At 37.1% G+C, this 127,806-nt stretch overlaps 2 protein-coding genes and 1 non-coding gene across 11 annotated transcripts; 2 read left to right on the top strand and 1 right to left on the bottom strand.

The window, feature by feature from the left end:
* Positions 1–15,205: 15,205 nt before the first annotated feature.
* Positions 15,206–50,957, bottom strand: STRADB (STE20 related adaptor beta). Of its 4 annotated transcripts, none has more exons than XM_055345605.1 (12): positions 50,718–50,957; positions 47,455–47,549; positions 42,314–42,394; positions 24,833–24,932; positions 21,246–21,367; positions 20,240–20,348; positions 19,327–19,450; positions 17,948–18,119; positions 17,578–17,682; positions 17,186–17,430; positions 16,478–16,520; positions 15,206–16,015 (listed from the first exon to the last, which is right to left on the bottom strand). In XM_055345605.1, the coding sequence occupies exons 2-12, from the start codon at positions 47,464–47,466 to the stop codon at positions 15,881–15,883; spliced, it is 1,248 nt and encodes a 415-aa protein (XP_055201580.1). In that variant the 5' UTR covers positions 47,467–47,549; positions 50,718–50,957; the 3' UTR covers positions 15,206–15,880. The 4 variants fall into 4 exon arrangements, with proteins under 4 accessions (XP_055201580.1, XP_055201582.1, XP_055201581.1 ...); XM_055345607.1 differs by lacking the exon at positions 50,718–50,957 and adding an exon at positions 50,225–50,360; XM_055345606.1 differs by lacking the exon at positions 50,718–50,957 and adding an exon at positions 50,216–50,314.
* On the top strand, positions 50,313–116,992 carry TRAK2 (trafficking kinesin protein 2). 6 transcript variants are annotated; one of them, XM_055345601.1, is made up of 17 exons: positions 50,314–50,390; positions 71,661–71,709; positions 75,935–76,221; positions 85,416–85,610; positions 92,192–92,268; positions 95,342–95,458; positions 96,451–96,660; positions 97,313–97,391; positions 98,684–98,814; positions 99,277–99,351; positions 100,833–100,970; positions 103,849–103,928; positions 104,509–104,712; positions 106,817–107,115; positions 108,250–108,498; positions 110,320–110,425; positions 112,948–116,992. In XM_055345601.1, the coding sequence occupies exons 3-17, from the start codon at positions 76,131–76,133 to the stop codon at positions 113,624–113,626; spliced, it is 2,730 nt and encodes a 909-aa protein (XP_055201576.1). In that variant the 5' UTR covers positions 50,314–50,390; positions 71,661–71,709; positions 75,935–76,130; the 3' UTR covers positions 113,627–116,992. The 6 variants fall into 6 exon arrangements, with proteins under 6 accessions (XP_055201572.1, XP_055201577.1, XP_055201578.1 ...); XM_055345600.1 differs by lacking the exon at positions 50,314–50,390 and adding an exon at positions 51,060–51,321; XM_055345597.1 differs by lacking the exon at positions 71,661–71,709 and having other exon boundaries at positions 50,313–50,390.
* On the top strand, positions 93,550–93,657 carry LOC129523083 (U6 spliceosomal RNA). The gene has a single exon (XR_008667045.1). It is a non-coding gene; the product is annotated as a U6 spliceosomal RNA (small nuclear RNA).
* Positions 116,993–127,806: the final 10,814 nt, after the last annotated feature.

The raw sequence follows: 127,806 nt of genomic DNA, 5'->3' as shown, positions 1-127,806 counted from the left end.
AGTGACTCATCAGTTAATATAACACCCAGTGCTCATTACATCAAGTGCCCTCTTTAATGCCTGACACTCAATTACCCCACCTCTCACCCCTACGTTTAAGTCTTTTCTGGTTTGCCTCCCTCTCTGTCTTTATCTTGTTTTTACTCCCCTTCCTCTATGTTCATCTGTTTTGATGGAATTCCACATATGAGTGAAACCATATGGTATTTGTCTTTCTTGGACTCATTTCACTTAGCATAATACATTCTGGTTGCATCCATGTCATTGCAAATGGCAAGATTCCATTCTTTTTGATAGCTGAACAATATTCTAGTGTGTGTGTGTGTGTGTGTGTGTGTGTGTGTGTGTGTGTGTAACATTTGGGCTATTTCCATGTTTTGGCTCTCACTGGTATATATGTCTGTTTTGTGGCCATACTGTTTTGGTTATTACAGTTTTGTAGTATACCTTGAAATCTGGGTTTGTGATACCTCCTGTTTTGTTTTTATTTTTTCAAGATTGCCTTGGCTATACAAGGTCTTCTCTGGTTCCATATAAATTTTAGGATTATTTGTTGTAGTTTTGTGATAGGTATTTTGATAGGATTTGCATTAAATCTGTAGATTGCATTGGATAGTATGAGCATTTAAACAATATTGGTTCTCCCAGTCAATGAACAAGGAATATCTTTCAATTTGTTTATGTCATCTTCAGTTTCTTTCATTGATGTTTTATAGTTTTCAGAGTAGAGATCTTTCATCTCCTTGGTTAAATATATTTCTAGGTATTTGGTTCTTTTTGGTGCACTTGTAAGTGAAATTGTTTCCTTAATTTTTATTTTTGCTATTTCATTATTAGTGTATAGAGATGTAACTGATTTCTGATATTAATTTTGTATCTTGCAATCTTACTGAATTCATTAGTCTGTTTTAGCAGTTTTTTTGTGGAGTCTTTAGGGTTTTCTATATATAGAAAAGAGTGAAAGTATTACTTCTATCCCAATTTGGATGCCTTTATTTCTTATTGTTGTGTGGTTGCTGTGGCCAGGATATCCAGTACTGTGTTGAATAAAAGTGATGAGAATGGACATCCTTATCTAGTTCCTGACCTTAAAGGGAAAGTTCTCAGCGTTAAGTATGATATTAGCTGTGGGTTTTTCATATATGGCCCTTATTATGTTGAAATATGTTTCTCTAAGCTTGATTCATTGACAATTTTTATGATTGGATGTTGTAGTTTTTCAAATGCTTTTTCTGCATGTATTGAAGTGATCATATGTTTTTTTTCTTTTTTAGATTTTTTTTATTTATTCATGATAGAGAGAGAGAGAGAGAGAGAGAGAGAGAGAGAGAGAGAGAGAGAGAGAGGTGGGGGGCAGACACACAGGCAGAGGGAGAAGCAGGCTCCATGCAGGGAACCCGACCCGGGACTCGATCCCGGGACTCCAAGACCGTGCCCCGGGCCAAAGGCAGGTGCTAAACCGCTGAGCCACCAGGGATCCCCAGATCATGTGGTTTTTATCCTTTTTCTTGTTAATGTGATGTGTCATGTTGATTAATTTTCAAATTTTGAACCACCTTTGTGTCCCAGAAATAAATCCCATTTGATTGTGGTGAATGATTTTTTAAAATGTATTATTGTATTCCATTTGCTAATATTTTGCTGAGGATTTTTATATCTATGGTTATCAGAGAAATAGGGTTTTGGGTTTTTTTCCATACAGTCTTTTTTAATTTTATAAATTAATTTTATTGGTGTTCAATTTACCAACATACAGAATAACACCCAGTGCTCATCCCGTCAAGTGTACCCCTCAGTGCCCGTCACCCATTCACCCCCACCCCCCGCCCTCCTCCCCCTCCACCACCCCTAGTTCATTTCCCAGAGTTAGAAGTCTTTATGTTCTGTCTCCCTTTCTGATATTTCTCACACATTTCTTCTCCCTTCCCTTATATTCCCTTTCACTATTATTCATATTCCCCAAATGAATGAGAACATACACTGTTTGTCCTTCTCCGGTTACTGTGGCCAAGTTCAAAAAGGGTGTTGCCTGAGTTCTCCTCTGGGATTTTGATGGAATCTTGTCTCACATTTAGATCTTTCATCTATTTTGAGTTTATCTTTGTGTATGGTGCAAGAGAGTGGTCCAGTTTCATTCTTCTGCATGTGGATGTCCAATTTTCCCAGCACCATTTATTGAAGAGACTGTCTTTCTTCCAGTGAATCGTCTTTCCTCCTTTATCGTATATTAGTTGACCATAAAGTTCAGGGTCCACTTCTGGGTTCTCTGTTCTGTTCCATTGATCTATGTGTCTGTTTTTGTGCCAGTACCACACTGTCTTGATGAACAGAACTTTGTAGTACAACCTGAAATCTGGCATTGTGATGCCCCCAGATATGATTTTCTTTTTTAAAATTCCCCTGGCTGTTTGGGGTCTTTTCTGATTCCACACAAATCTTAAAATAATTTGTTCTAAGTCTCTGAAGAAAGTCCATGGTATTTTGATAGGGATTGCATTAAACGTGTAAATTGCCCTGGGTAACATTGACATTTTCACAATATTAATTCTGCCAATCCATGAGCATGGAATATTTTTCCATCTCTTTGTGTCTTCCTCAATTTCTTTCAGAAGTGTTCTATAGTTTTTAGGGTATATTTTGAGAACCATTTGAATGGTAAATGGTTCTCCAACCTTTTATTTTCAGGTTGTAGGTGTCCTTCTGTCTAAAATGAGTCTCTTGTAGACAGCAAATAGATAGGTCCTGCTTTTTTATCCAGTCTGAAACCCTGCGCCTTTTGATGGGGTCATTAAGCCCATTCACGTTCAGAGTTACTATTGACAGATATGAGTTTAGTGTCATCATGATATCTATTTAGTCCTTGTTTTTGTGGATTGTTCCACTGAACTTCTTCTTAAAGGGGAGTTTTAAGAGTCCCCCTTAAAATTTCTTGCAGAGCTGGTTTGGAGGTCACATATTCTTTCAGTTCCTGCCTGTCTTGGAAGCTCTTTATCTCTCCTTCCATTTTGAATGAGAGCCTTGCTGGATAAAGTATTCTTGGTTGCATGTTCTTCTCATTTAGGACCCTGAATACATCCTGCCAGCCCTTTCTGGCCTGCCACGTCTCTGTGGAGAGGTCTGCTGTTACCCTAATATTCCTCCCCATGAAAGTCAGGGACTTCTTGTCTCTTGCTGCTTTAAGGATCTTCTCTTTATCTTTGGAATTTGCAAGCTTCACTATTAAATGTCGAGGTGTTGAACGGTTTTTATTGATTTTAGGGGGGGATCTCTCTATTTCCTGGATCTGAATGCCTGTTTCCCTTCCCAGATTGGGAAAGTTTTCAGCTAGGATTTGTTCAAATACATATTCTGGCCCTCTGTCCCTTTCGGCGCCCTCGGGAACCCCAATTAAGCGTAGGTTTTTCTTCCTTAGGTTGTCATTTATTTCCCTTAATCTGTCTTCATGGTCCCTTAATTGATTGTCTCTTTTTTCCTCAGTTTCCCTCTTTGCCATTAACTTGTCTTCTATGTCACTCACTCGTTCTTCCACCTTGTTAACCCTCGTCGTTAGGACTTCTAGTTTGGATTGCATCTCATTCAATTGATTTTTAATTTCTGCCTGATCGGATCTAAATTCTGCAGTCATGAAGTCTCGTGAGTCCTTAATGCTTTTTTCTAGAGCCACCAGTAGCTGTAGAATAGTGCTTCTGAATTGGCTTTCTGACATTGAAGTGTAATCCAGATTTTGTAACTCTGTGGGAGAGAGGGCTGTTTCTGATTCTTTCTTTTGAGGTGAGGTTTTCCTTCTAGTCATTTTGCTCAGTGCAGAGTGGCCAAAAACAAGTTGTATTGGAACACGGGGGAGTATCACTGGTCCGTCTAGCTGGTCTTCTGGGGGAGGGGCCTGCTGTGCTGATTTTCAGGTGTTAGCACTTGGGGGAGCTGCTCTGCCCCTGCCTGCTGCCGGGCTCAGCGGGGGTTGTTTACCCCGTGGGGCCCCAGGAGGAACAGCCGCAGTTGCTATGGCAACTCTGGAAGCCTGGATTTAGCCTCCGCAGGAACTACGGGGCTCGGGGCTCTCGGTTCTCCGTCTGCAGGGCCTGGAGGCTCCGGGGCGGGGCCGCTGATCTGCTCAGCTCGGGGCAGGAGCGTCCTTGCTGTCCTGGGCCCTCCCGGCCTCTGCCTGTCCCAGGGGGAGGCCAGATCCTGGGCTGTGTCCCGGCGCCCTGTGCTCCGGGGCCTGCGCTGTTGGATTTGCGCTCCCGCCCTGCAGCTCCCTCCCTGGAGCCGCTCCCGAGCCCCTCCGAGCTGCTCTGGTCCCGCCGTGCGCGCTGTAGCCCTTAGGGAGCTCGGCGCACTCTCCTGCGCTCGCAGGTGTCGGTTAGTGTCCCCGGGAGCCCGAGGGCATCCCCGCTCTCCTGGGTCCTGCTCTAACTCCCTGCGAGCCCCTTTCCGCCCGGGAAGGTTGGTGCAGCTCCTGCTTCTCCGGGACGGGGCTCTCCTGTCCTGGGGACACTCGCCCCGGCCCTAGCCCGGCTCCTCGCGGGGCCCCTCCCCCTCGGAGGCCTTTTGTTCCTTTATTTCTTTTTCCCCCGTCTTCCTACCTTGATAGAAGCGCGAACTCTTCTCACTGTAGCATTCCAGCTGGTCTCTCTTTACATCTCAGGCCGAATTCGTAGATTTTCAGGATGGTTTGAAGGTTATCTAGGTAATTTGGTGGGGACAGGTGATTTGGGGACCCTGCTCTTCCGCCATCTTGCCCCTCCCCCCCTCCATACAGTCTTTATCTGGTTTTGGTATCAGGGTGATGTTGGCCTCATAGAATGAATTTGGAAGTTTTCCTTGCTCTTTTTTTTTTTTTTTGAATAGTTTAAGAATAGATTTTAACTTTTCTTTAAATGTTTGGTAGAATTCCCTGTGAAGCCATCTGGTCCTTGTCTTTTGTTTGTTAAGAGGTTTTTGATTAGTGATTCAATTTCATTGCTAGTAATTACAGTGTTCAGATTTTCTATAGCTTCCCAATACAGTTTTGTAAATTTATATGGTTCTACGACTTTGTTTCTTCTAGGTTGTCCAATTTGTTGGCATATAATTTTTCATAATATTGTCTTATAATCCTTTGTATTTCTGTACTGTTGGTTTTTTTTAAGATTTTATTTATTCATTTATGAGAGAGAGAGAGAGAGAGAGAGAGAGAGAGAGATGCAGAGATACAGGCAGAGGGAGAAGCAGACTCCATGCAGGGAGCCTGATGCAGGACTCGATCCTGGGACTTCAGGATCATGTCCTGGGCCGAAGGCAGGCGCCAAACCACTGAACCACCCAGGGATCCCCTGTACTGTTGGTTGTTATTTCTCCTCCTTCATTTCTGATTCTGAGTTCTTTCTCTGTCTCTTTTTCTTTTGACAAGTCTGGCTAAAGGTTATCATTTTTTTTGACTTTATGAAGAACCAGCACCTGGTTTCATCAACCTATTGTATTGGTTTCTTTTTTATTTTTATTTCATTTATTTTTATTCTAATCTTGATTATTTTTTTCCTTCCAGTAGCTTCTGCTTTTGTTTGTTCTTCCTTTTCTAAGTCCTTTAGGTATAAGGCTAGGTTGTTTGGGATTTTTCTTACATCTTCAGGTAGGCCTATATTGCAATAGCCTTCTCTTTTAGAATGCCTTTTGCTGTATCCCAAAGATTTTGAACCATTGTTTTCATTTGTCTCCATGTATATATTCATTTCCTCTTTGATTTCTTTGTTGACTCATTCATTGCTTAGTAGCATGTTAATTAACCTCCAAGTATTTGTGTTCTTTCCAGATTTTTTTCTTGTGGTTGATTTCTACTTTCATAGCATTGTTGTCAGACGTATGATATGTGATTTCAGTCTTTTAGTCTTTTAAAATATGTTCAGACTGTGGCCTAATGTGATCTATTCTGGAGACTGTTCCATATGCACTTGCAAAAGAATGTCTTAGGATGAAATGTTCTGAATGTATCTGTTAGATCCATCTCATCCAATGTGTCATTCAACTCAGTTGATTTCTTGTTTTCTGTTTGGATGATCTCTCCATTGCTTAAATGGGATGTTTTAGTCCCCTACTATTATTGTATTACTGTCTATTTCTTCCTTTATGTCTGTTAATAGTTGCTTTATGTATTTGGGTGCTCCTATGTTGGGTACACAAACATTTATAATCCTATCTTCTTGTTGGATTGTTCTCTTTATGATTATGTAATGTTCTTCTTTCTTGTTACAGTCTTTTTAAAGTCTGTTCTGTCTGATATAATATTGTGACCCCAGCTTTCTTTTCACTTCCATTTGCGTGATAAATGTTTTCCACCTCTTCATTTTCAATCTGCATATGTCTTTAGCTCTGAAATGATCTCTTGTAGATAGGAGCACAAGATGGATCTTTTTTTAATCCAGTCACTCTGTGTTTTGATTGCAGCATTTGGCCCATTTACTTTCAAAGTAATTATTGTCATTTTGTTACTTGTTTTATGATTGTTTTTTGTAGTTCTGTCTTCTTTTGCTCTCTTTTTCAGTTTGATGGCTTTCTTTGTGATAAGCTTGGGTTTCTTTTTATTTTTTTGCTTATCTATTATAGGTTTTTGATTTGTGGTTACCAGTAGGTTTATATTTAATATCCTATTCATATAGCAGTCTATATTAAGTTGATAGTCACTTAAGTTTGAACCCCTACTAAAAGCACTAAATGTTTACTCCCCTTATGCATTTTTTTTAATTTTTATTTATTTATTTATGATAGTCACAGAGAGAGAGAGAGAGAGAGGCAGAGACATAGGCAGAGGGAGAAGCAGGCTCCATGCACCGGGAGCCCGACGTGGGATTGGATCCTGGGTCTCCAGGATCGCGCCCTGGGCCAAAGGCAGGCGCCAAACCGCTGCGCCACCCAGGGATCCTCATGCATGTTTTATATATATGGTGGAATATATTACATCCTTTTATTTTGTGAATCCCTTGACCAGTTTTTATGGATGTAATATTACTGCTTTTGTGCTTTAATCTCTGTATTTTTAAAATTTTTATTCCAGTATAGTTAATGTGCAGTGGTATTTTCATTTCAGGTATACAATATAGTGATTCAACAATTCCATATATTATTTAGTGTTCATCAAGATCAGTGTACTCCTATTCCCCTTCACCTTTTTCACTCCTCTTCCCACCCACCTCCTCCCACTACTTCCCCTTTGGTATTTGTCTTTCTTTTCTATAGTTGAAAGATTGTTTTTCGTTTGTCTTGTTCTATTTTTCCCCTTTGTTGTTTCTTAAAGGACACATATGAGTGAAATTATATGGTATTGTCTTTCTCTGACTGGCTTATTTTGCTTAGCATTATATTCTCTAGCTTCATCCATGTTATTGCAAATGACATGATTTCATTCTTTTTTATGGCTGAATACTATTGTTTTTATTTACTATACCTTCTTTATCCATTCATCTATTAGTGGACACTTGAGCTGTTTCCATAATTTAGCTACTGTAAACACTACTATAATAAACATAGGAGTGTATGTATCCCTTTGAATTAGTGTTTTTGTATTCTTTGATTAAACTACCTAGAATTATGATTGATATTGCATTCTACTTTAATTTTTTGAGGAACTTCTGTACTGCCTTCCACAGTGGCTACACTGGTTTGCATTCCCACCAATGGTGTACTAGAGTTCCTATTTGTTCATGTCCTCGCCAACACTTATTATTTCTTGTTTTTTATTTTAGTCATTCTGATAGGTGTGAGGTGACATCTCATTGTGGTTTTGATTTGCATTTCCTTGATGATGAGTGATGTTGAGCATCTTTTCATGTATCTGTTGGCCCTTTGGATGTTTTCCTTAAAGAAATGTCTGTTCATATCTTCTGTCCATTTTTAGTTAGATTATTGGTTTTGAGATATGTTGTATCAGTTCTCTATATATTTTATTTTTTTAAAGATAGATTATTTATTTATTTATTTATTTATTTATTTATTTATGATAGAGAGAGAGAGAGAGAGAGAGAGAGAGAGAGAGACAGGCAGAGACACAGGAGGAGGGAGACGCAGGCTCCATGCAGGGAGCCCGACATGGGACTCAATCCCAGGACTCCAGGATCGCACCCTGGGCCAAAGGCAGGTGCCAAACTGCTGAGCCACCCAGGGATCCCCAGTTCTCTATATATTTTAGACACTAACCCTTTATTGCCTGTGTCATTTTTAAATACCTTCTCCCATTCATTGTTATTTTTTAATTTTGTTGATTGTTCCCTTTGCTGTGCAGAGCTTTTTAGTTTGGTGTAGTCCAAATAGTTTATTTTTTGCTTTTATCTTCCTTGCCTCAGGAGACATATCTAGAAAGATTTTGTTATTGCAACGTCAGGGAAATTACTGCCTGTGCTCCCTTCTAAAATTTTTATGTTTTCAGGTCTCAGATTTAGGTGTTTAATCCATTTTGAGTTTACTTTTGTGTATGGTGTAAGAAAGTGGTCCAGTTTCATTGTTTACATGTAGCTGTCCAGTTTCCCCAACACTATTTCTTGTAGAGACTATCATTCTCCCATTGCATATCCTTCCTCCATTGTCAAAGATTAACTGACCATATAATCATGAGTTTATTTCTGGACTATTTTGTTCCATTGATCTGTGTGTCTATTTTTGTGCTAGTACCATGTGTTCTGATATCCCCAGTTTTGTTGTTCTTTTTCAAGATTGTGTTGGTTATTTAGGGTCTTTTGTGGTTCCATACAAATTTGAGGATTGTTTGTTCTAGTTCTATGAAAATTGTTGTTGGTATTTTGAAAGGCATTACATCTGTAAATTGCTATGGATAGTATAAATATTTTAATGTTTGTTCTTTCAATCCATGAACACAGAATATCTTTCCATTTCTTTGTGTTATTTTCAATTTCTTTCCTCAGCGTATATAGTTTTAAGAGTACAGTCTTTTACCTCCTTGGTTAAGTTTATTTCTAGATATTTTATTTTTGGTGTAATTGTAAATGGCATTGTTTTCTTAATGTCTCTTTCTGGTGTTTCATTATTCGTGTATAGAAATAAACAGATTTATGTACATTGATTTTGTATCCTGCAACCTTACTAAATTCATCTGTTCTAGTAGTTTTTAATGGAATTTTAAGGTTTTCTATATTTATATAGTATGTCATCTCAAAATAGTTTGACTTCTTTACCAATTTGGATGCCTTTTATTTCTTTTTATTGTCTGATTGCTGTGGCTAGGATTTCCAGTACTGTGTTGAATAAAAGTGGTGAGAGTGCTCAAGACCTTAAAAGAAAAGCTGTCAGTTTTTGGCCATTGAGTATATTAGCTGAGAGTTTTTCATATAAGGCCTTTATTATGTTGAGATATGCTCCCTCTAAACTTAAATGTTGAGGGTTGTTATCATGAATGGATTTTGTACTTTGTCAAATCCTTTTTATAAATCAATTGAAATAATCATATGGGTTTTATCCTTGTTCTTATGGATGTGATATATCATATTGATTTGCAAATATTGAACCAACCTTGCATCCCAGGAATAAATTCCACTTGATTGTGGTGAATGATTTTTTAAATATATTGTTGGATTTGGTTTGCTAATACTTGTTGAGAATTTTTGCATACATTAGGGAAATTGGGTTTGGGCTTTTTTTTTTTGAGTCTTTATCTGATTTTGGTATCAGGGTAATGCTGGTCTCATAGAATGAATTTGTAAGTTTTCCTTGCTCTTATTTTTTTAGAATAGTTTAAGAAGAATAGATATTAACTATTTTCTTTAAATGTTTGGTAGAATTCCCCTGTAAAGCCATCTAGTTATTTTGTTTTTTGGGAATTTTTTGATTACTGATTTAATGTCATTGCTGGTAATCTCACTGTTCAAATTTTCTATTTCTTCCTGGTTCTGTTTTGGTGTAGGTTATGTTTCTAGAAATTTATCCATTTCTTCTAGGTTATCCAGTTTGTTTGCATACATTTTTTTCAGAATATTCTCTTACAATCCTTTGTAATTCTCTGGTGGTGGTATTTCTTCTCTTTTGTTTGATTTTGTTTGCATTATCTCTCTTTTTATGTCTGACTAGAGGCTTAACAATTTTGTTGACTTTTCAAAAAAAACAGCTGTTTTGTTGATCTATTGTTGATCATTTATTTCTGCTTCAATCTTTAGCATTTTCTTCCTCTGCTGGATTTGGGTTTTGTTTTTCCTTCTTTTTCTACTTCCTTTAGGTATAAGGTTAGGTTGAGATTTTTCTTGCTTTATGAGGTAGCCTTGTATTGCTATAAACTTCCCTCTTAGACTGCTATTGTTGCATCACAAAGAATTTGGAACATTGAGTTTTCATTTTCATTTGTCTCCATGTATTTTTTATTAACTCTTAAATTTCTTTGTTGATCTATGCATTGTTTAATAGCATGTTATTTAAACTCCATATATTTGTGCTCTTTCCAGATGTTTTCTTGTGGTTGATTTCTAATTTCATTGCATTGTGGTTCAAGAAGATGCATGATATAACTGATCTTTTTGAAATTGTTGAGACTTGTTTTGTGACTTTATATGTGATCTCTTCTAGAGAATATCGCATGTGCACTTAGAAAGAATGTGTATTATGTTGTTTTAGGATAAAATGTTCTGAATGTATCTATTAAGTTATCTGGCTTAGTGTGTCATTCAAAGCCAAGGTTTCCTTATTGATTTCCTGTTGAGGTGATCTGTCCATTGATGTAAAAATGTGTTAAAGTCCCTACTACTATTGTATTGCTGTCAGTTCCTTTATATTTGTTATTAACTGTTTCATGTGTTTTGGTGCTCCCATGCTATTTGCAAAAATATTTACAATTGTATATCTTCTTGTTGAATTGTCCCCTTAATGATTATTTAGTGGCCTTTACCTCTTGTTAGTCTTTGGGGTCAATTTTGTCTAAGTATTGGTACCTTAGCTTTCTTTTCCTATCCATTTGCATGATAAATGTTTCTCCATCCTCTTTCAATCTGCATGTGTCTTTAGGTATGAAGTGATTCTCTTGTAGGCAGCATATAGATGGGTCTTGCCTTTTTATCTGTTCTGTCACCCTATGTCTTTTGATTGGAGTGCTTAGTCCATTTACATTAAAGTAATTATTGATATGCATTTATTGCCATTTTGTTTTGGTGGATCTTCTCCCATCCTTTGAGTCATTTTTCTGGGTTATACTGATGTGTTAGCTAGTTGTATCCATAGGATGAGGGGAGTTTAGGGCCCTTCTGCTCCACCATCTTTGCCAGAAGTCCTCTGTACTGGTCTTATAAGTGATTTATCTATTACCTTTATTATGTTTGTATGTACCTGTGGAGTTTTTTCCTTTTCTAATTTTCTTACTCCTGTTTATGGTTTTTTTCTTTCCACTGAAAGAAAGAATTCCTTTTAACACTTCTTATAAGCTGGTTTAGTGGTGAGAATTCCTTTAACTTTTGTTTGGGGAATTATTTCTCTCCTATTCTCAATGATAATATTGCAAGATAGAGTATTTTTGGGTTTTTTCTTTCAGCACTTTGAATATATCATTCCACTCCCCTGTGACCTGTGAAGTTTCAGCTGAAAAATCAGAAAGCTTTATGGAGTTTCCCTTGTATGTATTTTTTCTCTTGCTGCTTTTAAAATTCTCTATCACGACTTTTACTATTTTATTGTGTCTTGGTGTGGATCTCCTTGGGTTGATTTTATAGGGGGTTCACTGTACCTCCTAGGTTTGGATGTGTTTCCTTCCCTAGATTAGGTAATTTTTCAGCTATTCAAATAAATTTTCTTACCTTCTTTTGTCTTTCTTGTCCTTCTGGGATCCCTATAATGCAAATGTTATTATTATACTGGATGGTATTGCTGAATTCTGTTAATCTGTTTGCATTTTTTATGATTCTATTTTCTTTCTCCTATTCAGCTTTCCATTACTTTGCCTTCCAGCTGATTCATTTTTCTGCATCCTCTAGTCCACTATTTATTTCCTCTATTGTAATTTAATTTCAGTTTTTGAGTTAGTCTCTGATTGGTTTATATATATATACACACACACATACATACATGTATGTATAATGTATACATACATTATATATACATATATAAAATTTTCTGCTTGTTGAGGGTCTCATTGAGATCCTGATCTCTTTTCTCATGTCAATTGTCTTTTTGAGTATTACTTTGAATTCTGTATCTGGCATATTGCTTATCTCCATTTCATTTTGTTTTTTTGGTTGTGGTTTTGTCCTGTTCCTTCATTTGGGGCAGTCCTCTGTTTTTTCATTTTGTCTATCTGTTCTGTTTGGGGAACATCAGCTACATCTCCTGATCTTCAAGTAGTGGCCTTTTGAAGAAGGGGTCCTGTAGTGCAGTGTATGTCCTCCCATTCATTAGAACCAGGAACTTCCAGAATGTTTCTTCTGTGTTGCATGCACCTTACTGTCGTGATTCAGTCACTTTTGCCTTCAGTCCAGTCATTTGCAATGGCTCTCTGCCTGTTGTGGGCAGGGTTTGGGCCCCGTGCTATTAAGGGGCCAGTCTGGGGCTGTGTTGGGCATATAGTTGGGTTTGGACCAGATGCTTGCCCTCAGCCCATTTGCTGGGGTTAAGGGTCACACCAAATTGCAGGGTGTTTGGAGTTGTTCCCTATTAGTGGGTGGTGATGGCATTCAGATTAGATGTCTGGCCCCAGTTCACAGTTGGGGCTACAAACTGTTGTGTATGGTTATCTTCCCCTCTCCCCAGGGTAGGAGTAACTTTGGAGTGGCACTGGTTAGTGGGAGCTGCTTGTAGGATGTGACACTGCAGTAGTCATATTGGAGGGACTCTTCCCAACTGGGATAGATTGGATAGGGTGGATCCACAGAAGTGGGGCAGAGTGTGGTGTGTTAGCCAGCTAGGTGGAGTGTTCATGCTGTTTCCTGAAGGTGCCCAGCTATTTAGGCAGTGGAGAAGTGTTCCTTGCCAGCTCTTTCGTCTGGAACAAGTCTCCTAAAGATTCCTACCTCGCCAGTGCATGTTTTGAGATTAGTAGATAAATCTCTTTCCTATGTATCCAGGCACTTTCCAAACTGCTGCTTCTATGCTATATCTCAGCAGGATTGTTTGTTATGGTATACCTTAAAGGGTGGGGACTCAATTTCCTATCAGTCTCTTAGAGCTGAGCCCATTAATCTTTAAAGTCCCGGGAATTAAGCCCTACTGAGGGTTAAAACTCATTAAGCCCCACTGCTTTTCAAAGCCAGATGTTGTGGTAGCTCATATTCCCAGTGCAGGCCCCCTGTATCTGGGGTACCTGATGTGTGGGCTCTTTCTCTCCTCTTTGCCGGTGGCATCCTTTTGTGGTTAGTCTTGCCGAAGAGTTTGGGTACTGACTGCATTTCTGCCCCCTAACCTTTGCTTTGTGGCCTCCTCTACAATGAACTGTGGAAAGCCTGTTCTGCTAGTCTGGGTTGTTTTGGGAGTTAGTTGCACTGATGTGGCTGTTACCTAGATGTATCTATGGGACAAGCTGAGCATAGGATACTCCTATGCCACTGTCTTCCCAGGCTCCAATATGTTCTATTCCTTTTTTTTTTTTTTTTTTAAGATTTTATTTATTTGACAGAGGACAGGCACAGGGAGAGGCAAGAGCAGGCTCCCTACTGAGCAAGGAGCCCAAAGTGGGTCTCCATCCTAGGAGTCTGGGATCATGACCTGAGTCAAAGGCAGATGCTTAACCGACTGAGCCACCCAGGTGCCTCTATTCTATTATCAAGTACAATATTTATATCTTGTCAGACTTTGGTTTGCTCTTGAGAAAAGCTTCAATTTACAGAATACTGGTCAGTTTCAATTTTTCTACCACAAATCATGAACACTATGGGACTTCAACAGAATTGGAAAATGTATTCTTGATCATTCATTTAATGGTACAATCAAGGTAGTAGTTTTACTTATTTATTTTTTTTGAGACCAAGAATTTCTAGTAATCTTCAAGGTTGTCAGTATGTGTATCAATCAGAGTGTAATTAGGAAGGTAACTCTGGATCTTTCAGGTAGACTGGTTTCATCAGTGATGGAACTAAGATTAAGAAACCAAAAGGGAGTGTGAGGCAATCCAAAGATTAGCAAGAGCAGGAAGTGATACCAGCCCTCAGATGGAAGGGGTAGCAAGAGGTGGTGTTACTGGAGTCCCAAAAACAGAAGACAAAGATGATGCAGCTGCTGCCAGAGACCCCACCAGAAACAAGGAAGTGGGACAAAAGGTGAGAAATACCACATTTCTTCGTATACTCTGATCTTCCACTCATGCTTCCTGGAAACCAGAGTGAGGGTGCAAGGGAAATGTAGTTCCCAATGAAGCAGAGCAGGGGAAGACTGAATAAATAGATTTGAGGACTAACAGGCAATTGACCAATAATACTTAGGAAAGCTTGTAGTAGAGAAAATACTTACTAAATGAAAACTGAAATCCCTTTACCTCACTAAACTTCTAATGGCAATATTGTAACATATCAAGAGACAACCTAGGTCTCCAGGTTCCACACTCACCTTGCAGATCTTGGGACTTGTTAGCCTCCATAATAGTATGAGCCACATTTATGGCCAAATTTATTCCTTATAATAAATATCCTATTGGTTTTGTTTCTATAGAGAACTCTAATACAGAAAATCTGAGGGGCACTCTTTCATGGCTTCCAGAGTCCTCCTTTTGCAGTAACATCAACTCCCTACCCATACCTCCCAACCATAGAGCCTACTCTATGGTTTCTGTGTACCTCTGTTACCTAGAGAAACTAGGAGGAAGTCCGTGGAATGAATGACAGCCCCCACCAGTACAGATGATCTCAGGGCCTCAACTGGTATTCATCTCTTCTTCCTCCTCCACCTTTGCAGGTCTTCATGGCTTGATGGAGTAACCTAAACATTCTTGAGGGGAACTCACCAATAAATATGAAAAGGTTTGTGTTTCAAATGATCTATTCATTTTGACATTATTTGTCTTATTAGTTTTAATTCTTTACTCTTAAGATAATCATCTAGACAATCTATTAACTGAGATATGCCCCAATTTACTAGTTTATATATCCTTTGAGTTATATCTCTTTTTTGCTAATAGGTAAAATCGTTAAGATCTCTATGTCATTTAGAACCTCTTCTGCCTCATTGAACAAATACCAGGGTGTCCCTTGTAAATAAATCTGAGAAGGGGCTTTCCTTGGCAAAAGAAATTAGAATCATCACAAAGAAAAATAAAAGCATAAACTCAATTCAATAAATCTTTATTGAGCTCCCATAGGATGCATGAATTTAGGATCTATAATTTTTAGTAGAAAAATGTCAGTTTAGCCTCTTGAAAAAAAAAAGCAAATTATAACTATATTTCAAGTGAATCATTTAATGTGAGGCTCAGTTTCATACTACCAGAAGTATTAACAGAATAAAATGGGAAAGTATAAACATTTTCCCTTCTAACAGAAAAGAGTTTTGATGCCAGGATAAACTAGCCTGTTGGTCTAACAACAGCTGATCAAAAAGGCTAGAGAATCTGGAAGTAAAAAAAAAGTCCTTGGAAGCACTATCCTCTGAGGGCTTATTCCCCCGAGGGTAACAAAATGCTGAAAAAATTAACTGGCTCAAAAATTATATTGAAAGATCAAGAAGAGGAGTTAGTCACAGCTTGGGGAAAAAAATGAGAACAGGTGACACTAAATAGAGCTAGATTCATAATTCTAAAGTTTCCTGGAGTGATACTAGAACTCTGAGTTAACAAAATAGGCTATAAATTCATGCTCCTTTGAACAGAGTGATTTTAAACAATAGAATCTCCAGTGCACCAACTGTTTTTCAAGTATAATTCTAGTATTTGTACCTAGCAACATAGAAGAAAAGCAGCAGGGAGAAAGTGTCAAGTATCTAGGACATAAAGGATTTGACAGCCCTAGAATTCCCAGTTTGAGTCTTTTTCATCAGGAAAATCACATTCCGGCTCAGTCCAAGGTGACACTGGAGACAGTGCTATTGATGGCTTAGGAGGCAACAGTGAAAGTATTGAATCCTGGCTTTCTTCTTTCATCTGTTAAAGAAACTCAAAGTAAGGCTGTTGGTACATAATACATTAGCTATGTATAAATGACTTTTTTAAATGTTAAAAGCGTTTAAGATTGTTTTTTGGTATTTTCACTAAAAATGCCTTTGATCATCTGAAAACAGGAAGAAAAAATAAGCAAATAGAAGTTTTATCAGAATTATTTTGCCCCTTGATCTTCTCTAGCCAGTAAACTAAAATGTCTCTAATCAAAATATAAATTAAAGGTACAGTAACATTTAATGATATTCATCTTGTTTTGCAGAATGGAAATATTTTAAAAACAAAATTTTTTTTTTGTAGTTAAATTATAGACTTTCTAACTTTACTTTATAAGGAAGTCATTATTAAGAATTTTGGTTACCAAACTGTCTCATTAAGCCAACAAAAAGAAATGAATTTTTAATGGTATTTAAAAACATCTAGACAACACAAGGTAGATCACCTTACCTGTTTGAAGAAAACATGGGACAATAAACTGCTGGCAGATGGTCTAAATTTTTTAAGAAGTTATAAAAAAAATAGAACTTTGTATTAGAATGTGTATTTTTATGTGTAAAAATATATTAGAAATTAGCTTTAAAGTTATAAAACTCAATACTAAAAAATTAAAAGGAAAAAGAAATGTCATGAAGCCAAATTCTTACCTACAACCCTGACTAATGGGAAGAATTAATTTGAAAAATAACATTTATTGGGCACTTACTAATTATAAGAAAGTATCCTAGGCATTAAGAGGCTAAAGAAAAGGGAAGACACACCTTATTTCTGAAACACTAACACTAATATGTAGTTATGGGAATTTATATTATTATAGCAGCAACTAACATTTTTTGTACTGCTTGAAAGTTTCTGAATGTATAAATATAAATGCAGTAATTAATGTTCAGAAAAATGAAGTGATTTTTACAAGATGACTTGCTTGGGAAATGATATAGCTGAGACTGGAGACCAAGTCTTCTGACTTTGGATCCATTTCTTCCCATTCGCTCATTGCCTCTCCTTGTTCTTAGCATTGATATTTTCTGGATTAATTATAATTTTTTCATCAAAAGACTGATAAAAGAGACTTGAATTTGGTGGGAAAGGTGTATTACAAAGCTTCTACAAGATATAAAACACTTAAGTTTGATGCTATTTACAAGTGGCCAATATTACCTTTTCTCAGGATCTTGTTGCAAACAGAGCTGTACCAAGCTAAAGAAGGCAGGAGAGAAAGTTTTTGAGGACGGAGTTTGCAACCTGTCACTATTTCCTGTGCGAGTTCCACTGGAGACAAGTACACTTTCTCCAATCCCAGAGTCTACACCTGATCGGGAATTCTTCATTCTGGATTCTGACTGAGGGAAGATACTAATATCCAATGGGCTATAAGGAGGACCTTTCAGTTTCTGCAACAACATCTAAAAGAAAGAAAAATTTCCTTCAACCCATTTCACAGAAAGCATTAAAAACAAAGATTCTAAGAACAAAGATGTCTAAAGGAAATTATCTAGAATATAAGGGATCTTATGAAAGAAAAGTAGTTTGGGGATTTTACTAGGATTTACCTGAGTCCTGTGCATGTCCTGGAAAGGTACCTGCCCACTGGCCAATTCACACGCTGTAATCCCAACACTGTAAATATCTGACTTTACATTATATCCATGTAAATCCTGTAGAACAATTCATTTGAATTTCTTTAGTGAAAATAACAATAAAAAGTTATATACATGTGCTTTTTCGAGAAAGGATGTTGAACAGTGGAAAAAACTCGTAAGTGAGAAATCAAGATATACCTAATAATTTTTACAAGAAAGAGAAAAAAAGTCTTGTAGTAGGCCATTCACCAATCCAAATCTAAGGGTGCAATTGTGCTTTAGTGAAGCTCAGAAGACACTCAAGATGCACAGACAACCCAATACGAAGGCCACACCTGACCTGTCTCAGTAGTTCTGGGCTCAGCCACGGCTGCACTGATGTGCTGAACTGTGGGAAATCATACACAGCCCTATGTCTCTGTCCGTGCTTAACCAAACTATGCAGGTGGGACAGGCCAGAGAGGGTCACTAGGCCATCACCAGAAATGAGGATATGGCTGGCTTTAATACTCCTAGAACAAAAAGAAACAATGCTAAATACTAGGAAATTGGCCAATGAAGATAAAAATCTGGTCAGAACAAATCCATGTATTCTCTTGGAAATCAAATAATCTATAAAATAGCATACTTATATGTAAGTATGCTTATACAAACACATATACATATATATGTATACATACACATATGAAATGTTCAGGGAATTAGGGAATCCTTCAACTATTTAGCATAGCATCAGAACAAGGGAAACAGCTACATATTTGGAAGGGATATTTTTTTTCACACTAGGTATGGAATCAAATTAATTTCACTGTTTTAGGATACTGTTGCAAAATACCCAAAGAAAAGTCTAAAAAAAATATTTGAAACATAAAGTTGGAATTTAAAGTTAAATGCAGTATTATCCAATAGGCAGCCTCTCATGGTATTAACATCATTTAAAGAGATGTCATATAAATATTTCCTTTGTTAGATAAATTATAGAAGAGCCTTGTTCTTCATCCAAAATACTGAATTTAGAAACTAATAGAGTAGGATGGCCAACAATCTGATTAACTCTCTCTGTATAAGCTTTGATTAATTAGAATACAGTCTGCTAGAACTCCTCAGTTAACCAGAATGTTTCTAAAAATGTACAGTGAGAAAAAAAGATGTAAAAATATTGAAATAAACAGTAAAAGAAATAAGTTTATTTAAAAATAATTAAAAGAGAAAAAGTCCCAGTGTATCACAGAACATTGTTTTTAACATTCCACCAATTATTTCTGCATCTACAGTTTAAAAATAAGAGAACTGATATTTAATATGAAAGTCTCAAGGTGCTACAAAATATTTAGAAATCAAAGAAAGGTTTAGTTCCAATTGGTATATGATGTAAATATGACATAGAGCTGAAAAGCAGAAGCTCTTTATTTGCTTAAGAAAAACAAAAGAGACAAACAACCATGATCACTATCTATAGCTTATACCCCAGATTTCCTGAGGGCAGGTGCTCCACCACAACATCAGGCACAGCATTTGGCAAAGAGTATGTGGTCTGAACATTTTTGGTGAATGAACATAAAATTGTAAGCAATTACTGTACCTACTGGCCCATTTCTCCTTCAATTTTCATTTACAAACTTCCTAACACTCACACTCAACCATTCTTTCCTAACAGCTCCTTAAATGGTTTCTTCCACTAAAATCCTCTCATTCCATAAAATACAAATAAATAAATACCTGTGAATACAGCCATTTTGATGCAGATAGCTCAACCCTCTCACTGCTCCAAAGAGAATGTTTCTTATTAAAGTTTCACTCATCCCTTCAGGAAAGTAAGTCTTCAAAAGTTGACTTGCCGAACCTGAAAGAAACACCTGAAATCTTTCATTGAACACTGAAAGTGATTTTGCTTCTAGCTTATGTTTTAAATGTCCGTTCATGTTCGTTCAACCATAAATTCACACATACACACACCTCTGTTACATTTTAGAGTCTTAACCACTTTCCTATGCAAAGGTGATTTTCCTTCAAGAATCTCCAAAAAGACCTTTCTAATGATACTCTAGAGATTAGAAAGGAAAATAAACAATTTTCAGTATTACTGAGAAAATACTGTATGGATATATTTATTTTTCGATCCAGAGGCAATTCTCAAAAGTCCTAAAAATCAAAGCTATAGAATTCATTTATTTACTCAATACAATATGAGCACCAAAATGAAAAATAGAAGATCCTGGCTTCAAGAAGCTCAAGTCCGGTGAAATGAGACAGGTACACATACAGATATTACAATACAGTAAAATAAGTTTACAATGAGAAAAATCAGGACAGAGATGATATGATTAGGTGAGAAAACATACTGCTTGAAGACTTATACTGGTTCTGCAATGATAGGCAGGAAACTGAAGGAAAGAGACCGTTTGTTCAAAGGCATGGACTTCTTAGGGAGGCAATAGTGGTTTCACTATTATTGATCACACCCATTCTTTCCAAAGGCTAAAAGTCAACATGAACCAGATACATAAATTTATCATGAAATCTAGACTTGGCCACCAGATTTATAAATTAAAAGTAGAGAATCATATTTCTAAGATCCTTATAACTTCCAGGCTAAACTACAAGTTACTTTATCTAAGATGAGTTTTCTTACCATAAGCCATAAATGGAGAAATAACCCAAAGCCAGCTGCCAACAGTAAAAACAGTCCAGTAAGTTGTAATATTGGGATGCCGGAAAAAGTGAGATAGAATCACTGCTTTCTAGAATACACACACAAGAGACAAGACATTTAAAAACAACTTTTTCCCCCCTTATGATGAAAATCACAACAGAGGTGGCAGCTAACACTCAGCAGAGCTTATTAGTACTAAGTTACTGGTGCTGCCATCTCTTTAAATGTCACTACCATGACATGAAGTATGTCATATGGTCATCCCTATTTTACAGGAGAGAAACAGAAAATAAGAAACTTAAGTCAGAAAGCTTGGTTGAAAGCACATAATCAATACAAGGAGTGGAAGTGAGATGTGAACTTAGTCTGACTCCTGAGGTCATACTCTGATAACTATACTATGTTCTTAATACAGAAACATTTAAAAATACATAAAAATATGAAGATAATCACTTCTAACACTATATCAGAGACAACCACTGTTAACATTTCACTATAATTTCTTTCAATCTTTTTTTCTGTGTAATATACGTGTACGCGTAAATACTTCAAAAATTGGGACATCAAAACAAAATGTTTTCTTTATATCAAAAATGATTAGTGACAATGAAAATGATATTATAATATTCCTGAAATGCAATTCTATCAAAATGTATCAATTTAGAAGTTGACTTTACTTAGTTGGATAGAAAGGAACTGTTGACTTTTGTTTTTTCGATTTCCCTATATGACTATTTGTGATTGGACTAGGAGTATTGTAAATCTCCAGGCCAGCATTTTGAATACGATATTCATTTGAGGGAATTAATAGTATCCCGAAGTTTGAATATATTTGTTTTTTCATGGATCTGGCTTCCAAGTATTATTAGAAGAAAGAAATCTAATTTTCTCCAATAGAAAGAACTGTAATCTGGGAAAAAAATTCTTAGAAACGTAATCTTGTCAAATAGACATTAAATACCTTACTTTTTTTTCATATTGCTACCTGTAAAGCTTTCAGGCGTTCATCAGTGCAGTTTTCTAGATTTGTAATTTTTATAGTCACCAGTGTTCCTGTGGGAGTATGACGGGCAAGATGGACAGTTGTCAAGTTGTCAAATCCTCTTCCTATAATGAGATGTAAAACTCACGTTAGCAACCAAAGAAGAAGAAAACTGATAATTTGGATATCATCAAATTTAAACCTTCTGCTCTTTAAGAAAACATTGTTAAGAAAATGAAAAGATCAACCACTGAAAGCATTAATGATACTTATATCTTGTCATTTACATCCAGCATATGTAAAAAAATTCTTACAACTCTATAGAATTCTTACAATTCTATCCAACCCTATACTAAATCTAAAACTACGCAAGACAATCCACAAAAGATACAGGAATATCCAATAAGCACATGAAAAAATCCTCAAGTTAATGAAATGCAAATTAAAACCACATTGATATATCATTATGTATCTATTATAATGGCTCAAATTGTGACCTGAATAAATTATGAAATTCATACAATGGAATACTATTCAGCAATCCCTAAACCACTGATGTGATTTCTGTTTGGCATCATAAAGAATGTAGTCTTTTGTGTTTGGCTTCTTTCACTTAGCATAGTGCTTTTAAGACTGTTCCATGGTTGTTGTGTTTCAGTAGTTTCTTTTTATTGCTGAGTAACAATCCATTGTATGAATATACCACAGTTTATCCATTTGCAAGTTGATAGATATATCGATTGTTTTCAATTTTTGGTGAGTATAAATAAAACTGCCAAAACATTCTTTAAGTAGACATATGTTTTCATTCCTCTTTGGCAAATACTTACAAGTGAGAGGGCTAGGTCATGTATATTTAACTTTCTAAGAAATTGCCAAACTGGTTTTGAAAGTGGCTGAACCATTTTTATTCCCACATGCAATGTGTAAGAGCTACAACATACTCACCAGCATTTGGTGTCATCAGTTTTTTAAATTAATGAACTAATTGTTTGTTTTTTAGATTTTATTTGACAGAGAAGGTATGAGCAGAGGAGGGGGCAAACGGAGGGAAGCAGACTCCCTGCTGAGCAGGGAGCCCACTATGGGGCTCAGCTCCATCCCAAGACCCTGAGATCATGACTTGAGCCAAAGGCAGATGCCAGGCGTCCCCAGTTTTTAAAATTTAAAACACCTAGAGTGGCACCTAATAAATGTTAGTCCCTCCCTCTCCCCACATTCACCAAATTGTGCCACTTATCTTTGAAATGAAGTTAATCAAAAATTCATCCCTTCCACTCCAGTGTCAGCACGACTGCCTTGAACAGTTCAAGTCCTGTCCCCCATTGCTGGTCATATGCAGTGACTTCCTCATCATGCCCTGTATCCTCAACTAAGGCATGCTCCAAAATTACTAGGGAAATAATACTTCAAACGCCTATACCTAGGTCCCATTCCCCAGAAATTTTGATTCAGTAGGTGTGTGATGGGATACAGGCACTGCAAGTTTTAAATTGGATGATACTTCGTTGTAAATCACTGATCTACATCTTCCAGTCTGCTGCCTGGAACTGCTGTCAGTTTTCCTCCTAAATTCAGCATTTAATAGAAAGTACATTTCAGTCCAGCACCTGAAAGCTTAGACTGTCCAGTCTGAAAGGTCTGCTTTCAAATCACTAGCTGTAAGACTGTTAAATTCTCAGAGCCTCATCAGACAAATGAGAGTGATAAAAAGCTAACACTGAAAAAGAACATATGAAATGTTCAGCACAGTGCCTGTTAGATGGTATTATTGCAGTTATCACCATTCCATAATGTATCTCAAACACCTAGAGGATAAATTCCAAACTTGTGCTTTAAATGCTTTGAGAGGGCAGCCCCGGTGGCTCAGCGGTTTAGCGCCGCCTTCAGCCCAGGGCATGATCCTGGAGATCCGGGATCGAGTCCCACATTGGGCTCCCTGCATGGAGCCTGCTTCTCCCTCTGCCTGTGTCTCTGACTCTCTCTCTGTCTCTGTGTCCCTCATGAATAAATAAATAAAATCTTTAAAAAAAAATGCTTTGAGAAATGAAGTGGGTAAGTTGTGAGGGATGCCAGTGTCTGAACTTCTATATAACACCACAGGAAATCTTTCACAATGTGTTCCAAACCTCCCTTTCCAGATTTATCTTCTACCACTGCGTACCCCTCTCTGTTCCCACTTATAGGCAAAGAGCATCTATGGATAGTTCCCCTCTAACCATCTTTTCTCAGTCATCTAACTGAAGTAATTTTTTTTTTCTTAACCTCTTTTTAAATTGACACCATCTGAACGTCCTTTCTAAGATGGGCATTTTCCAGTGCTATTTAAAAATGTCAGATCCTTATTTTCTCTTGGCCTCCTTGACACTGGCATGGCAAGGCCAATGACCTACGCTTTGCCAAAATGAAGGACAGAGTTAGTGACAAGAGAAGCAGAAGCAGTCAGAACTCACTGCAGTGGGTTCCAATATCTGGGATGTAAGTATTCTAACAGGTAGTACACTAAACTAGGCTATTCCTATGCCATGACCCTGACTCTGGTTCTAGGATGTAGCTTTTCTTAGTTTCTTTCAAGTCTTTCTCTCTAGCCAATAATTCTGTAGGTTAACAATACTATTAAAAAAAATTCTTCTCTTAAATTAGTCAGGATTATTTTCTGTTGTTAACAAAAACCCTGAGTAGAGTATTTAGCAAACTTTTCCTCATTCTTCAGGATCCTGCTTGTTTTTGTGATCTTTCTTGATATCTCAGAGTAGTCAAGATGGATGGTTAGATGTTCGATCCTTTTTTTTTTAAATATGTTATTTATTCATGAGAGACACACAGAGGCAAAGACATAGGCAGAGGGAAAAGTGGGCTCCCTGTGGGGAGCCTGATGTGGGACTCAATACCCCCCCCCCCACCGGGATCATGACCTGAGCCAAAGACAGATGCTCAACCACGAGCCACCCAGGTGCCCCTGTTCCACCTCTTCTGTTTTCCATAATAACACACTTCTACTATAGTACATAAATAAAACTACCTTTCATCTTCCCAGAGAGAGTATGGATTCTTCAAGTGTTTTACATAGTTTTGTATCCCTAGCATCTAACACAGTATCTGTTTGCAATGTTTCATAGATATTTCTGAATATTCAGAACAAATGTTTCACATGTATGTGACTAAAAACAATTATTCATCCTGTCCCAAACTTAACTGAGAAAGGTTTCTATTACATATGGGATTTTAGGTAAGTTTTTAAGTTAAAAGAAAGTAAGCTGGTTAAAAGACTGAGTTACATGATTTGATTTTCATACCTAGTGTAAATTACAGACATAAAATTGGAAAACTGCCACGATAAAGATAAATAAATATCTATATTGCTTAGGGTCTTACTCTTCTAAAACTACTTCCTTAAAAAGGTAAAAATTCTAGAGAATAATCGTGAAAAAAATTTGGGCCACTATTTAGGACATAAAATTAATAGATCTGTCTGACACAATTAGCATCTAGTTTTATGCTATATGTGACAACAAAAAAAGACCTGCCTACAAAATAATCTTTTTGGCAATTTCATTTCTAATAGTGAAGGGTCAATCCAGGATAATTACCTATTTCCACTTGGAGTTCATAGTGAGAAACATTGGTGGAACAGATCACATCCTTGGCTCTAGTGGTTGGAGGCAATCGGGAAAAGGCTGGCTCATCAACCTGTGTTATTTTAAAAAGATGAAAACAAAATACATAAAAGTTTTAGGCCCCCCATTTTAGTCCACTACCCTAATATTAAAATATTGATATTTTATTTTCAAATCCACCAGTGCTCATTAGGAAGGCACTGGAAGGTGACTTAAGACACTGTTTCAAAATTTAAAAAGAGTTTACAGTTGCTAATAAATGGTTAAAAAGCTATCAGCATGTAAAGGAGGAGAAGGCAGGAAAACCAGATTTATAGGTAGCCAAAAATACTTTCCTGCATAATTTCCAACAAATATTTTTAGAAGTTGCTAGAAATAGCTATTAATTCTCCAGGGTATCTGATAAAAACATGAAGGGAAGAAATGCAGGGACCTGTAAGGAATATTCTATACTTTGGTTCTTGCTTCAAGTGGTTGCAAGTTATACCTATTACACATATAGGCACCTGCTCAGCTAGTGAAAGTGTTAACATATCAAGGAAAAATGTCCACATTGCAGCCTATTAAAATTGCCGAAGTTCTTTACAAGATGAAATGATCAGAAGGGAGATCACAAAGAAAAACCTCAAGAGATGGGAGAATAGGGCACAGACCTCCTGAGTTAATGACCATGTACCAATATGAGGTCTCAGGGTGATCCTTTAGGGTCAAAATCTTAGCTCTGTAGCAGATCCCAGTATCAGTGAAATAAAATGCACACAGAAGAAAGAAGAGGCCAACACCAGTAGTGTCATATGATAGGATAACCTCCCAAAAGACACTCATACTCCAAAAGACACTCAGGACATTTTACAGGCACCAGCAGATGGCAAGAATCTTGTTACTACTTCAAAGGTAGAGAAAAGGAAGAAAGGGATTAGAAATTACATTACTGTGTAGTAGGAGCTGTGCCACTTCTTACATCCTTGATTCCGTATGTTCCCTAAACTTTTAAAAGAACAGGAAAAATATAAGCTCACAGTTAAAGATGAATAAAGGTAACTATTGTTCAAAAGGATTAAAGATTGTAAAATGAAATCCCACTATTAAATTGGAAATAATCCCAATGAAGAAAAGAGATCTAAATAATTCATTTCTTCAGAACAGATAATCTTCAAATAAATTCAGATTTAAAGAATACAAATAAGAGAAGAACATAAAACAATTTTAAAAAATTTTTAAAGTGGCAACCTTAAGCCTGTAAGGAAGGCTAGAGCACCAAAGGAACTGAGGCTTACAGTTTACTGCTTGAGAAAAATGGAATACCTTATCAGATGACAGACTGAAAGCAGGCTAATCAACTTCTATTTTGCTTTTGTCTACTCCATTAGGGAAAATTTTTTTTTTTTTTAAATAGCCCCACTGTGGGGCTTAAACTCACAACCCTGAGATTAAGAGTCAAATATTCACGAGAGACACAGAGAGAAAGACAGGCAGAGAGAGAAGCAGGCTCCACGCAGGGAGCCTGATGTGGGACTCGATCCCGGGTCTCCAGGATCAGGCCCTGGGCTGAAGGCGATGCTAAACCGCTGAGCCACCTGGGCTGCCCTAAAGTTTTCTTTAATATAGGAGGGGCAGGAAGCCTGGGTGGCTCAGTCCACCGGGCACCTAAACTCTTGCTTTTGGCTCAGGTCATGATCTTACGGTCATGGGATCAAGCCCCATGTTGGGTTCTGTGCTCAGCACAGAGTCTGCTTGGGATTCTTTCCCTCTTCCTCTTCCTTCCCCTTTGCCCCTTCCCCCGCTTGTGTGCATTCTCTCAAAGAAATAAAATCTTTAAAAATAAAAACAAAATAAAGGACGCATATATGTTGTAGATAAGTGGCTAAAGTCCAATCAAAGTGTTTTTAGATGGGTTCAAAGTTACAGGCCAAACACAATTATATCTAGGATATTAAGTGTGCAGATGTAGTAGAACTGAGAATATAAACCAGAATGAAACACCTGGAGTATACACGAAGGAGACTTATTTTTTAATCTCAGAACGCGTGCTAGAGGGGCAGGAATCTTTACGGAACTTCTCCAAGGATGAAAGAGCTGGAGGGAAGCTATTTCTCTCCCTAACCCCCAACCTAGAGAGATGGACACCTGCAGGAACACTCCACCTAGCTCACTAGCAGCATGCTTGGCCTTCATGTTCTCCTGAAGACCTGCCCTGAGCAGTAGTCCATCCAAAGCAGAGTCACAGCATGGCGTTGTGCAAGCAATCCAGACCGTAACCAGTACCACTCCAAAGTGACTCTTGCTATAGAGAGAGGGGAAGATAACCATACATACCAGTCTGACTCTGACTCCAGCAGTATGCTGGGGGTAAACATCTGATCTGGCTACAGGCTGTTCCACCAAAAGATTCTCAGGGGACAACACAGGGAGAGCAAGCACCCTACAGTTGGGTGAGACTGTAGCTTTTGCAAACACCTAGCCTGACCCACCTTAAGCCCAAGGCAGCTGCAAACTGGCCAGGGACCAAAATCTGCCAACAACTGGCAAAAAGAACTACTGCAGATCACTGGACTGAGGGCAAATATTGCTCAGCAACAACAGGGCACATACAACACACACAGGAGACACCCTTGAAGCACTTGGTTCCAATGCACTGGAGGGTACTACAGAATCTCTTTTTTAGAAGGTCATTACTTGCAAGAGCAGGAGAAGTAGCTGGCTTTCCTAACACATAGAAATAGTAAGATAAAATGAAGAGACAGAGGAATATGCCCCAGATGAAAGAGCAGGACAAAATCACAGCAAAAGAGCTAACAAAACAGATATAATATGCCTGATAGAGAATTTAAAGTAATGGTCATAAAGATACTCACTGGACTTGAGAAAAGAATGGAGTATCTCAGTGAGATCCTCAACAAAGAGACAAAAAATATAAACAAGAACTAAGCAGAGATGAAGAACACAATAGCTCAAAAATATACTAGAGGGAATAAATAGTAGACTACAGGAGGCAGAAGACTGGATCAGTGACCTGTAAGAGAAATAAAAAGCCATCAAGCTGAACAGCAAAAAGATGAGAATAGATTAAAGGAACTCAGCAACACCATCAAGCCCAATAACACTGCATTATTGGGATCCTGGAAGGAGAAGAAAAAGGGGACAGAAAACTTATTTGAAGAAATAATAATTGAAAATGTCCTGAATCTGGGGAAGGAAATTGAAATCCAGATCCAGTAGGCACAGAGAATCCCCAGTGAAAGCAACCCAAGGAGGTCCACATCAAAGACATATAATAATTAAAATGGCAAAAGGTAGTGATAGAAAAGAGAATTTTAAAAGCTGCAAGAAAACAGTTACATACAAGAGAAATTCCATGAGACCATCAACTGATTTTTCAGCAGAAACTTTGCAAGCCAGAACAAAGTGACATGATATATTCTAAGTGCTGAAGGAAAAAATCTGCAACCAAGAATATTTTCTCCATCAAGGCTATCATTCAGAATAGAACAAAAAGCTTCTCAAACAAAAGTTAAAGGAATTCATCAACACTAAACCAGTCTTACTAGAAATAGAAATGTTAAAAGGGATTCTCTGGAAAGGAAAGGCCATAAACTAGAGTAAAAAAAAGTAGGAAGCACAAAAGCAGTAAAATTAAGTACATCTATAAATATCAAAGAATTCACAAAATGAAAATACATAAATTATGAGACCATATACGTAGAAGGTGTGGGAAGGAATAAAACTTTAGTGCTTTTAGAAGGGTTCAAACTTAAGCAACCATCAATTTAATATAGACTGCTATATGCATTAAGATGTTATATATAAACCTAACAGTAATGAGAATTCAAAAACCTGTAATAAACATGCAGAAAGTGAGCAAAGGAATCCAAGCATATAAAAAGAGCCATTAAACCATGAAAGAAGAGAGCAAGAGAAGAAAGGAATGGAGGACTACAAAATCAACCGTGAAATAACTAACAAAATGGCAGTAAGTGCATACCTTTCAGTAATTATTCTGACTGTAAATGGACTAAATGGTGCAATAAAAAAAACACAAGGTGGACCAGAGAGTTTTGCCAGGCCTCAGGGAGGTGGTGACAGGTCTTATTTCATAAGCAGATGAGGGCATACTTAGTTGGAACTCACCACATCCAGGCCAAAGACCAAACATTGCCCAGAGCAGGCAAGAAGAGCCTCTGCAGATGACTGGCCCAAAGGACAAAGGAGCCAAAACACAACAGCAGAGTGCAGGCAACACACACCAGAGATACTCCCAGAAGGACCAAGCCCTGGGCACTACATGATCTCCTTCATATGGCCATTACTTTTAGGAACAGGAGACATAATTGTCTTTTCTAACACACATACGCAGTCACAGACTTAGACAAAATGAGAAAACAGGAATTTATCCCAAATGAAAGTACAACATAAGGCCATGGCCAGAGATCTAAACAAAAGTAATGTAAGTAACATGCCTGAGGAAGAATTTAAAGCGATGCTCATTCATAAGGATACTCACTAGGCTTGAGAAAAGAGTGGAAGACATGAGTGTGACCCTTACTACTGAGATAAAAGAATCAATCAGAGATGAAGACTGTAATAGACAAGATTGGAAACATGCTTGCTGCAATGAACACCAGGTGGAAGAAGCAGAGGAACAAATTAATGACATAAAAGACAAAGTAATGGAAAACAATTATGTAGACGAGAGAGAGAAAGAATGATGTAACAGAGAATAGAAAGGGAACTCAGTGACTCTGTCAAACGTAGTAACATTCATCTGATAAGAGCCCCAGAAGAAGGGAGAGAAATGGGGGCAGAAAATTTATTTGAAGAAATAAAAGTTGAAAAAGCCCCTAATCTGGGAAAAGAAATAGACTTCCAGATCCAGGAAGCACAGAGAATTCCCATCAAAATCAACAGAAAAGGGCTATACCAAGACATACTGTGATTAAATTTATAAAATGTAGTGATTTGGACGCCTGGGTGGCTTGGCAGTTGAGCATCTGCCTTTGGCTCAGGGTGTGATCCCAGAGTCCTGGGATCGAGTCCCACATCAGGCTCCATGCATGGAGCCTGCTTCTCCCATCTCTGCCTGTCTCTCGGCCTCTCTCTGTGTCTCTCATGAATAAGTAAATAAAATCTTTAAAAAAACAGAAACAAAATACAATAATTAAGAAAAAAAATCTTAAACACAACAAGACCAGAAAAGTTACAAAAGAAAACCCATAAAGCTAACAGGAGATTTTTCAACAGAAACTTTGCAAGCCAGAATGGAGTGGCAGGATACAGTCAAAGTGCTTAATGGGAAAAATTTGCAGCCAAGATATTCTATCCAACAAGGCTATCATTCAGAATAGAAGGAAAGATAAAGAGTTTCCCAGACAAAAACTAGAGGAGTTTCAGATCACTAAACCAGCCCTGTAAGAAATATTAAAGGGGACTCTGAGGGAAAGAGGAGACCAACAATGATAGTATAAAGATAGGAAATATAAAAGCAGTAAAAATGAACATTTCTGTAAAAATTAAGTCAAGGAACCCATAAAAAAAGATAAAAAATAAGATACGAAAAATGTGGGGAGGAGAAAAGAATGGATTCAAACTTAAATGACCATCAACTTAATATAGACTGCTATATGCCAAAGAGATTATAAATAAACCTAATGGTAATAATATATCAATCAAAACCACTAATAAGTATGCAAAGAATAAAGAGAAAGAAATCCAAATATACATAAACTCAACAAATACAAAAGAGGAGAAGACAAGAAAGGGTCAAAGAAAAGCTCCAGAAATATACAGAAAACAAGTAATAAAATGCCAATAAATTAATATCAATAATTATTTTGAATATAAATGGACTAAACACTCCAATCAAAAGAAACAGAGTGTCAGAATTAATAAAAAATATAGGATCCATCTCTATGCTGCCTACAAAAGACTTATCTTAGACCTAATGTCACCTACAGAATGAAAGTGATGGGATGGAGAAACAATCATACAAATGAATGTCAAAAAAAAACCTGCAAGTAGCAATACTTAGGCACACTAGACTTTAAAATTAAAGACTGTACAAAGAGACAAAGAAGAACACTACATAAGAATAAAGGGGGACACCCCAACGAGAAGATATAACAATTATAAATATTTATGCAAACAAGGGAGCACCCAAATACATAAAATAGTTAATAATGCATAAAAATGACAATAATACAATTACAGTAGAGAATTTTAACATCCCATTTAAATCAATGGACAGATCATCTAGATAGAAAAGTAACATGGAAACAGTGGCTTTAAGTGATACACTGGATCAGATGGACTGAACAGATATATTCAGAACAGTCTATCGTAGATAGCAGAATATGCATTCTTTTCAAGTGCACATGAAACATTCTCCAAAAGAGATTATATATTAGGCCACAAAATAGGCTTCTAAAATATAAGATCAAAGTCACACCATGTACCTTTTCAAACCACAACACTGTGAACCAAAAGTCAAACACAAAAAAGCATCTGGAAAGAACACAAGTACATGGAGATTAATTAACATGCTACTAAATAATGACTGGATAAACAAAGAAATCAAAGAGGAAATAGAAAAATACATGGAGACTAACGAAAATGAAAACATAGAGGTCCAAAATCTTGCTGATGCAGCTACAGCAGTCTAAGGGAAGTTTATAGCTATACAGGCCTACCTTAAGAAGCAAGAAAAGTCTCAAAGAATCTAACCTTACACTTAAAGGAGCTAGGAAAAGAAGAACAAACAAAACCCCAATCCAAAAGGAAGAAGGAAAAATAAAGATTAGAGCAGAAATAATGATTAGAAACTAAAAAAGTAACAGATCAGATCAACAAAACCAGGAGGTGATTCTTTTAAAAGTCAACAAAATTGAAACCTCTAGCCAGATGTATAAGAACGAGAAAGAACTCAAAAAAATCACAAATGAGACAGGAGAATGACAACCAACACCACAGAATACAATTAAAGGAAGATATGAAAACTACACGCCAAAAAACTAAACAACTTATAAGAAATGGATAAATTTCTAGAAACATATAACCTACCCAAAACAGAACCAGGAAGAAATAGAAAATTTGATCAAACCAATTACTAGCAAAGAAATTGAATCAGTTATCAAAAAACTCTCAACAAACAAAAGTCTAGGGCCAGATGGCTTCACAGATGATTTTCTGAAAAGATTTTATTTATTTGAGAGAGAAAGAAAGAGAGAGAGAGAGTGCATTAGCAGTGGGAGAGGAAGAGGGAAAAGCAGACTCCTTACTGAGCAGGGAGCCCAATGTGGGACTAGATCCCAGGACCCAGGATCATGATCTGAGCCAAAGGCAGATGCTTAACGAAGCCACCCAGGTGTCCACACAGACGAATTTACTAAACATTTAAAGAAGAGTTAATAACTATTCTTCTCAAACTTCCCCCCCCCAAAAAAAAAATAAAGAGCAAGGAAAGCTTCCAAGTTTATTCTCTGAGGCCAGCATTATTCTGATATCAAAACCAGCTAAAGACACCACAAAAAAATTACAGGCCAATATATCTAGTGAACATAGATGTAAAAATCCTCAACAAATATTAACAACAGAATCCAACAATACATTAAAAAAGTCATTTACCACGATCAAAGTGGAATTTATTCCTGGGATGCAAGAGTGATTCAATATTCACAAAGAAATCAATGTGATGCAGCCCATTAAAAAAAGAAAGGATAAGAACTATATGATCATTTCAACAGACGCAGAAAATCATTTAACAAAGTACAATATCCATTCATGATAAAAAAAATCTCAAGAAATGGGTTTTGAGTAAACATAATTCAACATAATAAAGGCTATAATAAAGGCCCATAGCTAATATATCATCCTCAATGGGGAAAAAACAGAGATTTTTTCCTTTGTGGTCAGGAACAAAACAGAGATGTCAACTCTCAGCACTTTTATTCATCACAGTATTGAAAGTCCTAGCCACAACAGACAAGTGGAAAAAAAAAAAAGGCATCATCCAAATCGGTAAGAAAGAAGTAAAACTTTCACTATTTGCAAATAACATGATACTATATATAGGAAGCCCAAAAGGCTCCACCAAAAAACTGGCAGAACTGATAAATGAAACCATTAAAATTGCAGGATACAAAATCAACAAACAGAAATCTGTTCCATTTCTATATACTAATAATGAAGCAGTGGAAAGAGAAGTCAAGGAGTCAATCCCATTCACAATTGCACCAAAAATATTAATATAGCTAACAAAAGAAGTGAAAGACCTATACTCTGAAAACTATAAAACATTAATGAAAGAAGCTGAAAATAACAGAAAGAAATAGAAAGACATTCCATGTTCATGGATTGGAAGAAAAAATATTTTTAAAATGTCCATACTGTACAAAGTAATCTACACATTTAATGCAATCCCTATCAAAATATCAACAGCATTTCTCACAAAACTAGAACAATTCTCAAATTTATATGGAACCATAAAAGAACCCAAATAACCAAAGTAATCTTGAAAAAGAAAAGCAAAGAGGCATCATAATTCCAGACATCAAGCTGTATTACAAAGCTATAATAACCAAGACAGTATGATAATGGCAAACAAATAGGCACATAGATCAATAGAACAGAAAACCCAGAAATGAACCCACAAATATATATCAATTAATTTTTGACAAAACAGGAAAGAATATCCAATGAGAAAAATAATATCTCTTCAACAAATGGTGCTGGAAGAACTAGACAGCAACATACAAATGAATGAAACAGGATGACTTTCTTATCCATATACAAAAATAAATTCAAAATGGATGAAAGGCCTGAAACCATAAAAAGCCTAGAAAAGAATGAAGTAAATTCTTTAATATTGGCTGTAGCAACTTCTTTCTAGATATGTCTTTTGAGCAAGGGAAACAAAAGCAAAAATACTCAATTGGGACTACATCAAAATAAAAAGGTTCTGTACAGTGAAGGAAACAAAATTAAAAGGCAATCTAAAGGAATGGAAGAAGATATTTGCAAATCATATATCTGATAAAGGGTTAGTATCCAAAATATATAAAATAACTTACACAACCCAACAACCAAAAACAATCTAATTTAAAAAGACATTTTTCCAAGACATGCACCTACCAGAACACCATGGGTGGTTAATTGCCTTGAGGTGGAAAACGGTTTGCATTTATAACTAAATTTATTCATCCTTTTAATTTAGGTAAGGTTTTTGTACACAATTCTCAGTTCTTTAAGAGATGACAACAAATTTTGGTTTTCTACTGTCACGTGAGATTAGGCCCCAGCAATGCATCATTGTGTGAGGAAAATAAAGTGCTGCAGTAAAAACAAACAAACAAACAAACAAACAAAAAAAACAAAAAACAAGGAACACTCTTGCACTGGTGGGAATGCAAACTGGTGCAGCCTCTCTGGAAAACATTATGGAGGTTCCTCAAAAAGTTAAAAACAGAACTACCCTATGACCCAGCAATTGTAATACTAGGTATTTACCAAAAGGATACAAAAATACTAATTCAAAGGGATACATGCACCCTAATGTTTATAGCAGCATTACCTATAATAGCCATGCTTGTTTTCTTATGGAAACAGTCCAAGTGTCCAATGACTGATGAATAAAGAAGATGCGATATATATACACACACACACACAATGGAATGTTAGCCATAAAAAAAGAATGAAATCTTGACATTTGCAATGATATGGATGAAGCTAGAGAGCATTATGCTAAGTGAAATAAGTCAGAGAAAGACAAATATATTTCATTCATGTGTGGAATTTAAGAAACAAAACAATCAAGCAAAGGGAAAAAAAAAAAGAAAGAGAGGCAAATCAAGAAACTTAACTACAGAGAACTGATGGTTACCAGAAGGGAGGTGGATTGGAGGATGGCTTTAATAGGTGATGAGGATTAAGGAGTGTACTGGTTGTGATGAGCATTGGGTGATGTTTGGAGTTGCTGAATCACTATATCGTCACCTGAAACTAATATTACACTGTATATTAACTAACTTGAACTTAAAAACAAAACAAAAAAAAACCAGAATGACTGAATGGATAAAAAAACGACTCATCTATGCTTCCTACAAGAGACTCGTATTAGAACTAGAGACACATGCATATTGAAAGTGAAGGGATGGGAAAATATTATGCAAATAGAAGTGAAAAGAAACCTGGCATAGCCATACTTATGTTAAGCAAAATAGACTTTAAAACAAAAAGTGTAACAAGAGACAAAGAAGGACACTATATAATAATAAAGGGAACAATCCAAAATGAAGATATACAATTGTAAACGTTTATGTACCCAAAAACGGACCACCCAAATACATACATAAGGCAACTATTAACAGACACAAAAGAAAACTCAATAGTAATACAATAATAGCAGAGATCTTTAACACCCCACTTTGTTCAATACATAGATCATCCAAACAGAAAATCAACATGGAAAGAGTGACTTTGTTTTTATTTCTCTTCCTTTTTTTTTAATTTTCTTATTTTTTTAAGAGAAGGAGAAAGAGTGGGGGAGAGGCAGACACAGAATTTTAAGCAGGCTCTGCATCCAGCATGGAGCCCGACATGGGGCTTGATCTCTGGGCTCTGAGATCATGACCTGAGCCAAAATCAAGAGTCCGATGCTTAATTGAGCTACCCAGGTACCCCAAGAGTAACTGTGAATGACACACTGACCAGATGTTTCTAACAGATATATTCAGAACATTCCATCCTAACACAGCGGAATACACATTCTTTTCAAGTGCACATGGTACATTCTCCAGAACAGATCACATGTTAGGCCATAAAACATGCCTCAACAAGTTCAAAAAGACTGAAATCATATCATGCATCTTTCTGACCAAAATGCTGTGAAACCAGAATTCAACAAGTAAAAACCTGGAAAAAACTAAATACATGGAAGTTAATTAACATGCTACTAAGCAATGAATAAGTCAACAAAGAAATCAATGAGGATATGAAAATATATGTGGAAACAAATGAAAATACAATAGTCCAAAATCTTTGGGATACAGCAAAAGCTACTCTAAGAGGGAAGACTATAGCAGTACAGGTCCACATCAAGCAGCAAGAAAAATCTCCAATAAACAATCTAACCTTATTCCTAAAGGTGCTAGAAAAGGAAGAACAAACAAAACCCAAAGCCAGTAGAAGGAAGAAAATAATAAATATTAGAGAAGAAATAAATTAAGTAGAAACTAAAGAAAAAAGAACAGATCAATGAAACCAGGAACTGGTTCTCTGAAAAGATAAAAAAAAATTGATAAACCTTTAGCCAGACTCAAAAGAAAAAGAAGAGAAATACCAACCCAAACCACAGAAACACAAATTATAAGAGGATATTATAAAAATTATATGCCAACAAACTGAAAGCCTATAAGAAATGGATAAATTCCTAGAATCAAATAAACTACTAAAACTGAATCAGGGAGAAATGGAAAATTTGAACAAACAAATTACCAAAAATGATATTGAATCACCAATCAAACTGAATCAGTAATTAACAAATAAAAAGCCAGGACCAGAGGGCTTCACAGGTGAATTCTACCAAATATTTAAAGAAGAGTTAATACTTATTCTCTCAAACTATTTCAAAAAAAGAAGGGCAAGGAAAGCTTCCAAATTCATTATATGAGGCCAGAATTACCCTGATACCAAAACCAGCTAACGGCACCACAGAAGTAAAAGAACTATAGGCCAAGACCTCTGATGAACCTAAGTGCAAAAAAAAAAAAAAAAAAAAAAAAAAAAAAATCAGCAAGTGGAATCCAACAATACTTAAAAAAATCACTCACTACGATCAAATGGAATTTATTCCTGGGATACAAGGTGGTTCAATATTCACAAATCAATTAATGTGATACACTGCATCAATAAGAGCAAGGATAAAAAACTATATGATCACTTCAACAGATGCAGAAAAGCATTTGACAAGTAAAACATCCATTCATGATAAAACCCTTAACAAAGGAAGTTTAGAGAAACATACCTCCACATAATAAAAGCCATATATTAAAAATCCACACCTAACATCATACTTACTGGTGACAAACTGGAAGCTTTCCGCATAAGATCAGGAGCAAGAAAAAGGAGGTATAAAAGGTATCCAAATTGGTAAGAAAAAAGATAAATTTTTACTATTTGCAAATGACATGATACCACATACAGAAAATCCTAAAGACTGACAAAAAACTACTAAAACTGAAAAAGGAATTCAATAAACTCACAAAATCGACATATAGAAATCTGTTGCATTTCGATACACTAATAACATAGCAGAAACAGATTTAAAAAAACACCATTTACAATTTCACCAAAAAGAACAAATACCTAGTAATAAACTTAAAGAGGTAAAAGACCTGTATTCTGAAAACTGTAAGACACTGATAAGAAAAACTGAAGATGACACAAACGAGTGGAAACATAGTCCATGCTCATGCACTGGAATAATCAATATTGTTAAAATGTTCATACTACCAAAAGCAATCTACAGACTTAAAGTAATTCCTATCAAATTTCTTTTTTTTACACACACACACACACACACACACACACACACACACACACAAATCAAAGGTCCTATCAAATTTCTAACAGCATTTTTCATAGAACTAGAATGAATATCCTAAAACCTGTATGGAAACACAAAAGACCTCAAATAGTCAAAGCAATCTTGAAAAAGAAAAACAAAACTGGAAGTATCACAATCTCAGATATCAAGATACACCACAAACCTGTTGTATTCAAAACAGTACGGTATTAGTATAAAAATAGATACATATGTCAATGGAACAGAAAAGAGAGCCCAGAAATAAACTCATGATTATGTGGTCAATTAATCTATGAGAAAGGAGGCAAGAATATGCAATGGGAAAAAATCTCTTCAACAGTGTTGGGAAATTGGACAGTTACATACAAAAGAATGAAACTGGACCACTTTCTTATACCATACACAAAACAAACTCAAAATGGAGTAAGGACCTAAATGAGAAACTTGAAGCCAAAAAAATTCTAGAAGAGAGCACAGGTAGTAATTTCTCTGACATTAGTCATAGCATCATTTTTCTAGATAGATCTCCTCAGGCAAGGGAAACAAAAGCAAAAATAAACTATTGAGACTACATCAAAATAAAGAGCTTCTGCACGGCAAAGGTAATAATAAAACAAAAAAGCAACCTACTGAATGGGAAAATATATTTGCAAAAGATATATCTACTAATACCCAAAAATATAAAGAATTTATACAACTCAACACCCAAAAAATATAATAAAAAAATGGACAGAAGACATGAACAGACATTTCTCCGAAGAAACATAAGATAGCCAACGGAGACATGAAAAGATGCTCAATATCACTAATCCTCAGGAACTGCAAATCAAAAGCAAAATGAAATATCATCTGTCAAAATAGCTAAAATCAAGAACACAAGAAATGACAAGTGTTGGCAAGGTTGTGGGAAAAAAGGAACCCTCTTGCACTCTTGGTAGGAATGCAAACTGGTATAGCCACTGGGGAGAACAGTACGGAGGTTCCTCAAAAAGTTAACAAAGAACTACGATATAATCTAGTAATTCCATCCTGGGTATTTACCCAAAGAATATGAAAACACTAATTTAAAAAGACATACACACCTCTACAATAGTCAAAATATGGAAGCAACCCAAGTGTCCATTGATAGATAAATGGATAAAGAATATGTGGTATATATACACAATAGAATGTTACTCAGCCATAAGAAATAATGTAATCTTGCTATTTGCAACACTGATGGGTGTAGAGGGAATATAAGTGAAATAAGTCAGGGAAGGACAAATACAGTATCTCACTCATGTGAAATATAAGAAAACAAACGAACAAAGAAAAAAAGATATTTGACAAGGGTGTCAAAACCATTCAATAAAACAAGAACAGTATATTCAGCAAATGGTGCTAGGAAAAGTGTATATCCACATACAAAAGAATGAAGTTGGATGCCTATCTAACACCATATACAAAAATTACCTCAAAATGGATCAAGGACCTAAATTTAATACCGTAAACAATAAAATTCATAGAAGAAAACATAGGGCAAAAGCTTTATGACATCAGATTTATTTATTTATTTTTAAAGATTTTATTTATTTATTCATGAGAGACACACAGAGAGAGAGAGAGGCAGAGACACAGGCAGAGGGAGAACCAGGCTCCATGCAGGGAGCCTGATGTGGGACTCGATCCCGGCTCTCCGGGATCACACCCTGGGCTGAAGGTGGCGCTAAGCCGCTGAGCCACCGGGGCTGCCCCTTTATGACATCCGATTTAGAGATGATTTCTTGTAAATGATAGCAAACGTATAAGGAACAAAAGAAAAATAGACAAAATGACTTCATGTAAATTTTTAAATTTTGGGCATCAAAGAAATACTAACAACAAAGTTAAAAGGCAACCCATAGAATGTGAGATATTTACATTTGTAAATATCTGGTAAGGTGTTAATATCCAGAATATAAATAGGACTTCTAAAACTCAACAACAAAATAAGAAAACTCCACTGAAAAAAGGGCAAGGGACTTGCACCGACCTTTCTCCACACACAGAAGACATACAAGTGGCCAATAAGCACATGACAAGATATTCAACATCACTAGTTATTAGAGAAATGTAAAGCAAAACTACAATGAGAGAAGAAAAAACCCAAAAAACAAAAAACCTACAATGAGATACCACCTCGTACCTGTTAGGTTGGCTACTATCAAAAAACAGAAAATAAAGAAGTGTTGGCTAGGATGTAGAGAAACTGGAATTCTTGTGCACTATTGGTAGGAATACAAAATGTAGAAAACAGTATGGTGGTTCCCCCCAAATTAAAATAGCATTACCATATGATGCAGTAATTCTGCTTCTGTGTAAACCCAAAGAACTGAAATCAGATATTTGCACACCCATGTTCATAGATAGCATAATTATTCACAATAACCACAAAGTCAAATCAACCCAAGTGTCCATCAACAGATGAATGGGTAAGCAAAATGTGGTATGTACACATAATGGAAAGCTTTCAGCCTTAAAAAATAAGGAAATTCTGCAATATGCGGAAACACAAATGAACCTTGAGGACACTAAATGAAATTTAATTCAATCACAAAAAGACAAATGCAGTATGATTCCACTAATACCAGGTACTTAGTAAAAAATCACAGAAAGTAGAATGGTGGTTGACAGAGACTTGGGAGGGAGAGAGAGAATGGGGAGTTATTGTTTAATGGATACACAGTTTCAGTTTTACATGATGAAAAGAGTTATAGAGGTTGGTGGTGACAGCTGCACAACACTATGAATGTATTTGATTGTACACTTTAAAAATGGCTAAGATGGTAAATTTTGTAATGTATTTTTATACCAGCCCACCCCCCAAAAGACCCAGAAACACACACACACACACACAAACACACACAGGCAGCCACAACTATGGAAGTTTCCTGAAGTTTAAGACCTCTCTCTTGGCAACAGTAAGGGGACAATAGCAGACTGCCTCAATCTGAAGAGTAATTCTTGAATGAAAACTTGGATTGGATAATATATTTTATTACACAAAAGGACAGAAGACTGAAAAACTTAAGAACATTAGTGAGTAAAAAGTGAAATGAGAAAAATGAAGACAACTGAAAATAGGATCAAGATAAACTTACAAATAGGAATAACTGGCATGACTTTATTTTATAGGAAAACAAGGCATTTGCAAGGCAGATTCCATTTTGTACTAAGAATTGCAGAATAAAGTAAGAATTTAGGAAGGGAGGACCCCAGAGAAATATTTATTCCCAAGCATGTTTTTAAAATTATTATTTAGGGATCCCTGGGTGGCACAGCGGTTTGGCGCCTGCCTTTGGCCCAGGGCGTGATCCTGGAGACCCGGGATCGAATCCCACATCGGGCTCCCTACATGGAGCCTGCTTCTCCCTCTGCCTGTGTCGCTGCCTCTCTCTCTCTCTGTGACTGTCATGAATATATAAATAAAATCTTTTAAAAAAATTATTATTTAATATATACCAGGAATCGCCCAGGGGAAATACAGATGAAAAAAGCAGGATGCCTATTTTATGAGAATCATGTTCTAGTGAGACACGTATATCAATTATTGTGAGACAATATAATAAATATCATTTTCTGGGAATGTCTAAGATTTGTAGGAGCATAATGGAATAAAATGTACAAGAGGAAACAATTCAGAGATGTGATATTTGAGCTAACTCTTCATGAATGAGGAGGAATTCTGGAGACAGAAAAAGAAGAGTATTTCATTTTATATATATTTTTTTAGATTTTTAAAAAAATTTATTCATAGAGAGACACAGAGAGAGAGAGAGAGAGAGAGAGAGAGAAAGGCAGGCAGAGACACAGGCAGAGGGAGAAGCAGGCTCCATGCAGGGAGCCCGACGTGGGATTTGATCCCGGGTCCCCAAGATCACACCCCGGGCTGCAGGCGGTGCTAAACCGCTGTGCCACTGGGGCTGTCCAAGAAGAGTATTTTAATCAGAAAAAAAAGAGTATGTGCTAAGGCTTAGTAGCAAGAAATGAAACTAAAAAATTAGACATATTCCAAACCATTAAGAGTCCTTATATTATACTAAGAAGTTTAGGCTTTATCCTACAGGCTGCAGGAAACCAATGAACGTTTTAAAGCAGGAAAGTGACACAAACAGGCCCATACTGGTAACAGTGTTGAATACTGATCTGAGTGTGAGAGGAGGTTTATCTAGGAAAGTAGAGGTAATGTGTCTACTTGTAATTATTCAGGTAAGAGATGATGAGATTTGGGAAGTAGCAGTGATAAGGTGAAGCAGGTTAGGGACTCAAGGGCATTTCAGAGACAGACACAAAACACTTGGTGTATAACTAGATGTTGGGGTGGGGGGTAGAGACAAGTAACAGGATAACTTCTAAGTTTCTAGTTAGGGTGACTTAGTAGATGGGTTTTCATTAGCCAAAGAAATACAATGATCAGAGAAGTTTGATAGATTAAAGTTTTACTCAAACTGCATAGAGATGCCTTTGAAAAGTTTAATTGCAGGCATTTTATAGATACATCTAGTGCCCAGGAAGGAGTGTGGGGCTATAGGTAAAAATTAGAGAATCAACAGTCCTGCTTGATGCCTCTCATGACCTGAAGCTACAGGACAGTCTGAAATCTGACCAACTGGAGCCTAGGAATAGGTGCTGCTGAGGGGGAGCCTGTTTAGGCAGAAGAGGTCAACCGTAAACTTCTGAAGAGTAACAGAACTAGAGGAAGAAGAAACAGTAAAAGATACTGTAAAAAAAAGAAAGAGATATGAAGAACTAGGAATTACATTCTGTACTATGATACATGGAAGAACTAGGAATTACATTCTGTACTATGATACTACGGAAAGCAAAGGAAGAATATTAATTGTACTTAACCATTGTCTTACCAAGTATTGATGGATATTGGTTTCAGACTGTTTTTCAGGTCTGAGTGATTCAACTTGTGTTCGTGAAGTGCAGAAACAATCCTGGAAATTCAGAAACGCATGAAATAAGTGAAAAATAAGACTGGAAATCATAATAGCAATTCATTTTCACTGCTGGTATTAAGTTTTAATCCTTTCATCATCTTTCAGTTTTGTTTTGAATATTTAGCTAAAGATTATTCTGCTGTACTCATTGTAATCAATTTAATTTTAGTCCTCAAATCCTTTGTTTCTTAAATGTAGGAACTGTGTTTATCCACATTAAACTACACAATGAGTATATCTGGAACCAATTTTGTTTCTTAAGGTGGTAAACATCTTACTTCAACTGAATGCAAATTACAAATAGATTTAGTTCCATTATCACAATTCACATTTTCCTGCATTTTAACCTATGGTCCTATTATCACATATTGTCAATAAAGAAATTTAACGCTTCCTTGTGACTTATCACATGGGGTAAAGCTGACCTTATTCTACTTAGGAAGAAAAGGTATGTCAAAAGCATAAACAAATTGTGTAAAAGAGACTTTTGTAATAAATTATTTTGAAGCATCTCATGAACACTTAAAGTATTAATATCAAATGAATCTTCAAGATAAGCTCATTCACGTCTACCTAACACTCTATAGTTACTTAGAAGTAATCACACTTCCTTTCATTTAAAATAATGCCAGAATTTCTCACTAACTTGTCATTTTTTCAGCCTAAATTACTATTTTAAGATGAATTCCTGTAGTTTGTATGCCTTATCAATCTTACTACAATACTTTGATTTAAATCTCCACTGTCTTATGAAAAACTCGTCCCTGAAGAACAGAAGCTGACAATGGTCAGGATAGCTATAGAATCATTTCCTGTGCAAAGTTTCTACTGGTTTGTCTAGAGTGAATAAAATGGGCAATTAAAGTTTTTGAAGATACTTATTACTCTTCCTCATATTGAAAACAACCACCAGTCACTTACATCTTGTATTTGGTATTTACATATATTTTGTAACATTTACTCAGAATCTTTCACAATAATCATTAATATCACTGTACAGAAGAGAATTAACACATCAGGCCTAAAATTGCTATCCTTAGAAAAGGCTTGCTTAGGGCAGCCGGGGTGGCTCAGCAGTTTAGTGCCTGCCTTCAGCCCAGGGTGTGATCCTGGAGACCCTGGACCCAGTCCCATGTCAGGCTCCCTGCAGGGAGCCTGCTTCTCCCTCTGCCTGTGTCTCTGCCTCTCTCTCTCTTTCATGAATAAATAAATAAAATTAAAAAAAAAGAAAGAAAGAAAAGGCTTGCTTGAAAAGTTGGCCCTTGGCTAGTATCTGGGAACTTGGATTTTGGGAAGGGTCCCATCATTCACTAATAAGAACAGATCATGGGCTTAAACCATATAAACAATATGGCTTATGCTGAATACTTGCTTTTTTTCTGGAAGTCTGAAATTTTGTTACCTGCTAGCAGAAGGTACCTACATGTCAGTCCCCCGCCAAAAAGTCTGAGAAATGAGTCTCTAATGAGTTTCCTTGGTAGCTAACATTTTACACATGTTGTCACTATTCTGCGAGAATTAAGTACATTCTATGGGACTCCACGGGAGAAGGACTCTTGAAAGTTTGAGCCTGGTTTCCTTGAACTTTACTCCATGTACCACCTTCCTCCACTGATTTTGCTTTGTGTTCTTTGTCTGTGACAAAACTTAATTATGACTATAAGACTAAGTTTTACAAGTCCTCCTAGCAAATCACCAAACCTGGAGGTGGTCTTAGGCAGACCTCTAATATAGTTACCAAAATATAAAGCCTATAAAAATGTTTCTAAAAAATGTCCATCACTTAAATTAAAAAGTTAATTTGAGACATATTAGGCATATTTTTAGAGGCACCAGGGTGGTGCAGTCATTGAGTGTTGGACTCAGGTTTTGGCTCAGGTTATGGTCTCATTGTGGGACTGAGCCCTGTGACAGGTTCCATGCTCAGTGAGGAATCTGCTTAGGACTCTCTCCCTTTCTGTCTGCCTCTGCCTCTGCCCCTACCCCCTGTGTACTCAATCTCTCTCTCTAAAATAAATCAATAGGGGGTCCCTGGGTGGCTCAGTGGTTTAGTACCTGCCTTTGGCCCAGGACGCAATCCTGGAGTCCTAGGAATGAGTCCTGCATCGGGCTCCCAGCATGGAGCCTGCTTCTCCCTCTGCCTGTGTCTCTGCCTCTCTCTCCCTCTATGTCTATCATGAATAAATAAATCAATAAATCTTTAAAAAATAAATAAATAAAATAAATCAATAAATCTTTAAAATTAAAAGACACATTTGGGCATACTTTAAAAAACTTACATTGACCCTAATTCATTCTCAAGAATAGTGATCCATGTTTTTGGTTTATAGAAATAAGAAAACATTTTATAAAATAATATGGTGGACCTTCATATTTCATTACCTTTATATAGAATTTTCACAGTGCAAGAAAGTGATCACTAATGTGAAGACAGCTAAAACCAGCCAATACTATAAGGCAAAATGTTTTTGCTGACTTCTAAAGAATGTTAGCATGTTCATTAGCTGTTCAAGTTATAAAAGTCATAAAACACTCATAGCTTATTCTTCCAAACATTTTTTATATCCACAATGAATTAATGAGATGCTGATGAATATAATAGCCCATGAAATATATATACATTAAGGTCTTTTAGACAGCACAAATAGATTTAAAACCATCCAGAAGTTGCCCTAAAATATTTTTAATGTAATTTTTAAATCTACTACCATAATAGCCAAATGTAAAGCAGTTATATCTACTAGGGCATCTAAAGGAAAATATTTGACTTATGTTGCTCCTTTGAAAACACTATTTCTTAGCTCTCCAACAGTGGAAAAAACTTGAATGAGGAAGAATCCTTCATAAGTATAAACATCAATTTTATCTCAGTTGTACAAAAATCTCATGTAGGAAAATATTCAAAGAATTCTAAATATTTCATCATTACAGGAAGTATTAAATGTAAAATTATTAACAAACTGAACAAATTTAAATCACACATTAATTTCTATTATTTTTCACAAAACCCATAATTATAGAATAATTGAATAAATAAGATACTCTTTTTCCAAAATTCAGAAGCCCTGAGAATCCACAGTCCTCTAAATCTCTGGATCTTCTTCTATCAAATGCCCTTTTACAACTCACGCAATTTATAAACTGATATAAAATGGTGAATCTTAAGTAATCCTTTAGAGCAGTGGTCCACAAACCAGTCTGACCCACCACCTGTTTCAGTAAAGAAAGTTTTACTTGAACGCATTCATTTTTTTCATTTAAATATTGTCTATGACTGTTTTCACAGCACAACAACAGAAGAGTAATTTGTTACAAAGACCATATACCACACAAATACTATCTGGTCCTTTACAGAAAATATTTGTTTACCCCAGCACCAGAAAATCAGGTAGGTAATTCACATCAATGTGCTTTATTGATAGATAAAGCTGTCCACCATTTTTTTTTTTAGATTTTATTTTTATGTAATGTCTACCCCCAACACAGGGCTTGAACTTACACCCCAAGATCAAGAGTCATATGCTCTGACTGAGCCAGCCAGGAGCTCCTAAAGCTCCCCTTTTAAGTAGAGAATCTTTACTTTAAAAATAAAGTGCATTCTGTATATTTCATATAACAAATTATACAATAAATCCAACAAATCCATTCTGTATTTCCTCACTTCATAGTTCTGTCTCTCAGACTTGGTAAACGATGGAGTGGATTGGCAGATATGAATTTGAGCCTTGGCAATCTTGGGCCAAACTCAAAACAAGGATTAAACCACCTGCCCTACCAATCACTCATAATTTTGAAGACTGAAAGAGATATATAAACGTATTTATAAACTGCAAATCATCATACAAATGTACCCATCACTTTTTAAAAGATCACTACTTTAATCAAGTCAGATATTGTATTATGTTCTATAGAAGAAGACATGATGAAAGACCTGAAACTACTTAATTTAAGTAATATTTTCGGTAGGTTGAATATTTTTTACCATATGATTCTTGGTTCTCAATCTAGATGCCATGGATCTAATATAAACAAAAAACAAGTTGTAATCTATATATCATACTATACATTTATCCAACTGTTTTCTATCTTGTTGTTAAGAGGCTGATTTTTAGTATTATTTTGCTTGCCTTTGGTCTAATGGAAATTTGTAAAAGGGATTTTTGAAAGATTTAAGGATAAGATAGCTAACTAGATGGGAGAGGCATATCTAAGTACAGTAAAGGTATGGAAAAAAGTGGGATGGGACAAAGGAAATGAACGATGAATATATCAGAAAAGTATAGGAGAAGCTCTTTTTTAAAGCAACAAAAACTCAATGAGAATTTAACTCATTTCTTAAGACCAGAAGCCATTCAGGTCAAAATAACATCTCAGCAGAACAGTATCTCATCAGAATTTGCCTTCAATTATGGCTCTGCACTAACATTTAACTACTCTGATAGTACCAAATTAGATCTACGCTTTTTTTTTTTTTTTAAGATTTCTTTATGGGACACCTGGATGGCTCAGCGGCCGAGCACCTGCCTTCAGCCAAGGGAGTGATCCTGGAATCCCAGGATCCAGTCCCACACTGGGCTCCCCACATGGAGTCTACTTCACTCTCTGCCTATGTCTCTTATGAATAAATAAATAGAATCTTTAAAAAAAAGAGATTTATGTTATTCCATCTTATTTTTTAAAGATTTATTTATTTGAAAGAGAGGGAGAAGAGAAAGAATGTATGAGTAGTGCAGAAGAGCAAAGGGAGAAGTAGACTCCCTGCTGAGCAAGAAGCCCTACTTGGGGCTCAATTCCAAGACCCTGAAATCAAGACCTAATGGCAAACACTTAACTGACTGAGCCATCCAAGCATCTCTTATTTATTGTCTTGGCCTGGGTGCAGGGGTGGAGCTTGCAGGGAGAGAGAATCCCAAGCCTACGTCTTACAGAACATGGAGCCTGACCTAAGGATCTCACAACCCTGAGATCATGACCTGAGCAGAAACCAAAAGTCAGAGGCATAACCGACTGCGGGACCCACATGTCCTGAAATTAAATCTGTGTTAACACAAACTTACCAAGAGAGACATTGAATCTTTTTAGTTCACAGAAAATGTCAAAAACCCATCTACTCCAAAAGATTTTTGCTTTATCTTCAAGATGAAGAAATATTCTGTTATAAAAAACAAAAGCAAAATTTAGATTTACATAAAAGCTCCTGGAAGAACTAGTTGCTATAAACCCCTATGATATTTAGGCAGCTATTCTTTGATGCAACAACTGGAGACATTTCTGAAAAGTGTCTTTAAAGAGTGTTTCTTTTTATGTAACACTATTTGATCTGCCATCACAACAGAAAGGCAGAGTGAAGTTGAAGGGAGATTCTGCGTATTTCCAAAGACCAATATACCTGCATCTCTCCTTCCCTATTTTTTCTGTACTACTTTTTTTAAAGAAACTTAAGAGCAGCTCCAGTGGCGCAGCGGTTTAGCGCTGCCTGCAGCCCGGGGTGTGATCCTGGAGACCCAGGATCGAGTCCCACATCGGGCTTCCTGCATGGAGCCTGCTTCTCCCTCTGCCTCTCTCTTTGCTCTCTCTGAATGAATAAATAAATAAATCTTAAAAAAAAAAAAAGAAACTTAAGCAAATGTGAAAGCAATATAGAAAATCAATGTTGGACCCATTAGAATTTCCAATGATTCTAGTTATAAGTAAACGTTGAAGGTTCCAAAGCTTCCTGATTGGATTAATTGCCAATTAAGTCATTTGGGGTCCATGATTAGCAAATTTGGGAAAGAATCTGCATTAGCAACACACTAGGAATTAATAACATTTACTCGTTGTCACATGTTTTTAAAAGAGAAATTTCAGTCTTAACATAAAAATAATATTTCTGAAGGCTGAATATTTTTAACACAATTCTTAGTTCTCTGTTCTTCCTAGAATTTGACATATATGAAAGATATGAAATTATACAAATAATTCCTGTCCACTATCACTAGTAGAGTATTAACCTCAATAGTTTATGAAGACTGCAAGATTCAGAAGTTTAAAATAGCAACTTCTTTAGAGTTAAAGAACTACAAGGGCACCACCAAAACTTTCCAGATTTTTCCTAACAGAAAGGGTGGCAATGTTCTGAACTTCCTAGTGCTGGGTGTTTCCTTATAACTAAGGAATATCTCTTTCTTGTTAATTGTGGTTTATTATTTCATTTTAATGAAATCCCCAAGTTTAATCAAGGTCCCTGCAAATATCTAAGCGAAAAGAAAAGGAAGATTTTGTAAACAATACATATTATACAGCAGTATCCAATTTTACTGTTAAGGAAAGATATGAATTTATTCAGAATATTCACTACAAACCAAAAGTAGAGAAGAGGGGGAGGAAAAACCTCAAAGGGTATGATTATTTAGTCACTTGCTATTCATTATCATCAACTTAAGGCAATGGTAGTTGCTGTAATACAAAAGGGGGAAAGCAATACCTGCCCTGCCCACCTTCTGGGGTGATTGAATCAGAGATACTTCATCTGAAAGGGCTCATAACTACCAAATACTGCACCAATCAATATAAGAGTTCGAGTGGATACTCTGAGAGGTACACTCGCATATTACTGGTGGCAGCCGAAAAATGTAAGGCTCACTTGGAAAGCAAGCTGGCAATGTTTCAATAACCATGAAAATACTCATACCTTTTGACCCAGTAAAATTCTCACTTCTAGCAATCAACTCTAAGGAAATGTCCAAATAAATGAAGAAACCATACACACGTAGAAAGTCACCACACCATTAATCTGAAACAGCCAAGTATTCATTCTCTAAGTGCTTAATGAATGGTGACCATGGTCAGGCACTGGGGACACTCACTGGTGATCAGGGCAGACAAGGCCCTGACCACTTGCAGTTCACATTCTCACAGGAAGATTAGGGATGTCGTGATTAATTCAATTTTCTGGTTAACAGGATTTTGTTTCTTGCTTCTTCCACTTCGTATCAGTAAGTTCTTAAACAAGAACAAAAAAACTTTAATTCTGTTACATTATCTATTATTTCAGAAATACTCCGAAGAAACTGACACGATTTTATGAATTGTGAGTACAAAGGAGTTGCTCCACTGAGGTGGTTTAATCCCACAGATTTCTGCTTTAGACATGCCAGATGCTTAAGAGATCATTTTACCAGACAGTTTGAGGTCAAGGCAGCAGCTGCACCTGGTAAAGGGTACAGTTTGGGGGCGGGGTAGATTTTCTCCTGCACGTTTTTTCACTAGATGTGAATATAAATCCTTTTTAAAGAAATCATACTTGAGACCTGTATTTCTAAATATATTACATCAGTGTGGTCCTTTGCATTTGTATCTAACAAGCTAATTAGGGTATAAAGCTTTATAAATAATTTAAATTTGCTCCATTATAGAATAGTTCATCCAAAGACTTTAATATCAAAGGTTAACAATTTCTGTGAAAATCACAGGGCGCATTTATTTACAGAACTCGGGTTTTGAGTTAATTTAGGCATCCAGCAGAGGCTATTGCTATAGGGAACGCAAAAACAACAACAACCCCGATCTCTGCTAAGCCTTAAAATTACTGTAATTTTCAAAGGGACCTTGAGAACCCATAAAATCTCAAAAATTGCAGCGACGCACAACTCGCTATAAGGTTTCCCAAACTTAGCAACATGACTCACGCTTTCAAACAAAAATCTTTCCTGAGCGCCTACTGTGCGCCACCCGGACCTGCGCTCGGCAGCCGCCGTGTCAGAAAATCCTGACCAAGTTTTCAGGAAAAGGGTGTTTGGCACCACAAAGCCACGAGGGGAAAAACACGACGCTCACTTTAAATACCGGGAACAAAATGAAGCTTGAGCATTTAATTTTGTGAAGAGGCTCCTTCCTCGTCCTGCTTCGAGGGGGGGATCGCGAAGGCGAACTCGCAGGAGGCGGCACAGAGCCGCGGCCACAGGGTGTCTCCCGCCGGGACGCTCCGCCAGGCTGGAGCGCGCGGCCCGAGGTGAGGGGTGAGGAGCGGGCGGGGAGGGGGGGGCGGCACCGGGGCAGCTGGCGCCCCGCGCACCTGGCAAGTGCCGCCCACCGCGAGCGCAGGTGCCGCCACCGCCCGACGGCCCGGGGCTCAGGGGCCGCTCGCCCAGCCAGCCGGACTCCGGACTCCAGACGTCGCTCCGCCCGCCCGCCCGCCCGCGGCCAGGGCGTGGGCTCGAGGCGGGGCGGCAAGTTCCAGCCTCCGGCTTCGCGAGGTGAGCGCGGACCGAGCCGCGCTCCCTCAGGCTCCCGACCCGGCCCGACGCCACCCCCCTCCTCCGCCCGGCCTCCCCTTTACCCTGGCGGCGACCACGACCGGCGACTCTCCTCAGGAGGCCAACGGAGCGGGGCCCCACGGCCCCGAGAGCCCGGCCCACCGAGGGGGCCCCGCGAGCGCGCGGGCCGCGGGGCGCAGCAAGGCAGCGCGACCCGGCCTCGGGCTACGGGCCTGGAGCTCTGCCCCCGCCGCGGGCAGCCCTCCCGGACTGGACTCGCCCCAGGGTCGCGGCCCCGCCTCCCGCCGCAGGGCCCGGCGGCTTCGGGGGCGGGGCCTCCTCGCTGAGGGGGCGGGACAGGCGCGCGGCGACTCTGGAGGCGGAGGGGGCGGGCGCTCGGGAAGACCACACTTCCCGGCAGGTAGTGCGCCGACGCCGCGGAGGCTGCCGGGAGAGCGGGTCTCCTCCGCTCTTCTCCAATGTCTGGGGCTGCGGAGGAGCCGGTCCCGCTGCCAAAGCGAAGTCGCCGAGTGATGATGATGCTGTGAAGTCGCCCTCTGTCCCTGCCACGCCCGGGCGGTTGTGGCAGCGGCGGCCGCTTCGGCTGCAGCTCTCGGGCTGCCGCCGCTTTAGACCCTATTCCCTGAGGGAGCGCGGGCGGAGGACGGAGGACGTCGGGCCATTCCCGTGAGTAACCTTCCCGCGCGTGACTCCAACTTGCCCTTGCCAACTTCCCCGGAAAGCAGGGGAGCCTCCCCGCCCGGAGCTCCTCCCGGTGCCCGGAGGTCACGCGCGGACATCGGAGCCGGGGGCTGGGGATCGCAGGCCTGGGTCTTCGCCCGCGAAGGCTTGGTTGGGAAGTGGTTGGTTCCCCAAGTGTGGGTGCGAAGTGATGGGCGCTGGGCTCTGGTCCCCGGGTTCATCCCAGCTGCGCCTGTGAGGATCCCATCCTCTGCCAGAGAGCATCCCCTGGAACCTCCTCCCTGAGTGATGCGCAGCTTTAGTGCCTAAGCCCCGGTCACCATCTGTGATGTGAGCGAACAGAGAGGATATTGCAGAGAGCTCTTTCTATGCTCAGTTGGGTTTTTCTTGCGATTGATTTTGAGCCAGACACCACATATCTTTCAAAAGAAATGGTTCACTTTAGTGTCAAGCGTAAATAATAGATGTTGGCAGATGGCCTCTTTAGTACCAGCGTAAAGATTATCTCCCAAACATTTAAAAGAGTTCTGGGTCATAGTAATAATGGTGAACTCAGTTCATTGCCCACCAACCTTATATTAAAACCTGCATTTTCTGAGCCAGAAAAAAAAAAAAAGAGCAGTAACTTTTCACTGGAAATTCATCAAGCTAGAATAGACCATAGGAATAAAATGACATGGACTCTTCTAGTTTTTTAAAAAAATTATCTTTCAGTAAAAATTTGTCGTGACCTTCACCTCTTTGCTGTAGAATTGAAAGTCTGAGTTACAGTGATCTCCAAATAGCATGTTAATAGCGTTGACGTGACACTTAAGGAATTGTGAAGGGCGTTTGGTGGTGGGAAAGGGCAGGGATGAAGACACTTTATCATCTCAGCAGTTTTTACAGCTTTCTGTTTTTAAAGTTAATGTTCAACAATGTCTCATTCAGCAATCACATGTACGAAAGAGAGTGGTTTGTTATTTTTCAGATTTTTATTCATACATTGAAGAAATCATAAGAAAGTACAGTATTTGAGTACAAATATTAAAAGTACAAGTATTTGAGTACAGTTGACCCGTGGACAACACCGAGCTGACGAGCACCAACCCCCTGTAGAGTCAAAAATCCATATATAATTTTTGACTCCCTAGAAACTTAACCACTAATAGCCTTTTTGATCAGAAACCTTATTCATAGCATAAACAGTTTAACATATTTTGTGTTATATGTATTACAATTCTGTATTCTTAGAGTAAACTAGAAAAAAGAAAATACATTTACTGTACTGTATCAGAAAACTCAGTGTCTAAGTGCACCCTTGCAGTTCAAACCCAAGTTCAAGTCAGCTGTACTTTCAGTCAGCTGAGCACACGTCATGAGCTCTGTGTACATTTGCTCACTTAATCGCTGCAATAACCCTGTTGTGCTAATCTGAGGCTCAAAGATTTTGCTTAACCTAACAAGTGGAAATTCAAATGTAGATCTGCCATGTGTCAAAGTTACAGGTCAGATAAGTTGTATCTATGTCAGAAATTACCTTAAAGTTTGGATGATTCAAACTATCTCCCAGAATTATTTCCTAATACTGGTTTCCCATACACCTTGAATATCTAGAAGTTCTGAACCCCTGCTTTAGTACTTTTTTTTTTTTAACATTTTATTTATTTATTCATGAGAGACACACAGAGAGAGAGAGAAGCAGAGACACAAGCAGAGGAAGAAGCAGGCAGAGGGAGAAGCAGGCTCCATGCAGGGAGCCTGACATGGGACTCGATCCCGGGTCTCCAGGATCACATCCTGGGCAGAAGGCAGCGCTAAACCGCTAAGCCACCTGGGCTGCCAACTTTAGTACTTTTGAACAAACTGTTCCGTCTGCTTGCCATTCCTATCGTCCACAGAGCTGCTCATTATGACCCGCAAAGCCCATCTCAAATCCACCTCAGTTTACTTGTGTAAGGCATGCTAGGATTGGATTTTCATCTCAGGGGTCCTTTCTAGTTCAAAGGTTTAGTAATTCTACAATTGAAAATATGAGCCAAAGATTATTATTCTCCACTGGATCCTGGAAATCATGGTTAACATCGGTAGTTGCAAAGGGTAGAAAAACTAGTCTCTTAAAAATTTTACATCAATATAAAAAATATGTTAAACACCAATATAAGGAATGACACAGATAGTAATATATTATCTCATGATTATTTTGAGCTCTTTATATTATCTGTACCAGTTTTTGAACCTCTTTAGTTACCATCTTGTTTAGTCAAGAAATCTGAGGCATCAAGGCAATACATTTAAAATGAGTAAGTGAAGGGACTAAATATAAATAATTCATGGTTTTCAGTCATATTTGCTCAGATCTGAGGTGTTCATGTAATAATAGGAAACATTTATGTAATACTGTGTGTTAGATACCTGTCTTAATATATATTTTACCTATATTATCCTCACAATAGCACCATGAAGTGTTTTTGTAGATGGCAACTGAAGCAGAGGATGAGTTAACATACCCAAGGTCACTCATCTACTAAGTGGTAGAACTGGGTGTCAGACCCAGGCAAGCTCAGAATCTTTAACATTTACTGAGTACCTACTTTTGAACCAACCCCACAACTGGGTGTTTTCATTCTATCATTTGTCTGTAGAGCTACCTTAAATAGAATGTAAGTTCAGCATTTAGTGACTGCCCAAAACTATAAGATGAGTAAATGGTTGAGCCAGGATTTGAACCCACTGTTGCCTTTCTTCAAAGCCCTTCTTTTTTCTACTTCCCCTTAATAATCAAATCGTTATTAAATACTTGTGGTGGGCCAGACACTATGCTAAGTGCCAGTAGGGATTTAGCCCCTGCTCTTAAGTGACACAATCAGAAGAGGGAAAGACATAATTGTTATAGTGTATTAATAGGATAGCAGTATACAGAATACAGCATACAGAGGTACTATAGAAACAGAGAGAAAGGGCAGTGAACTCTGCCGGGGGTAAGAAGGCTTGGTCCACTCTTAGAAAAACAAATTGTATTTCCTGGGCAAAGAAAAGAAGGGAGTTGTTGTAGGCTGAATTGTGCCTCACCAAAATTTGTATGTTAAAGTACTAACCCCTGTAACTTCAGAGTGTAACTGTATTTGGAGATCAGGCCTTTGAGGAGGTGATTGACTTAAATGGGGCATTTAGAGTGGGTCATAATTCATTCTGACAGGTGTCCTTATAAAAAGAACTTTAGAAACAGAAAGAGACACCAAGGATGTGTGCACAGAGGAAAAAAATTATGTGAGAACACACTGAGAGGTTGGATATCTGCAAGCCTCAGAGAGAAACCAAGCTTGCCAATACTTTGATATTCAACTTCTAGCCTTCAGAACTGTGAGGAAATAAACTTGTCTCATTTAACCTACTCTGGTATTTTCTATGGCAGTCCTAACAAACTAATTCAGGGATGTTCTAGCAAAAGGAATGACATACAAAAAGCTGTTAAGGTGTGCCAGGTGATTAAGTTTCATGGTAAGAAGTGTTGAGAGTTGAAGTTGGAGATTAGGCTGGGGCCATATTAGGACAATTTTGTATGAAATGCCAAGGAGCTGAACTTTATCATAAAAGGGATAGAATGGAGATGGTTTGTAGCAGAGGAAAAACATTGGATATGCATTTTAGAAAGACTACTCTGACCTTTGTGGAGTATGGATTAAAGGAGATAAGACTGGAAGCATGATCAGTTAGGTGGAAGCTGAACTAAATATTATCTCAGTATTGAAATGACAAACTAAAACATCTATTGTTAACATAAGGAAGATTTTAAAGGGCACAGCTAACCCTTAGGGCAAACATGGGCCCATTAGGAAGAATTTGTATGCACCTCTTTGTACCTAGAAACTGGCTTTACTTTTGACATTTTGCTTTCCATAGATAAAGCTTTACTCAACTATCACAGAATATTCAGTATTTTCCCACTAATAGGCACTTTTGTGGTGCTTACACTGTTCTAAATCAAGTCTTCTGGCAACCTCATGGACTATCTACTATTACTATCTCCATTTTATACTTAAAGATATCAAAGCACAGGGCTGCCCGGGTGGCTCAGTGGCTTAACCCTGTCTTCAGCCCAAGGCCTGATCCTGGAGACCCAGGATCGAGTCCCATGTCGGGCTCCCTGTGTGGAGCCTGCTTCTCCCTCTGCCTGTGTCTCTGCCTCTCTCTCTCTCTCTCATGAATAAATAAATAAAAATTTTAAAAAAAGGTATCAAAGCACAGAGGTTAAGTAACTTGCCCATGGTCAATAGCAAATGGCAGTGTTAGATTCAAATTCCAGTAGTCTGTCTTCAGACTATGCTCCTAGCCATTATACTGTATGTTACCATATATTATTTATCAAGATCTTCAACTACCTAAGAAAGGAAGAGGGAATAATACAAAAATAAATTATGTATGCTGTAGGGAATATATAGTTTTATTAGAGGAGATAAGGAATAATTATATGATTAAAAATGTTTACAGGAAAGTGGAAAGTATTGGGAAGTAATCTTACTTCAAGTTGAGGCTTTTGGGAAATCTGGCATTGGGAAGAAATGGCATTTGAACTAAGATACGAAGAATGGCTAGACTTTGAATATGTTAGAAGGAGGGAGAGATATTAAAGCTAGAAGAAATCACAAGAACAAAGTTATATGATTGGGAATTTCCTAGTATGTCTAGGTAGCTAGTAAATGCAATCCTTTGTTTTGGCTGGGATTTATTATGTGGTTGGAGAATCCAGTTTGGGCTTCATGGCGTCACCAAATGTCTGGGACTTATTAGGGAGTGAGGAGCAATGAAAATTGTGAGGTCTGAAGTCAAATGATTGAAGTATACGCCAGATGTAATTATCTTTTAGGAGAGGTTAAAGCTTATCTAGTCCCAACTCATAAGTTAACGAGTTAACACTGTCTTACAGATCCCTCTTACTGTTTCAACTCATTTATGCCTTTATTACAATAATCCAGGCATAATGCAGTAAAAATTTTAAATTATTATTGTCTCTAATCTTTCCATTCTTGAAATTTATCTTGTATTCTGACTCTAGATTTATTTCTGAAATAACATTTTTTAAAAAGATTTATTTTTAAGTAATCTCTACGCCTAATATGGAGCTCACACTACAACCCTGAGATCACAAGTTGCATGCTCTACCAAGGGTTAGCCAAGCCCCTCAGATGTCACTTTCCATTTAGAAACTTGTTGCGTTGTGCAATAACGTTCAGACTTCTGAATCTGAACTTGTGAAATTCAAAGCTCCAAGTACTTTCCCCTAATCATTCCCACTTAAATTGTTTGTACACTGCTGCCAAACTGGGTCAGCCTGCTGTTTGCTCTGGGGCTTTTTTTTTTTCTTTGTCCTTTACCTACTGGATACTCCCCTTCTCACTATCTGAATCTATCCATCCTTGAGGAACCCACTTACATCATACTCCTATGTGAAACCAGATCACTAAAAAAAAAAAAATAAAGAAACCAGATCACTTTAGCTAGAAAGCAGTTTTCCCTCCACCTGACTGTATTTAGAACAATTCTGTTCTAATACTCATTAAATACTTATTATCTAGTGGTGTTATCTTCTTCTCTTAGATATCTTAGACCATTAGATCTTAGATTTAATCTAGAGCATGGAACTCAGAAGTTTCCCTAGTAGATCTTAGATTTCTTAAATTTTTAACCTCCCTTAGGGCAGAGGCTACTTTAAAAAAAAATCTCTTTTCAGTCTTTTAGTTTAATTCAGGAGGCATTTATTGAAAACTATCCAATAGGTGACTAATTGACCAGTTGTTAGCATAGGCCATTTTATTGAGATTTCTTATGTAACTGGCTTCTTATTATGTAATGTTCCTAGCTTTACTAGTGGCTCACATAACCCTGGGGATATCCTGTTTAACCACCCTGTATTATGATTTATTTGTGCTAGAAAATGAGCATACAAAGTCTACTCGATGTATAGAGGTGTAACTAATTCATGTTGTAAAGATCATTGGGGTCTTTGAAGTTTATCCATATATCTCTGTCAGTATTTGCCAAATTTCAAGTTCTTTCTCTTTAGAAAGCTTTCTGACAATAAAGAAGGAATAGCTCAAATAAAATAGAGTGTAATTTAAAAGTATTATGCTATTTTGTGTAACAATAAAGTTGACAGATGTGTCATGGTGAAAGAATTCACCTACCAGTTCAGTTAATAGTTCATTTAACAACAAATATGTATTAAGTTGCTTAAGTTCCTGTCATATTCTCATTCTGATTGGAAAGGAAAAAGAAAAGGAGAAGGTAGCACTTCCCTCTTCCTTCCTGGAAGTAAGTTGTAATATGTGTTGTGAAGAAAACAACTTAGATGCTGAGTTAGAAAATGAAGATGGCAGGAGAGGCTACTTTAGATCAATTGGACTGGTAACTTCTCTCTGAGGATAATTTTTCAGCTGAGACTGGAAGGGTGAGAAGTAGTTACCATATGAAGAACAAGAGGGAAGAATATTCCAAGTACAATAAACAGTGACAAAGATCCAGTGATAGGAGAGAATGTGATAAGGAAGTAAAGAAAAAGCCATAACACAAAGACTCTCTGTGGCTGAGTCTGAGTAAGGAGAGTGGTACAAGATGAAGGAAGAGAAGTAGTCAGGGGCAAGACTAGACCAGACGTGTGGATTTTATTCTAGGTATTTTTTTTTAAGGAGTTTAGTTTTTAAAACATTTTTCTTGTCTTAGAAGAGAGAGAGCAACAAATTGAGCATTGAGGCCTGTTAAGAGGTTAGTTCATAGACTAAGAGGTAATGATGGGTAGAAAATTAGGATGATAGAAGAGAGGATGAAGAGAAATGGGTAAATTTGAAATATTAGACCATACAGGATTTGGTAATGGATTGGATGTGGAAAGTGAGAGAAAGGAGGCATCTAATGTTCAGTGGATCAGTTAAAGGGATTACAATCAGCCTATAAGGAATTTGAGTGGATATAAGGAAGAAGCCTGGTCTGAAGAGTCAGATTGGGAGTTATTAACAGTTAAGAGGTAGTTTAATCTATGGTGGTGGTTGGTTTGTACAAAGATAAATGAAAAACAGCAGCAATAAAGAACACAGTCACAGTTGGAATTTTAGGAAACACCAACATTTAAGGATTAAGAGAAAGGAGCTGGGTGATCCAATGAAGGGATTTGAGAAAGTACATTCATTGTAAGATGTAAGCTCCGGGAGACCCATAGGAAAGTTGAAGTAGGGAGTAGTTAAGAGTATTGAACCAGAGGTACTTAAGATAACAACTAAGAAAGTACAATTGGATTGATTAGCAGGGCCTATTGGTGACTAAAGGGAAGGCGGTTTCAGGAAAAATCAGATTGTAGTAGGGTTGAGGAAGGAATAAAAGATGAGGAAAAGGGAGGGTAAATACTCTGAAGAAGCTTCATTGAGGATACAGTGGTACCCAGAGGGGAACCCAGAGTCTTGAAGAAGGGAGATTTTTACATTTTAATTTTATTTGCTTTTAATAAAATGGAAGATTTTGAACATGAGAATAGGCCAAGGAAGAGGGTGTGACTAGTGGATAGGGATAACTGGTGGAGCAAAGTTTAAAGAAGGAAGGAGTAGAGACTTTTAAGTAACATATATTTCATTTTCTCACTGGGTGAGAAAATTATTTTCTCATTACTTGTCATATGGGAGACAATTTGAAAGGTATATGATGAAAAATAAGTTTCTCTCCCCCTTCTAACTTCCAGTCACACAGTTCTTCTAAGAGGATTACTAATTTACACTCCCATTAATGAGTGTGCAAGGACATGATTGAGATTATGCTTGTACTTAATTTTCAGAGTTTGGAGAGAAAGCTAGGTATAGATTGTGTGGATTTATCGGTGGGAGGAATGAAAGTAAGAGAGCACAGATAGGGGTTCACAGATGAGTGTAAAGGATATGGTATGGAATGTCTCCAGAGAGTATATGTAAGCAGGTAATGGAGGGCATGCCTATGGTGTGAGGCCCATGGATGATGACTGAATTTACAGCAGCCCCACTCCCCATGGTTTTGTGACCATACAGAAGAACTTAACTAGTTCTTTATATTTAAAATTCATGTCGGCTTAGAAGATGAACTTCTCAGAAATTCATCACTTAGGTAAATACTTGTTCCAGATCCAAGTGACAAAGCCCTGCTTTCTACTCTTAACTGCTTTCTGTCTTGGGCATGTTGTGTGGTGGTACTTTGGGGCCATTCAGGCCAGTGCTATAAATCAAAACAAGGGGAAACTTGTTAGTTAAGAAAGAGCATTCTCTGAAGGAAGAAAGAAAGAGGAGGAGACTAGAAACCAACTGAAATGTCTCTGAGATGGTACTACTGTTCCTAAAGCACATAACTTAAAAAATTTTTTTCAATCATTTTTATCTCTTTAGCTAGTACTAGGCTAAAAACCACTGCCTTTTCCTTTGTCTTATTCTTAGTCACATGTTCAGAAGACTACAAAGGAGATGTAGCAGTTGTGAGTTTTTTAAGAAACTATTTGATCATTTGATTAGTTTATTTTCTTTAATATTTTTTCTGATTTTTTTTAAAGATTTTATTTACTTATTCATTAGAGACAAAGAGAGATGGGGGCAGAGACAAAGGCTGAGGGAGAAGCAGGCTCCATGCAGGGAGTCTGCTGCGGGTCTGGATCCTGGGACTTCAGGATCATGACCTGAGCCGAAGGTAGATGCTTAACTGCTGAGCCACCCAGGCGTCCTTTTTTCCAAGGTTTTATTTAAATTCCAGTTAGGTAACATATAGTGTAGTATTTTCCAAGGTTTTATTTAAATCCCAGTTAGGTAACATATAGTGTAGTATTGGTTTCAGGAGTAGAATTTAGTGATTCATCACTGACATATATAACACCCAGTCCTCATCCAAATAAGTCCCTCCTTAATGCTCATCACTCATTTAGCCCATCCCCCTACCCACCTCCCTCCAACAACCTTCAGTTCTCTATAGTTCAGAGTCGTTTATGGTTTGCCTCTCTCTCTCTGTTTTTATTTTTCCTTCCCCTTCCCCTGTGTTAATCTGTTTTGTTTCTTAAATTGATGTGGAGCTTATTTTAAATGCATCCATAAACAGCTGCAGATGCTGCTAGTAAAAAACATAATAAAACTAAGCAACAAGCCAAAGATTGTGTCATAGCTCTCCTATGACACTGACAGTTCTTTTTACTTTTTACCAAAAAAGTGGGTACTGTTATTGCTATAAAAATGATAAAGCGCCCTAGGACACCTGAGTGGTTCAGTCAGTGTCTGCCTTTGGCTCAGATCATGATCCCAGGGTCCTGGGATTGAGTTCCACTTCAGGCTCCCTGCTCATCAGGGAGTCTGCTTCTCCCTCTACCCCTCTCCCCTGCTCATGCTCTCTCTCTCTTTCTCTCAAATAAATAAATAAAATGTTTAAAAAATGATAAAGTACCATTTGACAGCAAACTCATAGTTTTTCATAAATCAAATACAGTGTTTTCTTTCAAATGTTCAACCTTTGCTTAATTTTTCAAGGCAATTCATTTAATTGATATTGGACCGAAATGTATTAGTAATCAGTTTTTTGCTCATTAAATTACTTCTGTAATTCAGTGTATTGACATTTTTAATCTTTAAGCTCATCATCTTTAATCTTTAAGCTCATAGTTAGGCATGTATTTCGAGCCTGCTATGTAACTGTTGCTTTTAGGTTTGGGGCATCCAAAAATAAAATAACTTCATTCAAAGAGCTCATAGTATTGTAGCAAGGAAGAAAGTGAGCTTGGGTAACATCCAAGATGAAGAGTCAGTAAATACTGATTAAGGAGTAAGAACATAATGAAAATTTTTAAGATTTCCTAAAGTGAGCACCTGGGTGGCTCAGTTGGTTAAGTGACTTCATTCTGCTCAAATCATGATCCCAGGGTCATGGGACTGAGCCCCACCACATTGGGCTTCCTGTTGGCAGAGAGCCTGCTTCTCCCTCTTCCTCTGCTGCTCCCCCTGCTTGTGCACTCTCTGTCAAATAAATAAATAAAATCTTAAAAAAAAATTTTTTTTCCCAAACCATTTTTTCCATGTTTGTAGTCTACTATGCATTTCTCTTTAGTGATTAACATTAAAATTCTCACAAAAGAGAGAAGAACCTATACTTTTTTTTTTGGAAGACAGTAAAGAAGGGACAGAGTGTATTCACAGCCAGCCTACAGAAAAGAAAAAAGAATACCAGGTGAGAAAAGGACTTGACAAGATTGCTAAAGGGAGAGAAGCAAGCCAACTAAATCCCTAGTGCTGGAGGGATGAAAGAAAGAAAGTTACTTGAGGAAACAGCCAAGGGCAGAAAAACAGGTCCTAGGGTTCCATCTCGTGCAGACACCTTCTGGGTTCTCTGATAACCTGGTTTATCTGGTTTCTCAGCCAACAGCAGGGTAGAAAGCAGAGAGGCACACTGCAACAGCAAAGTGTCATGCTTGATAGTGCAACGGTGAGGAGGAGAACAAAATAAGAAGTAGACTTAAAATCTCCAAAAAGTTAGCATTTCATACCATTTATTGTAGGAAAAAAGAGCTCTTTAAAAATATAATCCAGAGGTTATAGCTATAGTCACTATATTATGATGCAGTGATTGCTAGTCATAGTAATGACCCTGAGTCATCCACTTCTTTTCCATCTGTTCTAAGGACTTTTCTCCACCCACCCACCCCCCTTATACAAGTTGAACTTTTCTCATTCCATGTTTTAACTTTAGGGGGAAAATATCTTAATACCTTAATGTCTTAGGAAACTTGGGGGAAGTTGCTATTTAAATATTTTATTGTTGCCAGTGTTGTCAAACCCATCTCTAGGGAATGTTTGCAACTTCTTGTGACTGGTAGGGTTAATTGATATAGCTCTGCCTGTAACTGACATCTTAAGAAGCCTGTATAGATTTTTATAGATTGGGTTAAGAAAGCTCACAATTTTCAAATGCTCTGACAGTCTTAGGTTTCTAATGTAGTTTCATTTTTCTCCCTAGTACAGATTCCAAGGATGTAACTTAACTAGAGGTTGATTCATTCAATAAATATTGAATTCCTGGCATTTGCAAAATACTAAGATACAGGTAGACTTATTTATTGGAATGAGGATTTATTTTGGTCGATATTCCACTAATTTTAGCAGCTCAGAACACATAACAGAATTATTCCCAGCTTATAGCAATACATCTGCATTCTTTTCTTGATACTGTAGAATAACTCTTTTAAAGACAAAATCAAACTGAGATTTGGAATTCTTATGACATGATGTACATAAGAACACAGATCATTCTGCTTCGTTGTAAATACAGCCAGTTTTAGGATCAGATGACTTATTTCTAAAAACAAATATACCACTTTAAAAAACGGGGACTAAAAAAATTTGGAGGCTTATTTTGTTTTTCTTTATTTATTAATCAATGTGTTTTTTGCAAACTGGAGTGGAGAGAGAGAATTTCTCAAACTACACACTCATTATCCCTTACACTCCTGATCCCTTGCTAGTAGAGCTCAAGGGTTGGAAGTCCCAGCTTTGAAAAAACAGTCTTGGGTTTGATTCAGGGTCTTCTAGCTTGTGTAAGTTAATTAACCTCTCAGCTTCAGTTTTCTTATCTATAAAATGATGACAATAATAATATTCACATCTCTGAGTTGTTGTGAGGATTAAAAGGGATCATGTGCATAAAGGATTTATTCCAATGCCTAGCACATAGTGCTCTGTCAGTGTTAGCTATTATTATTAGAAAAGACTGAATTTTGAACAGAACTGAGAATTTATTTCTTTATCATGCATTTTTCATTTGAAACACAGAAGGCTTATGTCTTTATTATCAATTGTTTAACATTATAAACTGATCTTATAGAATATTTCTGTAGTGCTAATTTCACTTGTTATATTCTACAGTAAATTCATGAATTTAACAAAGAAGTTTTGGGTTGTTTTCATTGTCAAAAGAAGATAGTTCCTGCTCAGGAAAAGTCTCATAGGGCAGTGAGGTCTCCTATTCAATTGTTTATGTCTAGAAATGGAAGGTTTTCCCAGTGTACTCTGAGTTGATAGGTCTGGAGGAAAAGACACACTAAGCAAACTCACTAAAGAATCGATATGCTAGGATATCTGTTCTTAATATACAACAGAACAATCAAGTGAACTGTATGTTTTGATTTACATAATTACTATAATTTTCGTTTATAGAAAAGTCTGCGAGAGAAACCAAGTTAACATAGTGTGTGTGTGTGTGTGTGTGTGTGTGTGTGTATGTACACATTTAGACATGGAGGACATCTGAACCACAAGATACAGTATATGCTAGGGGCATAGGGAGGGTGGCCTGAGTAGCAGTAGGCATTCTAAGAGCCTCACTAGCTCAGAGTAGAAGAGGGCTGAGTCTAGATGACTAGTTGGCAGCTCTTGCAGTAGCTAGAGAGAAAGAAGGGCTTGAACTAAGACCATAGTAACAGGCTTAGATAATACATTGACAGGAACAGGTGACTACATGGAAAGCAGGAATTGAGAAAAAAGATGACTCTTAGATTTCTGGCTCTGCTGATCAGGTGACTTGATAATATTAACTAATTAGTAGAGCAGGAAAAAACATTTCATGGGAGAAGGATATAATTTCAATTTGGAAAGTGATGAATTTATGGTATTGGTTTTATATAAATATATATATTGATATATTTATGGTATTGATATAACTGATATTGGGAGTTCCAGTTTAAATTTATTTTTTTATTTTTATTTTTTTATTTTTATTTTTTTATTTTACGATAGTCATAGAGAGAGGCAGAGACACAGGCAGAGGGAGAAGCAGGCTCCATGCACCGGGAGCCTGACCTGGGATTCGATCCCGGGTCTCCAGGATCGCGCCCTGGGCCAAAGGCAAGCGCCAAACCGCTGCACCACCCAGGGATCCCGGGAGTTCCAGTTTAAAGTCATATGCCAATATGGACTTAAAGTAGAGATTTGGGAAGTAATTATAATATAATTGGAAATTCAGGCTTTTAAAGTAGATGAGATTCCTTAGGAGAGAAAGGAGAAGGCCCATTATAAAATCTGAAGAACGGGTTACTAGCTCTTTTTTTTTTTTTTTTTTTTTTTTTTCCGGGCTACTAGCTCTTAATGAGGCAGGTGGAGAAGGAGGGTTCCTAAATGCTCTCCACTGCCTACCTATGTGCCCTTCAAGCTCAGAATCTGTCTCCCGAGTGAAAGATAATAGCTGTAGCTCAAAAAATTGATATTTTCTTACGTGGTTCCTGAGTTTCATTGGCATACCAGAACCACCCATTACATGTCAATTCTCCCTCAAAGGACAACCTTATCTTGAAGTCCTGGAGTTAATTGTGACAACTGGTTTGGAAAACAATGACTAGTTTGTATGTATGTATTTATTTATCAATGACTAGTATTTAAACCTCAATGTAATTTGAACATATTTTTACTTGGCAGAATTACATTACTAAAATGGTTACATGTCTTAGATATGCAGAATTTTAGAAATCATTCTAGAAATATATATGTTTATAAATATGTTTATAATATTCTGTCCTGACCACTCACCCCCATTTTAAGTTACATCCTGTTCCTGGTCATAGAAGATTGCATGTTCTGGTGCCACTGATTACTTTGTTGATCTGAAGAGCTGTAGTGCTTACAGTTTTTCTTTTGGCATCTTTTGGAAACTTCTTCTTTGGAAAGCTTTTATATATTTTGAGTTTAAAATAATTGAAGGATTTAGGATCATTGTAAAAGCCACCAAAAGTAAGTTTTCATTTGGTTATTAGAGGGGACAAAGAGAAATAAAGACACATGTTTTCTACTTTTATTTAATTATTTCTGTTGTTAAAATTTGTATTTACCCTACTGCTATGTTAAAGTGGAGTTTCAAGGGGTCTTCTAAGCTATTGTACTTGAAGAGCAGATTATACAATAATAACTCTTAGGTCTGCCAGCATGATTATATCTGTTCAGTTTATTTTTTAATTTTCTGTGAACTATTTGCAGGTTTTTAGATGATTATGTCTCTTGATTTAATCTACTACCTAAGTTTTGCCAGTCAGTATTGAAAGAAAATACTTTCTGATTTGTTGGGGAAGGGTGTATTTGGTTCTAGCAATATAGTACATATTCTTTTGTGGAATCTCTTATATAAAATGTCTCTGCTCGAGATATTTCCCCCCATATTTGGTTACAAGAACAAGAAATCCCAAATCTGTGATGCCATTTACTCTGCATTACCCATTTTTGAAGACCTGTAATTGTTTTTGCCTTTTTTTAATCAAAAGGACATAAAGGTTTGTTTTTAAAAAAGATTCTAAAATATAATAGCAATTATAATTTTATTAATATTCCAGAATATAAGTTCTTGACACCATGTGCTCTTGTGAACAAGTATTTCAATGTGTCTATAACCCAAATGTCAACTAGTTGTCCAGACAGATCCTTTAAAAGCTAAAAATGGTTGGTTTGAACCTTCAGTTTCATGTTAGGGGGAAACCAAAACCCTCTGTAAGATTTCTGTAAATTCCTGGTGTTCTTGTGGCCTCTGAGCTACTGCCATCTGGATAGGATTCCTTTCCCTTGCCTTCTCTCTCCCCATCCAGAGAAAGAGAAAACAGTTATTTCCCTAGTCTAGTGCAGAGCATCTTAACCTTCCCTTCGATGCTGCAAGGCCTCACCTTCCACAAGTGGCATTTCTGTGTATTTTCTCAAACAAAAAGCATTTCTTTCCTAAGAGCAGCTCTGCTATCATATGTTGAGATGATGAAATGTGTACCTTATTTTCCTCATTTATCACTTTCAAATATTTAAATAATTCATAGTAAACTCAGTTTCACTCCTTAGAAATTCTAAGAAAACCCTATCTTGTAAAAAGCTTTTGCAATATTAGAATTGAATATACTATATAGTATTGTGTAGCTTTTTTTGCCAGATCATACAAAGAAAAGAGTGCTCTCTTAAAAGGATACAAGATTTCAAGTAGAGTTTAAGTGTAGAGTTTAAGTGTCAAGTTGCTCTTTCTCTTAGAGAAATAAATCAACATTATTTTGTGAATGTGAGACTCAAGTCTACCCATTTTGAGGTTTGTGTTTATTTAGTATCTTTGTACTATTTTCTGTCCTCTTTTTTTTAACATTTATTTATTTATGAGAGAGAGGGACGCAGACTCCATGCTGGGAGCCCGACGTGGGACTCGATCCCAGGACTCCAGGATCGCGCCCTGGGCCAAAGGCAGGCGCCAAACCGCTGAGCCTCCCAGGGATCCCCTCTATCCTCTTTTCTTTGCCTAAACTACCATTTGATATCACTAAATTATTTTTGACTGCCAGAAAATAATTTACTTTGTTTTTCATATTTCTAAGCCAATCCCAATTTTTTATAGAAAGGAGTTTGAAAAAAATGAGTGATGGAAAGAGGCATAAAATTTGAGAGGTGTGATTAGTAGGCAATTCTATTTTGTTAGATGCCATAGTTGGTACTCCAGCACTTTGGATGTATGAATTTTCCAGATGGGTAAAATTTAATTATTTAAGCATCAAAAATATTGTCTTTTAATATTTTCTTTTAAATCTTGTTTCCATAACTTCTCAAAGAGTAGTTATGGAAGCATGATTTAACATTTTCCTTGTAATTGGGTTCATATTTTGATAACTGTCATTGTACTTTGATGAGGATTTAAATGTAAAATATGAAACAAAATGCCTTCTGATAATGACTGGATCTTGCATTGTTGAAAAAGCCCCTAATATTTTTTTGCTTTTGGATTATTTCCCTAACTTTATAAAAGGTAAAATATGGAATGTACAACCACAGTTGTGTAATGTGGCTGCTCTTCCATAAAATGGATCATTGATTCACAAATGGTCCCTTAACTAGGAAGCCTTCTTCGGTGTTGCTGTGGTAGCTTTAGTTCTTAATGATTTTAAAACTCTGATGAATGACAAATACTTATTAGCTGTCACACATTCCCTTGCTATTCATTATTTGTTGAGGAAAGTACAGAGAAACTGTATCCCTTCCCACTTAAGTAGTCTGGGCTGGATTACTTTCAAAGAATATAAATTCATTATCTTTTGCAAACAAGACGTCAGGCTAAACTTTTCTTTAGACCTTTAATATTTGTCTTGAAATGAAATACCAAGATTAAGCAACATCCAAAATTATATCAAATGTATAAGAAAACCCTGTTCTTGTATGGTAGGTTTACTTCCTTATAAATCTCTTTAAATGGAAACTCAACTGCTTAAAATGTATAATTTAGGAGCCTTTTGGCTAGGGGCAGAGTATGCTCCAGAGCAGATTTAGCTCCAGTGATCACCATCAGATGGTTATTTCCAATTCAGCCATTATTGTTATTTGTAGCATGTATGTTTTATATATATAGTTTTGAGGTGTTTTATAAATATTACAAACCCCATCTTGTCCCCAAAAGCAGTACTAGTGATAGATTGATGGACACAAAAGTAGAAATAGTGTAAAAAATTAAAAATGAGAAAATTACACATGGTAGATATATGATTAGACCATAAGAATGATTATGAAGCATAATTCCATGAAAAAAGATATACCTGTGCAGTTTATAGCCAAAGGTGAAGAAATGTGAGTGAAACGGTTTTGGCAGAGGACCATTGTTGAAGTGGGATGCCTATTTAGGCAAAGATTCAGTTAGGAGTTAGTTAGGAGTTAGGAGTTCAAGAGTTGAAAGGCTAAGCATGGTGAATGCAAGTGCTGTTGTGGAAAATTATCAAAAACCGCAGATGGCACCATGGGTTCACCATTTTTCTTAATCTTCAGGTGAAGCTCTGGTGTGGATGCCTTAGCTGCCAGAGGTTCACTCCCTTCTCCTGTTAGTAGAGATTGTGGCAGGGAGGGGTTGTCTACCTCAGTGAATGTTCATTATAAACATAACAGGGCAGTTTTTAAAAATACTTAAAATATATCAGTTAGGAGGCAATGTGGAACCCATACGCCTAAATCTCACTCATGGTTTTGGGCTTTTAAACGAATGGATTCAATAGCCTTTTGGAATCCAACTTGTTTGTAAGTAGAGCTGCCCTTATGTATTTCATATTCTGAAAACCCTACCAATCTTTTTTTTTTTTTTTAAGATGTATTTATTTGAGAGAGAGCAAGAGAGAGCAGGGAGGAGGACAGGGAGAGAGAATTTCAAGAGGCTGCTGTGTTGATCACAGAGGCCAACATGGAGCTGAACTCATGACCCTGACCTGAGTGGAAGCCAAAAGTTGGACGCTTAACCGACTGTACTACCCAGGTGCCCCAACCCTACTCATCTTTAATCTAAAAAAGATCACTAAAGAAGAGGGACAAAGTATTTGCTGGGTACAATGCACAATTTCTCTTTCCTAAGGGTGAATCCTACAACTGCTGATAGGACACTGGTGCTGAATATAGCCAGTGTAATATACTAGGGCACATCAGTGCACCTGTACCTGGTGTTGATATGTACTCTCTGCCTTTTTTTTTTTTTTTTAAGATTTTATTTATTCATGAGAGGGAGAGAGAGAGGCAGAGACACAGGCAGAGGGAGAAGCAGGCTCCATGCAGGAGCCTGACGTGAGACTGGATCCCGGGTCTCCCAGATCACACCCTGGGCTGAAGGCAGCACTAAATCACCCGGGCTGCCCCTGGTCTCTGCCTTTGTAAGCTCTGCTGCTCACTCCTCAGGTTGCAATTTGGTGGTGACACCCTCCCCTTTCTTTCAACTCTTAACTCTAAAACCATCATATTTTCTTTTTGTGGTTTAATACCTGGTTTTAAAATTATTGGGTTTTTAGTAAATCTTATCTTTGATGTACCTAGACAATATTAAAATTAGTCTCTATCTTTGTCAAAAATCTATTATTTAATCTAGAAACATAGTAGTTTTTAAATTATACATGTTATCTTTTGACTGGATTAGGGTTGTCACTGCCTAAAAGAGCTCCTGCTGATGGTGATTGGCACTGTTCCCACTTCATGCAGATGAGCAGACAATATCTACTTTAAATTAATCTCCAAAGTTTTATTTGTACAATAACGTTTTAAGATATATTTCTAATTTAAATGTTTGTTAAATCTTTATGTTTACTTTAATTCTAGGCTCTGTGCTTATATTAAGATGAAGTTTCTCTGAATTGTTTTAGCCTTTTCTATAAGGCTGTTTTGGCCAGAGTATCAGTTTTAAGAAATTAGTAAGATTTTTTTTTAAGGCACAGGGCCTATATTTTGGCACACACTGTTGACCATTTTGTTTCCATGGCTAGGCTAAACTAAGCCCTTAGCCATGTTGTTTTTGTTTTTTTTTTTCCAGCAATATTTCTTATTTCTATCAATGAAAGGTTTTGGTTGGTTTTTTTTTTCTTAAGTCTTATTCTTGTTTAAGTGAGTCACTTGGCTGTTTTACTTTATTTTCTCCTAAGTGTGCATGAATTACAGAGGCTGGCTTCTTGTTAAATAATGCATGCTTGGTTGATTGGAGAAAAGCAGTGAAGTTCCTGAAAAGAGTGAATAAAGATCCAGCATAGAAAATAGTTGCTGCTGAAGGAAGTACTAGAATATGTTGTACAAACTGGGAAGGGCACTGAAAATGTGATGTTTGTGCTTGCCAGAGTTTGCCAGCAGTTTCTACCACATTTAGGACTCTGACTTTGCAAGCTTTCTATTTTATTCATACATCAGAGAAATAGAAAAATGATTAATGGCATTAAACTAACATTACTTACTTATTACAGGGCAGGAAGTAAATGGGATTTTTTTTGGGGGGGAGTGATTTCTTATGTTAAGAGAAGATGCCATTAAGTGGTCAAGAGTAGGGTTTACACTGTTCCCAACTTTGTATAAGGCACAGTAACAGTAATGATAATTAATACTATTTGATGATGATAAAAATAATAACTAATATTTGCATAGCATTTACTGTAATCTAAGAGCATTGTTCTAAGAGCTTTACATGTATTAACTCGTGTAATTCCCTCAATGACCCTCTGAGATAGGTGTTCCAATTATCTTCTCATAATCCGCTTAATCCTCATAGCAACCAAATAAGTAGACCTTGTTATTAGGCCTGTTTTACACATAAAAAACTGAGATTAAGTAATTTGTCCAAAGTCAGACAGCTAGTAAGTGATGGAATTGGAATTCAAACAGAGACAGTCTAGCTCCTAGATCCATGTTCTTAACCACTCTATAGGCTGAATAATAGCTGTCGAAGAAACTCAGATCCTAATCCCCTGGAACCTATGAATATTTCCTTATATGTCATAAGGGATTTTGCAAAAGGGACTGAATTAAGGATTTTGAGATGGGGTTAATCCTGGATTATCTCGTTGGGCCTTAAATGTAATCATAGATGTCCTTACATGAGGGAGGTAGAGGGAGATTTGGCAGAAGGTTGTGTAACAATGGAAACAGAAAGATTTGAAGATGCTGAGTTATTGCTTTGAAGATGGAAGAAGGGGCCCTGAGCCAAGGAATGCAGTTTTAGAAGCTAGAAGAGACAAGAAAATGGATTCTTCCCCAGAGCCTTCAGAGGAAGCACAGTCCTGCCACCTTGGTTTGGGGCCATTGAAACCACTTCATCCTTTGATGTCTAGAACTGTAAGATAATGGATTGGTTTAGTGGTTTGAACCGCTAAATGTGGTAATTTGTTGTTGCTGTAGCAATAGGCAACTAATAACAGCTATTATGCTAAGAATAAAAGTAGTAGTTATAATTAAGGCTTTTATTATAACAACCCTTCCCCAGAATCCATGAGGAAATGAGCTTCAGGAATAATCTTCAGTAGTCTTGCTTTATAAGGCACTTGTTACTTTATTGCTTAGTTCCTTTCTCTTTCCATATGAAGACTATTCAATCTGCAGACTACATCTATTACATACTCAAACAGGGTAGCTATTCTGAGCTCAGAGTTGGCTGTTGAGCCAGAAATTTAAGAAATATTGGGCAGGAGACATCATCTTTTCTTCAGGCCCAAACAAAAGGGGAACGCTGAAGGGAATAAGCATGTATGTCAGGTACCAAACTAGGAATTTGTATTTCTTATTTAGTTCTCATACCTGACCATCCCTATGAAGAATAGTTAATTATCGCCTTCACAATGAGGAACTATTAAATAATAATACTCAGAGTCAGAAACCCAGTAGATAAGATGAAAATTCAGGCTCGTCTAATGCCAAGGTGCATACATTTTTTTATACTCAGCACTGGCTACTCTATATTAATCGTATTGAGGGGCTCAGATCTAGACCAGGGTATATCCAAAGGGTTTACGTAGTTCTAAAGAGTCACTGGGAAGAACATATCATTTACAGATCATCCCTGACCTGGTGCACACCCTTTATGTTCGGCAGGTTCTTGGATTACCCTGGAGGTCTGGATTCTTCCTGCCTGACTCTGAAGGTAGACTTAGTTTTATATTCAAGTTGGTTTTCTTTATTCTTATATTTAAGAGTTAAGACTAAACAATGAACAGTACCTCTAAAACTAATTAAAAAGCAATCCTCTAGAGTAAAGATCTGGAATCCATAGTTGAAACTTATATAGTTTATTTTTCTGTTTCTGTGTGATACATGTAAATTAAAAAAAAAAACAGAAAAAATACAAGTGCTAATGTAAATATTAAAGATTAAACCAGCTAGTGGGTAATGTCCCAAGGTTATCATTAGAGTATCACAGTGGTCTTTGATTAAAATATGGTAAAGTGCCATAGTTCTGTTTAAAAAACTAATTTGGACCAGTATGAGAGGCACTTTGCTTCTATTCTCTCCCTTTTCATTCCCCTCCTCCTCCCTCTCTTCTTCCTTCTTTATCTTCCTCTCCTCTACTTTCTTTACAAGCAAATTTGTAACTTCTGACAGATGGTTATTTGATGCTTGAATTATTTTACTATTAGATCAGGAGTTGGCAAACTTTTTCTGTAAAGGGTCAGATAGTAAATATGTTAGGCTTTGCCTGACTGTAATCTCTCAGCCATTGTAGCATGGAAACAACCAAATTGATCATATATGAACCAATGAGTCTGGCTGTGTTCCAGTAAAACTTCATTTGTGACTACTGAAATTTGAATTTCATATAATTGTCACATATTATGTAACATTTTAACTTAGATTTTTTTGCAACTATTTAAAAATACAAAAACTCTTCTAGGCTCACAGGTCATACAGAAACAGGTGGCAGGCCAAATTCAGCTTTCAGGCAGCAGTTTGCTGACTGTGCTCTAGGCCTATTTTACACTAATATGTTTATTCTTTTTTTTTTAAACATTATTTATTCATAGAGACACACACACACAGAGAGAGAGAGAGGCAGAGACACAGGCAGAGGGAGAAGCAGGCTCCATGCAGAGAGCCTGATATGGGACTCGATCCTGGGTCTCCAGGATCACGCCCTGGGCTGCAGGCGGAGCTAAACCACTGTGCCAAGGGGGCTGCCCTAGTATGTTTATTCTTATATTCGTATTGTCATTCTATTTTTTATTTTTTATTTTTTTAAATTTTTATTTATTTATGATAGTCGCACAGAGAGAGAGAGAGAGGCAGAGACATAGGCAGAGGGAGAAGCAGGCTCCATGCACCGGGAGCCCGACGTGGGATTCGATCCCGGGTCTCCAGGATCGCGCCCTGGGCCACAGGCAGGTGCCAAACCGCTGCGCCACCCAGGGATCCCGCCATTCTGTTTTTTAAAATAAACTGCTGGGCTTATAATCTGTAAATCTGGGTCTCTGGAGTAGTATAATTTAAAAGACCTTGGTAAAGATCATATGTGACATAAAAACTTATGCAGGGGATGCTTTTGGTTGCTTACTCAAGGATCATCGGCTTCCTCACTTTTTTGACGGCAGAACCCTTAGTTGACATTTTGTTCCAATAGCTGGTGGTCATAAACTTCAGGTTGCTTTCCTCTTCCTCCCAATTTCCAGGGGTGGGCAGATAAATCTTTACTGGTTTGATCCAATTTTAATTCTGTTCCCCTTGAGGGATTGATTTAGGAATGGCAATTTGGACAATAAGGTACATAAGGAAGAATTCAGTTATGAAGTGAAGAATCTACTTCATAAGGAAGTAGATTGATCTTAGATATGAAGATGAATTTTTGACAACTGGAGTTAAAGTACCTCAACAAATACTGCTGCATGAGCTAGTGCAGATTGCTGTTTTGACAGACATATTTCAAGAAAACAGTTATATGTAAAACAATTTTTAAAGTTTTTATATTTTAATTAACATGCAGTATGATACTAGTTTCATGTGTACAATATAGTGATTCAACACTTCCATACACCTGGTGTTCATTATTAGTGCACTCCTTAATCCCCATCACCTAATTAACCCATCCTCCCACCCACCTCCATTCTGTTGGGTTTGTTCTCTATAGTTAAGAATCTGTGGGGATCCCTGGGTGGCTCAGCGGTTTAGCACCACCTTCGGCCCATGGCATGATCCTGGAGACCTAGCATCCAGTCCCATGTCAGGCTCCCTGCATGGAACCTGCTTTTCCCTCTGCCTATGTCTCTGCCTCTCTCTCTGTGTGTCTCTCATTAACAAATAAATAAAATCTTTAAACAATAAATAAAATAAAATTTTCTGAATTCAAATATAGAAAAATTAATTTTTGTTATGTCAGCATAATATTATAAACTCCATTTTTGAGAAGAACTATTGTATATTCCATTATGTCTTTTTTCCTTACAAAATGTATTTTTCCAAGAAAAGGCAATCCAATCCAATGCCAATAACCACAGAAGTTTTTGAAATTCTATTGTCGTGTAAACCTGAAAGGTGGTATTGGAAATCCTGGTCTGTATTTAGTAAACTCCATTCTCATCATTTCACTTTCTGACTCCTCGCAGCCTAGCTTTGGGCCTAACTTCTTGGTTGAATTGGTTTCTAGAAGGTTAATATTGATTTTTATGGTCCTAGTACCCCTTTTTTAAACCAAATCTGTCCTTTGCCTTTTCTGTAATGTTTAATTCTGTTGTCCATTTCACCTCTTAAACTCTCTTCACTAGTGTTTACTAACACTGCTTTGTTCTACCTCAGTGACCATTTTTCATCTGCTTTTAAATGCCTTTGTTTTGTTCCTTTCCATTTCTTAGGGGTAACTCTTGTAAAACACTGAATGTTTACAATGCCTATAAATAGTATGCATGAGAATGAATTAGCCATAAATAGAAGCTGCAATTTGCTAAGTAGAGACTATTTGGTAGAGACTGTCTTTTGATATAAAGCCAGGCTTATACTTAGTATTGAACAGTTTTCTTAACTGATAACAATTTTTTTCAAGTATACACATACTTGTGCCTATATTTTGTCATATACTTTGTGAGTATATCCCTATTATAAATCCCTAGTGGTAGAATTGTTGAATTATGGTGTATGTGCACTTAAAAATTTAGTAGACATTGCCAACTAGCCTTTCAAAAAGCTTGTACCAGTTTGTACTTTTTATCAACAGTATGAGTGCTGCTTCTCTATCCTGTCTTACTGAATATTATCAAATTATACTGGGCTTTACAGTGAGTGTGTCCAGGCATCACAAATGTGCCAAGACCTGAGGGTTCAAAGGTCTGTGCTGTTGGAGAAAGCTGAAGCTGCCCCAAAACAATTATTGAACCCTCTCCAACAAGGGATATAATAAAACAGTGTTTGCTAATCTAATACGTGAAAAATAATTTCTTTACATTTTTATCTGTTAGTTATAAATGAGGTTGAGCACCTTTTTATATCAGTGGTTTTCACCTGGCAGTGATTTTGCCTACCAGGGGACATTTGGCAATGTCTGGAGACATTTTTGGTTTTAAAACTGGGAGAGGGTCTGGTGAGAAAATTCTGCTGACATACTGCTAAAAATCCTGCAAGGCACATGACAAAGCATTATCCCCAAATATCAGTAGTGCCAGAGTTGAGAAACTATATTATTCCATATCATCTCCTTTGTCAGTTTATTGTCTGTAATTCTTGAGTTATTTTATTGGCTACTTTATGGTTTATAGTATACATCTTTAACTTATTGCTGTTTACCTTCAACAGATATTTTACTATTTCATGTATAATATAAAAGCCTTATAATAGTATATTTCCATTTTTCTCCTCCTCACCTTTGTGCAAGTATTGTAATATATTTTACTTCTTCGTATGTTATAGACCTCATGTCTATATTATTTTACTTTAAACAGTTGATTATCTTTAAATTTTTTTAACATTATTAGAATGTATTAGTAGATTGCATCTATTTCAAGTGAACAATTTGACATGTGTATATAATTGTGAAACCACCACCACACATCACAATAATGAACATATTCATCATGCTCCAAACTTTTCTCCTGTTCTTCGCTAATCCTTTCCCCAGTCCCAGGCAGCCACTGATCTACTTTTTGTTACTTTAGATAGGTGTACATTTTTTAAAATTTTATGTAAAAAAAATTATGTAAATGCAATAATAAACTGTATATTTTCTTCTTGACTCATTTCTTTTATCCAGCATAATTATTTTGAGATTCATCCATGTTGTATGTTACATCACTAGGAAAGCATTCTCAGTGACAGAGATTCCAGGTAATTGGACTGCCATTATAAAAGAGCATACTGAATTCTAAAGTCACTTAATGTGTTCTTTGTTTTAGGTCATGACTCTCCAGGTATGATAATCACATGAGAGCACTCATTGCTGCAGATGTCATTTGACTCATCAGAAAAAAGCTGTTTAAAAGAAAATATCTATGACCAGATCCATTTCGTTATTAAATGGCTTGATGGATTTCCTTTACTCTGAATCATACCAAAGCCGTCCTTGTCAACCAAAGCAAGAAAGGATCCTGCATGAGTCAATCACAGAATGCCATTTTTACATCACCAACAGGTGAAGAAAACCTCATGAATATCAATCACAGAGACTCAGAAAGTATCACTGGTGAGTCCAGTTTGATAAATATTGAAGTGCTATTCCTAGTGTATAAGATCTGCCACATTGAAACCCTGGCCTCACTTTCCAGCCTGATCTCCTGAGAGACCAACTGAATCAGTCTTTCCTTCTCCTGGTCTCTTACTGAATTATCAAAATCTGCCTTTTGTGTTGTATGTTGTCCATGTCGGATTCTCCTGTACCGCATGAGCCCTGGTCAGCAGGAACCACATCATACTTCCCTTCCCCTTTTGTCTTTCTACTCATATCTTCCACAAAGACAGAGTTGCTTACCCTGCAAACACATGACAACAGTTCATGACATTTAAGAAGCTCTCAGGACCTATAGATTGGTTATTCAAACACAGGTACAGGCCTACAAGCCCTTATCTGTAAGACCAAATCAAAAAACTCTGAACAACCCAGAGTTTTAACTTTGGCTATAAAATTCATTGGTCCACAAAACCTGACCTATATAGCTATTTCTAGACTTAGCCTCACTTAGTGTGAATGTTTGTTTGCTGAAAATGTACTAATGTATTTAAATATGGGATGTTGCTACAAAACCAAATGTAGTTGTTATATATCATACAGTATACACATAGCAGTATTGTTCTAAACTCCAAAAAATTCTGAAATCTATCCAAACCGAAAGTTTTTTCCACTTTTTAATTCAGCTTTATTGTAATCTCTTTATTAAGATAAAGTATGACCATTTTAAGTGCACAGTTTGGCTTTGACAATATATACACTCATGTAACTACTGGTACAATCAAGTTGTAGAACATTTTATTGCCCTCCCAGAAATTCCTTTGTACCCAGAGCCCCCTTCTCTCAACCACTGGCCCCTGACAACCATTGATCAGCTCTCTGTCACAATAGATAAAATTTGCTTGTTCTAGAATTTAATATAAATTAGTCTGTGTCTTTTATGTCTGGCTTTTTTTTTGTGCAGCAAAATGTTTTTGAGATTTATCCACATTGCAGCATGTATCAGTAATTCAATCATTTTCATTGCTGAATTGCTACAATTCAGTTCTGATGTTATAGCAGAAAAACACTCATAGACAATACATAAAAAAACAAATGTGATTGTGTCCAATAAAACTTGATTTACAAAATCGGGCAGAGGCAGCAGGCTAGAGCCTGCTTTGCTGACCTCTGTTCTGCAGCATCAACACTTGGTAATGTTAGTGTTTTTGATCACAGCCATTCTAGTAGGTATATACTGGTATCTCTTTGTGGGTTTAATTTATTTTTCCCCATGACTAATGATGTTGAGCATCTATCTATTCATGTGCTTATTGGCCATTTCTGGATCTTATTTTTAGTTGTCTGTTCAAATCATTTGCCCATTGTAAAATTTTTCTTACCATTGAATTGTAAATGTATTTAGAAATAAGTCCTTTGTTAGACTTATGGGTTGCAAATGTTTCTCCTATACGGGCTTGCCTTTTCATCTTTGCTGTTGTTTTTAAGTAATCTCCACAACCAATGTAGGGCTCAAACTCACAACCCCAAGGATCAAGAGTCCTGTGCTCTGCTGGCTGAGCCAGCCAGATACTGATGCCTTTTGAAGGGCAAAAGTTTTAAATTTTGGTGGAGTCTAGTTATTGATTTTTGTTTTTATAATAGTTTAGTTTTTTTGTGTTGCTTCTAAAAAATCTTCACATACTTCAGGATCACAAAGATATTCTCCTTTGTTGTCCTTTAAAAATTTTATAGCTTTTTTCAAGGAGGGGGGTGGAGGGGAGGGGCAGAGGGATAGACTGAGAGAATCTTAAGAAGGCTCCATGTTTAACACAGAACCCAATGTGGGGATTGATCTCACGACCCTGAGATCATGATCTGATCGAAATCAAGAGTCAGACACTTAAAAAAAAAAAAAAAAAAAGGATCCCTGGGTGTCGCAGCGGTTTGGCACCTGCCTTTGGCCCAGGGCGCGATCCTGGAGACCCGGGATCGAATCCCACGTCAGGCTCCCGGTGCATGGAGCCTGCTTCTCCCTCTGCCTGTGTCTCCGCCTCTCTCTCTCTCTCTGTATGACTATCGTAAATAAATAAATAAATAATTAAAAAAAAAAAAAGAGTCAGACACTTAATTGACTGAGCCACCCAGGCAGCCCAGCTTAGTTTCATTAGCTTTCTTATAGATTCCTTAGAATTTCCTTTGTAAATCATAATGTCTACAAATGGAGACAGTTTTACATGTCTGTTCCTTTTCATTTTAGATGTGTTTTCTTTCTTTTCCTTGCCTTTTTGAATAGTACAAGATCTCAGTATATTTTTTTAATAAAAATGAGAACAAACATCCTTGCCATATTTCCAATATTAGAGAAAAGTTACAGTCTCACCATTAATTTTCTTTAGAATGGCCTTTTTCAAATTAGGGGGTTGTTTTTCTTCTCCCAGTTGGATAAGAGATTTTTGTCATGAATGGATGTTGAATTTTGTCAAATGCCTGTTCTCCACTACTGAGATGGTTTCTCTTTCTTAGTCTGTTAATGGTGAATTCTATTGACTTTTTGATTTTTACTACTTTTGAATTTTTAAACCAACTTTGTGGGGAAACCCCCCTTGGCCATGATGTATTATCCTTCTGATAGATTATGGATTTGTTGTATTAATGTTTTGTGTGTATGCGTTGTGCCCCATTTATGAAAACTATTGGCTTGTACTTTTTTTTGCATGTCTTTGTTTTGGTATTGGAATAATGCTGGCCTCATAAAATGATTTGTAAAATATTCCTGCCTCTATTTTTGAAAAGAGTTTGTATAGAATTAGTATGATAGCATTTTTCATCCTTTTACCTTTAACTTACCTAAATATTTAAAGGACATCTATAGAGAGCTTATAGTTAGATCTTGTTTTTTTAAAATTCACTCTGAAAATCTCTACTTTATAATTGGTGTGTCTAGATGATTTGCACTTTTTTAAAGATTTCATTTATTTATTTGAGAGAGAGCAAGTGAGAGTATGAGGGCTGGTGGAGAAGGAGAGGGAGAAGCAGACTCCCTGCTGAGCAGGGAGCCCAATGAGGGGCTGGATCCCAGGATCTTGGGGTCATGACTTAAACTGAAGATGGCCGATTAACCAGCTGAGCCACCCAGGCACCCCTAGACAATTTATATTTGATATAATTATAAATTTGGTTGAGTCAGTAAATTCTGTACTACTATTTATTTTCTCTTTGTTCCACTTAATGTTTTTTTTTTTCTTTTTTCCTGAGTTTTGGGTATTCATTTTCTTTTTTGTTTAGGATTCCATTTTAATCCCACTATTGACTTGAGTAGGTACATTTCTCATTTTTCTAAGTGGTTGCTCTGTGTTTGCAATATGCGTTATTAACTTACTGCAGTACATCCTCAAATAACATTATACTATTTCATAAAATGATATCCTTACAATAATAATCTTCTCTTTCCCTCATCGTTCTATATATTGTTGTTATGTCTTTTACATTTACAAGTTATATACATAATTACGGTTTTTACTCTAAACATTTATAAATTGAATAAATTGTGAGAATAAAAGTCATATATTTACATACAGATTTACCAGTTCTGTCAGTTTTTATCTCTTTTTGTAGAGTGAACTCTGCATTTTGTGTCCTTTTTGCCTGAGGAAGTTTAATATTTCTTGTACTATAGGTCAGCTGGCAATATGCTTGTCTGAAAAAAGTCTTTTTTCACCTTTAATGAAAGCTGTTTTCAATGGTATAGAGTTCTGTGATGACTTTTTATATATTTTAATAGCATTCTATTGTCATCTATTTTGCATTGCTTCTGATGAGTTTATTCTTGTCTTTGTTCACTCAAATGTAATGTTTCCTTTGTCTTTCTCTCTGCTTTTTACATATTCTCTTGGGTTTTCTTTGTGTTATCCTGCTTAGAGTAGAGCTTCTTTGAACTATGGATTTATAGTTTTAATTAAATTTGCAAGATTTCAGCCATTATTCCTTCAAATAATCTTTTAGCTCTGTCTCTCTCCTCTTTTGTGGCTCCAATTGCATATACATTAGACTGTTTGATACAGAAATCACTGATGACCTGTTCATTTTTTTCCCCAGTTTTTTTTCTTTATGCTTCATTTTAGATAGTTTCCATTACTATGTCTTCATGTCTACTGCTGTTTTTTTCTTCTGGAGAATGTCTAATCTGTTAATGTTATCCAGTGAGTTTTTCAATTTAGATATTGTACTCTACTTCTACTTGGGTTTTATAAAGATTGATATAGCTTCTGTTCTCTTTTCATCAAGTTTATGTTTTCCTTTTCAATCCTTGAACATATTAATAATAGCTGTTTTTAAGTTGTTTACTTTGTCATTATTGGGCCTATTCCTATTGACTCATTTTACTACTGGTAATGGATTACAATTCGCTTATTCTTTGCATATTTAGTAAATGCTGAATATTTTGAATGTCACATTGTTAGATATTTAGATTTTTTTGTCTTCCTTGGAAGACTTAAAATCTGTTCTGACAGATCTTTAAGTTACTTGCTAATAAGGTCCATCCTTTTGAGCCTTATTTTTAATCTTTGTAATGGAGTTCTCTAGGTCACACTTTAGATCATACTGTACTATGCTTTCTTCTAGCATTAATTTAATCCTGCTAAGAGAAGCCATGACCTTTCTAAGATGTTTACTAATTATCCCAAATATTCATAAAGTTTTTATCCAATGGCTAGATGAAATTCAGACCTCTGTTAGTCTTGTATAGGAGAGTGACATAATGTAGATGTGAAGAAGTAGAGGAAAATTTGAGTGTAATGAGGCCAGACAAATTTTGAGGCTCTTCAAGAGAAGCAAGAGGAATCCTTGAATCTAAATAGACACAATGTAGCTAAAAAGAAGTAGACATATGGAGGAAACATTTGGAAGTTAAAAAGTCATCAAGGAAGTTGTTAAGACTGGATAATCAGGAGAGTAGTAAATAGTACATTATCAAAAATACAAAAGCAAATAGAAGGAGCTAGTCAAGGATATTTAATCTATTAAACCTTAAGTGTATATGTGTTTTTAAAAGTAACTTTGTGAGTAGGGAATTGGTAACCTTGAATTTTCTCAGAATTTCATTAATGCATCTTAAAAGACAATTTCTAATTTACGTGGTTAGCAATTTTGTTAAACAAACATATTGTGGGGTGAAGAGGAGTTGATAGGGAGAGAAACCACAATAAAGATTTTTCCCCTAACGTCAAGAACATGGCAAGGATGTCCACTATCACACCACTGCTGTTCAACAAAGTACTAGAAGTCTTAGCCTCAACAATCAGACAACAAAAAGAAAAAAAGGCATCCATATCAGCAAAGAAGTCAAACTCACTCTTTGCAGATGACATGACACTGTATATGGGAAACCCAAAAGACTCCACCCCAAAACTGCTAGAACTCACATAGCAATTCAATAAAATGGCAGGATATAAAATCAATGCTCAGAAATCAGTTGCATTTCTGTACACTAACAATGAGACTGAAGAAAGAAAAATTTAGGAGTCAGTCCCACTTACAATTGCACCAAAAACCATAAGATACCTAGAAATAAACCTAACTAAAGACGCAAAGGATCTGTATGCAGAAAACTGTAGAACATTCATAAAAGAAATTGAGGAAGACACAAAGAAATGGAAAAACATTCCATGCTCATGGGCTGGAAGAACAAATAATGTTAAAACATCTGTGCTACCTAGAGCAATCTATACATTCAATACAATCCCTATCAAAATACCATCAACTTATTTCACAGAGTTGTAATAAATAATCCTAAAATTTGTATGGAACCAGAAAAGACCCCAAATAGCCAAAGGAATGTTGAAAAAGAAAACCAAAACTGAGAGCATCACAATTCCGGACTTCAAGCTCTATTGAAGTGCATGGTACTGGCACAAAGACAGACACATAGATCAGTGGGACAGAATAGGGAACCCAGAAATGGATCCTCAACTCTATGGTCAACTAATCTTCAACAAAGCAGGAAAGAATATCCAATGGAAGAAAGACAGTTTCTTCGAACAAATGATGCTGGGAAAATTGGAGAGCTGCATGCAGAAGAAGGAAACTGGACCAGTTCCCTACCCCATATACAAAAATAGACTCAAAATGGATAAAAGACCTAAATTTGAGACAGAAGTTTGTCAGAATCCTAGAGGAGAACACAGGCAACAACTGCTTTGACCTCAGCCACAACAAATTCTTGTTAGACATGTTTCCAAAGGCAAGGGAAGCAAAGACAAAAATGAACTATTAGGACTTAATCAAGATGAAAACTTTTTTTTTTAAGATGAAAACTTTTGCACAGCAAAGGAAACAGTCAACAAAACCAAAAGACAACTGACACAAGAGAAGATATTTGCAGTGACATATCAGATAAAGGACTAGTATTGAAAATCTATAAAGAATTTACCAAACTCAACACCCAAAGAACAAATAATCCAATCAAGAAATGAGCAGAAGACAGGAGCAGATGTTCTTCCAAAGAAGGCATACAAATGGCCAACAGATAAATGAAAAAATGCTCGACCTCACTTGGCATCAAGGAAATACAAATCAAAACCACAGAGATAGTACCTCACACCAACCAGAATGGCCAGAATGAACAAGTCAGGGAACAACAGATGTTGTCAAGGATGTGGAGAAAGGGGGAACCTTCTTACACTGTTGGTGGGAATGTAAGCTGGTGTGGCCATTCTGGAAAACAGTATGGAGGTTCCTCAAAAAGTTGAAAATAGAGCTACCCTAAGATCCATTGTACTACTAGGTGTTTACCCCAAAAATATAAATACAGTGATCTGAAGGGGCACCTGAACCCCCATGTATATAGCAACAATGTCCACAAGAGCTCAGATGTCCATCAACAGATGAATGGATAAAGAAGATTTGGTGTGTATATATATATATGAAAGGGACTACTTCTCAGCCATTAAAAAAAAAAAAAGAAATCTTGTCATTTGCAATGACATGTATGGAACTAGAGGATATTATGCTGAGTGAAATAAGTCAATCAGAGAAAGACAGTTATCATATGATCTCACTCATATGTGGAATTTAAGAAATAAAACAGACGGGCACCTGAGTGGCTCAGTGGTTGAGCGTCTGCCTTTGGCTCAGGTGGTGATCCTGGGGTGCTGGGATCGAGTCCCACATCAGGCTCCCTGCATGGAGCCTGCCTCTCTCTCTGTGTGTCTCATGAATAAATAAATAAAATCTTTAAAAAAAAAAGAAATAAAACAGAGGATCATAGGGGAAGAGAGGAGAAAGTAAAACAAGACAAAATCAGAGGGGGAGACAAACCATAAGAGATTCTTCGTCATAGGAAACAAACAGGGTCATTGGAGGGGAGGGAATAGGGGGATGGGGTAAATGGGTGATGGACATTAGGGAGGGCATGTGATGTAATGAGCACTGGGTATTATATAAAACTGATAAATCACTGATCTCTATCTCTGAAATCAATAATGTATTATATGTTAATTAATTGAATTTAAATAAAATTTAAAAAATAAAATGTCATTTACACTAAAGATTTGTTAAGCAATTAAAATGAAAGAGGTATCCTCTAAAAAATAAAAGACAATTTCTAGGAAATAAAAATTCTTTTAATGGATGTTAAATTTTGTTGTTTCCTGAATTGCTCACAACCTATTTTTAGCTCTGCATGTATTTATAGTCAACTTCTTTTCTTCCAAGTATTACACTGACAATCTTGTATATGATATATTTATAGCAGGAAAAATTTGGATGATCACATGGAATTTGTAATAATAAATTTGGTTGTGTTTTTAGGGCTTTTAAAAAGACCTGCTAAAGTTTGAGAGCTTCTTTAGAACCATATTTAAGATTTTAAATGTACCTCATCTTTGTAATTATGAAGTCATTGCTTGTCCTGGGTAAATATGGGGGATGTGACATTGTCAGCTTAGTTGTATATGATTTAATAAAGTGTCATTGTTAAGGTCAAGTAGTAGAAATTTACTCTTTTAAGATATGGTTTTTAAAAATGAACTTTGTTGGGATGCCTGGGTGGCTCAGCGGTTTAGCTCCTGCCTTCAGCCCAGGGCATGATCCTGGAGTCTCGGGATCAGGTCCCACGTCGGGTTCCCTGCATGGAGCCTGCTTCTTCCTCTGCCTGTGTCTCTGCCTCTCCCTCTCTCTCTCTCTCTCTCTCTCTCTCTCTCTCTCTATATATATATATATATATATATATATATATATATATATATCTCGGTGTCTCTCATGAATAAATAAATCTTTTTTTTTTTTTAAAAGAACTTTGTTGTTCTTTGCCAGAGTTAGAATATGTTTCTTTGTACTACCCACAAAGGAAATACCAGATCTCTTTATAAAGTGTGAGGGTTGATATGACATCCTGTATTTTCTCTATTCTAAGCATGTCAAAAGGGTAAATTTACTTTTTTTGCAAACTGCTGAATTTGGGAAGTGTTAAATGATATGCAGTATTTGGAACAGGAAGCCAAGAGCAAACACGTAAAGCAGAAAAGCCAAGTGTGTTCAGAGATGTGTATGCAGGAGGTAGCCAGAGGTGTGTGGCTGAGAGGGTAGTGATGTGAAAGGTATTCAGGACTTCAAAGGTACCACATCTTCAAAATAAAAATGATAAAGTACTTATTCTAGTACTGGTGCTGGAACACTGTGCTGAAATGTTAACATTACTGGTTAACATTTAACCAATAAATGTTAATTTTTTATATCTAGCTACTGTGAGAATATACCAAAGTGCAATTTTTCCAAATTTTGAAGAATCCTCCCACAGAGTTCAAAATCTGTTATTAAAGAGTATGTTACTTTATTCCTTTTGAATTAACTATTTTCTGTTGGTTGCTTGGTGTTGCCTTTTTCCCCCAAGCATATACGTTATTTAAGGTCAGCTCTCTTTTAAGCAACACTAAATAGACTGATAAGGAGGAAATTTGTTCAAATTCATTTTAATTTTTAAAAACATAGTTATATTTATCAAGCAGTATATTTTTAGATTCATGGTATTATTTTCACTATAAAAGTTTTCATATTAAAGAAACAGGCCAACTATAGTATCAGTATATATTAATAAAAATGACTGGAGAAATTCTCCTGACTACCATTTCTATGGTTACCCTACTTTTGCAAACTAATTTCACTTGATGTTTCCTCTGTAGCCTAATAAATTGGAATATACTGGATTCATTTACATGGAATCTCCTTTTTAGATGTCTGCTCCAATGAGGATCTCCCTGAAGTTGAGTTGGTGAATCTGCTAGAAGAACAGCTGCCCCAGTATAAGCTAAGAGTAGACTCTCTCTTTTTATATGAAAATCAAGACTGGACTCGGTCCCCACACCAGCAGCATCATGCATCTGATGCCCTCTCTCCAGTCCTTGCTGAAGAGACTTTCCATTATATGAGTGAGTATTTTTTATCCTTTTAGAGTTTGTCCATTGAAATAAAGATCCTAAGTATCTTGGTGTCGACTTTTAAAGCATTTGGTATCCCTAGCTGTTTAGTGTATACGTACTTTAACTCAAACTGGTTTCATGACGCAAAGAGATGATCTGTGTTATGTCTAGATGCAGCCGGTTTGTCATTCTTATGACTCTGAGTGTTTGTGGTTGCAAGCAATACTCGGATGTTTCCATTTCTCCTTTCTTTTATTTAATACTTTTCTCAGACTAAGTAGAAAAAGGAACTTTAAAAAAAAAAGTAGTTGAAATTTTAAGTTAAAATTTTAATATCCCTTTATATCTTAAAACATGTATTATCCTAGTAGTTTGATATCTGGAACCATCGACTATCTTACTTTATTACATTTCCTATTAAACACAGTCACAGGAACTAGGTCAGTCATTTAGAAGCATGGTTTTTAGATACATAAATAGTTTTAATAATTAAAGTCTAGAGATCTTTTTGCTTTTGACCTCATTCCAAACATCTGTTTTCAGGCTGAGCTAACTTTTTTTTTTTATTCATTCACTATAAAAATGTGTGCATAGTAACTATTTGGATAGATAATACAAATCTGTAGGTTCAACATTGATGTTTGTAAAATTCTTTTCATTTGAATTATATATGACATTGCATCAGTTCCTAGACATTTTCCCAGTGAGTGCTTCAGTGTCTTTAATGATTGTTGTGAAATACTAATTTTAATAGTAATCCTTAACTTGCTTTTAATAGTAGGTTTCCTAGAAAGAGGTTACTTACTGTTCAGGGGGGGAAATTGTAAACATTGAATTGCAATATCAAGAAACCCAAATAAAACTGTTTCTGCCTCAATAATTCTTGTAAGTAGCTGAATATTAAATTAAAGCTCTTAAATTTGAAAGTTTTCTTAACTTTCAAATTTGAGAAGTTGCTTGCTTGAGATTTTCTGGGTTTTTTTTCCCATATCTCTTTGTTCTATGATTTTTAGATTTGTGAGAAGAAAATTCAAACTGAAATCTCATCAGGTTAAATTTATTAGTTCCTGTCATTATTTTGATACAGTGGCACAGGAAGTGCCCCTTTAGTTTACTTTTTCTTGTCATATATGCCACTAGAGGATAGAACTATAGCTAGAAAGCTATCTTAGATCATAATTTCATGGAGTTACTTTTGGAAGAATTTTAAGTAAAAATAAACTTCTTTTGAAAATAAATGATAATCAAATTCTAAAATATTTGGGTTTCAGGACTTTATACAAAAGTTCAAGGAAGCAATTTAAAACTTAAGATTAATAAGATGTTACAGATTCATACTTCCAGGGTCCAGAAAACTGTCCTATTCCTTTGGTCTAAAGGTACTATTTTCAACTTCAACAATTTGAAAATTGAACTCTATAAGATATACTTAAGATCATGAAGCAAGTAAGCTAGGATTGATTATAATTGGTACACTAATGCTTAATCTCTGTATTGTACTTAAAATTTCAATGTCATTTTAAAGGTATCAATTCTTTGGTTAACAGTTCACTCAAATACAAATAAACTTTATTATGAATTTGCATCTTATGAATGTAAAAGATAAGTGATTTACTTTATTTAGCAAATTGATGAGTGTTTTAAAAGGCAAGATACAAAACATTCTCGGACCCTTTCCAACAGTTTTCTATCCTTTTGAGATGTCAGGACCTGTGGTTCTGAATGATTATTATGTACCCTGACAAGCCATCCTAGGGTTTAGCTCCCTGGTACTATTTCAGCCTCTTCTTATCCCTACTTCCCTCACATACCAGGAGATAGTCGTTCTCCTTAAAATGAATTTTTACAACTATTAAAAAGAGGTGGCACAGGCAGAGGCACTTTCTCTCTTACATAACACAAAGAAGTTGAAAGAGCTGTGAAAAGAAAAATAAATTTAGAAGGAAACATGGGCAGGGTTTTGGGTTGGGAGCCTACCTCCCATGGATGAAAGGATACCGGATATTCTCTGAAGCCCCCACCAAACCAGAAAGAGATGTTTACTTTTAAAATAGAACATTTGAGAGCAGTGGGTGGGTCAAAAAAAAATTCCATCCTACTCCCTGCCATATATAAAATTTAAGATATTCAAAGAAGAGATCATTTCAGGATTTTCTTAATTTTATTAAGATAGAAACCCAAGAATGAGCTGTGGGGTGAGCAATGCGGTCAGAGCACATCATAACAGAAGGTACCATTTGTTCGTGTAAAGGCTAAAAATAGAAGTCTGATCTGCCTTTCAGGGTATTTTTTTATTTGGGAATAAGGGATCGCCTGTACCCTTTATAAATGCATAAGAAAAAAGGGTCGGGGGTTGGAGGCAATGTTTATTTAGTCTCTTAAGTTTTAGTCTCTAAGTTTAGTTTCATCACTTGGGAACTTGTTAGAAATACAAATTCTTGGGCCTCCACCCCAGATCTACAGAATCAGAAATTCTGGGAGTGGAGCAGAGCAGTCCATGTTTTAACAAGTCCTACTGATACTGATGCACACTACGATCTGAGAATCATCAGTATAAAGCATTGTCAACCAAAGCTATATGGCCGTTCTTAGTGATGTTAATTGGAGAATTTAAGGAATTACAGAGGGTTTAAAATTTGGGAGAGAAATACAGTTATAGAAATAATTACTTCTGGTTATACTTTTCCTCAAAGTCTGCCCTCAAAAATTACTACTTTATACTGGCAGGAAAAGAAATATAACTGATGATGTTCAGAAAGCATCAACCATAAATCAGATCATGAGGTTAGCATTTTTATATTTCCTCTCAACCAATTACCCAAAATAATTAAGTTAGATACCCCAAGACATCTATTGAGTATTATCCATGGCAGAATTGAGAAAATTGTCTCACTCAAATCATTATGTGTAGGGCTTAATTCTCCCCAGGAGCAGCCCTGTTGAGGAAGGCCTGTCCTAGACAGTTTATATCATCAGACACCTTCTTTTTCTTCTCAGTTCTTTTGAAGGCAGTTTTTTATATTGCAGAAATATTCTCTATATTATAGCAGCAAGAGCAGCCATCACTTCTTTGGGGTTAAAGCTGTAAGACCTGTCTAGTTACCAGGAGCTCTTGTGGCTTTTACTATGCCACGTGGGTGGTGTGTGTTTTGGTTTGGGTTTTTGTTGCTTTGTTTTTGATTTTTTGCTGACAGAGTTGGAGAGATTAGAAGCCTTTTTCAATTTCAGTAATTGTAGTAAAAACTTGAGATCTTGAAAAGGGACACATAAGAGAACTATCAAGTACCATCCTATATAAATTACGGATATCAAAATGGATTAACATTGGCCCTTCCCATCCTGAAAAAATGTGAGATTGAGTTGCCGATATGAAACTATGCAGAATTAGAACTTAAAGTAAGAATTAGAAAGGATTTATGTATATTCTACCCCCCCACCCTGTATTTTTTCAGGAACATCAGATTCCCCAAATCTTACACCAAAAATGTTGAACATTAATTAACAACCTTTGAAAATCAACTTGCAAGGATTGTTCTGTAAAGATGTTTATCATCTCTCCTAATATATAAAAGATTTTTAAGAGTTAGGAGTTTTGAGTCTGTAAACAAGGGACAGGACACTGCTAATTTCTGTACTACATAACATTTTTATTTTAACAGCTGAGAACTGAAGGGAAAATAAGATTTGATAGAATTGATTATAATAGAATCAGTCTGCTTGGCTCTCCATTTGTGGTTACAGAATTACAGTGAAGAATTAGTCTCTCACTTTGGAAGCATTTAGTCACAATGCCTAAATGCCAAGAGAACATTTAAGAGCTTTGCCCTGAGTACTTTTGGAATCTTCCCAAGCAGCCTATCTGCCAGAATCACTGTTGAGGAAGAGAAGACAGAACTGATTAGACTGCAGAGAGAAATTCATTGCATTTTTATATGCTTTGTGACTGACACACATTGCTTGAGCTGCTCTGTGCAATTGAGGTGTCTCAGCCTTTGGGGCTCGGTAGCATATAGACTCTTTAACATAAAGCAAAACTGGAGAACTCTGGTTGCATTATCTAACTTCTTTGCCATAATATATCTTTAAGCATTTGAAAATTCATTTTTGCTTTTTGAAATCTCTGAAAAGAGCGGCTATTTTTCTAATGCAAAGATAACATTTATTCTTCTTGGAAAATAAGCAAAAGACTAAAAAGAAAACAAAAGATCAACTATAATCCCTGCCCAGAGATAACCACTATTAACATTTAAATGTGTATCCTTCCAGCCTCTCTCCTATATTTATATGTATAAGATATGCTCACGATTTTAAAACAAAACTGGGATCTGTGTTGTCCTATAACCTGCATTCACAGATGGATACTGGTTATTTCATCAGATAAAGGCCTTCTGATCTTGGTGGAACAGTGAAAGAAAGAGCAGAATGGTGCAAAGACCCTATTACTGAGAATGAGCAGCCCAAAGTTTTTATATGACCTTGTGAGATAGGAGTTCTTATCACCTCATTATTATCCTCACTATTGTTAGTTTCTCCTCACTAAAACATGTTTTATTCTAAACAGTTCTTTTCTGTATGATGGTGTCCTTTATTTTCTTTTCACTTCTTCATGCACAACTTGTAGCTCACAGCTCTTTATTACATTCTTAATTTACTGGTTACTTCAAAATAAATTTACCACTTCACCTTCAACTCTGGTTGATCCTGTAATATAAACTATGTTAATAATACATTGTTTCAATTAGTTTTATAAAAACAAACCGAGTCTCTAGGATTCCTGGTTCTTGCTTTGAGTGTTACCTCTGAATTGGTAGTTTCAATTGCTAGCTCCACACCAGAACACTTGGGCATCTTTTACTGTGTGTGCCCTGGGGTTCCTCCAAATCAATTAGTGTGTAGAGATGATATCCATCTCTTTTCTGCCTTTTGGCTAAAATCAGGTGTAGAGATGAGATCCACTACCTTAGGTAACACTTGGGTTTGTAACCATTGGGTGGTTTTCTGTAATTAATTTAGAACATAGATAGGATTTAATTTTTTTCTTTTGGTCTCATCTTATTGAGACTGGAAGTAGTGGAGACCTCACACTCTAAATAAATTGTGAAGATTCCTTTGGCCCAAAACCCTGTTTCCATTATCCCTCTGGTTAAATTACGGAGCCAGTTTTTCTACTTGTAAATATAAATCCTTTGGGGGTAAAAATGGTTTATCCAGATCTCTTTAGTTTTCCATCTCCTATTACTATCAGCTCAGCACTTTGTTTTACTTTTAGCTAGGAATAAGACTGTCGTTAATAATTAAGTTCTAGGTGATTCCCAGATTCATTTCAAGCATTTTTGCTAGGAAGAAAATAAAAAGCTCAAATAAAAGTAAAAAATGTCTCAGGGTGTCTTTTGGGTGACCTCAATGTTAAGATGGGACTAAGGAACTACAGGTGACTTAAATAATAATGTCTGCTGCCAGTACAGTGCATTATTTACAGAGAATTTTAAATCAGGGCTATTTCATACCTACCAGCTGTGTTTAAAGAATAGTGACTAAACAAACAATCAAAAAGAGTAGTGACTATAAACAGTTATATGACACTTAGCAATAAATACTGCTGATTAGAATTATCGTATTTCATCCTCCTAATGATCCTGTGAGATGAATGGTATCACCTCCGTATGATGGAATAGGAGTTTAAGAAGGGCTAAGTTCTCTCAAATTTGTAATTCAGCTTTTTTGCTTTAAAGCCTCTTAGTTTTTCACACTTCAGGGCAAACTAATAATAAAATCAATCTAAGTCAAACACAGATCCATTTTATGTTGTGTACTCTAACATTAAAAGATCCCTCTTTTAGTATGCATCATTAGCTTAAAAAGGTATTGCTTATTGTGACTGTGGAGTCATTAGGGTCATACGAGGCATTCTCTTTGGAGCTATATTATGCAGTGCATTGACAGTTCCTGAACTTAATGCAGAAATACTGGACTTAAATTATGCAAGTAATAGTATACAGTTTATCTTATAGAGAGGTCTAGATATGATGGAAATTTTCATAAAGGGTTTTTAATTAAGCAAAAGAAGATTATGCTTCATAACAGAACTGCAAAAGTCCTACAAGTCCGTTACTTATTTATTCATATTAGTTCATGTGATAGATGATCACAGATATTTAAGATAATTACAACAGAATTCTAATTAAATATATTTGTAATAGCATAATCCCTCATTAATTTGTCCCTCAGGAGTTTTAATTTAGGGCATAAAACAATTGGTGATTTAATCCATTCTTTAGGCCTGCAGTCTCTAGTGAGAGTACACCAAATTTCTAATCTTACAGAGGGAGGAGGAGATACTCAGGAAGTGGTTATCTTATGATCATTTGATAACTTTCTTAATTCACTGTATGATGTACATTTTGTTTGTAAGAATTGATCTATTTCATGAGTGTCTAATACATAAACATTTCTTCTTTCACATATATTTTTATTCTCCTGAATGGGATTTTGTAAAAGCCTGAGTTTGTTGCTAACTTGTAAATTTTATGAATATTTAAAAGTTTCTGTTATCTCTAAATACTATAAACAGTTGTTTTGAACTGTCTCAGTTCTAGGCACAGACAGGGTGGAGCAGATGACCAAAACTTACAATGATATCGACATGGTTACACACCTCCTGGCAGAGGTAAGAATATATCTTTTTTTCTCTAGTACAGAAAGCTAAACCTTGACAATCATTTAAAATCTATCAAGTAAACTCAAAATGGATGAAAGATTTAAATGTGAGACAAGACTCCATCAAAATCCTAGAGGAGAACACAGGCAACACCCTTTTTGAACTTGGCCACAGTAACTTCTTGCAAGATACATCCACGAAAGCAAAAGAAACAAAAGCAAAAATGAACTATTGGGACTTCATCAAGATAAGAAGCTTTTGCACAGCAAAGGATACAGTCAACAAAACTCAAAGACAACCTACAGAATGGGAGAAGATATTTGCAAATAACATATCAGATAAAGGGCTAGTTTCCAAAATCTATAAAGAACTTATTAAACTCAACACCAAAGAAACAAACAATCCAATCATGAAATGGGCAAAAGACATGAAGAGAAATCTCACAGAGGAAGACATAGACATGGCCAACATGCACATGAGAAAATGCTCTGCATCACTTGCCATCAGGGAAATACAAATCAAAACCACAATGAGATACCACCTCACACCAGTGAGAATGGGGAAAATTAACAAGGCAGGAAACAACAAATGTTGGAGAGGATGCGGAGAAAAGGGAACCCTCTTACACTGTTGGTGGGAATGTGAACTGGTGCAGCCACTCTGGAAAACTGTGTGGAGGTTCCTCAAAGAATTAAAAATAGACCTGCCCTACGACCCAGCAATTGCACTGTTAGGGATTTACCCCGAAGATTCAGATGCAATGAAACGCCGGGCACCTGCACCCCGATGTTTCTAGCAGCCATGTCCACAATAGCCAAACTGTGGAAGGAGCCTCGGTGCCCATCGAAAGATGAATGGATAAAGAAGATGTGGTTTATGTATACAATGGAATATTACTCAGCCATTAGAAACGACAAATACCCAACATTTGCTTCAACGTGGATGGAACTGGAGGGTATTATGCTGAGTGAAGTAAGTCAATCGGAGAAGGACAAACAGTGTATGTTCTCATTCATTTGGGGAATATGAATAATAGTGAAGGGGAATATAAGGGAAGGGAGAAGAAATGTGTGGGAGATATCAGAAAGGGAGATAGAACATAAAGACTTCTAACTCTGGGAAATGAACTAGGGGTGGTGGAAGGGGAGGAGGGCGGGGGGTGGGGGTGAATGGGTGACGGGCACAGAGGGGGACACTTGACGGGATGAGCACTGGGTGTTATTCTGTATGTTGGTAAATTGAACACCAATAAAAATTAATTTATTAAAAAAAATAAAATCTATCAAGTTTGTGCTCACTTCGACAGCACATATACTAAAATTGCAGTGATACAGAGAAGATTAGCATGGCCCATGCGCAAGGATGACACATAAAATCTATCAAGTTTGCAGATCAAATGAAAAACAGTGATGTCTGTGTTCTGGGTTATTTTGTATTATAAGATTGTTATAAGTGGACTGGCATTCCAAAGTAGGATGGTTCCTGAAGTTTATTGTCAGGAAGTTTCAGAGGGTTTAATTTTTGTTGTTGCTGTTATGATGGTGCTGGCTTCCCCATCCTAGAAAGCTATCTTTAAAAAAAATTGGGGGGCTCCTGGATGGCTCAGTCAGTTAAGCCTCTGCCTTCGGCTCAGGTCATGATCCCAGAGTCTTAGGATTGAGTTCTGCATCAGGCTCCCTGCTCAGCCAGGAGCCTGCCTCTCCCTCTCCTCTGCCCCTCCCTCCTTGTGCATGCTTGCTCTCGCTCCTTCTCTCAAATAAATTTTTTTTTTTAAGTTTGGGTGTGTGTGTGTGTGTGTGTGTGTGTGTGTGTGTGTGTGTGTGTTTAGATAAACCCTTGCTGTTATCCTGAAGCAAAGCGGTCCTTTCAAGAAGTAGGTCCGTGGCAGATCAATACCAGCAGTTTGCAGCATCTTCTTTTTTCTACTTTCAGTTTGGACTGTTATTTGAGTTCCATTTGTCCATGACATTTTTACTGTGTGTGGTAAATCTCTTCCAATTGGCATTCTTAGAATATATCTCCTTATACTTCAACTACAATTGATCTTAAAGAAACTATCTTTCTCCTTGAAGAACCCCTCCCCTATCCCTCTCAGCTCCCTAGACTGATTTTGTGTATGCCACGTAGGCTATATGGAAACTGAGATAAGTGGGCCCTGAAAATTTGGAGATAATTCATCCACCTGGTTTCATGTGTTATAAAGTAAAAGGATAGAAGCTTAATTTTATTTACAGTGATTAAGTGAAACACATCCATGCTCATATATAAGGCAGCTAGAGGTATATTGACTGTTTTCATCCTACAGAATACAATCCTCACCACTATCACATAGGTGGGATTCCTATACCCTTGCTAAGTATCACCATTTATATAGAAGGAGTAACTCTTGCTTTGCTTGGCTTTACTCTAGGCCTCCCTGCATCATTACCACTGACTTTTTTTTTTTTTAACCACTGACTTCTTTAGACTCCTTTTTCTATGCTTTAGCAGAACCTATAGTCTCAAAACTTCTAGTCTGTTATCCCCTCTTTTTTATCTCACATTATCATTTTTGCAGCAGTTGACAGTCGGGCTCTTTATGCTTTTCCATAAAAGGAAAGTTTATGCTTTCCTTTAAGCCTCTGACTGAATGCATAGAAACTCTATCCCAATTGGAACTGTTTTCAACATAATACTGTATCATTACCATGCTTAATAGATAAATGCATTCAACAAATATTTATTGGGCTTTCATTATGTGCCAGCCCCTAGCCTCAGTTTTTAAAGGCTATATTGATTTTTTAATTCCCTCAAATCATAAGTTTAAAAATTGGGTTGCTTGATCCTAATTAATAAGGTGATCAATAAATCTCACTTGAAAAGAAATGCTCTCTTAAATCTATAACTGGTGGCCATCCATTTGATGAGCACATATTAAACACCACTTGTGTATCAGGCCTTGTGTTTATTTCTGATAGCTGGACATTAAAATGAATCTTGATACTTTCTAGGACATTGCTTTTGAGTTTAGCAAAACTGAAGAATTTCTAAACTACCATTTAATTTTGTTTGTACTCAGAAGTTGTATTTGGTATTTTAACAGAGAGATCGTGATCTGGAGCTAGCTGCTCGAATTGGACAAGCTCTCTTAAAACGGAATCATGTCTTGTCTGAGCAGAATGAAGCTCTGGAGGAGCAACTGGGACAAGCCTTTGATCAAGTAAGTCAGTGGTCAAGTATTTGTAGCATGAAATAATTAGTTCTTGGTCAACGAAGAAATTTTTTTTTTCCGGGTGCCCCTGAAATAACAGGTAGCTAAATAACACCAGTACTTGTTGACTTTGTTGGCAACCATCGAACTAACCAGTAGAGAAATGAAATGTTATTGTACAGAGGAGTGCTCATGTGACTCTACCTTAGTCAATATAACAGGCTATGTTCAGTACCTACGAAACTAACACCATGCTTAGATTCTAACACTTTCTTCTCCTCCCTTTACGTAGACTTCCTTGGGATCTTATCTTAAATTTGTTTTGAAAAAATAACCCTAAATAATAGATACCTAGATGAAGTATCTTTATTCAAAAACCCAAACAAAAGGAAAAGGAAATTTTTGAAAATGTATTTATTTCATGCAATAAATATTTTTAGAGAAAACTGATTTATTATTAACCTGAATGGTTACATTTAAAATTTGCTGTTTGGTATTATCTGGTTTCATTTTTATTTTATAAATGCATTGTGTTTAATAACATTTGTGAAAATATTTATTTTACAAAACTAAAGTTAGAAAGTCATGCAGAGTTATATTTAACTTAAAAGCTTAAAAATATGAGCCTTTATTCAGGATGAGACTTTGAAGGAGAGGTCTCTACTGACAGTTTGAAGGTTCTTCAGTTTTGCTTTGTTTTTACATATGAATGCATCATTATCTTACATGAAATTTTCTTCCTACATTCTTATTATATAGAATATAAAAATTGGCTTTTCACCTAGTATTGAAAGAGCTACATTTGTTAACACTAACATTATGTCTTACGTATCTGAGGTTTGTTATTCTCTTTTTAACACTTGTAACCTTAATAAAATCTAGCAGCTAGTTTTATGATTTTATTTTATGGTGAGAAACGATTGCTCCATGAATTAAAAGCAATATTATATGTAAATAATGCAAAATAAGAACATCTTATAAATCAAGCCCTTTGGTTGCAGGTTAATCAACTGCAGCATGAGCTGTCCAAGAAAGATGAATTACTTCGAATTGTCTCCATTGCTTCTGAAGAGAGTGAAACTGATTCCAGCTGTTCTACACCTCTTCGGTTCAATGAGTCCTTTAGCTTATCTCAAGGTTTGCTACAGTTGGACATGCTGCAAGAAAAACTCAAGGAACTGGAAGAGGAGAATATGGCCCTTCGATCCAAGGTACATTCAACCTGATTCCCACTTTCCTTTTACCTTAAAGGCCACAGATTTAGATCCATGTAGTATTGAGGTAAAATATGGCATAATAAGTATTTACTATTGATATTCCAACAAGGGGGTGACAGCCAAGGCATGTGTATTTGCCTTCCATTGTCCCTTAGATCCCATTCATTAACAAATAGATAATAGCAAGCTGATAGATGAAATAGAGAGTCACAACATGGAATATATATCTTTTTTTTTGAATATATATCTTATGGCGTTTACACAAATAATTAAATGATTAAAACTATGATAAGAACTGTGTTGGAAAATTACAGGGTTTCTGGAACTTACATATGGGGGAGAATCAAAGTCCTACTTAAGTAAATGACATTTTATCCGAGCCTAGGATTAGCGAGTCAGAAAAGTAAGGGGGAGGGGAACCATGTGAGGGTGGGGGATGGAGGCATGTATAAAGGCCCTGAGAGGAATGAGGGGGAGATGTTTGTTATATCCTGTCGCATATCTATTTTAGATAAAGCTTTTTGGATTTTATGTTTCCTTTTTAACTGATGGACTTTTATCTTCAATTGAGCATTGAACGTTTTTAAGTGAATACTGTAAAGTCATTGGAAGATGTTATCACAGACTGATTTTTTTTTTCTTAAAGGCTTGTCACATAAAGACAGAAACTATTACCTATGAAGAGAAGGAACAACAGCTTGTCAATGACTGTGTTAAAGAACTTCGTATGTATTAACACATTTTATTTCATAGTTTTTGGACAGTTCTCTGGTGACATTATCACCAACTCAGAAAGTAAATCAGTGGTTTCAGTAGAGACATCTCAAGAAACAATTTTAAGTAGTTATTGAAAATCTTGGAATATCACATTGAGCCCACAACTCTAAACAAAATACCATATGTACTTTCAAGAAGTATCTTTATTACAAATTGCCATCATCATTTAAGACCTAGTTTTCTTATCAGTTTTAGCACATGAAAGGAAATGAAGCTTTCAATGAGTATTAAGTGCAGTTGTATGCTCTGTAACAGCCTATTTTGGTGTGATATTGTTAATTTAAAATAATTTTTAAAAATAAATCAGAAAAAGGCTTTACTGGAGGAAGATACTTAATTTCTCTATAAATATATAACCTTTTATGTTGAAAGAGAAGATACGAAACATCATACCAATTCATCTGGGCTATGGGTGTCAGAATATGATAGCTTAGCTACTGAAATAAAATTAGTTCAATGTTAGAGTACCAGAAGGAATGTCACTTGAACCTTCTCCATCAGAAGTTCATTACACACCTCTTAGACTTTTAAAAACAAAAGAGGAAATGACTTGCCCAAAAGCTTAGATCCCAGTCTCCTAGCTTCTTATTGCCATCCTTTGAAATGTTATAGAGCTTCTGTCAATTTTAAAATAGTTTCATCTAACACTGAGAAATAGTTCTGCCATTTGTGTTTGATGTCAGAGTTTTAAATGCAAGATTTACTTCATGGAATTCTAAAGTTTCTATTCCATATGCATGTAAGAATGCTAGGCTCTAAGGATTGCATCAGAGGCCTTACTCAGTTTGCAAGGTATCCCAGAAAGTCTCTTATGCAGAACCATTTCCACAGCTTTAACAGATTGTGACTGTTTATTTGGAAATGTACGTTTGTTGTTTAATTTTCATTGCTTGCGGGGTACTATTGATGCCCCTGAAGGGTTTTCAGAGACATAAATGAGATGTTGTTAGAATTTGCAAACATATGCAATTCGCCTTCTTGTCCTGCATAAAGAAAAAGATTGAGGCAAAACTTCTAGCTTGCTTGCCTTACAGGTCACCTCTCAGCATTAGCCTATTTCAGAAGAATCTTTATTTTCCTCTACTCAGTTATTTGGGTTTATTTTTCAAATTTATGTTAAAAATCTCTTCATGATATAGTCCCCTGCTTGTTACAAAATAGGACTTAGCCTATAGGAAATAGTTTGTCAAACCCTACTCTACATTTTTATTAATTTTTAAATTTCTCTTTTGTTTCCCAGGTGAAACCAATGCTCAGATGTCCAGAATGACTGAAGAATTGTCTGGGAAGAGTGATGAACTGATTCGGTACCAAGAAGAGATCTCTTCTCTCTTGTCTCAAATTGTGGATCTTCAGCACAAAGTTAAAGAAGTAAGTTCATTCATTCATTCATTCATTCATTCATTCATTCAGCAGATGTTTCTTAAGCACTGCCCTAGTACCATACACTCTGCAAAGTGCTAGATACCTTAAACAGAGCAAGCATGGTCCCTACCCCTTTACCGTGCTTTAGCCTGACTGCTGGTATGGTCTTTCTCTGTCATGAAATATGAATAACTTCTTTCAAGTTACTATTTGTCCCTCTGTCAAATGGGGTTAGATTTTTCTTAGAAAACTAGATATAAACTGGTGACTTATGCTCATTGACCTCTGAACACCTTAATAGCTTTTGTATTCTGCCCTTTAATTGCTCTTATTTGGCTTTTGAAGGATTAGCTTTTTATAAGCCTCTAGACCATACTCCTGAGAGACACTCTTAAGATGTCTTTAAAAAGGGAAAGTAGCCCATATTTTATATGGGAAGGCTCATTTTTTTTTTAAATATGTTGTTAGCATGTGATTGAGAAGGAGGAACTGAGACTTCACCTACAAGCTTCCAAAGATGCCCAAAGACAACTGACAATGGAGGTAATCAAATTTTCCTTTATCTTGTGTAATGTTGGGGGGGAGAGAGGATGAATAGTTTCATCTTCATGAGTAAGAATGATTAAAAGTTATTACCAGATTTTAAATAACAATGAAAGAATAATATTAAATTATGAGATCAAAGAAGTAAAGCAATTTAAAGATTCTGTCCCTAAAACTAATAACATGACATCTTTCTTGATTAATAGGGAAAACCTTGTCTTTTATAAGATTTTTTAAGAATATGTGACCCTTTTACCAGTCTATGTAACCCAACAGTTTTTAAAAATAATTTCTAATAATAGGTGTTTTTGCAGCTATGGCGGGAGAAACACCAAGAATCTTTTACTTTCTATCTATATACAAATTCTGTTTATTAGATATAATAGTAGTTCCCTAGCAGACATAATAATCACCTGGCAAAATGAGTTATAAATGGATATTCCTATGCACCATCCCTAAAAGTTTCCAATAGAGTAGGTCTACAGTAAGGGTCTAGAATCTGCATGATCCAGTCCACATACCACTTAAAAAATTTTTGAAATTAAAATGAACTCTGAAAATTATAGGGCAGGGCAGCCCGGGTGGCTCAGCGGTTTAGAGCCTGCCTTCGGGCTAGAGCGTGATCCTGGGGACCTGGGATCAAGTCCCACATCAGGCTCCCTGCATGGAGCCTGCTTCTCCCTCTGCCTATGTCTCTGCCTCCCTCTCTCTCTGTGTCTTTCATGAATAAATAAATATAATCTTTTTTTTAAAAAAATTATATACTCTTTTGCCGTACTTACATACCTAACTATATAAAGAAGATACTGAAACAAGGGAGGAGAAACTACTTGTTTAGGATGATTGAGCACCCTGGCAACATATATAGTACTTTGTAGACTTGATATTTTCATTTACAGACTTCAGAGTGATGTTTAAAAATATGCACATCTAACATGCTAGACCTAACTTGACCCACAGCTATTACTCTACCTCTGTAATTATTTTAAGATTTTATTGATTGATTGATTGATTGATTGATTTGGGAGAGAGAGCGAGCATGAGCAGGGGGAAGGGCAGAAGGAGAAGCAGACTTCCTGCTGAGGAGGGCTCAATCCCAGGAACCCCAATCTTGACCTGAGGTGAAGGCAGATGCCTGACTGAGCCACCCAGGTGCCCCACCTCTGTAAGTTTTTTTTAAGGGTATGAAACATTAAATATTGAATTAATGGTTACAATTACTTCAGCTACATTTCAGATTTTTAGGTAATCAAGTTTATGTGTAATTCTGACCAAAACATCCCTAGTTCTGGTGACTTAAAAATTGATAGATATATATAGATATATACTCTCCCTGCCTAGTTTGTTTTAGAGCTTTTCTGTTGAAAGTATATTCATGAAGTTATCTAGCCCTCTGGATAAAATTAATACTTATCCCGATGGGGTTTATTTTCCCCATTGTCATTTTGAGAATATAACTAATTATCATCCTTTTTTTTCAGCTGCATGAGTTACAAGACAGGAATATGGAATGTCTGGGAATGTTGCATGAATCTCAAGAAGAAATAAAGGAACTTCGAAGTAGATCTGGCCCTTCTGCTCATCTTTACCTTTCACAGTCATATGGAGCTTTTTCTGGGGTGAGTTTTTCTGGAAAATCTATCACTTGTTTAAGGAAACTTGCTTTAGATTGTTCTGAGAGTGATATGATTTCTGGTGGTGTAAAGTATCTTGAGAAGAGTTAGCATGGTTTGTCCTTGTTTCTGGAATTCATTTATTGATTTAGGCCTTGATTTACATATTTACCTCTATCTTAATACTCTTATTTACTGCAACCTTTCTTGTAACAGATGACCTTCCAGGTTTATTGTTAATATATGAGATGAACCCTAAGGAAATTAGGTTCAGGCCTATATACCATAGAGCTGCTTAATAAACTTGGGTAAGCATCCTTACCCTAGGCCCACCACATGCTACTTAATTCAAATAGAACTCTGAACATCTAAAACCTCTTTCAACAGATTGTGAGTTTCTTGATATATTTAATTCCACCTAGAGTATAAGTGCCATGAGAGCAGGATTCATGCTTGTGTAATTCATCAATATATAGTATTTTTTGAATTAAAGAAATTAGTGAAAACTTGTGAGTTTATGCCAGAATTTGTAATATTGGTTCAAAGAATTATTTTATTTTATTTTATTTTATTTTATTTTATTTCTAAGATTTTATTTATTTATTCATAGAGACAGAGAGAGGCAGAGACACAGGCAGAGGGAGAAGCAGGCATCATACAGAGAGCCTGACGTGGGACTCGATCCAGGGTCTCCAGGATCATGCCCTGGGCTGTAGGCGGCACTAAACCGCTGCGCCACTGGGGCTGCCCCTCAAAGAATTATTTTAACAATCTGGTTCATAAGTACTTATAAGCAATTCTGTGAAATTTTTAAAAGACAAACTATAAATTATAGTAGATTTTTTTGAAAAGCATGGGAGCAGGATTTTTGTATTTTAACTTTTTATTTTGAAATAATTTTAAACTTAGGGTAATATTGCAACAATAGTACAAAAACTCTCATATATTCTTCACCTATATTCATCAGTTTTTAACATTTAATTACATTGGCCATATCATTCTTTTGTTTTTTTTCTGGACCATTTCACAATAAGTTACAGATATACCCTATTAACTTCTACTACTTCAGTGTATATCTACCAAAAATAAGAACTCTCTATTTAACCACACTAGAACCATCAAAGTCATCAAAGTCAGGAAATTATCATATATATACTATACTGTCTCATCCACAGAGCTCATTTAAATTTTGCCACTTGTCCCAACCATGTCCTTTGAAGGATATATTGCATTTGGTTGTTTGCTTGCCTTTCATGACCTTTGTAGAATGTCCTCAATTTGGGTTTATCTGATGTTTCCTCAGGATTAGATTCAGGCAGTGTATTTTTGTCAGAAATAATGCCATGTTCTTCTCAGTACACTGGAACAGGAGGCTCACATTGTTATTTATCCCTTTACTGATGATGTTAATTAACTTTGATCACTAGGTTACAGTATATCTGCCAACTTTTCCCACTCTAAAGTTAATCAGTGTTGATAATTAAATTAATGTTACTAATTAATTTTGCAATGATGAAAATTGGCAGATGCTTCCTTAGACAAGTGGTCCAAGTTACTATTTTGTGGAAAGATACTATACTTTGAGACTATTTAAATATCCTGTTTTTCTTAGCAAACTTTTATCCACTAGTTTTAACATTCCATAATGGTTCATATTTGGCTCATTTATTACTATGAGGATTGCCAAATGGTGATTTTCTAATTCCATAATTTTTTCAACATTTATTAATTGACATTGTTTTGTCAGAGCCTTTCTGCTTCATTCATTCACTCATTCATTCATTCACCCATTCATTGATTTATTGAAGGGCAGGCAGGGTAGAGAGGGAGAATCTTTAGCAGACTCCACAGCCAGCATGAAGCCTGACACGGAGCTTGATCTCACAACCCTGAGATTGTAACCTGAGTCAAAATCAAGAGTCAGGTACATAACCAACTTAGCCACCAAGAAGCCCCATTTCTGCCTCATTTTAGTCAGTGGATTATAATACATTATTACTATTTTATATTTTGATACTTAAATTGTACCAGATATGGCCAGTGGGATCTCCTCCAAACTCCTCTTGGCTCTTCCTGTCCCAGTCCTGGAATCAGCCGTTTCTCCAGGGAGGCCTGGTTAGTTTTAATGAGGAATGATACTTAGAATTCCAGACTTGGGTCCCGTATATCCATTGCCACTAGAGTGTTGTTTCATCTAGGCACTCTCAGCAGATAGAGCTAGAAGATATGTGTGTGTTCATACATACACCCACTCAAACACATCAATATCTATGTTTCCGTCCAAATTTATGTTAATCTCTATATATATATATTTAAAAATATGAGTTCACACCAGTACCTCCAATTCTAGTCATTGTCTGCTCAGCTTCACTGAGCATGGCACCCATGCTAGATTAAATCCTCATCTCTGACTGGGGAAAATGGAAACCTGCTTACTTTTCCTTTAATGATTTTTCTATATTATAAAAGCTATATGTATTTATTTGTAGAAGAGTTAGAAATTAAAAGAAGCAAAAAGAAATTATGAAATACCATCAGATCCTGACCTTGAGAGAATTATTATTGGCATCTTGGTTTATAGCCTTTCAGACCTTTTGTTTTTTGTGTCTCCATATGTAATAGTTTCTATTTATCATGTTGGTTTTTTCCACTGTTCTGTGAAATATATCATGATAAAAAAAATTGGTTCTTGTTAAAAGTTAGATTTCCAGAATATCTCTTTTTTTCCTTGCATTTTGGCCTGTGACAGTTTTCTTGTGTTTTCTTTTATTATAACACCAAAAGTACTGGATTCTGGAGACTCAATTAATTTAAGGATAATTCATTTCTTCTAACAGGCTTCTTTAACATAATCAGTATAGGAATCTCAAATTCTTTTTCTTAGGAATCTCTGGCAGCTGAGATTGAGGGGACCATGCGTAAAAAGTTGAGTTTGGATGAGGAATCTTCTCTCTTTAAACAAAAGTAAGTACAAATCACATGTATTATTACCCAAGCATTGGGATGAAATTTTTAAAAAGCTACAACCCTAAGTGATAGGTATTTTGAGATTCAGTTGTAAATCTGCTTAGTATTCAGGTTTTTTTTCATAGTGCTCACATTTGTAAGAGCACTCACTTGTTCTGAAGTTTATTTTCTAATAATTTCTCCTAAACTTTAGAGGATAGTCAAAGTGGCTTTATTTATTTTATTTTTTTTTAAAGATTTTATTTATTGGGATCCCTGGGTGACTCAGCAGTTAAGTGCCTGCCTTCAGCACTTTAAAAAAAAAAAAGATTTTATTTATTTATTCATGAAAGACACAGAGTGAGAGAGAGAGAGAGAGAGAGAGAGAGAGAGAGAGAGGCAGACATAGGCAGAGGGAGAAGCAGGCTCCATGCACCGGGAGCCCGACGTGGGATTCGATCCCGGATCTCCAGGATCGCGCCCTGGGCCAAAGGCAGGCGCTAAACCGCTGCTATTTTTTAATAAATTGTACATATGTGTCTCTTCTAAAGCACTCCAGTGGTAGGCAGTGCAATAATGAACATTTCTTTTTTGACAGAGCCCAACAGAAACGAATATTTGATACTGTCAAGGTTGCCAATGACACACGGGGCCGCTCTATCCCGTTCCCAGCTCTGCTACCTATTCCTGGGTCCAACCGTTCAAGTGTCATCATGACAGCAAAACCTTTTGAGTCTGGTTTACAACAAACAGAGGAAAAAACACTCCTGAATCAGGGGAGCAACTCAGAAGAGGTTTCAGAGTAAGAAACATAGATCATGGCAGTGATTCTATATTTTGTATGGTATTAACATACCAGATTCACATACTTATATTCTAACTATTGTTCTGTGCCATTCCAAGGAAGTTCTGGAACTGTCAGTTTTCATTCAGTAATGATGCTCTATAGCATTATTTGTAAGATAGATCATTGACTTTATAAAAGTTTTTAGAGTGAAAAGGCTATATTTAATTAAGTGTATTCAAAATGGAACTTGCACTGACCTATAAAATTCTTTACTACTTCTTTAGTATGGTAAAGTTTGTGTCTAAATCTTTATGGTCTAAGTCAAATTTGTTTGAATCTGTTGGGTCATTGGCAGTTATACATAGCATCAGATAACACTTTCTCATAACCCATGTTCATAATCTCAACTGCTTTGGTACCTTTAGGATAAATGGTAAACTTGAATACCTATTGAGAAAAAGTAAGTTGCTCTTAACTTCATATTTGTTTAAATTTATATTTTTTTTCCAGTTTTCTTTAATTCATCTTACTGAATTACATATAACTAGAGTTAAACAGCATTACTGGAAAGTCAGCTGAAGGGATCCCTGGGTGGCGCAGCGGTTTGGTGCCTGCCTTTGGCCCAGGGCGCGATCCTGGAGACCTGGGATCGAATTCCACATCAGGCTCCCGGTGCATGGAGCCTGCTTCTCCCTCTGCCTATGTCTCTGCCTCTCTCTCTCTCTCTCTCTCTCTCTGTGACTGACATAAATAAATAAAAAATTTAAAAAAAAAAAAAGGAAAGTCAGCTGAAGACTTTTGAAAGGTAAATGTTTGGCATCTGAGAGGAATCTTTCCTAATGCAGAAATCTATCCTAGAACATACCAAATATCCAATAAGTATTAGCTATTATCAATGGTAGTAGTGGTGGTGTTCTTACCATTAGTGAACACTAATTGTGGACTAGGAGCTAAATCTTGTTAATCCTGTTAACACCAACCCTGTAGTGTAGGTACTATATCTTCTCAATTTATAGTTGAGGAAAGTGAGGCTTAAATCATTCTGTAGCTTGCCCATGGTCACTCCACAGGAGGGTATTGTCACATTTCTGTAAACTACAGAATTGGTGCATGGATGCAATTTGTTTGGTTCAAAAATAAAAATTTTTGTGTTTCTAAAAAGGAAAAAACAAAGAAAGAAAAGGATCTATCACCCTGGGTTTTCTGTTGTATTTGAATTTGCACCCATAGTAGCTTTCTGTGTCATTACTATGTCATTGTACACAATTACTGTAGACGAAGATCAACAAACAGATCTTTTTGAATTCACATACAGTAGCCAGGAGCAGCTACAGCTAGCTTGACTTGCTGCTCTTTCTTTTGATATCAATCGAAGAAACCTCCCAATTTCAAAAATACTGAAAAGTGAACAAGTGTGTTCACAGGACTATGAAAATGTAGTATTTACAAATCTTGGGGTTTTATATGTATATGGTGTGTGTGTGTGTGTGTGTGTGTGTGTTCTACAATATTCATAGAGGATTCCATGGCACAAAGCAAATTATTTCACATTTTAATATTTTTGAAATAATTTATGTTTTGTAGTTAATGGCATATCATAATTTAATGGGTAGCATTTTTATTTTCTTCCTTAGTAGCACATAAAATAAAATAATAATACCTCTTGCAATCAATTGGTATTACAGATTCAGTGCTATATGACAACATTTATTTTTCTGGCTACTTAAATTCAATTTATAGATAGTCATATCTGTAGTTTCATAAACTGACTACACTTACCATGGTGAGCATAGAGTAATGTTTATTAGTTCTCAAATCAGTATGTTGTATACCTGAAACTAATATAACATCGTATGTTAATTATACTTCACTATAAAAATTAACTGAAATAGAAAAATTAGTAAACATAAGTATATTTTTGCTTGTCTGAAGTTGCTTGAAATGAGTAAAAAATGATGTATAGTATTAGTGATATTGTTCTTATTTCTGTATTCTTGATATCTAAGAAAAAACTATGATTTTAAGATCAGTCTCTTGAACATTCACCATTGTAGAAAAGAGAAGTCTAGGTTGTGTTTATTGCCCTTACAGATCTAGTCAGTGAATGATTTTCCCGTAGGAACGTTCAGAAGGTGAGTCAAGCAGGACCTTCTGGAGATAGTGATTTGGCTACAGCACTGCATCGCCTTAGTCTGCGGCGACAGAACTACTTAAGTGAGAAGCAGTTCTTTGCTGAAGAATGGGAGCGGAAGATCCAGGTTCTGGCTGACCAGAAAGAAGGGATTAGTGGCTGTGGCACCCCCACAGAGAGCCTTGCTTCTCTCTGCACCGACCAGTCAGAGATCACAGACCTCAGCAGTGCCACTTGCCTTCGAGGTTTTATGCCTGAAAAATTACAGATTGTCAAGCCCCTTGAAGGTAATAAATCAGTAAGGGCCATTCTTAAGCCATGTTGCTCATTTTAGCCTTTCCTTTTCCTGGAATTGAACTTTGTATTATAAGAGGGCTATGTGCAGGAGATACCTTTATTATCCCTAAACCTCATTTGTATGACAGTCTGTTATAGTACTTTGTGGAAAAAGAGTGAAGAGATCTGCATTCTCCAAGTCATCAGCCATCAGTATTTTTTTTTAATATAAATGTGAGGGAAGAGGAACATCTTTTCTTGTCCTTAGCTAAGAAATATCATCAACAGCAGTTTTCATGGTAAAATAAATGGAATAATGATAGATAAATTAAAAAAAATAATATGGATGTAATGCTTCATCTCTACCTTTCTTTTCAAAAAAGACTTCTTTACCAGGAAGTGTCATTTACTTAGAGGTATGTGTGTCTGGGTTGGGTTTTTTGTTGTTGTTGTGTTTTTTGTTGTTGTTGTTTCTTTCCCCCCAAGGTAGAACTTGAATTTAAAATAAACTTATTTTATGGAATATTGATTACCTTGAAATGATTCTGTTATTATCATAAAAGAGTCTACATATAGTAGTCAAAATTTTGAGTAGGTAATATAGAAGGACCCTTCAAACTCAAGGGTTATACAAGTTAGTTTCATTCATTAATGATCAGTGCAGGTATTTGTCAGAGTTGCCCCCTTTAGGGTGAAATGTCTGTAGTGACATAATTAGATATTGCATCTGGTGCGGGTGCTTGGGATGTGGTCATTCACCATGATTCTTAGACAGAAACCATGGGGATATATCCTCCTTTTAGCATCTCCTTCATGTTCCTATTCTCCCTGAAGAGCCTAGGGAAAGGAGAGTCATGAGCATAGGGAAGAATAGATGTCCTTTGTAAACTTTACTTTTGAAACAGAAAGATTATCATTCATACCTTTAACATCTTGTCAGTCTTCCACAAAGAACTTTATAATATTTTACCAAAATATTAAGACTAAGTAATTTTATCCTTATTTTTTTACACATATAGTCCTTTTATTATTATCCTTACTTTTTTATACATATAATTTTAGCCTCTGTTTCAAAATTGAATATTTGTGGGAAATTTAAAATATGCTTTATGGGTTTTGTTTTGTTTTTGGTCTTGCACATTCAGGATCACAAACTTTGCACCACTGGCAGCAGCTTGCTCAACCAAATTTAGGAACCATTCTTGACCCACGACCAGGTGTCATCACTAAAGGCTTTACCCAGTTGCCCAGAGATGCCATCTATCACCTCTCGGATTTAGAAGAGGATGAAGAGGAAGGTATCACTTTTCAAGTGGAACAGAAACCTTCAGTATCCAAGCCAGTAACAGGAATTTTCCTTCCAGCTATTACTTCAGCTAGTGGTCCAGTTACAGGTAAGAACAGTGCTTAGTGGAGTGTAGTCTAGTAATTCTGTATTCTGACTTACAGTATGGCAACTTGACAGCCTCCTTTTAAATTTAACTTGAATGTACTCAGTCCTGAGTTGAAGAAAATTAGTATCTGTGGTGACAGTGGTTCGTAAGCCTTTTGGGCTCAGGATCTTTTTATACCCTTAAAAATCATTGAGAATCCCAGACAGCTTGTCTTGGTGGGTTATATCTATTGCTATTTACCATATTAGAAATCAAAACTGAGAAATTATCAAAATATTTATAAACTCATTTAAAAATAATTACATGCTAACACTATGTTTTATGAAAAATAGCTATTTAAGTAATGAATAGAATGGTTTTGTTTTTATAATTTGCAAGTCTCTCACTTAAGGCTTAAGAGAAGATGGCTGGATTTTCATATAGCTTCTACATTCAGTCTATTATAATACGGTTTTTTGTCTGAAGAGTATGAAGAAAATGCAGGTTCACACAGGTGTGTAGTTGTAAAAGGAGAGAGTATTTTAATAGCCTCTTCAGGTATTTGTGGATAATTCTTTGATATTATACCAAAACTTGATAAGTGGTAGCTTCTTTAAGCTTTATAGAGCAATAAGGAATCCAAACCTATCAGTGAACTTGTCATACTTAGTTACAAAATGTTTTGGTCTATTTACACTTTGAATGCATCTTTTACCCAAGCATGATTTTGTAACATCATGCACTGGTCATTTGGAAAATAGTGGTTCACTGAGTAATGCATATCTTCGAAATGTTAACATATTTCATTGTATAATATATTAAAATTACATTAATATCACCATGTATCTCATCAGTTAAGTCTTTTTAGTATTAGAAAGCTTTAAAGCTCTCAAGGGTGGGTATGAGTTCTCCAAAACTCTAATTTTCATTTGAAAGATCAAATTTTGTCACTGACAGCAAATCTTGTAAGCTATTTTTGTTGAAGAGATAGGCTCACTACCTTCATTTCCAAGAAAATTTCTGCCAGATAGCCAAGTCTGAATAACTGTAATTTGTTAGTTGTTCTTTCAAGTAAAAATGGTGTTCCATGAAAAAATTTCACTCAGTTGCCCATGTGCTTTTCCTTTAGATAACCATTGTGTCTTGGCATGCAGCAGAATACTTAATGCTTACTTCCCATTTAACCACACAGAATATTAAAATATAGAGTCAGGATTTAATAAGTAGCTTTTACTGCTTCATCAAGGACATCCTTATGTGAATCCGGCTTTTTTTTTTTTCTTTTTCTTTTCTTTTTTTACTATTGTGGGTGGACAACAGTGAGGAATATTAGCATTGCTTGATATAGCTTATAGATTTTTGCTAAGGAGTCAGCAGTTTTGCTCATCATTGGTTTTGCACCAGCAGTGCAAATGCCAACCCAGTCAAAAAAGCAAATAGCATCTTGGCATTGCTATAAAAGTAATTTTGACCTATAACCTATGGATTCCCACAAGATCTGCAAACCACACTTTGAAAACCATTGAAGTAGATAGTTTGGCTAGAAACAAGATCTAGAAGACTAGATCTTGTGTGGGGGTGTTTGTATTTTTTCAGAATATATATTTCTCTTATTTCTAAGCTATTTTTAATCCTTTTGAATTATAATTTTAAAGTATTGAAGGATTCAGCTCTATACTAGCCAGTTGATACTAATATGATATTTATGTATATTTCATTTCCATATTTGGTGATTTTTGTGCAAGAGAACCTTGACTAATGCTTAATTAATAGTGATGAATGTTTTGCATTATTAACCTAGTCTTTCAATTTTGTTTGATTCCATTAAAATCTCTACTTCAGTTGCAACCTCAAACCCAGGCAAATGTCTGTCATGCACAAACTCGACATTCACCTTCACCACCTGTAGGATATTGCATCCTTCTGATATCACTCAGGTTACCCCCAGGTAAGGGGTCTGGGCAATTTGAGGCCTAAAGCTTCATTCCTTAACTATGTTTTCATGAATTTATTTTAAAAATTACTTATTTTAACTCCCAGAATGTTAATTAATGTCTTTAGGATATTTTGTCTTTAGGATATCTTCACATTGTATTTCTCCTTTGATCATTTTAACTCTTTGAAGTTGGCAGGGCAAGTGAGTATGTATTGTGTAAGTAAAAAACTAAGGCATAGATAGTTTAGGTAACTGGTCCAAAGGCAGAGAAGTAACAAATGACCCAGCTGCTCTATACCCAGAGTAAGCTAAACTACAAGATCTGGGGGACCAGTCCTCAGCACAAGACTGCCCTCACTGGAGGTTCCCAAAACCACTCTCTGGTTTGATAATTTGCTAGAAAGATTCACAGAACTCACCAAAAGCTATTAGGCTCATGATTGCTGTTTATTACAAGGAATGGATACAGGTTAAAATTAGTCAAAGGAAGAGACATAGGTCAGAGGTCTGGGGAGGGTTCCACATGAAAAGTTTTCCTTGTCCTTAGTATTTAATACTTTCCTAGCATTGTTGTGTGATGGCACATGCAGAGTATTGCCCACTAGGGAAGCTCATGCAAGCCTCAGTGTCCAGATTTTTTAGTGAAGTTTCAGTGCATAGTCATGATTGATTGATTTATCACCCACATTAGTTGAGCTCACCTCCAGGTTCACTAACCTAAAGGCCCTAGCCTAAATCACATGAGTTGTCCTCTCTGGCATAGCTAACCTTCATCCTAAAACTATTGGGTATAGCCAGACTTACCTAGTATGGCCAGCCTTCATCCTAAACAAAGACACATCCTAAACAAACATGTCAAACATGGCATAGATTACCTCCCAGCAGCTGAGGACAAAGGCCAGAACCCTCTGGGCAAGGCCAAAGTATTCACTACACAATCTAGAACATGCATATTCTAACACATAGGTGAGGGTTCTTATTAAGCCACATTGCTGCTATTTCTGTCCTACCACTTCCCAAAAGAATCTAAGGTAGTTTTCAAAAGTACTTAGAGCATTGAGATAATGTTAACTACAAGTAGAAAAGGAAAATGAAGCATATGAAGGGAGAGTAAGGATATAAAATAGAAAAAAACAAGTATGCAAATACTTGTTATCTTTCTAGCTGCCAGTGTGGAGGGAAATAAGACCATAATTCAATGTATATAAGAGCAAATCAATTATTTAGGGAAGCATTTACATTTCATCCAATAAAGATCTCCATAAAGTCTGTGATGAGCACGCATATCTGCAATTTTTCTACATTGTTCTTATAGTCAGTAAGATAACAAGTTTTATAAAATGGGTTCTTGGGAGGATTCTCAGTACAAGATAATACCATCATATGAGGTGTACAGTTTGAGAGAAAGGACAGGCAGTTCTATGGTAAAGTAGAACCAGGGAGGTGGGAAACTGGGAGAATAGTCTATAGACTGCATCCAATTAGAGGTTCTTGGTTGGACTTGTATAACCAAGGAGTCAAACTTGTTTGTAGTTTCTTTCTTTCATACCAGTTGGTACTTTAGAAAGTTTGTTTATTAACAGATGATTAGTTTTAATGATAACTTTATAATCACTAAGAATTTTGTTATCTGAGTATTTTGGTAAAGTGATAGTTTATCTATTAAATACTGGTAACATTTTCTCAAGGGAGGGAAATTAGCTAAGGAAGTCCCTTCATTCTGTCACCATTTCCTTGAGTACACAATTTCTTAGGGTTTTTTTTTTCTTTCTAAAAAATTTCTAAGAAATTTCCAATAGTTGTCAAAGCTTTTAATTATTTTTGTTTTCCCAGAAACACATGTTCAAAGTCAAGGTTAAGAAAAATTTGTTTCGTAGGTCTCCTTATACTACTATTGTTTGGAATTAACATTCTTGAAAATGGAAGTTTAACAATTTCAACTTTTGAGAGTTCTTAGAAATATAAAATTGTAAGATTAAAAGAAGAAAATTCTCCTTAGAAGAGCATCTTAGGTTTAATATAAAAGATTGTATTTTCTAAAACGTTGGACAATTATTTACTCTTGGGTTGTTTCACTCTGGTGTATTTCACTATATGGAATGAATATATAAAAATTTCTGAAGGTTACTGTCTTTAATTTCTATCATAAAATTTAGTTGTATTCCCAAAGATACATATTTTGAGTTAAAATTTAGGAATAAAGTTATCTAAGAGTAAACTTTTTCATATCCTATGAAAAGGAGTATGTTTCAATGAGTTAGTAACTTAGTTACAAATTGCAATTAACCAGTCATTCAAGTAACATATCAAAATTCTTAATCTTCAGATCTTTCTACAGAGTTCAATTACTGATGTATTGCCTCTTATTCTATATTTACTACAGATAACTAATGTAATTACTTTAAATGCTGACTTGTAAATTACTTTTTATTTTTAAACACTCTCCTGTTCTTTCTTTGTTTCTTTTTTTCTTTCTCTCTCTCTCTCTCTCTCTCTCTCTCTCTCTCTCTCTTTCATTTTTCTTTTTTTCAAAGCTCTGGGTTCCCTTCATTATCCTGTGGAAGTAGTGGTAGCAGTTCATCAAACACGGCGGTGAATTCTCCTGCTATGTCCTATAGACTCAGCATTGGTGAATCTGTTACCAATCGACGAGATTCCACTATAACCTTCAGTAGCACCATGAGCTTGGCCAAACTTCTACAAGAGCGCGGCATTTCTGCTAAAGTGTATCACAGCCCGGTTTCAGAGAACCCCCTTCTCCAGCCTATCCCTAAAGCCCTGGCTATTCCTTCCACACCACCGAATTCACCATCTCACTCACCTTGCCCTTCTCCTTTGCCCTTTGAGCCTCGAGTGCATCTCTCCGAAAATTTTTTGGCCTCTCGACCAGCAGAAACATTCCTCCAGGAGATGTATGGTTTAAGACCTACACGGAACCCTCCTGACATTGGCCAGTTGAAGATGAACTTAGTGGACAGGCTGAAGCGACTGGGGATAGCCAGAGTGATCAAGACCCCTGATGCACAGGAAAATGGAAGAAGCCAAGAAGCAGAGGTTGGTCTTCAAAGACCAGACTCTGCTGTTTACTTAAATTCAGGTAGCAATTTATTGAGTGGACTGAGGAGGAATCAGAGTCTTCCAGTCATGATGGGTAGCTTTGGCACCCCAGTTTGCACAACTTCACCGAAAATGGATATCCTGAAGGAAAACTGAGGTTCAGCAGTTAAGTGGCCTCTTAAATTAGCACATGAAGGATAGATTTGCACTGATACATGTAGTGTGGTCTGACTGAGAGACAAGGAATGTTGTAGACGGGTTGTGAATGTGGAAAGGGGAAAGTGGAAGAATGGAAACAGAATTGGGATGAGGCTCCAATGAATAAGGTTTAATAAATTGAAAGTATAAATGAATGGGTCATGAGTGTTTGGAGGCAGAAAAGGAAGAAAGGTTTAATTCACTCATTCAGTTGAGTGTTCCTATCTTGAGAATAAAAAGTGACTGGACAATAAATTCAGTAATATCGAAATATACCAGATATACTGAACCTGCTAGCATATTTACTTCTAGTAAGCGAAAGCAGGAAGAACCCAGGTTAGGGGATGGGAAGAGAAAGAGAGCAGCTTTGACCATTGCCTATAAAAAGCAGAGCTGCTGGGCTAAGCCCAGTCTGTTACTGAGACAAATGAGATAGTTTTTATGTTTTACCCTGATAATAATGTCTGTTTATTTTTTTTAATAATGTCTGTTTAAATTACATATCCATCAAATGGTATGTACACAGCATTAGCAAATAAGGAATTTTATCTTTTTCATAAAATCAAAATAGTGGAAACTCCCTTTTTGTTTTCTGTTTTCAAGCCTTTGAGCCAGTAGGGGCCCAGACACCACCCAAATTCCTTTTGTATTTGTGATTAATAAAAGTTCATTTTTAAATTTGTATTTTTATACAATACCTCCAAAAAAATACAACATGAATTGGAGGCAGGGGGTCGGGTAGGAAGGATTTACTTTAAGAAGGAAAATATGGGTAGGTTGGAACCAAGGAAACTTGTTTTCAGAATATATCTTTTAGATAAGTATAGTGGCCAAGGCTTATGAACACAATTACTTGTCTTTCAAATTTCCTTGGAGGCTGGAAGGGGTTAAACCAGAAGTGCAATCAGTAGGAATTAGGGAATGTTGTGTATTTATGTCTGTATGTTGTTTTGTAAGGAAAGTTAGTTGCAACTAAACTTTTTCCAAAGTGCTATGCATATTTTTCATTGAAGATGACATGTATTTGCACAAAAATTCTCAGGCTTATTAAATTATTATAAGCTAAAGTAAAACCCAGGTGCTTGCTTTGAGTTTGTGGTTTTTTTAAATGTCACTGCCTTTTTCTTGATGTATACAGAATTAGAGAATGAACTTTTTGATGGGAAAATGGGAAAGTCAAAGCTTTTGCTTTTTTCCTGGGATTCCTTTTTTTTTTTTTTTTTTTTTTTACAAATTCTGTGAAATGGCAAAGTGAAACTCATGGATTAGGTTTCAGCATTCAGCAGTGTGACGCAAGGCTGTGAATTGGGAGGAAACAGATCTGTTCTGCCAAGTGTTGCTGAACAAGGTCTGTTCTTCATGAAATGACATGGCTTTCTCTACACAGGACAGTTCAGAAAAAAATGCCAGTATATGAAAGGGATGATGGAGAAGAGATGAGGGAGGAAGATAATTACTTTTTTTTTTTTTACTTTTTTTTTTTTAATGGGAGGCATATTACATGATCTTTTTGGAGCTTAATTTTCAAGTGTTTTGCTCCTTTCTTCTGACTTAACTGAAAGGCAATTTTCTGAAGAATTCTTGATAAGAGTCTTGCTCCTTTGATTCCCATTGATGTACCTGTTCTGATGGCTGAAGAGGGTCCTTCCTTTCCCCTCTACGGTGCCTCTCCTATACGAAGAGCTATGTGTCAAAAGGTAGAAAAACCAACATGCATGCAGTAGTAAGAATGTGTGAGTATACCATGCTTTTTAGAACCTTAATAAAACTTTTCTAATTTCTTAAAAACAAAAAAAGTGATAGTGTCTTCTCCCCTTCTGTCAGTCATGCTGAAGTCAGTGGACCTCACACATAACATGTTCAGAAAGGATTCCAGCAGGTCCATAAGTGAATGTAAGTGTCCCTGAATGTGGTAGGCACTAATCAGAAGAATTCTTTGTTTAAAGATGTTGAAATTTCCAGAATATTCCCAACTCACTTTTTAAAAAATGGTATCTGAGTTTCTACTTTCTTAAGTAACTCTGGGGTGCTTATTTTAGCCGATTCTTAAAGCTTTTTATTTATTCTCTAAGAAGGTAATCTTCCTGTTGCCAGTTTCCAAGAAACATCAAGAAGTAGGAAAATACAAGGCCAGAGAGTGTAGTACAAAGTGTTAAATTATCAGATTTGTGTATCTTATATAAATAGCTATGAACTAAGCTAGATTTTGGAGTGTTCCATACAATTAGTATACTTTTTAAAATAACTGATGCTAAAGTGATCATTTTGGAAGCAGGGTGAAGGCATATTCACAGCCAAATAAGCACATCTAATTAAAGAAAACCAGACTTAAGTTTTTGAAAATTAAATTGATGTTACTATTCCACCACAAACATAATGATTGTATACTGGTGTATTCTTGTCTCTAGAAATGAATCCGTTTTGAAATTGGGTTTTGCTATTTTTAAAGATGCCACCTAAAATCATTTTTGGTACAGCCTGAGAATCTCTATTCTAACAAAGCTGTGCAAAGTATAGTGAGAAGACCTGAAGCTTCGTAGTAAGTTTCTCCTCCGTTTATCTGTTATACTTTTTAGTCCTGTCGCATTTTAATTCTTCAGTATCAACTGTGTATGTACTTTTATGCCAGTATGGGAAACTCCAATCTTTTTTTTTCTCCTTCAGGAGGGTTCTCAGTGATTATACCTCAGGTATTTCTGAGTATCCTACTATCTATAGGAGGGATACCTTTGTGAGCTCAGAATGAAAAGTTTTCCTGAATTATGATGATCCCAAATCTTATGTAAATAGCCTTAGGCATGGGTCTTAGGGAGAATTTCATGACCATCGTTAAGTAGTTTTTTAAAAAGTTTTATACTTTATGTCCTTGATTTGACATGAATGAACAGAGTTTGGCAAAGGGAGGAAATAAAGAGACAGCTCACGACAAGAGCTGATTCTCTTTAAAGGGTTATTTTATACAGTATTCAAAGTCTGTTATTTTTTTCTGACCATTCTAGTACATAATTAGTACTCGTTGGTTACTAACACTGACTTTTGACATCTGGAACTAGAGCTCTCAAGTGCTTAATGGTCCACTGCTTTGATGTCAGATGCCCCCAGGCCTGTATCCAGTGCAGTGTGGACCCCACCGTGTCTACAACCAGGTGGTTTCACTGCAGAGCACGGCTGCCCAGGAGTGGTGTTTCAGGGGCCTCTGGTGCAGCCAGGGAAATACTGTTGTGTGGTATCTAGGGCTCGGCTTTGTCAAACAGCTTTCCGTGCACCTCCCTTTGCTTTGTCAAATGTAAATCAGATAATAAACATGATATCTTCTTAAGTGTTTATTTGCCTTTCTGTGTTTTTGTCCCAGTTCTTTTCATAGCTTATCCTGCATTGAGTCTTTCCTTTCCATTATGCTGGTTTTGGTAGAGAAAACAACCTTTACTTGCCAAACCAATACAAAACAAACCAACAGTACTAAAGAGATCTTATTGTATTTTCTGAGATATTTTTTAAAAACAGAATAAATGAAGTTGTCTATATTCGCCATATTGTCTCCTTAGTAAAATAAGAGCAACAAAAAAGTCATTGCAGAGCTTTAATTTGAAAAGACGGAGAAAATGTGAAGCATTTTTTCCCCTATAAATTATGATTTTTGGCAGTCTCCCCTTTGCTGTCCTGCCTGCCACAGCCTTGTGGTGTATTCAGTAAACTTCTATCTCTTTTGTTCAGCGTTGATGAATTCTTTCACCACCCATACCGCTGACCCTTACCGAATTGGAGTGCCCTGCATTTGGTGTCCTATATGGGGACTTATGCTGGCCTGGGACTCTTCCCAAATTCTCCAGGAATTTCTTGGGACTTTCCCTCAGGAGACTGACTGTAGTATTTGGGGAAACAGGATCCAAAGCCCCAGGAAAAACGGACTGAACTGCTCTTGTCTGAAAGAGTAAGGGATTTTTTCCTTCTTGCCCTTCAAAGGGACCCTTCCCTCCCTCTTCTCTTTTCAGCTCTTAACCCTAGGGCTCCTCGGACAACTGGCCATCTCTAGCCGGGGCAACTCTCTGATGTGGTCTAAAGCTCTAAAGGTGAACAGGCTGGATGCTGGTACCTCTGAGGACAAAGGATCCCTTTCCCCTCCTCTCCCACTCCATCTCCTCTGAGGTCTACATTCCCAATGTGCTGCTTTTGGAACTCCCTCCCTCCCCTTTTCCTTTGTTCCCATGGATCCAACTGCCATCTTGATCTACAGGCAAAACACCTTCCTATGCCTCTGAGTGGTGCATCCTTCCCCCTCCTTTTTTCTGACCCAGTCTGGCCACCTAGTGTCCAGCTTTCCCTGTTGAGAGGATACCCAGCAGGGATTGCTATTGCCATTTGCTGCAACCCTCTCCTTGGTGGGATGCTCCAGTAGAGTCAGTCACCCCATATGAACTCTAGTCCTTTTTCAGGTGGGACACCCTGACCAAAATTGCAACCACAAGTCGAAGCTCCATTCCCTTTAGTGGGATGCCCCTTTGGGAATCAGCAGCCCATCTTCCCCTCTATGGGACAAACCCCCTCTATTCCTTTGGACTCATCCTTGGACTATATTCTTTTTTTTTAAGATTTTATTTATTTATTCATAGAAACACAGAGGAGAGGGAAAGAGAGGTAGAGACACAGGCAGAGGGAGAAGCAGGTTCCATGCAGGGAGCCCGATGTGGGACTCGATCCCTGGTCTCCAGGATCACACTCCAGGCTGCAGGCAGTGCCAAACCGCTGCACCACTGGGACTGCCTGGACTATATTCTTTTTAAAATGGAACAAATGTGATGCCCAAGTCCTGAGAAAAATGTCTCTTTTTTAATGTAATGTTTCCTGGCTTCAGTACAAAGTCCCCAGATCAAGAGATATGGCCCTTTCATGGAAGCCTTTCTTACTATTTTCCAGCTTGACCTCTATTGCCAGAATTCCTCCAAATGGTCTGGAGTCCCATATGTGCAAGGCTTCATGGCATTGTCCCCAAATCTTGACCTCTTCAAAAACTGTAGAATGTATCTTGCTAGGTTTCATGGCCATCTGACCCTGCAGATAGCTATCAAGTCTGAAACTTTGAGGTTTTGCTGAGTTAAATGATAAGTTGGATTGAATTCATTGGGTATCTAAGTCATTTCCAAATAAGATGAAATCCTAAAGCATTGATTAATGAACATAGGCTTGTCTGCCTTTTTTTTTTTAATGATACTCAACATGGGAGGATTATGAGAATTTCTTTTTTTTAAGATTTTATTCATGAGAGACAGAGAGGCAGAGACACAGGCAGAGGGAGAAGCTGGCTCCATGCAGGAAGCCGATGTGGGACTCAATCCCGAGACCCCAGGGTCACGCCCTGGGCCAAAGGCAGGCACTAAACCACTGAGCCACCCAGGGATCCCCGGCTTGTCTGCTTTTGACTTCTTATTGCAGAGAAACTAAAAATACTTGGGTCTATTTGAAAACATGCTTTGTGCCTCGTTGAAAGATTGTACTATGAAAACTTAATGTTCTTAAAAATTATTAAATGTATTCATAAATTTGCCAATCTAAAGAATTTTGTAATAGTAGTTCACAACTACTTAGTTACTACTTAGTTTTCACTGGAAATAAAGGTTCTAGGAGTTAAAATTTTGCTATTTGTAATTAAGACTGATGGAAACAATAAGGAAAAGGAGGGGCAAGATGGCGGAAGAGCAGGGTCCCCAAATCACCTGTCCCCACCAAATTACCTAGATAACCTTCAAACCATCCTGAAAATCTACGAATTCGGCCTGAGATGTAAAGAGAGACCAGCTGGAACGCTACAGTGAGAAGAGTCCGCGCTTCTATCAAGGTAGGAAGACGGGGAAAAAGAGATAAAGGAACAAAAGGCCTCCGAGGGGGAGGGGCCCCGCGAGGAGCCGGGCTGAGGCCGGGGCGAGTGTCCCCAGGACAGGAGAGCCCCGTCCCGGAGGAGCAGGAGCTGCACCAACCTTCCCGGGCGGAAAGGGGCTCGCAGGGAGTTGGAGCAGGACCCAGGAGGGCGGGGATGCCCTCGGGCTCCCTGGGACACTAACAGACACCTGCGAGCGCAGGAGAGTGCCCGAGCTCCCTAAGGGCTGCAGCGCGCACGGAGGGACCGACCAGAGCAGCTCGGAGGGGCTCGGGAGCGGCTCCAGGGAGGGGGCTGCGGGGCGGGAGCGCGAATCCCACAGCGCAGGCCCCGGAGCACAGGGCGCCGGGACACAGCCCAGGATCCGGCCTCCCCCGGGACAGGCAGAGGCCGGGAGGGCCCAGGACAGCGAGGACGCTCCTGCCCCGAGCTGAGCAGATCAGCGGCCCCGCCCCGGAGCCTCCAGGCCCTGCAGACGGAGAACCGAGAGCCCGGAGCCCCGTAGTTCCTGCGGAGGCTGAATCCAGGCTTCCAGAGTTGCCATAGCAACTGCTGCTGTTCCTCCTGGGGCCCCACGGGGTAAACAACCCCCGCTGAGCCCTGCAGCAGGCAGGGGCAGAGCAGCTCCCCCAAGTGCTAACACCTGAAAATCAGCACAGCAGGCCCCTCCCCCAGAAGACCAGCTGGACGGACCAGTGATACTCCCCCGTGTTCCAATACAACTTGTTTTTGACCACTCTGCACTGAGCAAAATGACTAGAAGGAAAACCTCACCTCAAAAGAAAGAATCAGAAACAGCCCTCTCTCCCACAGAGTTACAAAATCTGGATTACACTTCAATGTCAGAAAGCCAATTCAGAAGCACTATTCTACAGCTACTGGTGGCTCTAGAAAAAAGCATTAAGGACTCACGAGACTTCATGACTGCAGAATTTAGATCCAATCAGGCAGAAATTAAAAATCAATTGAATGAGATGCAAACCAAACAAGAAGTCCTAACGACGAGGGTTAACGAGGTGGAAGAACGAGTGAGTGACATAGAAGACAAGTTAATGGCAAAGAGGGAAACTGAGGAAAAAAGAGACAATCAATTAAGGGACCATGAAGACAGATTAAGGCAAATAAATGACAGTCTGAGGAAGAAAAACCTACGTTTAATTGGGGTTCCCGAGGGCGCCGAAAGGGACAGAGGGCCAGAATATGTATTTGAACAAATCCTAGCTGAAAACTTTCCCAATCTGGGAAGGGAAACAGGCATTCAGATCCAGGAAATAGAGAGATCCCCCCCTAAAATCAATAAAAAACCGTTCAACACCTCGACATTTAATAGTGAAGCTTGCAAATTCCAAAGATAAAGAGAAGATCCTTAAAGCAGCAAGAGACAAGAAGTCCCTGACTTTCATGGGGAGGAATATTAGGGTAACAGCAGACCTCTCCACAGAGACGTGGCAGGCCAGAAAGGGCTGGCAGGATGTATTCAGGGTCCTAAATGAGAAGAACATGCAACCAAGAATACTTTATCCAGCAAGGCTCTCATTCAAAATGGAAGGAGAGATAAAGAGCTTCCAAGACAGGCAGGAACTGAAAGAATATGTGACCTCCAAACCAGCTCTGCAAGAAATTTTAAGGGGGACTCTTAAAACTCCCCTTTAAGAAGAAGTTCAAGTAACTCTGAACGTGAATGGGCTTAATGACCCCATCAAAAGGCGCAGAGTTTCAGACTGGATAAAAAAACAGGACCCATCTATTTGCTGTCTACAAGAGACTCATTTTAGACAGAAGGACACCTACAACCTGAAAATAAAAGGTTGGAGAACCATTTACCATTCAAATGGTTCTCAAAATATACCCTAAAAACTACAGAACACTTCTGAAAGAAATTGAGGAAGACACAAAGAGATGGAAAAATATTCCATGCTCATGGATTGGCAGAATTAATATTGTGAAAATGTCAATGTTACCCAGGGCAATTTACACGTATAATGCAATCCCTATCAAAATACCATGGACTTTCTTCAGAGACTTAGAACAAATTATTTTAAGATTTGTGTGGAATCAGAAAAGACCCCAAACAGCCAGGGGAATTTTAAAAAAGAAAACATATCTGGGGGCATCACAATGCCAGATTTCAGGTTGTACTACAAAGCTGTGTTCATCAAGACAGTGTGGTACTGGCACAAAAACAGACATATAGATCAATGGAACAGAACAGAGAACCCAGAAGTGGACCCTGAACTTTATGGTCAACTAATATACGATAAAGGAGGAAAGACGATCCACTGGAAGAAAGACAGTCTCTTCAATAAATGGTGCTGGGAAAATTGGACATCCACATGCAGAAGAATGAAACTGGACCACTCTCTTGCACCATACACAAAGATAAACTCAAAATAGATGAAAGATCTAAATGTGAGACAAGATTCCATCAAAATCCCAGAGGAGAACTCAGGCAACACCCTTTTTGAACTTGGCCACAGTAACCGGAGAAGGACAAACAGTGTATGTTCTCATTCATTTGGGGAATATGAATAATAGCGAAAGGGAATATAAGGGAAGGGAGAAGAAATGTGTGAGAAATATCAGAAAGGGAGACAGAACATAAAGACTTCTAACTCTGGGAAATGAACTAGGGGTGGTGGAGGGGGAGGAGGGTGGGGGGTGGGGGTGAATGGGTGATGGGCACTGAGGGGTACACTTGACGGGATGAGCACTGGGTGTTATTCTGTATGTTGGTAAATTGAACACCAATAAAAATTAATTTATAAAAAAAAAACAATAAGGAAAGCAATTCTGTTGGAAAATAGGAGGCATAAAAGAAAAGTATAAGGAGGGGCACCTGGGTGGGTTAGTCAGTTAAGATCTGCCTTTGGCTCAGGTCATGATCCCAGGATTCTGGGATCAAACCCCACATCAGGCTCTCTGTTCAGTAGGGAGCCTGCTTCTCTCTCTCCCTCTGCCTAGTGCTACACCTGTTTGTGCTCTCACTTTTTCACTCTCATTCTCTATCAAATAAATAAATAAACTCTTTAAGAAACAAAAAGGTATAAGGAAAGCGAATACATTTTTGTTGAGGGGAAAAGAAAGTAATTTTGTTCCAAAATGAGACTACGTATGTGGACAGAAAAGACTTACAGCAAAATCTGAATGCAAAAGAAAGTTGTAGCTCTGTAAAGGGAAAGCTCTAGAAAAGAATTTTATTTGTGGTTAGGATAAACTAAGATTGAAACAAATGAGTACCTGAACCCTCTGAAATTCAGAAATTCTCAATGAGTAGTCTTTGTTCAATAGCAATTAAAATTATTTGCATAAGTTCAATGAGAATCTATTCTTGTAACAAGACACCATTGGAAACATTGGTTATATTACCAAGGTTTTGACTGAACTGTCATATTTGAGAGAGACATCCATAGACTTATATAACGAGACAGTTGTAAGGAATTAAGGTTGACTTTATGAAGCCAATAGATCTCCTTAGAAATAATAATTAGAGGGATCCCTGGGTGGCGCAGCGGTTTGGCGCCTGCCTTTGGCCCAGGGCGCGATCCAGGAGACCCCGGATCGAATCCCACATCGGGCTCCCGGTGCATGGAGCCTGCTTCTCCCTCTGCCTGTGTCTCTGCCTCTCTCTCTCTCTCTGTGTGTGTAACTATCATAAATAAATAAAAATAAATAAATAAACATTACAGCAAAGGGCCAGAAAATTTTACAAAATATTTTAATTTTGCATTATTTACTACCACTTAAAAAGCTATTTCAAACGTCTTTCAAGGGAATCTCTAGATCCACACAGTTCTGTACAATAATGTGAAGAATTAACACAATGTTTCATTCATGTTCCATCTAGATCTAAACATACATATGTAAAAATTTTAAGGTAATCAGGATTCATATTGCAAAATATTCTTCAGCCACAAATTGCAGGTGTTGCAAGTGCCACTCCAATATATAAGTACCCATGGAATTACAAATTGAAACATTAGGGGGCGCCTGGGTGGCTCAGTAGGTTAAGTGTGTGACTCCTGATTTCCACTCAAGTCATGATCTCAGGGTCATAAGACTGAGTCCCCCATAGGACTCTATGCCCAGCTCAGGTCTGCTTGAGATTCCACATGACATTCCCTCTGCTCCCTCCCCCACTCAAGCCCTCTCTCTCTTTCTCTCTAAAAAATAAATTAAAAATCTTAAAATAAAAAAATTAAAACATTAGAAGAAGCAGAAAAATGGATGCTTAGCACCACTGGAAAACAGTATTTCATTATGTATGAATCTGCATCCATGTTGAGAGCTTTCCACGAGTTACCTTTGTTCTAACCCACTGAGGCTTCCCTCATTCCTCCTGAATTCTAAAACAGTTTCAGTCTCAGACCTTAGCAGCAGCACAACCCAGAAGCATTCCTAGCATTAAAAAAAAAAAAAATGTATTATTGAGCTATAGCTGACATACAATGTTATATTAGTTTCAGATATACAATATAGTGGTTCCACAATTCTATACATTACACAGTGCTCACCAGAAATCTAGTCACCATCTGTTACCATGCAATGCTATCACAATATTACTGGCTATATTTCCTATGCTGTACTTTATATCCCCATGACTTGTTTAATTACTGGAAGTTTGTACCTCTTAATCCCCCTCCTCTATTTCGCTCATATCCTCTCTCCACCCATCTGGCGAACACCAGTTTGTTCTCTGTATTTATGAGTCTGTTTCTGTTTCTGTATGTTTTGTTTATTTGGATTCCACATATAAGTGAAATCATCTAGCATTTTTCTTACTCTGAAAAGATTCTCAGCATCACTAATCAAAGGAAAGTATCCATGGAATTACAAATTGAAACATTAGGGGGCGCCTGGGCTCAGTAGGTTAAGTGTATGACTCCTGATTTCCACTCAAGTCATGATCTCAGGGTCATAAGACTGAGTCCCCTACCCCTGCTCAGGCATAGAGTCCCATGCTTAGGCCTGCTTGAGATTCCACATGATATTCCCTCGGCCCCTCTCCCACTATTTCGCTCCATGCAATGCAATTTCAGAGGAAATGCAAATCACAATGAGATATCACCTCACACTTGTCAGAATGGCTATTATCAAAAAGACAATAAGTCCTGGCAAGGATGGGGAGTAAAAGGAATCCTCTTGTGGGTTGGAATATAAATTGGTACAACCACTGTGGAAAACAGTATAGAGGCTCGTCAACAAATTAAAAATAGAAATGCTGGAGAGAGTCCAAGATGGTGGGGGAGTAGGAGACCTTCGTTTTGTTGGTCCCGGGAATTCAGCTAGATAGCTATTAAATCATTCAGAACACCTGTAGACTCAACCAGAGATCTAAGGAAAGAATAGCTGTAACTCTACAAGTAGAAAAGACTTCAAATATTTTATTTATTCATTCATGAGAGACACAGACAAATAGAAAAGCGACCCCTTTTTGCAAAATAGGAGCTGTGGAGAAGTGTATCTGAGGCAATAATGGGAAGATAAACTACAGGAGGACGGAGCCTTCAGCAGCTGGCTCCCAGTAAGTGATAGAGCAACAGAGGGCAAAATCAGGACTTTTAGAAGTCTGCTCCCATGAGGGACTCCTTCCCTGAATGGCATTTAGGTGGCAAAGCAGGACAGAAACCTAGGTGAGACGGTATGGTCTCCGGATTCTCGGAGTCTCAGGAAAACCAGGGGGTGCCTGAGGGCAGCAGAGTTCCCAGGCGTCTGAGTGGCGAAGCCAGCTGCAATCAGCGAGCCCAAGACTGGGCTCTCATTTCAGGGTTGCCATAAGCTGTGACCCGTCGCACAGTTGACATCACTGCTCTCTAAGCAGGGGCCCAGCAAATGGCAGAGCCAGCGAGACCCCCCTTCCTCCCCTGGGAGGAGCACTGATATGCTCAGCACTCCTGAGCATATCACAGGAGTCTGCAGCGTTTGGGGACTCGAAAAGGGGTCGTATGCCTGAGATAAAAATGCTCAGTCACAGGCTGGGTGAGCATGGAGTGTGGTTGGGGACCAGGGTGACAGGAGGGATTGACTGCCTTTCCCTGAGGGCACACTGAGGAGTGGGGCCCAAACTTTCAGCTCCAGGGCTAGAGATTGGGAGGCCACCATTTCACATCTTCTAAAGTGGCGAGGAAAGCCTTCAGAGGACAAAAGCCACATAGAACAATATACAGCAGATGACTTTCAGAGGACAAAAGCCACATAGAGCAATATGGAGATGACTCAGCCTGGCCCCCTGGCATAGGCAGTGGAATTCCACCCAGGGCAAAGACACTTGAGAATCAATGCAGCAGGCCCTCCCCCAGAAGATCTGCAAGGAGATCCAGCCAAGATCAACTCTACCAAACATTGACAACTGCAAAACTGGAGCACCAGGGGAATACAGCATATAGAATTCATGTTTCATTCCCTACAATTCTTTAGTCTTTCAATTTTAATTGTTTTCTCTTTCCTTTTTCTTTTTTCTTTCAAATATTTTATTTATTCATTCATGAGAGACACAGAGAGAGGCAGAGACATAAGCAGAGGGAGAAGCAGGCTCCATGCAGGGAGCCTGATGTGGAACTCGGTCCTGGGACTCCAAGATCAGGCCCTGAGCCAAAGGCAGACACTCAACTGCTGAGCCACCCAGCTATCCCTCTCTTTCCTTTTTCAACCAATTTCTTATTTTGCCAACTCTATTTAAAAATCTTTTTAAATTTTCAGTTTTACACTTATATTGTATCCTTTCATTGTATTTAATTTTATTTTTGTGTGTATATATATATATTTTTTTTCATTACACATTTGGGTTGCAGTTTCTTCTAACATACCAAAATACACCTGGAATCTAGTGTATGGCTCTGTTCTCACCTGTCTGTTTATGTTCACTTTTTTCTTCTTTTTGTTATTATTTTTTCTGTTTTGTTAAAGTCCTTTTTTAAAGATTTTATTTATTTATTCATGAGAGACACAGAGAGAGAGAGGCAGAGACACAGGCAGAGGGAGAATTAGGCTTCCCGCAAGGAGCCCAACGCAGGACTCGATCCCAGATCCCAGGATCATGCCCTGAGCCAAAGGCAGACACTCAGCTGCTGAGCCACCTAGGTGTCCCTGGTAAAGTCTTTTTTAATTTTCATCTTTACAGTTACATTCTAACCTTTTAATGTATTTGATTTTATTTTTGTATATATATGTTTTTCTTTCTTTACAATTTTGAGATGTAGTTTCTTCTAACTATCCTACCAAAATACACTCAGGATATAATGTATTGCTCTGTTCATCTGTCCATTTATATTCCCTTTTTTGTCTTTTTATTTTAATTTTTACAGTTACATTCTATCCTTTCATTGTATTTAATGTTATTCATTGTATTTAAATTTTTTTGTAAATATATAAGTTTTTCTTTCGTTACAATTTTTGGATCTAGTTTTCTAACAAACACACCAAAATACACACAGATCCAGTGTATTGCTCTATTCTGTTCACCTGTCTGATTATATTGCTTTTTTTTTTCAGTTTTGGGTCTCTTCTGATTTGTTCAGTGTATATTTCTCTGGAGTTGTTGCTATCTTAGTATTTTGTTCTCTCATTTATCTATTCTTCTCTGGACAAAATGACAAGATGGAAAAATTCACCTCAAAAAAGAGAACAAGAGGCAGTACTGACTGCCAGGAACCTAATCAGTATGAACATAAGTAAGATGTTGGTAATAGAGTTCAGAATAATGATTATAAAGGTACTAGCTGGGTTTAAAAAAAGCATAGAAGACACTAGAGAATTTCTTTCTAGAGAAATAAAAGAACTAAAATCTAATGAAGTCAAAATCAAAAAGGCCATTAATGAGATGCAATAAAAAATGGAGGCTCTAACTGCTAGGATAAATGAGGCAGAAGAGAGAAATAGTGACATAGAAAACAAAATGATGGAGCATAAAAAAGCTGAGAAAAAGAAAAACAGCTACTGGATCATGAGGGGAGAATTCAGGAGGTAAGTGATATAATAAAGTGAAACAATATTAAAATAATTTGGATCCCAGAAGGAGAGGAAAGTAGGGGGGCAGAAGGTTTACTGGAGCAAATTATGGTGGAAAACTTCTCTAATCTGTGGAAGGAAAAGGCATCCAAGTCCAGGAGGCACAGAGAACCCTCAAAATCAATAAAAATAGGTCAACATCCTGACATATAATAGTGGAATTTCCAAATCACAAAAAGAAAATCCTGAAATCAGCTCAGGACAAGAAGTCCATAACCTTGGGGATCCCTGGGTGGCGCAGCGGTTTAGCGCCTGCCTTTGG

The sequence above is a fragment of the Nyctereutes procyonoides genome, unplaced genomic scaffold (assembly GCF_905146905.1).
Source record: "Nyctereutes procyonoides isolate TBG_1078 unplaced genomic scaffold, NYPRO_anot_genome, whole genome shotgun sequence".
Classification (NCBI taxonomy): domain Eukaryota; kingdom Metazoa; phylum Chordata; class Mammalia; order Carnivora; family Canidae; genus Nyctereutes; species Nyctereutes procyonoides.
The sequence above is the reverse complement of the archived record's forward strand: the minus strand, read 5'-3'. Positions and strand labels throughout refer to the sequence as shown.

Coding starts and splice junctions, on each gene's coding strand:
- STRADB (XM_055345605.1), bottom strand. Junction 17,683..17,947: donor GCCCAGAACTACTGAGACAG/GTCAGGTGTGGC, acceptor ATTGTTCTACAG/GATTTACATGGATATAATGT. Junction 16,016..16,477: donor CCCATGTTTTCTTCAAACAG/GTAAGGTGATCT, acceptor TTTCTTTAACAG/ATGAAAGAAGAAAGCCAGGA.
- TRAK2 (XM_055345597.1), top strand. CDS start 76,131: ATGAGTCAATCACAGAATGCCATTTTTACATCACCAACAGGTGAAGAA. Junction 85,611..92,191: donor AGAGACTTTCCATTATATGA/GTGAGTATTTTT, acceptor GAACTGTCTCAG/TTCTAGGCACAGACAGGGTG. Junction 104,713..106,816: donor AACTCAGAAGAGGTTTCAGA/GTAAGAAACATA, acceptor ATTTTCCCGTAG/GAACGTTCAGAAGGTGAGTC.